Consider the following 144,179-nt stretch of genomic DNA (forward strand, 5'->3'; position numbering starts at 1 on the left):
TGTATCCTGCTACATTGCCAAATGCATTTATTAAATCTAGTAGTCTTTTTGGTGGACTCTTTAGGGTTTTGTTTGTACAATATCATGTCATCTGCGAATGATGAGAGTTTTACTTCTTCCTTTCCAATTTGGATGCCTTTTTTTAAAAATTTCTTTATTGATTAAGGTGTCACATATTTGTCCTCATCCCCCCATTCCCATCCCACACCCCTCCCCACGGATGCCCCAACCCCCTGTTGATCTTAACCATTGGTTAGGCTCATATGCATGCACACAAGTCCTTTGGTTGATCTCTCCCCCCTCTCCCCACCCTCCCCTCCCCTCCCTCTGAGGCCTGATAGTCTGATCGATGCCTCCTTGTTTCTGGTTCTGTTCTTGTTCATCAGTCTATGTTGTTCATCATTTCCCCTAGATGAGTGAGATCATGTGTTACTAGAAATATACTTATAAGAACTGAATGTGAGACGAGCAATAATAGTTATGCTGACAGGCAAATGAATCAGTCTGTAGTGAGTTTCTTTCTGGACCAACAGTTCTTTTGAGACCCAATTTCAATGTCCACCAGTTCCTTATGTGTACATGTCAGCACTGACTTTTCAGCTCTGGATGGTGGACAAATGGTGGTAATGCAGGTCCGACTCTCTCTGGTTTGGTCTCGGCCGGACCCAGAGGCACGGCTTCACCCGGACTCAGGGGCGCGTGGCCTCACCCAGACCCAGGTGCGCGTGGCCTCACCTGGACCCGGGACCCAGCCTCACCTGGATCCAGGGGCACACGGCCTCACCTGGACTCGGGATTCAGCTTCACCCGGACCCAGGGGCGCGTGGCCTCACCCGAACCCAGGGGCCGTGGCCTCTACCAGACCCAGGGGCGCGTGGCCTCACCTGGGCCCGGGACCCAGCCTCACCTGGATCCAGGGGCACACGGCCTCACCTGAACCCAGGATCCAGCTTCACCCGGACCCAGGGGCGCGTGGCCTCACCCGGGCCCGGGACCCGGCCTCACCCGGATCCAGGGGCACACGGCCTCACCCGGACCTGGGATCTAGCTTCACCTGTACCCAGGGGCGCGTGGCCTCACCCGCATCCAGGGGCACACGGCCTCACCCGGACCTGGGATCTAGCTTCACCTGTACCCAGGGGCGCGTGGCCTCACCCGCATCCAGGGGCACACGGCCTCACCCGGACCCGGGACCCAGCCTCTCCTGGATCCAGGGATACATGGCCTCACCTGGACCCGAGATCCAGCTTCACCCAGACCCAGGGGCGCGTGGCCTCACCCAGACCCAGGGGCGTGTGGCCTCTCCCAGACCCAGGGGCACGTGGCCTCACCTGGGCCTGGGACCCGGGCTCACCCGGATCCAGGGGCACACGGCCTCACCCGAACCTGGGATCTAGCTTCACCCGGACCCAGGGGTGCGTGGCCTCACCTGGACCCAGGTGCGTGTGGCCTCACCCGAACCCAGGACCCAGCCTCACCCGGATCCAGGGGCACACGGCCTCACCCGGACCCGGGATCTAGCTTCACCCAGACCCAGGGGCGCGTGGCCTCACCCGGACCCAGGGGCACGTGGCCTCTCCCAGACCCAGGGTCGCATGGCCTCACCTGGATCCAGGGGCGCACGGCCTCACCCGGACCCAGGATCCAGCTTCACCCAGACCCAGGGGCGCGTAGCCTCACCCGGATCCAGGGGCACATGGCCTCACCCGGATCCGGGATCCAGCTTCACCCGGACCCAGGGGCGCGTGGCCTCACCCGGACCCAGGGGCGCGTGGTCTCTCCCAGACCCAGGTGCGCGCGGCCTCACCCGGACCCGGGACCCAGCCTCACCCGGATCCAGGGGCACACGGCCTCACCCGGACCCGGGATCCAGCTTCACCCGGACCTAGGGGCGCGTGGCCTCACCCGGACCCAGGGGCGCATGGCCTCTCCCAGACCCAGGGGCGCGTGGCCTCACCCGGATCCAGTGGTGCACGGCCTCACCCAGACCCAGGATCCAGCTTCACCCAGACCCAGGGGCGCGTGGCCTCTTCCGGACCCAGGGGCGTGGCCTCACCTGGACCCAGGGGCGCGTGGCCTCTCCCAGACCCCAGGGCGCGACCTCACCCGGGCCCGGGACCCAGCCTCACCCGGACCCAGGGGCGCGCGGCCTCACCTGGACCCGGGAACCAGCCTCACCCGGACCTGGGACCCAGCCTCACCCAGACCCAGGAGCGTGAGGCCTTACCTAGACCCAGGGGCGTGTGACCACACCCGAACCCAGGGGCGCACAGCCTTGCCCGGACCCAGGGGCGTGCGGCCTTACCCAGATCCAGGGGCATGTGGCCTCGCCCGGACCTGGGACCCAGCCTCACCCTGACCCAGGTCCCAGCCTCACCCGGATCCAGGGGTGCGCGGCCTCACCCAGACCCGGGACCCAGTGGGGCTTCGTCTTCTTGATCCCAATTCCTGTTGGTCAATTCCCTCTCAGCAATTCCTTCGGCCATTTTCTCAGAGCTCCGGGGCGGCTGCCGCAGGACTCGTTGGGCGGCGGGCTCGGTGAAGCTCCGGTGTGCCCGGTGCACGGTGGCGGGCTGGTCCGGGGTCGCTGCTTCGGCGCTTGGGTCTGCAGTGGCGGCCGGTCGCCGAGTGTGCGCACCTGGCCGCTTCCGGGGCGTTGAGATTCTTGAAGGACTCGGAGGTCAGCAAGCGTGGAGTCTCCCACCCCATGTCTCCGAGGGGCTCGTCTGTCCGTGCTCGGCAGTGAGTGGAGCCGTCCCCTCAGCTGGAGACTGCCGTAGGAACTGCGCCGAGCACGTTCCAGGCCGCCATTGTGTCGCCTGAGCTGTAGTTCTTAAAGTGTGGTCTTTGGGTCACCGGCATCAGCATCATCCCACGTACCCCTCTCTTTTATTCTAGTTGTAGAGCATCTGCTCAGCCAGCCCTCCGGTGGTTCTGGATGGTGTCTGCTCTGTTTTCCCATTGTAGTTTCAAAATTGTTGTGGTAGGCAACAATCAGGCGTCCGCCCTACGCCTCCATCTTGGTCCTCCTTTGTGTAGTTAAGTCTTGATTGTTGTTGGTGTCACTGGGAGGAATTTTCCTCCAGGCCAATTGGCTGTGAGGACCCACTGTATTTATAAAGGAAGAGTTGCTGTGCAGGAGACACGTTTATGGGCCAGGTCTTGTTGCAGCAAGGCTTTGGCGCTCGCTGAGTCTGCCTCTTGAATGTATCCCTTATGCGAGTGGTTGAAATCTGGTGTCATCTCACACCGACCACTAGAAGCCCTCGTTTCTGCGTCTCCTATGGAGTGTAGGTCAGCTACTGCCTGAGGCCACCCAGCAGGAATTACAGCAAAAACTGCAGTTTCCTCCTCCTGTCTGAGCGGCCCTGGAGCAGTCCGACTGGAACCGCAGTTCATCTGGTCAAGCTGCCACAGGGCAGGCCGCCCATATGCAAAAGCCGCTGCTTGGAGCCTGGGTGGGCCTGCAAAACGTGCGGGGCGGGTCTGCAAAACGTGTGGGGCGGGTCCCAGGGCGGGGCGGGTCTCAGGGCGGGGTGGGGCCTCAGGGCGCCACCAGGCCATGGCGTGGCGAACCAAAATGGCTGCAAGTCTGCTTTTTCTGCTTTCCACGTTTCTAAGCCCCCTCGTTCCGCACTCCAGCGCAGCAAACACTGATTGCTGGGCGCACCTCCGCAAGGAAGTTACTCCCACTCTCCGACACGAAGGCCGAGAGTCCAGCCTCTCCCCGTAGGCGTCTGGGTCTCCCGCGCGTCCCCAGAAGCTGGATTTCAGAGTGATGGGGAGCTAATCTCCCCTAGGGTTGGAAAAAAAGCCGCACGACCCTTCCCCCACCACCAGCCCGACCCACGCGCCTCCGCACCTCATCTCCTCCAAGTTTGCTCTTTCTTCTTCCCTCTTAGTTGTAAATCCACCATTCAGCCAGCTCTCCTGTGGATCTGGGTGGCAGACGCTCTGTCCTCCAGTTGTATTTTTGAAATTGCTGTGCGCGGCGAAGTTCATTTGTTTAACTTTGCCGACTTCTTGGTTCTCCTCTCTCAAAATGGCTAAAGGACTTGAATGTAAGACGGGAAATCATAAAAATCCTCCAAGTCGGTGTCGGCGGCAAACCGGGGCCCCGAGAATCTCACTGGGCAGCTCGGCGAGGTCGGTGACGCGGATGGGCCCGTCCTGCAGAAAGATGATCTCTTCCTTCACCGAGAGCCACTGCGCCGAGTCCGCGGCCGCCGCCACAGCAGCTGCCGCGGCCGTCTACAAGCCCATGGCCCCGGCTGAGGTGCTGACTGAGAGGAGCAGCCGCTCGGCCTGGGGAGACGCGAGCAGGAGTCGCCGTGCTCACCAGTCCATCTTTTAGTTGTATTTCCGAAACTGCCATGCGAGGCAACAGATCAGCCGTTCACCTCCGCCGCCATCTTGGCTCCCCCTTCGATTTGGATGCCTTGTATTTTTTTTTTAAGTCTGCAAATAGTTTTATTAGTGATCTGTATCATTTTTTACAAATTAAGTGAATAATAAAAAATAAGCCCAGCCAGCGTGGCTCAGTGGTTGAGTGTTGACCTATGAACCAGGAGGTCACGGTTCGATTCCCGGTCAGGGCACATGCCCGGGTTGCAGGCTCAATCCCCAGTGGGGGGCATGCAGGAGGCAGCTGATGGGTGATTCTCTCATCATTGATGTTTCTGTCTCTCACTCCCTCTCCCCTCCTCTCTGAAATCAATTAAAATATACTTTATTTTTTTTATTGAGGTATTATATGTGTACATATCTTACCCTTGCCCCCCCCACCCCACACCCATACATGCCCTCACCCCCCAGAGTTTTGCATCCATTGTTTATGCTTATATGCATGCATACAAGTCCTTCGTTTGATTTCTTATCTCCCCACCTCTCCCTAACGTTCCCCCTGTAATTTGAAAGTCTGTTTGTTGCTTTACTGTCTCTGTATCTATCTTTTTGTTCATCAGTTTATAATGTTCTTTATTATCCATAAATGAGTGAGATCATGTGGTATTTTTCTTTCATTGACTGGCTTATTTCACTTAGCATAATGTTCTCCAATTCCATCCAGGTTGCTGCAAATGATGAGAATTCCTTCTTTTTTATGGCAGCATAGTATTCCATTGTGTAGATGTACCACAGTTTTCTGATCCAGTCATCTGCTGACGGGCACCTAGGCTGTTTCCAAATCTTAGCTATTGTAAATTGTGCTGCTATGAACATAGGGGTGCATATATCCTTTCTGATTGGTGTTTCTAGTTTCTTCGGATATATTCCCAGGAGTGGGATTACTGGGTCAAATGGGAGTTCCATTTTCAGTTTTTTGAGAAAACTCCATACTGTTCTCCACAGTGGCTGCACCAGTCTGCATTCCCACCAGCAGTGCACGAGGGTTCCTTTTTCTCCGCATCCTCGCCAACACTTGTTGTTTGTTGATTTGTTGATGATAGCCATTCTGACAGGTGTGAGATGGTACCTCATTGTTGTTTTGATTTGCATCTCTCGGATAATAAGTGACTTTGAGCATGTTTTCATGTGTCTCTTGGCCTTCCTTCTGTCTTCTTTTGAAAATATTCTGTTTAGGTCCGTTGCCCATTTTTTAATTGGATCATTTATCTTCCTTTTATTAAGTTGCATAAGCTGCCTGTAGATGTTGGAGATTAAACCTTTATCAGTGATGCCATTTGCAAATATGTTCTCCCATGCAGTGGGCTTTCTTGTTGTTTTGTTGATGGTTTCTTTTGCTGTAAAAAAGCTTTTTATTTTGATGTAGTCCCGTTTGTTAATTTTCTCTTTAGCTTCCATTGCCCTAGGGGCAGTGTCAGTGAAGAAGTTCTTTTGGCATATGTCTGAGATTTTGTTGCCTGTGGATTCCTCTAGTATTTTTATGGTATCCCGTCTTATGTTTAAGTCCTGTATCCATTTTGAGTTTATTTTTGTGTATGGTGTAAGTTGGTGATCTAGTTTCATTTTTTTGCATGTATCTGTCCAATTTTCCCAACACCATTTATTGAAGAGACTGTCTTGACTCCATTGTATGTTCATGCCTCCTTTGTCAAATATTAATTGAGCATAGTGGTTTGGGTCGATATCTGGATTCTCTATTCTGTTCCATTGATCTATATGTCTGTTCTTGTGCCAGTACCAGGCTGTTTTGAGAACAGTGGCTTTGTAATACAGCTTGAAATCTGGTATTGAGATCCCTCCTACTTTATTCTTCTTTCTCAGGATTGCTGTGGCTATTCGGGGTCTTTTTTTATTCCAGATGAATTTTTGGAGAGTTCTTTCTAGGTCTGTGAAATATGCTGTTGGTATTTTGATGGGGAGTGCATTGAATCTGTAGATTGCTTTGGGTAGTATGGACATTTTAATGATGTTGATTCTACCAATCCATGAACATGGTATGTTCTTCCATCTGTTTACGTCTTCCTCTATCTCTTTTTTCAGTGTCCTGTAGTTTTCCGCGTATAGGTCTTTTACCTCCTTAGTTAAGTTTATTCCTAGATATCTTAATTTTTTTGGTGCGATGGTAAATGGGATTGCTTTTTTAGTCTCTCTTTCTGTAAGTTCACTATTACACTATTGGTGTATAGAAATGCCATAGATTTCTTGGCATTAATTTTGTATCCCGTTACATTGCCGAATTCATTTATTAAGTCTATTAGTTTTTTGATGGAATCTTTTGGGTTTTTGATGTACAATATCATGTCATCTGCAAATAAGGACAGCTTCACTTCTTCTTTTCCAATTTGGATGCCTCTTATTTCTTCTTCTTGCCTAATTGCGATAGCTAATACTTCCAGTACTATGTCAAACAGGAGTGGTGAGAGTGGGCATCCCTGTCTTGTTCCTGTTCTTAGGGGAAATGGTTTTAGTTTTTGCCCATTGAGTATGATGTTTGCTGTGGGTTTATCATATATAGCTTTTATTATGTTGAGGTATGATCCTTCTATTCCCACCTTGTTGAGAGTTTTTATCAAGAAAGGGTGTTGGATTTTGTCAAATGCTTTTTCTGCATCTATTGATATGATTATGTGATTTTTATCTCTCAATTTGTTTATGTGATGTATCACATTTATTGATTTGCGGATATTATACCATCCTTGCATTCCTGGGATAAATCCTACTTGGTCATGATGTATGATCTTTCTGATGTATTGCTGGAGCTGATTTGCTAGGATTTTGTTGAGGATTTTGGCATCTATGTTCATGAGGGATATTGGTCTGTAATTCTCTTTCATTGTGTTGTCTTTATCTGGTTTTGGTATTAGGGTGATGCTGGCTTCATAGAAGGAGCCTGGAAGTGTTCCTTCCTCTTGAATTTTTTTGAATAGTCTGAGGAGGATAGGTTTTAGTTCTTCCTTGAAAGTTTGGTAAAACTCTCCTGTGAAGCCGTCTGGCCCCAGGCTTTAGTTTGCCGGAAGCTTTTTGATGACTGCTTCAATTTCTTCCATAGTTACTGGCCTGTTGAGCTGTTTAGATTCTTCCTGATTGAGTTTTGGAAGGTTGTATTGGATGCCTTTTATTTCTTTTTCAAGTCTGTTAGCTGTGGCTAGGATTTCTAGTACTATCCTATATAATAAAGATGTAATATGCAAATTGACCATCACTCCAACACACAAGATGGCCACCCCCATGTGGTCAAAGATGGCCGCCCCCATGTGGACACAAGATGGCCACCACAAGATGGCCAGCAGGGAAGGGCAGTTGGGAGTAACCAGGCCTGCAAGGGAGGGCAGTTAGGCGTGACCAGGCCTGCAGGGAAAGATAGTTGGGGGCAACCAGGCCTGAAGGGGAGGGCAGTTAGGGGTGACCGGGCCAGCAGAGAAGGGCATTTGGGGGTGACCAAGCCTGCAGGGAAAGACAGTTCGGGGGGACCCAGGCCTGCAGGGGAGGGCAGTTGGGGACCAGCCCTGCAGGGGAGGGCAGTTAGGGGTGACCGGGCCAGCAGAGGAGGGCAGTTAGGGGCAACCAGGCCTGCAAGGGAGGGCAGTTGGGGGCAACCAGGCTGGCAGGGGAGGACAGTTAGGGGTGACCGGGCCTGTAGGGGAGGGCAGTTAGGGGCAACCAGGCGGCAAGGGAGGGAAGTTAGGGGTGACTGGGTCAGCAAGGGAAGGCAGTTGGGGGGTGACCAGGCCTGCAGGGGAGTACAGTTAGGGGCGACCAGGCTGGCAAGGGAGGGCAGTTAGGGGTGACCAGGCTGGCAAGGGAGGGAAGTTAGGGGTGACCAGGCCAGCAGGGAAGGGCAGTTAGGGGCAACCTGGCCAGCAGGGAAGGGCAGTTAGGGGCAACCAGGCTGTCAAGGGAGGGCAGTTAGGGGTGACCAGGCCTGCAGGGGAGGTTAGTTAGGGATGACCAGGCTGGCAGGGGAGGCAGTTAGGGGTGACCAGGCTGGCAGGGGATGGCAGTTAGTGGCAATCGGGCCAGCAATGGAGCAGTTATGCGTCAATCAGGCTGGCAGGGGAGTGGTTAGGGGGTGATCAGGCTGGCAGGCAGAAGCAGTTAGGGGCAATCTGGCAGGCAGGCAGGTGAGCAGTTGGGAGCCAGCAGTCCTGGATTGTTGGGATCGGGCCTAAACGGGCAGTCGGACATCTCTTGAGGGATCCCAGATTGGAGAAGGTGCAGGCTGGGCTGAGGGTCACAAACACCCCCCGTGCATAAATTTCATGCACTGGGTCTCTAGTGTTGAATAGGGGAGAAACCAAGATGGCGGCATAAGGTAAACACCTAACTGTTGCCTACCACAACAATTTTGAAACTACAACTGGAAACCAGAGCGCACACCGTCCAGAACCACCGGAAACCTGGCAGAGTGGAAAACCTACAACTAGAGGAAAAAAAGAGAGGGGGATGCTGAACCTCAGGAGCTGTGGAGGTGCGGAGATCTGTGAGCGCGGAAAGGGCGGGTGGCTGAATACACGGCAGGCTTGCTCGCAGCGTGCGGAGTGGGAGGGCAGTAGATGCTGCGTGGCTAGCTTTCTCGTTTGGTAGAAGATTCTTGAGTAACCTTATAACCGTGGTTTTGAACTCTATATCCAGTAGTTTGCTTTCCTTCATTTCTTTTGTTTGTGACATGTTTCTTTGTCTCCTCATTTTGGCTGCTTCCCTGTGTTGATAGAGTGGCTTTGTGTGCTAGGTGTCCTGTAGGGCTCAGTGGCTCAGCCTCCCTAATTACCTGAGGTGGACACTCTTGGTGCACCCCTTTGTGGGCTGTGTGCACAGTCTTGTTGTAGTTAAGCCTTGATTGTTGTTGGTATCACTGGGAGGAATTGACCACCAGGCCAATTGGCTGTGAGGACCAGTTGTGTCTACAATGAGAAAACTGCTGTGCTGGAGACACCCTTATGGAGCAGGACTTGCTTCAGTGGGGCTTTGGTGCTCACTGAGTCTGCCCCCTGAGTATGTCTCTTATGGATGTGAAGAGTTGTAATCTGGATGGTCTCACTCTGACCACTGAGTACACTGGCTCTTGAATCTCCAAGGAGGTGCAAAGTCAGCCACTGCCTGGGGCCACCCAGCAGGAGCTATAGAGAGATCTGCAGATTCCTCCTCTTTGTTTGGGGTTTGGAAGTACCCAGATGAGGTGCAGCTGTGAAGCAATGCAGGCTGCTGTCGAGCCTTAGGCCTTCTTTTGGAAGCTCTGGGGTTCTTTGACCCAGCTGCAGTTTGTTAGGTTAGGTATGCAAATGCCTCTGTGCACAGCTTGGGTGGGGTTGTAAATTGAGTGAGGCGTGGTCTCAGGGAATCACAGGGCTGTGGAAACAGCAATGGTTGCCCGTTGGCCTTTCCCCGATAGGTCCCTGGGTCTCTGTGTCCCGCATCCCCATTTAGGAACAATGAACGCTCTGACCACCTCTGAGAGAAAGCTGCCCTCGTGTTCCGGCCTGATGCCAGATAGTCCAGTTTCTCCCTGTATGAGTCTGGGTCCCCAGAGTCTCGCCTGGTACTAGAATTCAGAGCAGTCGGGAGTTTGTATCTCCCTCCCAATTGAAAAAGACCACAGCATACCCAGTTGTCAGCCCGTTTCCGCACCTCCATACCTTCGTTCTTCCACACCTCTGCACCTCCTACCAGTCTAGATGTGCCTCTTTCCTTCTTGTTGTAGAACTTCCACTCAGCCAGCCTTGCCGTGGTTCTGGATGATATCCGTTTTTTCTTTTAGTTGTAGTTTTTTAAAAATATATATATTTTATTGATTTTTTACAGAGAGGAAGAGAGAGGGATAGAGAGTCAGAAACATCAATGATAGAGAAACATCGATCAACTGCCTCTTGCACACCCCCTACTGGGGATGTGCCCGCAACCAAGGTACATGCCCTTGACTGGAATCGAAACTGGGACCCTTGAGTCCGCAGGCCGACGCTCTACCCACTGAGCCAAACCGGTTTCGGCAAGTTGTAGTTTTGATGTGGTTGTGTGAGACAGCAAGTTCAGGTGTTTACCTGTGCCGCCATCTTGGTTCCTCTTGGAATTGGGGATTTTTGGAACTGATTACCAGTAGTTCCAGAGAGATGAGGGTTGAGAAGAGGTTGAAGGGCCTGGAGCCAGGGGGAGCCCAGCATCACAGTGGCCCATACAACCTTGGACGAACAAGGCCAGGGCAACAGTCTTTGAGTTCAGGGATAACAAAAATGTTATAGGGACAGTCATGTATAATATTGATTGTTTATTATTTTAATGGATCCAAAAGATTTTGTTTGTTTGGAGAAATATCCATAATAATGTTTTTATTTTCATAGTAAGTTGCACACAATAACAAAAGAATAAAGCAGCCAGATCTTTTAAATAAAAAGTGAAAAGCATGCCCTGGCCAGTATGACTAAATGGTTAGAGTGTTGGCCCACACACAAAAGGGTCGCAGGTTCAATTCCTGGTCAAGGGCATGTACCTGGGTTGCAGGTTCCATCCTGGCCCAACCGGAGTGAGTGTGGGAAGCAACCAATCAATGTGTCTCTCTCACATTGATGTTTCTCTTTCTTCCCCTCCGTCCCTTCCACTCTCTAAAAAAAAAAAAAAAAAAAAAAAAAAAAAAAAAAAAATCAATGGAAAAAATATTTTCTGGTGAGGATTAACAACAACAACAAATTGAAAAGCATAACACTGGTACAAATTAGCTTCAGTTTCTAAAATTAGTAGTCAAGTAGGGAAAATAATTTTTTTCTAATTAAATAATGAGTAGTCACAAAATTGTCAATTCATGAAAACAAGGCTGATTTACAGCAAACTAGCTCATAAAAGACTGATAAACCATATACAAACTGTTAAAGGGCCTGGCAGTCATATCTGAGTGATCACACCCCTAGAACAGGTCCTTGGGAGGCCAGGTATTGACCAGAGTTATGACTGATGGGTTTTGAGTCAGAAAGGAAGTTATAGGACCTAACTGATAAGGGAATACCTTTTCTGCTAACATTAGCCAGAGTTGGCTTCTTCACGCTTACACCAAGAACCTTGGCTGATCAAGGAATCTTCAGCACACAGGAGATACTTAGTGCCTTGGGAGCCGCTGAGATCATCCAGGGATGGCAGTTAAAACAATAGCTTTGAGAGAGTTAGCTTGATGCACAAGCACACAGGCAGGGGTCCAGTGGGAAACAAAGGCAGGTGGAACATAGGCGGGGCAGAAACGGCAGTTTGAGCAGCCTAATCACAGGAACCAACAAGGCAGGAATAATAAAATGTTTCTGGACTCAAAGCGGGAGGCATGTGAAACTAGGGAGGTTCCTGCAACAATAAGGAAAAGTTCAGGTCCGTTGCTGGGTGACAACAATTGAGGGAATCAATCAGGATAGACATAGAGCAGGCTTGTGGCAAATATAAATCCCTAGACTACACAGCTTCACTGGAAGTCCATTATTGGACCCCCCTCCCCATGCGGGGAGTCTGAATCTGCTTGTAATAAGTTTTCCACACTTTTGCTTAAATCTTCTAGTCCAAACGACCATGAGAAAAACCTCGGTTCACCGTTCCAGTTAACAGCTTGACTATGGGCAGAGGGATAACAATTTTGCTTTTCCTTTGGGAAATGTTTAAAGGATGAATAGAAAAAAAAGGAGACGTTAAAGGCACTGAGGAAAGAGGACAATTGAAAGATCAAAATCCTTGAGAAGGTTAGAAGGGGTGGAAATCAGAGCACAGTTGGGGGACCGGCTGCAGCCTGAAAGGGGGTGAGGAGATAATATATTTAGTGCATTCACGCTGCTAAAAAAATACCGGACCATCTCACTGGGATTTTTGCTAGGCTCTGAAGCTTACAGTGTAGGGCTGTGCATCTCAGTGAATCTAGAATGTAGACAGCCAAGAAAGTTATTGGCTTCTCTGAAGTAAACCTTATCTGCTGGACCTTTCAAATGGTGACTCTGGCAGGGAGGGACTGGCGGGCAGTAGAGAGGTCTGTCTCAGCCCTCATACTTGATCCGAGATCAAAATGCCAACATGGTGGATGAGGGCCCTCTTCCAGGTTGCAGATCTTTTTTTTAAAATCTTTTATTTTTTAAAAAATATTTTTATTGATTTCAGAGAGGAAGGGAGAGACAGAAACATCAATGATGAGAGAGAATCATCGATCGGCTGCCTCCTGCATGCCCCACAATGGGGATCGAGTCCCCAACCTGGGCATGTGCCCCAACCAGGAATCGAACCTCCTGGTTCATAGGTCGACACTCAACCACTGAGCCATGCCGACCAGGCAAGGTGGTCTTTTATTTTTTTATTTTTTATTTATTTATTTATTTTTTGATCTTTGAGGAAGTAACTTTTTTTTTTTTTGCAGTTTTTCATTTTTTTTTAATTTCTTTATTGATTAAGGTGTCACATATTTGTCCTCATCCCCCCATTCCCATCCCACACCCCTCCCCATGGATGCCCCAACCCTCTGTTGAACTTAAGCATTGGTTAGGCTCATATGCATGCACACAAGACCTTTGGTTGATCTCTCCCCCCTCCCCCCACCCTCCCCTATCCTCCCTCTGAGGCCCGATAGTCCGATCGATGCCTCCTTGTTTCTGGTTCTGTTCTTGTTCATCAGTCTATGTTGTTCATCATTTCCCCTAGATGAGCGAAATCATGTGTCACTAGAGATATACTTATAAGAATTGAATGTGCGACGAGCAATAATAGTTATGCTGACAGGCAAATGAATCAGTCTGTAGTGAGTTTCTTTCTGGACCAACAGTTCTTTTGAGACCCAATATCAATGTCCACCAGTTCCTTATGAGTACATGTCGGCACTGACCCCTCAGCTCTGGATGGTGGACAAATGGTGGTAATGCAGGTCCGACTCCCTCTGGTTTGGTCTTGGCCGGACCCAGGGGCACGGCTTCACCCGGATCCAGGGGCCCACGGCCTCACCCGGACCCGGGACCCAGCCTCACCCGGATCTAGGGGCACACGGCCTCGCCCAGACCCAGGATTCAGCTTCATCCGGACCCAGGGGCGCATGGCCTCACCCGGACCCAGGGGCGCGTGGCCTCTGCAAGGTGGTCTTTTAAAGGTTCATATAAAAGTTCTCTGGTGATATAAAGTAGCTTTAAAAATTCATTCAATTACTATAAATATTGCTTAAATAAGTATGAAGAACTGAAATCCACATAAAACTGACAAGTATGAGGGCTGGGACAGGTCTCTCCACTGCCCACCAGTCCCTCCCTGCCAGAGTCACCATTTGAAGGGCCCAGCAGATAAGGTTTACTTAAGAGAAGCCAACAGCTTTCTTGACTGTCTGTCACTGAGATGCACAGCCCTGCACTGTAAGCTTCAGAGCCTAGCAAAAATCCCAGTGAGATGGTGTGAGCGCAGTTCATTCATAGACATGGTCTTTATGATTGCAAACCCAGCTCCTGTTCCCTAGGTCAACTGTTCTTCCACTTCCAGAGGTGAAGAACATGGTCATAAAAGGAACAAGTGGCTCGGAGGTTGATGCCAAAGCCTACTATTTCCACGTCCAGGTTACAGGCACAGATCACGTCCCCTGTGGGTGGCTGGAGAGAGATCCTTTTCTTACTTCCACTTCTGTTGTCTGTTAAACAACCAACTCGCCTACAACCGCATCTTCTGTTCTGGCTCCTTGGTCGCTGCGGGAAAAGCACCCTAAGTGGAATGACTGATGGGTCTGTGGCAGATGGCAGAGGTGAGCCAGGACCGGTCGGCTCCGTACACCAGTGAGCTGGGTAGCGTGTGGGACACAGAGACTGCACATGTCCTGCTCCCCCTCCACTGCCTGCTTGCAGTCGGTGATCCTGAAGCCACGGTGCATGCAGGTCGTCAGAAGCAGGTAGCCATGCAGAGGGTGCTATCGAGCCTCCACACCCTGCCCTGGTCGGGGTTACTCTGGATGCTGCATACACCCATGCAGTGTTTCTTGCTGGTGAACACAAATGTGCCAGGTACCCTGTGTCCTAGCCTTTCAAAAGGCCATCGTCCCCACCTGAATACACCACTTCCATCTGCCAGTAATTGAAAGCAGCAATCCAGGCCTCGAAGTAGTGGGTCTGCCACGTGGCCACACCCTGCAGCCTGGACCCGCCTGGTCCAGCTTCAGGAGGTGCAGCTGCCCTTGGAGTCACTGCTGCTGATTTTTAAAAAAACATATTTTATTGATTTCAGAGAGGAAGGGAGAGGGAGAGAGAGATAGAAACATCAATGATGAGAGAGAATCATTGATTGGCTGCCTCCTGCAACGCCCCCTACTGGGGATCGAGCCCACAACCCAGGCATGCGCCCTTGGCAGGAATCGAACCTGGGACCCTTCAGTCCGCAGGCCACCGCTCTATCCACTGAGCCACACCAGCTAGGGCTCTGCTGCTGGTTTTTAAGGGCTGGTCCCTGGCCCTTCCTGCTTTCCCGGTGGACCAGTCCGGGGACAGGGCCAGACACTGCTTGTCCAGGGCAAACCTGGCAACGGCTGCAGGGTGCAGGTGGTCTTGGATCCCACCAGCATCTGCCACACCCAACAGGGCATGGCCGGCACTGGGACGTGGCACCATTTCCTGTCCAGGATGGCAGAAGTGTCTCTTCTTTGAATCTCGGCCAGGTAGCAAGCAGGGAGGTCATTGCAGCTGCACAGGTAGAGAGACCTAACCGGGCCTGAGGCTCAGCCACGTCCAGTTCGCTCTCGTTCCCGGGCTCCCACAGCTGGTGCCTGCAGCCTTCCAGAGGGCACCATTCCACTGAGTCCGCTGTGTCCTCCGTGTCCACCGCCTGCATCAGCTGCGCGCTACTGCCCGTCTCCCAGCCATCAGAGGACGCTGTAGGGATCAAGTGGGGTGGTGGGATGGCGAGACCAGTTTGCCAGCTGGGGTCGGGGGCCAAGGCCAGTGAGAACAGAGTCTGGGTTGGCCAAGGCCGGGGTGAGAGCGGGTGGGGTCAGGAGCCCCAGCGAGGGGGACCCCACAGCCCCGGTAGGTGCTTTCCCCCTCCCAGGTGGCAGGCTTTTCATACCCTTCCATGGGAGAAGGGCCTAGGGAGCTCGGTGGGGTCTCAGCATGATGGCTGCAGGGGAAGAACCATTTCAAAGTCTGCACGAAAGGCCAAGGGAATTGCAGAGAACTCTGCCCTGAATCTTAAAGTCACGGAGACAACTCACTTACTCCTGGACTTCTCATTATGTGAAAAAAGACCTGCTTTGTTTAAGCTATTGTTATTTGAGTTTTCTGTTACATGTAGCCAAGCTAAACCCATACCTGCTACACCAAGAACTTGCTGTGTTGTTGCCTGTGATGGCTGTGAGGAAGGCTTCTCACAGCTTTGATTACAAGGAGTCTAACTGACCAAGGGACCCAGCTTCTACCTTCTGAAATCTATCACTGTATTTGCACTAAGGTCAAATGTCCTCCATGGCTACTTCTGGACGATGAGCTGGTGCAGATGGGATAGTAAAGCTGGCCCATCCCTGGGAGATGGATGGAGATGGGTGGCTTTGCTGAGGGGACTGCTGGTGGTCTTGCCACTCTTTCCAGAACTGCACAACAATCTAAGATGCTTCCACTCACACTTTTCCTTCTCTCCCTCCCTCCTTCACTGGTAGGTAGCATGGTCTGATGGCTCTCCTGGTTCCCTCCTCATTTCCTTCTTTTTTAAAAATCCTCATCCAAAGATATATTTTCCATTGATTTTTTTTAAGAGAGAGTGGAGGGGAGGGCAGAGGAGGAATAGATAGAGAGAAACATTGATGTGAGAGAGACACATTGATTGCTTGCCTCCTGCATGCACCCCAACAGGGCTGGGGATCAAGCCTGCCACTGAGGTATGTGCCCACTGGGAATTGAACCTGAGACTCTTCGGTCCTTGGGCTCATGCTCTAAGCATTGAGCTAAACCAGCCAGGTCTCCCTCCTCATTTTCTTTAACAGATCTTTCCCTAATAAATGTCTTATATATTTAATCCCATCTGGTGTCAGCTTCTCTGAGGACTTGGACTAACAAATTCTCAAACCTGTTAATGCCTTTTGTATATATTTGTTATATTATACCTAATTTAATAAAGTATAACTAAACCATAGAAATAGGGGTGTAAAAGTGAAGTGGATTGTTATTTCTATGAAAACCAACTTTACTGCTTTGGAAAATTTTGACAGAGAAATGGGAAGTTGTTGTTTAATAGTGTTACATCTTTTCCCAGGACTGAGAGACCAGAGAAAAGGCCGACAACTCCAGCACTACATTATGAGAATGTTAAGGGGATTTACAAGTGAGGCTCCTCCTGGGTGGCAGCAACTCCACATGGATATCCTCTGCACCAAGGGGCAGGCACTAAGGGGTTATATAGGACAGGACAGGACGGATAGGGGTACTGGAGTGTGACTTGCTCCAGAGAAGGGGAAAATGCCTTACATGCTTGCCTGGGGGAGAGCAATGGCCTATTCTAAGAACCAACACTTTTTAAAAATATATATATATTTTTATTGATTTTTTTACAGGGAGGAAGGGAGAGGGATAGAGAGCTAGAAACATCGATCAGCTGCCTCCGGCACACCCCCTACTGAAGCATCCATCTTATATAAAAACTGCTGTTTGAAATTTTAACCCTGCTATTTTGGCTTCTGTAAACACTTGCTTGCTTAAATAATAAGGAAAATAAGACTACTCCCATTCCAGAGAGGCCATAAACTATGCCCCAGACGGAGTTGACAGTGCTGACACCAGGCCAGGCCTTGAAATATGGTCTCATGGCCCCTTCCCAGCACGCAGGCCTTCTTTCCCAGAAGGCCCGGAAGTCTCATTCCAAATTTGGGAGACAAAGAGCTAAAAAAAATATAAATAGAAAAAGTCTCCTCCATATTGGGGGGCCCAGAATTTGAAAGACACATTTTTCTCTGGGCCTGTGCATAATAAAATGTAACTCCCTTTCTCTAAGCATGGCTTGGTTTTTCTCCAGTCTTCTGTAACACTACTGGGGATGTGCCCGCAAGCAAGGCACATGCCCTTGATTGGAATCGAACCTGGGATCCTTCAGTCTGCAGGCCGACGCTCTATCCACTGAGCCAAACCAGTCAGGGCAAAAATCAACACTTTTAGGACATAGAGGGGGATTTGGATAGTCTCTGAGAGGATTTACAGACACAATCTCTGTTCTGCCTGGGATCTAATTGGATTAGTACAGTGGTCTGGCAGTGGTCATGTCATGCAACAGTTTCTTCTTCACAAATGGGTATAGAGTTTCAGTTTTCCAAGATGAAAAAGTTCTGGAGATCTCTTGCAAAACAATGTGAATATACTTAACACTAACAAACTGTACACTTAAAATTATTAAATGGTAAATTTTATGTTATGTGTTTTTAACCACAATTAAAAATATGATTTAAAAAGCTGTTGAGTTTGGCTTGGGGAGACCACTGCACAAGACTTGGGAAACTATCTATAGAAACTCAAGAGTCTACAATCAGATTGCTTTGCAAGTGTCCTTAAGCTCTTATCCACTTTATAGAACCTGGACAACTTGTTATGGGTATTGTTATACAAGAAAAGAAATTTGAAATGTCAATCAACAGACCCAGAGTAAAAGCCTTGGCATTACATTAAAAAAATTGTCAAGTTAATACATGTTTTAAGGAACTATCCAAATACATATTATTTTATTAAAAAACTTAAAAATTTTTAAAATATATTTTTATTGACTTCAGAGAGGAAAGGAGAAGAAGAGATAGAAACATCAATGATGGGAGAGAATCATTGATCAGCTGCCTCCTGAACACCCTTCTGGGAATCAAGCCCACAACCTGGGCATGTGCTCTAACCAGGAATTGAACTGTGAACTCCTGGTTCAAAGGTTGATGCTTAACCACTGAACCACACAGGCTGGGCCAAATACATATCTTTTGTTGTTGTTGTTAATCCTCAATTGAGGATATTTTTCCATTGATAGTTAGATAGTGGAAGGGAGAGGGAGAGACAGAGAGAGAAACATCAATGTGAGAGAGACACATGAATTGGTTGCTTCCCAAACTCGCCCCGACCAGGGCCAGGGATCGAGCCTGCAACCGACACTTGAACTTTTTGTTTAATTGACCAATCACATTAGATAAGAGAAATTTAAATGTGAACTGCTTTATTTATTTATTTATTTTTTTGTTCTTTATTTTTGAACTGCTTTATTGTGCAATTACTATATACCCAGGTGAAAGGCTTGAGTACAATCTGCAGAAGGAAGGGTAGAGAGGAGGGATATTCCAGGGACCAAGAGTTGGCTAATAAACAGGGCTCAGGGAATGATGTTCTTCAAGGCTGAAGGACATGTGAGGGGGTACCGAAAGGACGGGAAGAAGAGGAGGCTGTAGTCCAGAGGCAAGAGGGGAGGATGCAATTCTTGGGTAAAACTGTTTCTGATGATGACAAAACCCATGTGGAGGCTATGGTAACAGGTGGTTGGCTGAAGGAGAAACAAAAGTCACTGGAGTGAGGAGGAATCATAAACTCAGTGTATTAGGTGAGTCATCCATTGACCTCAGAAGTCTCTTAGAGCGGCGGCAAGGTTGGGTCTGGAGAAGAAATTGGGGGTTGGAGGTTAGTGATGTACTGGAAGCAGCTTGTACTGACTTACAAGAGCCAATTGTTAAATTTTCAATTTTGTGATCTGGTTGTTAAACACAGGAATTATTAAAAAGTTAATTATGTTAGCCCTAGCCGGTTTGGCTCAATCAGCCTGAAGATTGAGGGGTCCTGGGTTCAATTCTAGTCAAGGGCACATACCTCGGTTGCAGGCTCGATTCCCAACCCTGGTCAGGGCATGTTTGGAAGGCAACCAATCAATGTGTCTCTCTCACATCGATGTTTCTCTCTCCCTTTCCCTTCCACTTTCTCCAAAAATCAATGGAAAAGTATCCTGGGGTGAGGATTAACAAAATATTAATCAATCAATTAATTAAAAACTTAATTATATTAACTTATCACTTTCTAATAGCTTTATGCCATACATGCCATATTACTGTTTGTGGTCTTGAAGTTTTTTATGTTTCTTGTATCTGTGTGATAGAAATACTGTTTTTATTGATTTATTTTTTAATTTTTTTTTTAGAGAGAGAGAGAGGAAGGGAGAGGGATCGAGAGAAACATCATGGATCAGCTGCCTCCTGCACTGGAGATCGAGCCCGCAACCTGGGTATATCCCTGATCGGGAATCAAACCAGTGACCTCTTGGTTCCTGGGTTGATGCTCAACCACTGAGCCACACCAGCTGGGTGGAAATACTGTTTAATGGTGTGCTGTGCTGCATCTTTGCCCAACTCAGCATTAAGCAACATCATGTTGGTAGCTTGAAATCAGCTATGGTAGAAGTACTCAATCACATAAATCCACAAACACTGCAAATACAGAGCTTGATTTATTGTTTTATTATCTGCACTCATTTATCAATTGCAACTGTAGGCTGGGGAAAACCAATGAAAACCTTCTGTGAGAATCAATTGCTATATGGAACATACAATAAAGAGTACTATATATTTTATTATTGTAAGTTGTGTTAACTTCCTTTATAACAGGAAAACTTGTAATAAATATGTGTCCACATTTATGTATACATTTTCCACTAAAGAGGTGGTTCTTAAACATTTATCAACCATACCAATCAACTAAGGTCTATTTTCCCTGAGACTGGCAGGGGACAATAATGTACCTGCTCCCTTACCCCTGCCCCAAACGCAGTCTCATGGAGGACTCAGCACTTAGGTAACAACATAGCACTGGGGGCAGGGCAGGAAGGCACTGAGCACCAAGCCGAAGCAATTAGTCTAGGGAGGTGTCCAGAGGATGTGGGATGCATTTGGGCACTTAGAGGATGAGCAGGAACCAGCCAGTCAGAGGAAAAACATGAGCAAAGCTCAGCTGTGGACAGAAATAATAGGGACAGAGGGTGGGAAGTTGAGGGACACAAGGCATGGTATGTCTGCAGGCAGGAGAGAAACCAGCAGGACATGGGGTGCTCCTCCTGGCCCTGTGGTACCTGGAGAGTGAGCAAAGAGCAGCTTTTACTTAAGAGGGTCTTATTTATTTGAGAGAAAGACTTCTTTACTTGAGAGTAAGACTTTCTGGGCAAAGAAACAGGGACAGGGGTCAGAGAAGGTAAAGAGAGGATAGAACAGGGAGGAACCAAGATGGCGGCATAGGTACACACTTGTACTTGCTGCCTCGCACAACAACATCAAAACTTCAACTAAAAGACAAAACAGATATCATCCAGAACCATGGGAAGGCTGGCTGAGTGGAAATTACACAACTAGAAGGAAAGAGAAAAACGCATTGAAACTGGTAGGAGGTGCGGAGGTGCGGAAGTGCAGAGGTATGGAGGCGGGCGAGGAAACGGTCTAGCAACTGGGTACACTGTTGTCTTTTTCAATCTGGAAGGAGATACAAGCTCCTCATTGCACTGAACTCCAGTTCTGGGCGAGACTCTGGGACCCAGACTCATACGGGGAGAAGCTGGACTGTCTGGCATCGGGACAGGAATGCAAGGGTGGCTTTCTTGCAGAGGTGCTTGAAGCAATCATTGTTTGCGGGACACAGAGAGCCCGGGACCTCTCTGAGGCAGAGCAGACTGGAAACCATTGCAGTTTGCTCCACACTGATGATTCCCTGAGACCCCGCCCCACCCAATTTACAACCCCACCCAAGCTGTGTGCAGAGGCTTTTGCATATGAATGGCCTGTTCTTTTGCAACCCCAAACCTAACAATCTGCAGCCGGGTCAAAGAGCACCAAAGCTTCCAAAAGAAGGCCCAAGGCTCGTCAGCAGCCTGCATTGCTTCACAGCTGCACCTCATCTGGACACTTCCAAACCCCAAACAAATAGAAGGAATCTGAAGATCTCTCTGTAGCTCCTGCTGGGTTGCCTCAGGCAGTGGCTCACTTTGCACCTCCTTGGAGATCCAAGAGCCAGTGTACTCAGTGGTCAGAGTGAGACCATACCAGAGTAAAACTCTTCACATCCATAAGCGACACACTCAAGGGGCAGACTCAGTGAGCACCAAAGCCCCACTGAAGCAAGTCCTGCTCCATAAGGGTGTCTCCAGCACAGCAGTTTTCTCATTGTAGACACAGCTGGTCCTCACAGCCAATTGGCCTGGTGGTCAATTCCTCACAATGATACCAACAGCAATCAAGGCTTAACTACAACAAGACTGTGCACACAGCCCACAAAGGGGTGTACCAAGAGTGTCCACCTCAGGTAATTAGGGAGGCTGAGCCACTGAGCCCTACAGGACACCTAGGACACAAAGCCACTCTATCAACACAGAGAAGCAGCCAAAATGAGGAGACAAAGAAACATGTCACAAACAAAAGAAATGAAGGAAAGCAAACTACTGGATATAGAGTTCAAAACCACGGTTATAAGGTTACTCAAGAATCTTCTAGAAACCTCTGAGAAATTTAGTGAGACCCTCAAGGATATGAAAAAGGGCCAATTAGAAATTAAGCATACACTGACTGAAATAAAGAATAATATACAGAGATCCAACAGCAGACTAGAGAATTCCAAGAATCAAGTCAAAGATTTGAAATACAAAGAAGCAAAAAACACCCAACCAGAAAAGCCCAAAGAAAAAAGAATCCAAAAATATGAAGATAGTGTAAGGAGCCTCTGTGAAAACTTCAAGTGTACCAACATCTGAATTATGGGGGTGCCAGAAGAAGAGAGAGAGCAAGATACTGAAAACCTATTTGAAGAAATAATGACAGAAAACTTCCCCTACCTGGTGAAAGAAATAGACTTACAAGTCCAGGAAGTTCAAAGAACCCCAAACAAGAGGAATCCAAAGAAGACCACACCAAGACACATCATAATTAAGATGCCAAGGCAAAAGACAAAGAGAGAATCTTAAAAGCAGCAAGAGAAAAACAGGTAGGTACCTACAAGGGAGTACCCATACGACTGTCAGCTGATTTCTCAACAGAAACTATGCAGGCCAGACAGAGTGGCAAGAAATATTCAAAGTGATGAACAGCAAGAACCTACAACCAAGATTACTCTACCCAGCAAAGCTATCATTCAGAATTGAAGATCAGATAAAGAGCTTCACCGATAAGAAAAAGCTAAAGGAGTTCATCACCGCCAAACCAGTATTATATGAAATGCTGAAAGGTATTCTTTAAGAAGAGGAAGAAGAAGAAAAAGATAAAGATAAAAATTATGAACGACAAAGTGACAACAAATGCATATCAACAAGTGAATTTAAAAATCAAGTGAATAAAAAATCTGATGAACAGAATAAACTGGTGAATATAATAGAATCAGGGGCATAGAAAGGGAGTGGACTGACAATTCTCGGGGGGAAAGGGTGTGGGGGGTGCGTGAAGAGACTGGACAAAAATCGAACACCTATGGACGAGGACAGTGTGGGGGGTTAAGGACATGGGGTGGGGTGGGAACCGGGTGGAGGGGAGCTATGGGGGGGGGATGGAAGAGGAACAACTGTAATAATCTGAACAATAAAGATTTATTAATAATAAAAAAAGAGAGGATAGAACAGCTCGAGCAAAAGCAAGGTGAAAGAGAATCTGATTCTTAGACGTACAAGCAGTTCTGGGTGTCTGAAGTGCCCATAGGGGAGAGTTTGCAAAAGATGAGGCTGAAGAAGTGTCTAGGGCTGGGGTCAGGAGGGCTGTAAGCCAAGCAAGGGAGAGGTATATAGCCAGAGGAGCAGTGGGGAACCTTAAGAAGGTCCTAAAATAGGAGAGTGGCATGATTATAATTCCTGTGGCTGCTTGCAGGAGAATGGCTTGAGATGGTGGGGAAAGACTGGCTAATGTGATACCTTGGAAAGACTATTGCAGAGATGATGGAATAGGGTATGAGTGTGAGGATACAAAAACAAGAATTGATTCTAAAGATATGGGGAAGCACAACTGATAGGACTTAATTTTTAGGGGTCTGGCTTGGATGACTGAGGGTTGGGACAATAATTTTTGAAGAGTACTTTTTCAGTTATTTTTAAATATTATTTTATTGATTTCAGAGAGGAAGGGAGAGGGAGAAAGAGACAGAAACATCAATGATGAGAGAGAATCACTGATAGGCTGCCTCCTGCATGCCCCCTGCTGGAGATCGAGCCCAAAACCCGGGCATGTACCCTTGACCGGAATCGAACCCTTCAGTCCACAGGCCGACGCTCTCTATCCCCTGAGCCAAACCAGCTAGGGCATGGTCTGTTATTTTGTAGACTGTTTCTCTGGATCATTTTATAGATACACATAACTGATAACTTCCTTCCTGTGAAACAAAAACCTTGAGACCTAACTTTTGTAAATATACTCTTAGTTTTCATTTAAAATCTTTTGTCACCCTGTCCGGATAGTTCATTTGGTTACAGTGTCACCCTGATACATCAAGGTTTTGGGTTTGATCCCCAGTCAGGGCACATACAACAAATTTATGTTTCTCTCTTGCATGTTCTCTCTCTCCCTTTCTATCACTGTCTAAAATCAATCAATAAATTTAAAAAAGAACATCTTTTGGTCACTTTTAGCTATAATCAGTCAAATGTTTTGGTAGCACATTTTACAGGAAAGTAGACTTGTAATAATTATAAGACATTCCTAGAGACAACATGAAGAAAATAATGTTTAAGTTTAAAATAGCCTGTATGTGGCTCCTCCCTGGGCCAGACCCTGGTCAGGGCTTATGCAGGAGTCAACCAATCTATGTGTTTCTCTCACATCGGTGTTTCTCTCTGTCTCTCCCTCTCTCTCAATAAATAAATAAATAAATAAATAAATAAACAAACAAACAAACAAACAAAATAAAAAAGGAAAACAGCTCAGCTGCGATGGCTCAATGGTTGAGTGTCGACCTATGAACCAGGAGATCACAGCTTGATTACCAGTCAGAGCACATACCTAGGTTGTGGGCTCGATTCCCAGTGTGGGGCATGCAGGAGGCAGCCGATTCATGATTCTCTCTTATCATTAATGTTTCTATCTCTCTCTCCCTCTCCCTTCCTCTCTGAAATCAATAAAAATATAAAAAATAAAAATAAAATACCCTGTGTGTTAGATAATCATGCCAAACTCAATAAGAGATTTAAAGTCAATCAGATTATTGTTTCTACTTTGGAAAAAATTTTCCCCATTTTGACTTTAATGTAATCAGTTTTACATTCATTTTTATTTCTAAAGAATGAACCGAAAGCACAAAGGTTTCTTTTTTAATGGCCTACTAGAAATGAGGAACACTACAAGAATCTATCTATAGTACTCTAATACATTAAGGTGTTGAACACAAAATAGAGGTAACTTTTTGAAGTGGATTGGCTTATAGGTAGAAATGTACACTAATGGATGTAACCCAATAGAAGGGATTTAGGACACATGAATCTTATTTCAAATAAATCTGAGTCTGTTTTTAATTGAAAGACTCAATCATATTTGCCTTTATTTCCTACCATATAAAATATAGATGTAAATACCTGTCACTTGACTTCTGAAGGTTAATTCTTCAGTTAAGAGGTGACCTTTGGAGTACATCTTAATATATAAAAATCCATGAGCCGTCACATCCAAAACAACCAGACCGACGACCAAACAGCAGGCAGCGTGGGGCGACCAGGCCCGCAGTGGGGGGGGGCAGTTGGGGGCAACTAGGCCAACAGGGGGGGCAGTAAGGGGCAACCAGGCCAGTGAGGGGGGGCACTTGGGGGTGACCAGGCCGGCGGGGGGCAGTTGGGGGCAACCAGGCTGGCAGAGGGGGGACAGTTGGGGGCATCCAGGCTGGCAGGGGGGGCAGTTGGGGGTTACCAGGCTGGTGGGGGGGCAGTTGGGGGCAACCAGGTCAGTAGGGGGGGCAGTTAAGGGCTATCAGGCTGGCAGGCAGAGGTGGTTAGGGGTGATCAGGCTGGCGGAAGTGGCAATTAGGGGCGATCAGGCAGGCAGGCAGGTGAGCAGTTAGGAGCCAGCAGTCCTGGATTGTGAGAGGGATGTCCGACTGGCAGTTTAGGCCTCATCCCTGGGATCAGACATCCCCCGAAGGGTCCAGGATTGGAGAGGGTTCAGGCTGAGCTGAAGGGACCCCCCCCCCCCGCTGTGTATGAATTTTGTGCACCGGGCCTCTAGTTTGAAAATAATTTCTGTAAAGATATTAAGTACAAATGTGTTGAATGTGCAGGTTCACATTAATTTGTTTTTAGCGTGTCATAGGCTTTCTGGGCTTCATATGACAATAGAAATAACAGTATAATTTGAATTTATGGTTCAGACTCCACAATTAGATGAAGAGTTACAATTTCCTCCACTCTTTTTTTTTTAAATATATATTTTATTGATTTTTTACAGAGAGGAAGGGAGAAGTATAGAGAGTTAGAAACATCAATGATTGAGAAACATTGATCAGCTGCCTCCCGCACGCCCCCCCACTGGGGTTGTGCCCGCAACCAAGGCACATGCCCCTGACCGGAATCAAACCTGGGACCCTTCAGTCCGCAGGCCGATGCTCTATCCACTGTGTCAAACCGGTTTTGACTCCTCCACTCTTAAAAAGGTTTATGTAAAATTGATGTTTGCCTAAGTTATTTTAAAAGTTTATTACATTTGCAGGAAGTACAGATATAGGTATACCTAGTTTTATTGTGCTTCACTTTATTGCACTTTGCAGATATTGGGTGTTTAAGAAATTGAAGGTTTGTGGTAACCCTGTGTTGAGCAAGTCTGTTGGCACTTTTCTTCCAATAACATTTGCTCACTTCATGTCTCTGTGTCACATCTTGGTAATTCTCACAATATTTCAAATTTTTCATTATTATTATTGTATTAATTATGGTGCTCTGTGCTCAGTGATGACCTTTGTCAAGGTTCAGATAATGGTTAGCATTTTTTAACAATAAAACATTTTAAAATTAAAGAATATACGTTTAAAAGATATAATGCACACTTAATAGGCTATAGCAAGCATGTCAAACTCAAAGGCTAAAATGGGCCAAATAAACAAGATTTAAGTTTATGTCGGCCGCAAAAAAACAAAAGCTTCCATTTTCATGGAAACAGGTTTATTTTGATAGAGACATGCTGAATACAAAGGGCTGAAATAAATGAGTCATCATTAACATAAAATACTAGAACATTTTAATAAAAATGAATATTTTTTCTTGAACATTAACTTACCAGACATTGAATAACTGCACAAATTAATAAACATAATGCAAACAAATCTATTTTTCTTGTTCTCCGAAAGCAAAATATTTCCTGTTGCACACACCAAACAAATCAGTACAAGACTAATGACGTGGCAATTGGCTGCTAAAATCTATAATAATAAAAGAATAATATGCTAATTAGACCAGATGTCCTTCCGGACGTCCTTCTGGACAACCTTTCAGATGACCTTCCGGACTAAGCCATGACGGCAGGTGGGGGCTGAGGCAGAGGCAGCCACCGCAGTGGCAGGGGCCAAGTCCCTTGCATGAATTTTGTGCATCAGGCCTCTAGTCCTACATAATAAAAGGCTAATATGCAAATCGACCAAACAGCAGAACGACCACCAGGGGGCAGACGCTCAACACAGGAGCTGCTTCCTGGTGGTCAGTGCGCTCTCACAGGGGTGTGCTGCTCAGCCAGAAGCCAGGCTCATGGCTGGGAGCGCAGCAGTGGTGGCGGGAGCCTCTCCCGCTTCCACAGCAGCTCTAAGGATGTCCTACTGATGGCTTAGGCCCGCTCCCTGGGGTAGCAGGCCTAAGCTATCAGTCGGACATCCCCCGAGGGGTCCCAGACTGCAAGAGGGTGCAGGCTGGGCTGAGGGATCCCCCAAGTGCACAAATTTCGTTCACTTGGCCTCTAGTATTCAATATTTGCTGCTAGTATTAGTGGAGAGAAATGGTGCATTTGCGTGTAAAGCAAGTAAGGGAAATGAAGGCAACACGATTATAGTAATCAGTCATTAGCAAATATTGTAGTTCATTATTAATAATTATGTATAACAGGATATTATAAAAATTAAGTTACAAAATTTTTATTAAAACATTTCTTACATATTGTTATATTGGCTGGGCCACAAAAATATTTGTTGTGGGCTGCACGCACATCAATTGGTTCCTGCATGCACCCCGACCAGAGCTGGGGAACCTGCAACTGAGGTACATGTCCGCAGAGCTTGGAACACAGTATGAACTAGTACTTAAAAAAAACCCCAAAAACTAGAGGCCCGGTGCATGAAATTCATGCATAGGAGTGGTGGGGTCCCTCAGCCCAGCCTGTACCCTCTTGCCATCCTGGACCCCGAGGGGGATGTCCGACTGCTGGTTTAGGCCTGATCCTGCTTGATTACCCCTAACCCCTCGCCTGCCTATCTCATTGCCCCTAAACTCTTGCCTGCCTGCCTCATCGCCCCTAACCACTCTGCCTGCCTAATCACCCCTAACTGCCTCTGCCTGCCTGCCTGATCACCCCTAACTGCTCGCCTGCCTGCCTGATTGCCCCTAACCACCTCTGCCTCGGCCCTCGCTGCCATGGCTTCATCAGGAAGGACGTCTGAATGGTCGTTTGGCTGTCTGATCTAATTAGCACATTACGCTTTTATTATTATAGATTATCTTTATTCTTCAAAGTATTACATATGTCCCCACTTCAACCTCTTTCACCTCACACCTGCAATCCCCAGGCCTACAGCACTATTGTCTTTGTCCATGGGTTATGCATACATGCATGTAAGTTCTTTGGTTAATCTCTTCCTGTTATCACCACCCTCTTCCTTCTGAGATTTGTCAGTCTGTTGCATGCTTCCATGTCTCTGGATCTATTTTGTTTGTCAGTTTATTTTGTTCATTATATTCCATATATGAGTGACATCATGTGATACTTGTCTTGTTTTGACTGGCTTATTTCGCTTAGCATAATACCCTGCAGGTTCCTCCATGCTGTCTCAAAGGATAAGAGATCCTTTTTTATAGGTGCATAATATTCAATCATGCAAATGACCACAGTTTTGTTTATTTTTACTTTAAAAATATTTTTAACAATTGATTTCATAGACTGTTCATATTTTTAATATTTCCTACAACTTTTGTGATATTATAGTATGTTAGTACAGTTTTGGTAATATTATTATATTTAAAATCTTTTTTTCTGAATCAACATCATTAAAATGTCCATACTACCCAAAGCAATCTATAGATTCAATGCAATCCCCATTAAGATACCAACAGAATATTTCACAGACCTAGAACAAACTCTCCAAAACTTAATATGTAATACAAAAAAACCCACCCGAATAGCCTCAGCAATCCCGAGAAAGAAGAACAAAGTTGGAGGGATCACAATACCAGATATCAAGCTATATAACAAAGCCACTATTCTCAAAACTGCCTGGTACTGGCACAAGATCAGACATATAGACCAATGGAACAGAATAGAGGACCCAGAAATCAACCCAAGCCATTATGCTCAGTTAATATTTGACAAAGGAGGCAAGAGCATACAATGGAGTCAAGACAGTCTCTTCAATAAATGGTGTTGGGAAAATTGGACAGATACATGCAAAAAAACGAAACTAGACCACCAACTTACACCATACACAAAAATGAACTCAAAGTGGATAAAGGACTTAAACGTAATACGGGAAACCATAAAAATATTAGAAGAATCCATAGGCAGCAAAATACCAGATATTTGTCATAGCAATATCTTTACTGATACAGCTCCTAAGGCAATAGAAACTAAGGAGAAAATAAAAGGGACTATATCAATATAAAAAGCTTCTGCACAGCAAAAGAAACCATAAACAACAAAAAAAGAAAGCCCACTGCATGGGAGAACATATTTGCCAATGTTATCTCTAAGATAAGGGTTTAATATCTTTAGATAAGGGTTTAATCTGCAACATTTACAGGGAACTCATACAACTTAACAAAAGGAAGATAAACAATCCAATAAAAAAATGAGCAAAGGACCTAAATAGACACTTTTTGAAAAAGGACTTACAGAAGGCCAAGAGACATAAGAAAACATGCTCTAAGTCACTAATCATCTGAGAGATGGAAATCAAAACGACAATGCGGTACCATCTCACACCTGTCAGAATGGCTATCATCAGCAAATCAACAAATGACAAGTGCTGGCGAGGATGCGGAGAAAAAGGAACACTCTTACACTGCTGGAGGGAATGCAAGCACTGTGGAAAACAGTATAGAGTTTCCTCAAAAAATTAAAAATAGATCTTTCATATGACCCAGTAATCTCACTTCTAGGAATATATCCCAAGAACCTAGAAACACCAATCAGAAAGGATATATGCACCCTTATGTTCATAGCAGCACAATTTACCATAGCTAAGATTTGGAAACAGCCTAAGTGCCCATCAGCAGATGAGTGGATTAAAAAACTATGGTACATCTACACAATGGAATACTACACTGTGGTAAAAAGAAGGAACTCTTACCATTTGCAACAGCATGGATGGACCTGGAGAGCATTATGCTAAGCAAAATAAGCCAGTCAGAGAAAGATAAATATCACATGATCTCACTCATTTATGAAATATAATAAGCAACATAAACTGATGAACCAAAATAGAGCCAGAGGGAAAAATATTTTAGAATATAATAGAAGTAATCCTGTTATTTGCAGATTTTTAATATTTCCTACAACTTTTGTGATATTATAGTATGTTAGTACAATTTTGGTAATATTATTATATTTAAAATCTTTTTTTCTTCAAATGTTAATGTTTATTGCATGTAACATTATTATACTTAAAATCATTTTTCTTGAAAAAAATCAACATATGTAATATTTTTAACAATAAAAGATTTTTTTAAAAAAAGATAATAAATAAAATTGATTTCAGCGGGGAAGGGAGAGGGAGATAGAGAAAGAAACATCAATAAGAGAGAATCATTGATTGGCTGCTACTGGGGATTGAGCCACAACCCAGACATGTGCCCTGTCTGGGAATCAAACTGTGACCGCCTGGTTCATAGGTCGACGCTCAATCACTGAGACACACTGGCTGGGATACCATTGTTTTTTTTAATCCATTATCTACTGATGGGCACTTTGGCTGTTTCCAGATATTAGCTATCCTATATAATAAAGAAGTAATATGCAAATTGACCCTCATGCCCTCACGTCACAAGATGGCTGCCCCCACGTCATCACAAGATGGCCGCCCCCACATTGTCACATGATGGTCACCCCCACATTGTCACAAGATGGCCTGCAGGGGAGGGCAGTTGGGGGCGATCAGGCCGGCAGGGGAACAGTTATGTGTCAATCATGCCGGCAGGGGAGCGGTTAAGGGGTGGCAGGCAGAAGCGGTTAGGGGCAATCAGGCAGGCAGGCAGGTGAGTGGTTAGGAGCCAGCAGTCCCGGATTGTGAGATGGCCGCAGGGATCAGGCCTAAATCCACAGTCGGACATCCCCCGAAGGGTCCCAAATTGGAGAGGGTGCTGGGTTGAGGGACACCCATGCACTGGGCCTCTAGTTATAAATAATGCTGCTATGAACAAAAGGGTGCATATATTCTTTCTGATTGGTGTATCTGGATTTTTAGGATATATTCCTAAAAGTGGACCACTGAGTCAAATGGCAGTTCCATTTTAATTTTTGGAGGAAACTCCATAGTGATTTCCATAATGGCTGCATGAGTCTCCATTCCCACCAGCAGTGTACTAGGGTTCCTTTTCTCCACATCCTCCCCTGGACTTGCTGATTGTTGATTTATTTTCTCCACATTCTCCCCTGCATTCTGGTAGGTGTTAAGGTGGTAGGTACCTCATTGTCATTTTAATTTGCATCTCTCTGATGATTAGAGACAATGAGCATTTTTTTCATATGCCTCTTGGCCATTTGTATGTCCGCTTTGGAGAAGTGTCTATTTAGGTCCTCTGCCCATTTTTTAATTGGATTGCTTGTTTCTTGTTGAGTTGTATGAGTACTTTATATATTTTGGAAATTAACCCCTGATCAGGTCATTGGAAAATATGTTCTCCCATATAGTGGGTTCCCTTTTCATTTTGATGGTGGTTGCTTTTGCTTTGTAGATGCTTTTTATTTTGATGTAGTTCCATTTGTTTATTTTTTCCTTTGTTTCTCTTGCCCTAGGTGATGTGCTGTTGAAAATTCTGCTACAAGAGAGGTCTGATATTTTGTTACCTATGTTTTCTTCTAGGATTTTTATGGTTTCATGACTTACATTTAAGTCTTTTATCCATTTTGAGTGTGTTCTTATGTATGGTGTAAGTTAGTAGTCTAGTTTCTTTTTGTTTGCATGAACCTGTCCAATTTTCCCAACACCATTTACTCCATTGTATGCTCTTGCATCCTTTGTAAAATATAATTGAGCATAATGGCTTGAGTTAGTTTCGGGGTTCTCTGTTCTGTTCCATTGATCTGTATACCTGTTCTTGTGCCAGTAGCAGGCTGTTTTGGTTACAGTGGCGTTGTGGTATAACTTGATGTCAGGAATTGTGATCCCTCCAACTTTGTTCTTCTTTCTCAAAATTGCTGTAGCTATTTGGGATCTTTATTGGTTCCTTATAAATTTTTGGAGTATTTGTTCTAGATCTGTAAAATATGCTGTTGATATTTTGATAGGGATTGCATTGAATCTATAGATTGCTTTGGGTAGTATGGACATTTTAATAATGTAAATTCATGAACACGGTATCTTTTTCTATTAGTTTATATCTTCCTATCTCTCTTTTTTTCCAATGTCCTGTGTTTTTCCAGTACAGGTCTTTTACCTCCTTGGTTAAGTTTATCCCTAAGTATCTTATTTTTTTGTTGTTGTTGCAATGGTGAATGGAATTATTTGTTTAGTTTTTCTTTTTGAGAGTTCATTACTGGTGTATAAAAATGCCATCAATTTCTGGGTGTTGATTTTGTATCCTGCTACATTGCCGAATTCATTTATTAAATCTAATAGTTTTTTGGTGGAGTCTTTAGGGTTTTCCATGTACAATATCATGTCATCTGCAAATAATGAGAGTTTTACTTCCTCCTTTCCTATTTGGATGCCTTTGATTTTTTTCTTCTTGTCTGGTCATTGTGGCTAGGACTTCTAGTACTATGTTGAATAAGAGTGGTGAAAGCTGACATTCTTAGAGGAAATACTTTTAGTTTTTGTCAATTGAGTATGATATTGGCTGTAGGTTTGTCATATATGGCCTTTATTATGTTGATATATGCTCCTTCTATTCCTACTTTGCTGAGAGTTTTAATAAAAAATGGGTGTTGGATTTTGTCAAATGCTTTTTCTGGGTCTATTGATATGATCATGTGATTTTTATCTTTCAATATTTTTTATGTGATGTATCACATTTATTGATTTGTGAATATTGTACCAGCCCACATCCCTGGAATAAATCCCACTTGGTCATGGTGTATAATCTTTTTAATATATTTCTGGATCTGATTTGCTAATATTTTTTGAGGATTTTAGCGCCTATGTTCATTAGCAATATTGGCCTGTAATTCTCTTTCTTTGTAGTGTCTTGATCTGGTTTTGGAATTAGGATAATGTTGGCCTCATAAAAAGAGCTTGGAAGTGTTCCTTCTTCTTGGATGTTTTAGAATAGTTTGAGGAATGTAGGTTTTAGTTGTTCTTTGAAGGTTTGGTACAACTCCCTGTGAAGCCATCCTGACCAGGGCTTTTGTTTGCTGGGAGATTTTATTTTATTTTATTTTATTATTTTACTAGAGGCTCGGTGCACGAAATTCATGCACGGAGGGGGGGGGTTGTCCCTCAGCCCAGCCTGTACCCTCTCCCAGGGATCGGGCCAAAACGGGCAGTCGGACATCTCTCTCACAATCCAGGACTGCTGGCTCCCAACTGCTTGCCTGCCTGCCTTCCTGATTGCCCCTAACCGCTTCTGCCTGCCAGCCTGATCACCCCCTAACCACTCTGCTGCCAGCCTGTTTGCCCCCAACTTCCCTCCTCTGCCAGCCTGGTCACCCTTAACTGCCCTCTCCTGCAGGGCTGATCACCTCCAACTGCCCTCCCTTGCAGGCTTGGTCCCTCTCAACTGCCCTCCCTTGCAGGCCGGGTGCCTCCCAATTGCCCTCTCCTGCTGGCCATCTTGTGGTGGCCATCTTGTGTCCACATGGGGGCAGGATCTTTGACCACATGGGGGCAGCTATATTGTGTGTTGGAGTGATGGTCAATCTGCATATTACTCTTTTATTAGATAGGATAGAGGCCTGGTACAGGGGTGGGGGCCAGTTGCTTTGCCCTGAAGGGCGTCCTGGATCAGGTGGGGGTTCCCTTGGGGTGTGGGGCAGCCTGAGCGAGGGGCCTGTGGTGGTTTGCAGGCCGGCCACGCCCCCTGGCAACCCAAGCAGAGGCCCTGGTATCTGGAATTTATTTTCCTTCTACAATTGAAATTTTGTAGCCTGGAGTGGAGCCAAGCCTGGGGCTCCCTCCGAGGCCCGGCAGCCATTTGTGTTGGGGTTATAATTGAAACTTTGTTGCCTTAAGCGGGTGGGCCCGGCCAGGGTGTGCGGAAAGCTTTGCTTCCCCTGTTGCCGGCGGCAACCCTGGCCTGCTCTCTCAAGCTCCATTCTGCCGCCATTTGTTTGAATTTGTTTACCTTCTGCAATTGAAACTTTGTAGCTTGAGTGGAGGCTTAGGCCTGGCCAGGGCAGGCGGAAAGCTTGGCTTCCTCTGTTACCTAGGAAACCTTGCTCTCTGTGGCTGTAGCCATCTTGGTTTGGGTTAATTTGCATACCCACGCTGATTGGATGGTGGGCGTGGCTTGTGGGTGTGTAGAAGGCATGGTCAATTTGCATATTTGTCTATTATTAGATAGGATTTTTTTCCCTTCTGTTTCAATTTTACCAGTTGCTATCAGCCTATTGAGATTTTCAGCGTCTTCATGATTCAGTTTTTGAAGATTCTGTTTTTCTAGTAATTTGTCCATTTCGTCCAGGTTGTCCAGCTTGTTGTAATATAGTTGTTCATAGTATTTTCTTACAATGTGTTGTCAGTTGTTAATTCACCTCTTTCATTTCTGATTTTATTTATTTGGTCCTCTCACTTTCTTTTTTGATAAGTCTGTCTAAAGGTTCATCAATCTTGTTTATCTTTTTAAAGAAATAGCTCTTGATTTCATTGTTCTTTTGTATTTTTTTGTCTCTATGTCATTTATTTCTGCTCTGATCTTTATTATTTCCTTCCTTCTACTTGCTCTGGGCTTTTCTTGTTGTTCTCTTTCTAATTCTTTAAGTTGTAGGGTTAGATAGGGTATCAGAGAATGTTCTTGTTTTCTGAGGTAAGTCTGTAGTACTCTGAACTTACCTCTTAGGACTTCTTTTGCTGTGTCACATAGATTTTGGGTAGTTGTGTGTTCATTTTCATTTGTTTCCAGAAATTTTTTATTTATTCCTTGATCCCATTGGTAACCTATTTATTGTTTAATAACATGCTATTTAGCTTCCATATGTTTGAACGTTTTTGAGTGTTTTTATTGTAATTGATATCTAGTTTCATACCATTGTGATCTGACAAGATGCCTGATATGATTTCAATCTTCTTGAACTTGTAAAGACTTAGTTTGTGTCCTCACATGTGATCTATCTTGAGAATGAACTGTGTGCCCTTGAGAAGAATATGTTCTATAGCTTTGAGGCAAAATGTTCTGCAAATGTCAATTAATTCCATATGATCTAGTGTGTCATTTAGGATTGCTATTTCCTGTTGATTTTTTTGTCTTAAAGATCTATCCAGTGATGTCCGTAGGGTGTTAAATCTCCTATTATGACTGTATTACTGTCAATCTCTTCCTTAAAGTCCTTCAGAAGTTTTGTTTATATATTTGGGTGCTCCTATGTTAGTTGAATATATGTTCTCCAGGGTTATATCCTCTTGTTGTTTTGATCTCTTTAGTATTATGTAGTGACCTCCATTATCTCTTGTATGGCTTTCATTTTGAGATCTATTTTTTTCAGATATGAGTATTGATACCCCAGCTTTTTTTTCATTTCTATTTGCATAGAAGAATATTTTTCATCCCTTCACTTTCATCCTGTGTGAGTCTTTTGTTCTGAGGTGGATCTCTTGTAGACAGCATATTTATGGGTCATGTTTTCTTATCCATTCAGCTCCCCTATGTCTTTTTAAAAAATCCTTATTGTTGAAAGTATTATATATGTCCCCCTTCCCCCCCCCCATTGACCAATTCCAGCCCATCTCCACCCCCCAACTCAGGCCTTCAACACCCTATTGTCTGTGTCCATAGATTATGCATATATGTATACAAGTTTTTTGGTTGATCCCCTCCCCCCCCACCTTCCCTCTGAGATTTGACAGTCTATTCCATGCTTATATGTGTCTGGATCTATTTTTTCCCTCAGTTTATTTTGTTCATTAGATTCCACATATGAGTGAGATCATGTACCCTATGTCTTTTGATTGGAGCATTTTAATCCATTTACATTTAAGGATATTATTGATAGGTTCTTATTTATTTATATTTTTATTCTTTATGCCTATGTTTCTCTCTCTCTCTCTCTCTCTCTCTCTCTCTCTTTCTCTCTCTCTCTTTCTCTCTCTCTCTTTCTTCTCCTTCTCCTTCTCCTTCTCCTTCTCCTTCTCCTTCTCCTTCTCCTTCTCCTTCTCCTTCTTCTTCTTCTTCTTCTTCTTCTTCTTCTTCTTCTTCTTCTTCTTCTCCTCCTCCTCCTCCTCCTCCTCCTCCTCCTCCTCCTCCTCCTCATTATAGCAGTGCCTTTAACATTCCTTTTGGTGGTGATCAACTTGAGCCTTTTATTTTGTCTTTATTTCACCATCTGTTTGAAATGATTGCCTTGCTGGATATAGTAATCTTGGTTTTAGATCCTTGCCTTTCATGATCTTGAATACTTCATGCCATTTCTTTCTGGCCTGTAGAGTTTCTGATGAGAAATCAGCTGACAGCCTTGTGGGAACTCCTTTGTTGGTAACGAATTGCTTTTCTCTTGCTGCCTTTAAGATTCTCTCTTTGTCCTTAATTTTTGGCATTTTAATTAAAATGTGTCTGGGCATGGACCTATTTGGGCTCTTCTTGCTGGGGTCTCATGTCTGCCTGCAGGTTGATTGTTATTTTCAGTCACTCAATGAGCCTCAGGCTGTAGACCACAGCAAGGTATAAACTCCACAGGATGGGGCCAGAGGTTTACCAGTGGGTGGGGCAATTGCTTCCCCTACTGCCAGGCAAAGCTGCCTAGATGGTAAAGATCTGCCTGAGAAAGATGTCCTCTGCAGTATGGGGGAATGATTCAGCACAGGGATCCAGGCAGCTGCCCTTTGAACTCTACTCCTAGAGCCACTAACCCCAGATTCTCCTCATACAGTTCTAGTCCACTCTGCCCTCCCTCTGTTGGAGCCAAGTTGAGTGGTTGCACATGAGATTTTGTGCATTGGCCCTTTAAGAGGATGCCTGCATTTCCAGCTGTCTCTCCATGGCAGACAGCAACCCTGCTGCTTTTCACAGCCAGATGTTATGTGGGCCAGGGAATACAGCTTGGGGTTTAGACCCAAGACTTCTGGGGGGACCCCTCTCCCCACAGCTGAGATATCCCTCCGGAACTTCTGCTGCTGCCTATGGGAGCCCAGCCAGCCTTCTCATGCCTCTGCACCTCCTATCAGTCTCTATGAAGTCTCCACTTTATGTCTTTGGTTATAAGGGTTCTCTCCAGCTAGTCTTCAGTTGGTTATTCAGGATGTGTTTTTTCTATATTTTAGTTGTAATTCCAGTTTGGTCCTGGGAGAAAGTCAATGTAGCTTTCACCTAATCTGCTGCCATCTTGGAATCTCTGAACTAGTACTTATTGTGGCCCAGGCATTGTCCTATGGGTTGCACATCTCTACATGTGTTAATTCATTTCATCCTCACAGGATCTCTAAGACAGAGGTGCTACTATTATCATCCTTATTTTACATATGTGGAAAATCTAAGATTCAATAAGGATGAGTACCTCACATAGCTGGAAAGGGTCAGGCAGTCTGCCTTCTAGGTCCATGTTCTTAACAACTGCACTATGTTGTTTCTCATAGTAGGTGATCAGAAAATGCCTGTTGAATAAAAGTTTGTTTAAATAATTGTTATTATTAAAGAATGGTTCCCTTCCATTTACCCGAATTCTGAAGGTGCAGTACCCTGGGGCAAAGATGGACTTCTGACTTTAGACTTGGGCACTTTTCCTGCCTCTGTTGTTAACCAAGAAGGTGGCCCTTCTGATTCTCCTAATTGAAGAAAAGTCATCTGTGGTCATCAGATGGGAACACAAACATTTACTGTAGAACCTGCATGAGCCACAAGATATCTCCTGTAAATTCTCTGTGGATCCCAGACATTTCTATTACCCATGCATTAGTCATAAGACATGCTTTGGTGGATGGCATGTGAGCTATGTGACACTTACCACAGCTGAGAAGGTTTCACTATAGTCCTCAGGATCCTCTTCCTAAGGCTCACGTGAACTTTTCTTTCTTGAGGCCCACTTGGACTCCAAACATCTCTCCTGTAAAAACCACGCTTGATAACCTCTTCAGGTTCCCAATCATCATCTCATTGGGTCCTCCCTATAGCTCTGTAAACAGGCTAAAGCTTGTATTATAACAAGGATAGAGAGCAGTGACCATGCAGGTAAACCAGGGGCAGGATCAATAGCAGAACCCCATTGTCCTGTCCATAGCCCGTGACTCTCCCCCCATGATTGGCTTGGTGGCTAGATTATACTTGCCTCTCAACCTTCTACAACCTCTGAGGTGGCTCCCTCCCTTCTCTTTCCTCTCCCTCGCTAGTTCTTGTCTGCCTTTTTTTTTTTTTCTCCTGCCCCCTTTCTACCCCAGCTGTGTGAGTGAGGTCCCGCCCCACTCCCAACAGGCTGGAGCCAGACAATGGGCCCTTATTCTGGGCAAAGAATCCCTGCAGTGTCTCCCACCCACCGAGGCTCCCTTCCAGGCCTGGGGTGGTGGAGGGCAGAAGCCATTGGCTGGCAGGACAGAGGATGTCCCTGACTGAAGAAATCCCACAGGAGGTTTACATTGTAAGCACCACTCACAACAGAAGCCTGTCTTTTACTCACAGTTCCATTGCTCCAAGTGGGTATCTCTCAACCATCATTAGTTCTGGGTTTTTATTTTTCTTTAATTATCTTTTAAAAATATGTTTTTATTAATTTTTTATAGAGAGAGAGGGAGGGAAAGAGAAAGAGAAAAAGAAAGAAACATCAATGATGAGAAAGAATTATCAATTGGCTGCCTCCTGCACACCCCCTATTGGGGATGGTGCCTGCAACTCAGGCATGTGCCCTGATTGGGAATCAAATTGGTGACTTCTTGGTTCCTGGGTTGATGCTCAACCACTGAACCACACTGGCAGGGTAAGTTCTGGGTTTTTAAATATTTACCCTCCTGGTCTTTATTCTTTTTTAAAAATTTATTTTAGAGAGGTGGGGGGAGGAAGGGAAAGAGAGAGAAACATCAATCAGTTGCCTCTTGCACATGCCCTAACCAGGTATTGAACCCACAACCTGGGTATGTGCCCAGACTGGGAATCAAACCTTCTGGTGCACTGGCCATACTCCCAAGGCTGGTCTTTATTCTTTTTAGGTGTTCATCTTTGCATATCACAGTCTCTTTCATTCTTTTTTCTTTCTCTTTCTAAGCTTCTCTCTTTCTATTCCTTTGTGTAGCTTTGTCTGTCCCTATTTCTTAAAAAAATTTTTTTTTGGGTTAATTTAATCCTCCCCTGAGGATATTTTTTTCCATTGCTTTTCAGAGAGAGTAGAGTGGAAGAGAGGAAAGGAGGAGGCTAGGGAGGGAGAGAGGGAGGGAGGAAGAGAAGGAGAGAGAAACATCGATGTGAGAGAGACACATCCACTGGTTGCCTCCATCAGGAATCGAACCTACGACCCTTCGGTGAGCGGGCCGACAGTCTAACCACTGAGCCACACAGGCCAGCTCCGTTTCTATGATCTTTTTCTCATTTCATCACGTTCTCTTCCCTTTCTCTTTCCATGTCTTTTTTCTCTCAGAGTTTCTGTATCTCTGTCTTCACGGCCCTCCTCTCTTGCCTTTCTGTGTCTCGTGTGCTTAAGCCTCTCTCTCTCATGTCTCATCTCTGACCTTCTGTCCTCCATCCCCTTGCTGTCACTCTGGATGTGGATCTGAAGGACCCTCATCAGTCACCATGTTCTCCTGTTCACAAAACTTTCTCACTCCTCCTTTCTGGTAAGTCCCAGGCGCCTGTGGGGCCGGCTTGGGGTTACTGCCCAGTTCACAGACTGAGAAGCGGAAGCTCCGGCTGTTGGTACCGGGCTCCCGTGCCCGGGTTTCTTCCTCCGCGTCCCCGCCGCGCTCCGGAGCGGGCCGGACCTAGGACCTCGGATAGCTCCGGGAACGTGCGGAGGCGTCCCGGACTTCTTTCTCGCGAGAGCAGGGAGAAGGCCTTAGACTTAGAGCGGGAGTCTCGCGAGAGCTGCTGCGGTCTGGGGCGGAGCGCGCTCCCCGCTCCCAGACCCCGAGCGCCTGGAGGCGGGCTGGGCGCCGCAGCACCGGGTGCAGCGCAAGCTCTGGGCAGCGCCGCGGCCTTTCGGCCTCCGAGCACAGCAGCGGTGAGTCCGGGCCTGAAGGCTCGGAGAAGGGCTTTGCAGGGAAGCTGGGCGCCGGGCGAGGGGTGGGTGGGTGGGTGGGTGGGGGTCACCCCTTCTCCACTTTGTACCCGCTGCTTCACCTTTGGATGCAGGAGGCTGGCCGCGATGCTGGAGAGGTGGGGAGTCGAGGTCACCTTTCCTGTTTGGAGCCCCGGGTTCTCCCAGGCCTTCCAGCTCCCACCATCCCTGGCCCTAGATCCCTTAGAGGAAACCCGCATTCTTGGGTGACGTCAGACCTCGGGATGCTGGAGCCTGACTGGGCCGTGGGCCCTCCATTCTCTCCCCCTCGGACCCCCTCAGTTTTCTGGAAACCGGTGTCCTCTTTCCTGGGGATGGTGCACGCCATAGGGGATGGGGGCGCCTGGAGGCGGGGTAACTGGCATCCTGTGCGTCCTTCCTCCCTAGCGGCGCGCCTGCTGGCGGACCAGGTTGCTACTCCCCCGCCTCCACCCCACCCCCGCCTCCCAGGGCCACCGACCTTTGGACTGCTGGTCTCAGCAGCCTCAGGGTTTGGGGGGGGGAGGGGTTAGGGGGCAGGGCGGGAGAATGCAGTGGCTTGAGCCTGGGGTCCCCCAGGGCTGAGGTGGTGTGTTGGGAGTGCCGCATGTAGCTAGTTCCAACGCTGGCTGGAGTGGGTCACGAGGATAAGGGTGAGGTATTTGGCAACCCGTGCCTTCCCCTGCCTTCGGGACCCCTTGGTCTGGGAGTTCGAGGAACCAAGTAGAGACTGAGAATTGCCCCAGCTCCCAGATGGGGAGTTTAGGGAGGCCCAGACAGACCTTACTGTGGACACAGGAGAGAGGGAAGCAAGAGCCAGCGAGTAAGAGACTTCCTGGGGAGGTGAGATTTGGATGGGAAGAGAAGGCATTCCTGGGGAATGGTATAGGCAAAGGCATAGAGATGGGAATCAAGCACAGCTGTTGGGGAGCCTGCCTGTGAGCACTTGGGGTGGGGGAGTCTAAAGAATTTTGCAGCTACTGGTTCGGCCTCTGAGGGTCAGGGCTTTGAAAGAGGGAGATGGTTCTTTCAGGGGCTTTACTGGTAGAAATGATTTTCTGGGGGGTATACAGGTCTTGCTAGTTGAGATTTGATCTGGGTTTGGTGAACCTGAAGTCACAGTCTTCAAAGCTGAGAGAGGAGTCTCTGGTGAATGGGCCACAGAAAGAGGGTCTTCTTAGGTCTACAAGCCTATGGAGTCCTTTCCCTGGCTGGCTAGCCATGTCTGAACAAGTTCATTCCTCTCTCCGGCACCTTTTTGCCAGCACCTTTCTTTAGGGATGAAATAATAGGATTAAGGGCTGACCTCTCTTGAGGAAGCTGCTTGCTCTAATTTAGAGCCTCCTTCCCAGTTCTTCTCCCTTTCCTTTTTCTCCTCTCCCTACCTCCCTCTCCCTGCTCCTCCTCACAACATTTCATTTAGGGGCTGAACTTCCTTCCCTGCTGATAGCCTGGAGTCTGAAGGTTTCCTGGAGGTCTGGGGCAGCAGGGTTGACAGAAGCTGTGGGCTTAGCATGGTTGGTGCAGGGCATCAGTTGCTCCTCTCCCACCCTTTGGGAGGGTATCCAAGTCTTAAGCAGGAACACACATTGACAGTGCTCTGTGTCCTGCCCTGTGTTGGGTCCCTCCTGGAAACCCCATCCATGAGAGACTGAGGAAGAGATTGGATGAGAACGAGTGACCGCTTGGTGGCCAGTAACTGGTTCAGAATTTAAGCAGTAGGATGTAGAGCAGGGATCTCTGAAAGGTTTCCCAGGAGAGGTAGGATGAGAAAATAGTAGGACTTAGAGGAGCTGACAGAACTCTTATTTAGGGGTACTGGAAGCAGAGGGGTAGATAGACGTGATCTCATGAATGAAGCTGGGTTGTGTGGGGAGCAGGTCAGCCTGTGGTAGAGAAGCAAAGGGTAGTGGGACAGGTTTGTAGCTGATTGACACAGGCCTTGAATGCTAGGCACAGGATCAGTAGGGGCTACTGAAGCGTCATCATAGGATAGTGATAGCAATGCCAGGAGAGTGTTACTTTCTCAGCGTGATTCATAGTTCTGGACTTCAGAGTTGGGGGTGGGATAAGGGGACCAGAGGGTGAGCAAGAAGGCAAAACTTCCATCTTGGACTCTAGGCAGGCAGGAAGTAAGTTACCATTTCTTTGCCAAGGATGAGGGGCTCTTGCTGGGGAGGAGGGGGGCTGGGCAGCAGGCAGCCCTGGAACAGGCCCAGGTCTCTGGCCCAATCTGAGTCCGGGCTTGAGTCTCTTCTCTTTGCCATGGCCTCACTCTCTCCACTGTGAGATCTTCTACCCTCCCAGCTTCACAGTAAGAAATGGAATAAATTATAATCTGGGTTTTTAAAACAAAATTCAGGTAGTATTTGCTATCTTATTTTTTTCTCAGGTTCTTTTGCTATCTTGTTGATAACTAAGGTGGTTCATCCTTAGGTCTGTATCTTTGGGGATATATATATATATATATATATATATATATATATACACATACACACACACACATATATATATATCACCCTCAACCATCACCAAAAACATTTTGAGGAACAGAATTGCTACTTTTCCCATTTTGTAGTCAAGAAATTTGATTTGCTGAGGCCACTCATTTCTCTCTCTGTTCCTGTCTCTCTGTCTGTCTTTCTGTCATTCTCTCTCTCTCTCTCTCTCTCTCACACACACACACACACACACACACTCACACACATACACACTCACACACACACACACTCACACACACACACCCACTCACACACCCACTCACACACCCACGCTCACACACACACGCTCACACACACCCACTCACACACCCACTCACACACACACTCACACACTCACACACACACGCTCACACACACACGCTCACACACACACACTCTCACACACACACACTCACACACACACTCACACACACGCTCACACACACATCCACTCACACACACACTCACACACACACACACACTCACTCACACACACTCACACACACACTCACACACACACTCACACACACACTCACACACACACACGCTCACACACACACACACACACACACACACACTCACACACACACACACACACACTCACACTCTGAAATAACAGCAGAGGAGCCTGGAGCCTTCCATTCTTGTGACCATAGCCTCCGTAGCCCTCCCAAGCCCAAGTTCCTTCTGGCTAACCTTCACATGCAAACGAAGCAGACTTCCCTGTGCTCTGGCCATGAGCTCTGGCTTATCCCACTCTGTGTCATCCATACTTTGCTACACTGACTTCTCTGTGACCATGGGCACCCCTTTGGAAGACAGCCCGGACGAGGGACAGAGGTACGGTTGGAGCCAGGATTGGATTCTCCTCCTCTAAGCCTCCTAGAATCCAGCTGTTACCCACTTATCTCCTTGTCTCTCTGCCTTGTTTTGTTTTTGTGAGGACTTCCGTGCTGGACAAGTCTCCCCTCCACATCCCGTTGTCTCATGGGAGGTGTTGCCTCTTCCTGCCACCCTTTCTACCAGGTGCTGCTGAGTGTGGTCATTAGTGGCATGTGACTGCCTCTGAAATCGTAAATTCCAGTATGCTCTGGCCACATTCCAACTTTGACTTTACTACTTTGGGACCCTAAAGAGACCTCTCATTCTCGGATACCTCCATTGTTTCCATACGATGAGCATCACACCTTCTGTGTCTTACCTGGATTCCAGAGTCCAGGATTTTAACCATTCTCTGGCCCATGCCTCAGCTAACCTGCCACTTGGCCTGCGGGTCCCAACCCAGCAGCACAAGTCCCAGTTCACATACAGAGCAGTTTGGTTCTGCTTCCATGGAGGACTCCAGCCTCAGCTGTCCCTGCACATCTTTTAGAAATCCTTTCCCTCATCACTGGGACTCTTGAGAGAAAGGAGGAAGGTAGAGAGAAGAATACTAGATGAAAGATAAAGGTATTTCTTTAGTGATGTAAGTAGGGGTTGGGAGGCAAATGGAGAACACTCACTTACCGAGTGTTTGCAGTGGTTCTCAACCTTTCTAATGCCGCGACCCTTTAATACAGGCTCTACAGCAGCGGTTCTCAAACTGTGGGTCGCGGCCCACAGTTTGAGAACCGCTAGCAGGGTTGCCTAAGACCATCGGAAAACACAGATATTTACATTATAATTCATAACAGTAGCAAAATTACAGTTATGAAGTAGCAACGATAATAATTTTATGCTTGGGGGTCACCACAACATGAGGAACTGTATTAAAGGGTCGCGGCATTAGAAAGGTTGAGAACTACTGGGTTAGAGTGTCAGGGGCCTGAAATTTAAGCCCAAATGTTGACCAATGGTATGGCCAAACATTAACAAATTAAATAGCTACATATACCTTAGTCATAGCATAGAGAAACTTTGCCAAATACACAGGGTTTCCATGTTATTTAAATTTAGATAGTACTTCACTTTAGTTCAAATTATTTGTCAGTTAACTCATGATTTGTCAAATTTTGAAGGAAGATCTGATTTCCAGACATCCTCAAAGATCATGCTCCCTAACAATAGTGAACAGTTATTCTATTCTTACCACATGCATTACACATACTGTTTGGCCTATGAAACTATATCATATTAACTAAATGAAAGACATAGCACCTTTGGCTGAGGAGGACATAGTGGAGCTAATTAATAACAAATGAACATCAAAATGTAACAGATAAATAAGAATACATCAGATGAGAAATAATAAATAAATGATGAAATGTTAGGTCAGCATGATTTTATGATTATTGCAAAAAAGTAAATAAAAATTTTGTGATTATTTAAAAACAAAAAGAGAAAAGAAATCCTTTCCCTCTTCCCAACAACTCCTAGTTCCATTTCATGGGAGGAGTATTCCAAACTGGGCTACTCTCCCCAAACCCTTTATTTGGGAAAGGCTGATTGGGGGTTCGTGGGAGAAGTGGAACCATACCCATGTGTCTCCACTTCGTGAATCGCAGCAGAAGGAAGGGTCCTAGTCTAACATGTCTATTCTGTGCTAGGGGAGCTGGCCCTCTGTCTCCTGGGAAACTAATGTTCATCAGCTGTTTTCCCTTCTAACCGTACTAGCTTATAAATAAGCTCATCTGCTATCTGGAAAAACCTTTCTAACCCTATGTTCTCCACTAGTTGCTGCTGTTTTAAACCAGTGGCTTTGTCTTATTACAAAAATGATATATGACCATTGTAGAAATATTAGAAAAGAAAGATAAAAAATAAAGAAAACAAATAACTTATAATCTTTTAAAAAATATACTTTAAGTGATTTCAGAGAGGAAGGGAGAGGAAGAGAGATAGAAACATCAATTATGAGAGAGAATCATCAATTGGCTGCCTCCTGCATGCCCCCTATTGGAGCTCAAGCCTGCGGCATGTGCCTTGACCCGGAATCAAACCAGCGACCTCTTGGTGCATGAGTCAGTGCTCAACCACTGAGCAACACAGGCCGGGCTAAGGCTATATTTTTTAAAAGAAGAATAGAATTCTTCAGTGGATGACAGCACTCTGAGAATAAAGCTCAAATCCTGCCCTTGGCCTTCAAGGCCTTGATGACCCCGACCCCTCCCACTTATCAACCCTATTTTTGCCTTTCTGTCCCCCCCACTTCTTGGCTCTCTTTCTTTCTGTTCCTTGAATATACCAGGGTGTTGGTCTCCTGATCTTCACACCTGTTTTCCTGATTCTCTTTTTCCCTAGCCATCTCTTACTCATCCTTCAGGATTCACCTGTATGAAGCCTTCCGTGGTTCCTCCAGAATAAATCAGGGAGGTGCTCAGCTTTTTGTACTTGCTCTCCCAGAGCACTTCTCAGGCTGGGTTGTAATTGCTCATGAACTTAGCTGGATCCTCTACTCTGACTTCCTCCTCTCAACTCCAATATGTCTCCAATATTACAGAAAAAATTGAAGCAGATACCTGGGACTCTCACTCTCATTTCCAAGGCCTTAAGCCTGCCTGCATCTGCTTGCATCATGCTCTCCTTCCTACCTTTTAGGATTGAGGCTTGTCTTACCTCCTTGCACTGGGTCCCATGCTTCTCCTCTTTAAAGGGTTAACTTCTGTCTATTGCAGGGGTCCTCAAACTTTTTAAACAGGGGGCCAGTTCACTGTCCCTCAGACCGTTGGAGGGCCGGACTATAGTTTAAAAAAAACTATGAACAAATTCCTATGCACACTGCACATATCTTATTTTGAAGTAAAAAAACAAAACGGCAAAAACACCCGCATGTGGCCCGCGGGCCGTAGTTTGAGGACGCCTGGTCTATTGTAATTGCAACTTTTTCCCTGGATCCTTCACATCTCTAGCTTATTTATTTCCATCTTAAACAACCATCAGCCATATCTCTTCCTGGACCCTATGTCCCGCCTAGCTAGTGCCTTATCTCTCTCTATTCTCTTCCTAGGCATAGGCAGCCTTTTTCCAAGAGCTGTCTACACCTGCTTACCTGTTCGACTATAGATCTCATTTGGCTGCCACTCCCATCCCCATCCTTCCAAAACAATTCTTTCTGGGATCACAGATGATTTGATGTTACTGAGAATAATGAACATTTTCAGCCCAGCCCTTTTCCTACTGTCATATTTGTTCACTGTCTACTGACTTTGGGGCCTCCACTCTCTTCTGCCTCATCAGTTGCTTCCTCTCATTCTTTGCCAGCTCATCCTCTTTTGTCTGACTTTTTTCCATTTATTTTTCAAACAGGTAATAAATACATTCACATGATTCATAATTTGAAAAGATGTCCCAAATTTCATCAGTACTAAAATGAACATTTTGATATTTCAGAAAACATTTTAATGTCTGTGTCTTAAAAATTTTGGCATTTTAAAATTATAATTTGGCAGTATTTCTTTTTGTGTGTGTAAATAAAATTAACACTCTCTCTTAAAATCCATGGTGTCTTGGGGTAGATAGTCTAAAGATACAAAGTAACAATTCTTTCTCCCCACTTGCTTCACATCTATTCAGTTTCTCTGTCCCCCAGGGAGCCACATTTTCCCCCCTTGATATCCTACTAGAGATTCTTTGGGTATATATTACCAAATACATATAGGGTGGGGCAAAAGTAGGTTTACAGTTATTCATATGGAAAATAACACAATGATCTTAATATATATAAGAGATAATATGCAAATTAGGTCGGGATGCCGTAATGGGAAGACTGGACAGGAGGAGGTTGCACGCACAGGTGAGCACCGGAGCGGAGACGGAGACAGAGACAGGGGGCCCTGCCCAAGCCGGCAGGAGCAGACACAGGCAGGGGGGCCGGGGGACCTGGGGCTGGCCGAGCCACCGCACCGGCCCCAGAGTGAACACAGGCAGGGGTGGGGAAAGGGGGGCTTGGGGCGGAAGTAAGGCACGGGTTCTGGCCGCCCGTGACGCCAGTCAGGCGTGGGTCCCGGCAGCCCACGGGGCGGTCCAGCCTGACTCCCTTGGCAGCCCACGGGGTGCCTCCTTGCGTGCTGGGCCTCTAGTCCTATATAATAAAGAGGTAATATGCAAATGGCCCTTACGCTATGACGACTGATCAGCAGGAGGGCGGGGCAGCGAGCTACGTGCGGGGGAGAGCTACGAGCGGCGGTGGGCAGGGCGGCCAGCTGAGGCAAGCGGCAGCGAGCTACTCGTGCACAGATTTGTGTGCAGGGCCACTAGTTAATAAATAATAGTGCAAGAATAAACTCAGTGTTTCTCATACACACAACTCTAAACCTACTTTTGCCCGTGTGTGTGTGTGTGTGTGTGTGTGTGTGTGTGTATTTTTTCCCCTCAATATTTTATTTTGAAAAATTTCAAAGCTACAGAAAGGTTTAAAAAACAGAGCAATGAACACCTGTACTAAGGTACGTCACCTAGATTCATCAATTATTAATATTTTGTCACATTTGCTTTACCTATTTATCTTTTTTATTCTTTTTTTTTTTGCAGAACCATTTGAAAGTAAGTTGCAGACAAGACACTGTACCTGTAAATACTTCAGCATGTATCTCCTAAGAACAAAGATATTCTCCTAGGTAACCACAACACCTAAGAAATTTAACATTGAATAATGATACCTACTATGCAATCTATTTTCAGATTTCTCTACTTGTCCTAAACATGTCCTTTAGAGCTGTGATTTAAAATTCTAGGGTTCACTAAAGGATCATTCATTGCATTTGGCTGTGTGTCTCTTAAATCTTCTTTTAATTTAGATGAGTCCCCCTACCAATTTTTTGTCTTTCATGACATTAACATTTGTCTTGGAGAATTTTCCACAATCTGGATTTTTCAGGATATTTTTTCATACTATTTTCAAAGTAAACATTTTGGCAACAACACTACATAGATGTTCTTGTGTCTTTCTGTGTGTCAGGAGATTCATGATGTCCTTTGGTCTCATTACCAGAAATGCTGAATTTAGTTGCTTGGTCTGCCAGATCCTCTCATTATTGAACTACTTTTTCTCTGTTGTGATTTATAACTAATCTAGGGGGTGGTACTCAAACTGTGTGATTCTCTTATTAACAGCCATTGATCATCCTTGCTTGTATCAGTTCTTATACAAGGGCTGCAAATGGTGATTTTTTAAAAAATTCTGTGATTCTTTCTATTATTAGAACTTTCCCTTTCCTCTCTCCCTTTCTTTTGTATGTCACCCCAAACCTGTACATTATTTTCATTCAATGTGTTATAACCCACCCATGACTGAACATTATTCATATTTTTCAACTTTCATGCTGAAGTTGAAGAAATATTAAAAGGAACCCTTTTATTTATTTATTTTATTTTTTTAAAAATATATTTTATTGATTTTTCACAGAGAGGAAGAGAGAGGGATAGAGAGTTAGAAACATCGATGATAGAGAAACATCAATCAGCTGCCTCCTGCACAACCCCCACTGGGGATGTGCCCGCAACCAAGGTACATGCCCTTGACCAGAATCGAACCTGGGACCTTTCAGTCCGCAGGCCGATGCTCTATCCACTGAGCCAAACCGGTTTCGGCTAAAAGGAACACTTTAAAAAAAATGTTTTTATTGATTACAGAGAGAGGAAGGGAGCGGTAGAGAGAGATAGAAACATCAATGATGAGAATCATTGATCAGCTGCCTCCTGTGCACCCCCTACTGGGGATTGAGCCCAAAACACGGGCATGTGCCCTGACCAGGAATTAAACTGTCAACTCCTGGTTCATAGGTCGATGCTTAACCACTGACCCACACCGGTCAGACCAAATACTTACCATTTTATTTATTTATTTTTCTTAAATAATGAGCAGGTATGTATGTATGTATGTATGTATGTATGTATGTATTTATTTATTTATTTTTGTTAATCCTCACCTGGGGATATTTTTCCATTGGTCTTTTAGAGAGAGTTGAAGAGAAAGGGAAAGACAGAGAGAAGCATTGATGTGAGAGAAACACATTGATCGGTTACCTCCTGCACGCGCCCGACCAGGACCTGGGCTGGGTAGGACCCTGTAACCAAGGTGTGTGCCCAGAGTCAAACCTGGGACCCTTTGGTTCGCAGGCTGATGCTCTATCCACTGAACCAAACCAGCTAGGGCCAAATACATATTTTAAATGAGACTTCTGACTTTTTGTTTAATTGACCAACTTTTGGTCTCAATTACATTAGATAAAAGAGGACTCCTACTGAAATAATAATATTAAATGTGAATTGCTTTATTGTGCAGTTACCGTATACCCAAGTGAAAGGCCGTAGAAGGGGCACTTTTTACTGTATATAGTTTCACCCAGATTCACCAGTTGTGAACATGTGCTACATTTGCTTTGATTCTGTCTGAATCTATCTCTTTATCATTTCTTCTTTTACGAACTATTTGAAGTAACATCATGATACTTTTCCCCTGAACACTGGAGCACATCTTTCCTAAGAACAGGGCATGTCCTACAACCTTGATACTATTATCCACCCTAGAAATGTAACATAGGCACAATATTATCTAGTTTAGAGTCTATATTCAAGTTTCCTTTGTTACTCCAGTGATTTTTTTTTTCTCAGTGATGTTCTTTATAGTATTTCCCTTAATCAAGGTTTACACATTGGTTTCCATTGCCATGTACTTTTAGTCTCCATTAGTTTAGACAATCCCTTATCTCTTAAAAATTATTTTTTTCTTTTCAGATGTTGGCATTTTTTCAATAGTCCGGGTCAGTGTAGGTTTTAGAATGCTTCACAAGTTGGGTTTGTCTGATTGTTCCTCATGATTAGATTCAGGTTAAACATTTTGGGGCCTGAATACTACACAGGTGATGCTGTGCAGTCTCCCTGCATCACATTGGGAGGCCATAGTGTCCATTTATCTCATTATTGGTGAGCTTTAGTTTGATCATCTGGTTAAGGTGGCTTCTCTAGCTTTCTTCACAGGATAAGTGCCTGTTTCCTTTTGTAATTCAGTCATCTCTGGCCTAGTACTTTGAGACTCTGTGACTCTCTTTCTGCAAACAATCTTTCACCCAGTGAAAGGTTTAGCATCCTATATAATAAAAGCCTAATATGCAAATTGACTGAATGGCAGAACAACCAGTTGCTATGATATGCACTGACCACCAGGGGGCAGACACTCAATGCAGGAACTGCCCCCAGCCAGCAGGCCCCAGGCCGGCCAAGGTGGGTGCCAGTGGGGGCCCCCCGATCATCCCACTGGTCGCCCTACAGATCGGCCCTGATCACTGGCCAGGCCTAGGGACCCTACTCATGCATGAATTTCATGCACTGGGCCTCTAGTCTATTGATGATCCTTGCCTGATCAGCTGTTTCCTTAGTGATTGCAAAATTGGGAGAGTCTTTTAATTCTTTTACATTCATAGCTAGCATTCTTCTGCAAAGAAGAGCTTTCTTTTTTCCTTTTCCCCTCTCTTTTAAAAATAAGAGTGTCACTTTGGACTCATAAATTATTTTCTAAAATTCAGTATGTTATATTATTGTTATTATTACTTTTGATACTCTTAATGGTCCCAAATTTAGCTGGTGGTAGCCCCTTCAGACTGGTGTCCTTTTTACATGCCTCCATTCGTTGAATAACTCATTTCTGGCACTACAAGATGTTCTAGGCTAACCTTGTATTTGTCTTGGTTTGGGACCAGCCATAGATATTTTTAAAGTCATACTGATACCTCCAATTCAAATCCAACATCACAGGGATCTTTTTTACCTTCCCACATTCTATATTCTGTCTTCATACTCTAACAGTGAAAACCCAGGTTCCCATTAACACACACTTACTCATAGCTTTCTCCTATAGTACACATGACAAAGTTTCAGAATCACCACATTGGTACCAACAGTAACAGAAAACCTGTTAACATATAAGATGTTTTTCCAGTGATTTTTGCCCTTGAGATATATCTCTCTGAGAGAACACAGAGTACTGTGACAAGTTACTTGGCTAATTCTTTTTTCCATGGTTGTGTCAACTTCATTTGTTTTTGTTTATTTCAACTTTAGGGTTTATTTCTGGTGTAAGTTTTTGAATATGTAAGACATTATATGTACAAAAGTATGTAAAAATCTTTACCTAGAGAAGTTTCATGACTCCTCCCAGCCCTTCCATCATGTAGGTTACCATGTCATTTGTTTCTGGTTTATTCTTCCCATGTTTCTTTTGCAAAAATAAGCTAATTAATATGCATTTTCTTCTTTCTCTTTATTTCTTACATAAAAGGTGGCATACTATTTATACTTGTCTGTATTTTGTTTTTTTCTTTCTTAAAAAATTATTTATTTACCTTCCCACCAGGACATGTTTATTGGTTAGAGAGAGAGAGAGAGAGAGAGAGAGAGAAACATTGATGTGAAAGCAAAACATTGATTGGTTGTCTCCCATACGCGCCCCAGGGATCGAACCTGCAACCTAGGTATGTGCCCTGACTGGGAATTGAGCCCTCATCCTTTCGATGTACAGGATGACACTAACCAACTGAGCCACCTGACCAAGGCCCTCCCCATCCCCCGCTTTTATTTATTGTGAATGGTAGCATATTATATAGACTGTTCAACATCTCGCATTTTTTTAAATGACTAGTAATTGTGGAGATCTTTCCATATCAGTATTTTTTAAATAATTTTTTAAAAATATATTTTTATTGATTTCAGAGAGGAAGGGAGAGGGAGAGAGATATAGAAACATCAATGATGAGAGGGAATCATTGATTGGCTGCCTCCTGCACGCCCCTTACTGGGGATCAAGCCCATAATCCGGGCATATGCCCTTGACCAGAATCGAACCTGGAATCCTTCAGTCCGCAGTCTGATGCTTTATCCACTGAGCCAAACTGGCTAGGGCCATATCAGTATTTTTTTAAAAAATAGCTGCAGAGCAGTCTATTGTATGACTGTACCACTTATTTAATCAGTCCTCTTTAATAACGCAGATTGTTTCTAATCTTTTGGTTTTACAAAAACAATGCTACAATTAATGCAACTGTGTAAGGGTATCATTTCATGTGGGTCCCTATCATGCTTGTCTTTTTTTCCTTTTGTGGTAGATGTTTTGGGTTTTTATATCTGTACTAGAGGCCCAGTGCACAAAATTTGTGCACTTGGGGGGTGTCCCTCAGCCCGGCCTGCACCCTCTTGCAGTCCGGGAGCCGTCAGTTGGACATCCTTAGTGCAGCTGCGGAGGCGGAAGAGGCTCCCACCACTGCCACTGCACTTGCCAGCCGTGAGCCCAGTTTCTGGCTAAGTGGAGCTCCCCCTGTGGGAGCACACTGATCACCAGGGGGCAACTCCTGCGTTGAGTGTCTGCCCCCTGATGGTCAGTGCATGTCATAGTGCACTGTCATTCCGCCATAGGGCCGAAACCAGCTCTCCGACATCCCCCAAGGGGTCCCAGATTGCGAGAGGGCACAGGCCAGGCTGAGGGACCCCACCAGTGCACGATCAAGGCTGGGGAGGGACGTGGGAGGTTGGCCAGCTGGGAGGGACCACGTGAGGGCCCCATGGCATGTCCGGCCCATCTCTCTCAGTCCCAATCGGCTAGACCCCAGCAGCAAGCTAACCTACAGGTCGGAGAGTCTGCCCCCTGGTGCAGGTCATAGCGACTGGTCAACCAGTCGACTGCCCCCTAGTGGTCAGTGCATGTCATAACGAGCAGTTAAGCGGCCTTAGCATATCATTAACATATTATGCTTTGATTGGTTGAACAGCCAACTGGATGACCGGACACTTAGCATATTAGGCTTTTATTTTATTTTATTGTCTAAAGTTTTACATATGTCTCCTTTTCCCCCAATTGACCCCCCCCCCCCAGCCATTCCCACCTCGGGCAAGCCCCCACCTTAGACTTTTATTTTTTATTTTTTAAAAATATATTTCTTTATTGATTTCAGAGAGGAAAGGAGTAGAGAGAGAGAAACATCAATGATGAGAGAGAATCATTGATGAGAGAGAATCATTGGTCGGCTGCCTCCTGCACACCCCATACTGGGGATCGAGTCCGCAACCCAGGCATGTGCCCTTGGCCAGAATCGAACCTGGGACCCTTCAGTCCGTAGGCTGACACTTTATCCACTGAGCCAAGCCGGCTAGGGCAGGCTTTTATTATATAGGATTTGATTTCATCACAAAGGGGCCACAAAAGATTATAATTGCCCAAACTTTTCATTGGATCCAGAGAAATATGACTGGAGCTCTAGGAGGGTTTTTCTTTTTTAAAAACAAACTTTTAGCCCTAGCTGGTTTGGCTCAGTGGATAGAGCGTCAGCCTGTGGACCAAAGAGTCCCAGGTTCGATTCTGGTCAAGGGCACGTACCTTGGTTTCAGGCTCCTCCCCAGCCTGGGCCCTGGTCAGGGTTCGGGCTCCTGCAGGAGGCAACCAATCGATGTGCTTCTTTCACATCGATGTTTCTCTGTCTTTCCTTCTCCTCCCACTCTTCCTAAAAATCAATGGAAAAATATCCTCTGGTGAGAATTAACAAAAAAACACACAAACAAACAAACAAACAAAATAAAAACAAACTTTTAATTGAAAAATAGGAAAGTACACAAATCATAATTGTATACTTGATGAATTTTCACAAAACATAGATTTGTTTTGTCTGTTTTTATACTTTATAGAAATCTCTATCCAACTTTAAAAATATATGTTTTTTTATTGATGTCAGAGAGGGAGGGAGAGGAAGAGACAGAGAAACATCAGTGTTGAGAGAGAATCATTGATAGACTGCCTTCAGCATGCCCCACACCAGGGATCGAGCTTGCAACTTGGGCATGTGCGCTGACTGGGAATTGAACGTGACCTCCTGGTTCATAGGTCGACGCTCAACCACTGAGCCGCACTGGTCAGGTGCTATCCAACTTTTAAATGTTGCATTGCCTTAGCGCCTGGTCATAGACCATTTTCTGATTTTGACTGTGCATGTAGCTCCACCAATTACTGTTTTAGTGAGTTGATTGCTCATTCACTTCCTTAGCCTTAAATCACTTAATGTATGTCTCAGTACAGGCCCCCCTGCTGAAACTTCCAACCGGAAAATCCCCATTGCCTACAAAGCAGCCTGTCTGGGGGTCTCACAACACCTGGGACTTGGCAAGTCAGTAGCAGCTATTTGTCTTCCCCAGGATCCTGCATCTTTTCTCATGGATTGCCTCCTATGGTGGGGCTCTCTGTTAACAGGCCCTCTTCCCCCAGTGTTGAAGCTGGCAGAAAATCTTCTTTTTGTTTTTTGTTAATCCTCACTCGAGGATATTTTCCCATTGGTATTTAGAGAGAGTGGAAGGAATGGGGAGAGACAGAGAGAAACATCGATGTGAGAGAGACACATTGATTGGTTGCCTCCCACACACGCCCAGACCAGGGCCAGGGTTCGAGCCTCCAACCAAGGTATGTATCCTTGACCGAAATCAGACCCAGGACCCTTCAGTCCTCAGGCCAACACTCTATCCACTGCGCCTAACTGGCTAGGGCTGGCAGGAAATCTTCTTAATGGCCTCTCTCACCCCAGTTCCCAAATCCATCTCAGGGCCCCTTCATACTTGCTCCTAAGGGCCTCAAGAATCACTCCCTGCCCACCTCATCTCTCCAGCCTCACACTCCTGCTGTTTCCTCATTTGCACTCGACCTTGGCCACAGCGGCCTTCTTTCCCTTGTTTAAAAGTGAGAGATCCTGCATCAGGATCTCTGTGAGCTTTCCTCTCTGCCCAGAAGGCTGCCCTGCCCTGAGCAACTCCTCTGTGGTCTTCAGGTCACCTCTTACTGATTATATTTAATTTCTGACTCTCCAGACCAGGTTAGATCACCTTGATATATGCTGTGTATGTTTTCATAGCAGCCATCCTTCCCTTTTATGTTATTTACTGCAGAGGTTATTGACTGTTTCATTCAAAGGCAGGGACTACATCTTTCTTATTCATGCTTTTTCCCCAGTGCCTGGCAGATTATAAATCCCCAATAAGTGAACAAATGACCAAAGGCAAAGGCAGGAGGAAGAGGAGCTCAGCCTATGACTGAGGCCAGGGCTCTGCTGTGTTCAGCACCAAGGAATAGAATTTCCTCGTTTCTTTCCTACCCTTGGATGGGGTTTTCTGTGGTTAGACTTTGTGCCATGTGGCAAAGGGCAGGAATGCCTGGAAGGAGGTAGCTGGTGGAATGATTGCTCTGTGAGGTGGGAGATGCCTCCATTGGGTTCATCCCACTGTGAGAGTGGGAACAGGGCCCTGCCCCAGGGAGCATCCATCCTGGCTGGGCCTGAGAAAAGGACCTCATTAGGATGGGCCATGATCCTCATCCTTCTCTGGCTTTTCTTTCCTTCTAGTTCAGAACAAAGAGGCTGGGCCAGCTGGTGCCATCATGGCAGGTAAGGAGCGGGCCGGCCATGTGGGTAAGACATTCAAGTAAGCATAGGGTGGTTGGACCTCTTCCTAGTCCCCTTATCTTCCCTAGTATTTGGAGGTCAGGTTCTTTCTGTCCTTCTGTCCACAGGTTTCCCCTGGCTCCCCACGTGGGCCTGTCTATTGGTGACCCTGAACATGACACTGTCTAGCCCTCTGTCAGATTTCTGACCCTGGGGAACAGGGATCAAGCATCCTGATGCCCTGTTCCTATTGGCCATTGGACTGATGAGCGGCATGGGGGGTACAGTCCTTGTCCCCTCTGTCACCATTGCTCTCTATTACTCTGAGACCTTGTCCTTCTGGTTTCTGAGTTGTCTGGTTTTTCAAGGTTCAGGTACAGAATGCGAGAGCTGCAGGGAATTTTAGGGACTATTTAGCTCAACTGGATAAACTGAGATCTGGAGAGGGGTGGTGACTGGCTCAAGAGCAGAATATTGGAGTTGAGGCTAGAACCCCCATTTCCAGACTAACCCTTCCTACTTCTGCCTGAAACTGGCTCCCTGCTGAGGAGAATGCTGAACCCCTGATGGACAGCATTTACTGTTTTTCTTCTGAGAGGCAGTGATACTATGTTGAGGCCTTTGGTTACTTTGGGAACCTCACGCCTCCTGGAGGAAGCATGGGTTGTTGGGTAAGGATAGCAAAGCGGCCTGCGGTCACAGGCCTTCGGGGCAGCCTAGGCCAGGGAAAACATGATGACATTGGATTGTTGGGGAGAACACTCAAGGTGATGTCCTGTGATGTGCTTCACCCACAGAAAGAGTGAACAACTTCCCCCCGCTGCCCAAGTTCATCCCACTGAAGCCGTGTTTCTACCAGGACTTTGAGGCAGACATCCCCCCCCAGCACCTCAGCCTGACCAAGCGCCTCTACTACCTCTGGATGTGTGAGTGCTGTGGATGGGGGGCCGGGTGGGGTCCCACAGGCTGGCTATCTTTTTAGCTCCACTTGCAGCATCTGCATGGGCCAGTAATTCTCCACTCCCCACCCACCACCCACCCCCACTCCCACTCCCAAAAGGCTCCTTTCATGGGCCCACTCCCCAGCTGGGCCTCAGTTTCCCTCAGCCCCAAGATCTAGGCCTCTCCTCCCACCAGCCCCCATCTCCCATTCACAGACCATTTGGATAAGGGTCTTTGTCTCTTGCTCTCCCTTTCCTTTCCCACTGGAGGAGTTTTCTAGGGAACCTCAGGATTCTGGATTGGAGAGGGTTCTTCCCTTAAGCCTCATTTTTCTTGCTTCCTTGGAGATCAAGCTGGGCTGGTTGCTCCACTTTCCAAGCAACAGGTTTCTCATTTGTAGAAGAGGGTGTTGTCTCAGTGATTGCTGTGGTTCCACGCAGATAGAGCTCTGTATGGACTCTGAGAACTTCTAATTTTTTAAGTTCTAAGATTTTGAGGTCAAGTATTTACAGGCCCTAGTTTCTGATGACCTATGGCAGGTTGGTGGGAAAGGTATCATCTTAGGGAGATGAGACTTGGATGTGTCCAGGCTGGGTCACAGGTACCTTTTCGGCATGTGCAAGGAGAGGAATCTGGCTGGCCTATGCTGGGTACCAGTCCCAGGGAACGCCAGACATCGCAGGGTGACCTTAACCAGGGTCTGCCACAAGTGATGTTGCCTTGAGTCGGGCCTGCACTTAGCTACTTACCTGTGGGGAGATGATTAATTGTGCCAGGAAGGTGAGAAAGAATACTGTCTTTGCAACAGGTCCTTCATGGAATGGTAGAAAGAATATGGGGACAGACAAACTCAGTTTCAAGTCCTGGCTTGGCCTTTGGGTGGCCATGGGGTCATTTCCCCCCATGTAACATGAGAGAAAGAAGGGATGGGGCAGGTGTGGGTAGGTCTGTAGATGTTTTGAAGAGAATTTTTCCATTAAAATAGGATGTAGAAGTGGGGTTAGGAGATTTGAGGAGACTGAGATTAGAAAGACAGCATGTTTGTGGACACAGGGTAGGGACACTATTCAAAATTTATTGACCATGCATGGGTCCATTTGAGATTGACTGCCATGAATTTATAGTCCTATCAGGCCTTTGGGGTGGGGTCTCCTTTTTTTTCCTAGTAACAGTCAGTTCAGGTCCAGATGGGAGTTGTGTTTATCCAGGGTGAGTGTGATCAGATGACAGGGCAGGGAAGGGAATAAGAAAATGAGAATTATGGCATCTAAGCCAGATAAAGAGAGGAGTGGAGATAGAAAAAAGTTGATGGCTAGAGAGAAAGTAGCCAAGTCAATGGATATGAATTCCGAAGAACTGTAGAATAATTGCAGGAGAGGCAACTAGATCAACTGAGCTAGAGAGAGACGGGACTGGGAAGAGAGGTGTAAACCAATATTAAAACAGGTTAATGTATAGTTTATGTAAAGAGCAAATAAAATCAGTAAGAACACCAAGGTTCCAGGAAATTTGGGGGCAGTAACCAGGAAAGGAGGAAATGCAGCTGAATGCATAGGAAGAAATGTTCAGTCTTATGATGAGGGACCCGAGATGGGTGTACCCGCAGAGTGTCGGTGTTGTCAGAGCAGACTTGGGGAGCATTTCCCCCGACCCTGGGCTCTGAGAATTCTGTCCCTGAGACGATCTCATTCAGGAGCTGGATTTAAGGGCTATAAATATCTCCCTAAGTCCTCTCTAGGTGTCTGCCAGATGCTTTGCTCCCAAAGAAATGTATATAACCCTTGAGATGCTTAAGGGCTCTATTCAGAAGCCAGTACGGTAGATGCCTGGGTGTTTGAAGCTGCATTTGAGCCCCTCTTCCGTTGTTTATTCAGCAGGTCTTTGTGGAGCCATAAAGGGATCCAGCCTAATGTTCCAGGAAGGGATTACCTTGTGTCAGAAGACTTGGGTGTGTGTTAATGCCAGCATCAGATGAGGAAGGAGTCTTTGAGGTCCTGACTGGCTGTGACTCACTGAGACTGTGATTTTGTGGTTCAGCTAAATTGTGTGGGCACGGAGGAGCGGGAGCCTGGGTACTGCTCTCAGGGAGCTTCCAGTCTGGTTGATGGGCTGGGATTTGTACTTGAGGAACCATGAGAGCAACCCAGGTCTGTGAGAGACAGAGGGTGGGAGATGAGCAAGGCTGCAGTAGTGAAGGAAGGCTTCTTTGAGTGGGTAGCATGATAGTTGTCTAAGAAATGGATTGAAGACTGAGATTCCAGCCACTATTGCCGCCCCAGTAAGTACAGGGCAGATTATGCAGTGGCTTGAATAGATGTTTCCACAAGGCCTTTTACTTTCCCCCTTTTGTGCCCCTACCTTGCAAGAGAAGATGTAAGGTGGGTTTCCTATGCCTTGGCCTTGGTGATTGCCGTGGATCCTGCAGGGTCAGGGGCTGAGGTCATTCGGAAAAGGAAAGGAGCATTTCTACTACCCTGAGGCTTCGGAGCCCTTCAGTGGGGCTTGCTGGGCTGAAGCTCTGGATTCCTGCTCTGGAGACTCTTGGTTCTCTGGGTTTCTCAGATTCCCGAGGAGTGGATATGGGGAGGGGTGGTCTGAGCTCCCAGACTTCTTTCTTACAGTCTGTACTCGTGTGTGTGTGTGTGTGTGTGTGTGTGTGTGTGTGTGTTCACTGATGTGGGTCATGGGTGTGAATATGTATAAATGTGGTATGCATGTGTATTTGTGTGTCTGTATCTCTCTGTTTGCATGTGTTTGATTGTTATGTCTCGAGTTATGGATGTGTGTATCTGTGTCTGGGTGCTCATGTATCTCTGCATGGGCCTGGTGTTTGTGTTCATGTCTGGTGCATGTCTCTGTGTGTGCATGTGCTCCTGGGTCTGCAGTGAACAGCGTCACGCTGGCGGTGAACCTGGTGGGCTGTCTCGCGTGGCTGATTGGAGGTGGGGGAGCCACCAACTTTGGCCTCGCCTTTCTCTGGCTCATCCTCTTCACACCCTGCTCCTACGTCTGCTGGTTTCGGCCCATTTACAAGGCCTTCAAGTAAGTGGTTGGTGCTGACCCCGGCTCCTAACCCTGCCTCTTTGCTTACCTTCCCCATCTCTTCTCTCCATATTTTCCCACTTTTTTTTGTTTGTTTGTTTGGTTGTTTTTTTTGCCATCTCCCAAACTTACTTTCCCTATTCACCCTCAGCTCAGACTGCCAGGTTAGATTTGGGCTTCCTGGGCGCTCTAGGCTGGGATGAGAGGGCTGGGAGTCAGAGCCTTCCTTTTAGTTCCTTTCTTCATCACTCTGCCCTTAGGTGTGGGCAACATAGAGTAGAGACCAGGCCTATTTTAGTATTTCCTTCCCCAGGCAGCTGCATGTTAAATGTTGCCAGTGGGGCCACCTGTGTTGGTGAAGATGCTTATCCTGTACCCATAGGGCTAGCTGATTTAGTGCCAAGTGAACCATCTATCCATGGACCAGTAGAACTAGCCATCCATATTCTAGTAATACTATTTATGTGCTAATGAGGTCATCCAACTCTGTGCCAAAGAGACCACCCATCCATGTATCAGTTGGGCTAGCTGTCTTGGTGCCAATGGGTGTCTACTTTGTGTCAAATAGAATTTTCAATCTTTGTGCCAGTTGGACTATTCATCCATGTACCAACAAGGCTATCTGTCTCGGTGCCATTGTGGTATCCCCGGTGCCTCAAATGCCTTTGCCAAACAGACTATCTAACTATGTGCCAATTAAATGACTGTCTTGGTGCCAATAGGGTATCCATTTTAGTACCAGTGGGACTTTCTGTCTCCAAGCATATGGGATCATCCATCCATGTACCAGTGGAGCTAGCAGTATTGGTGCCAATGGAATTGTCCATCCTCTTGACAATGGGTTATTTATTCCTGCCACAATGGGCCCATCTATTTTTGTGCCATTTGGGCCAAAAACCAATATACCAGTGGGTGGTCCGTTCATGACGAGATGTCTCCCTAAGTAATGCTGCACACACAGACCTAACATGGAATCCTGCAAAGATCCATAGTTAAACACTGTCCCATTTTGGCCTCTCATTTAAGGCTTTTGACTATCCTCTGTCCACTGTGTACTCACTTAAACTTGGAAGGGCTTGGGGGCCTTGAAGGCAGGGAATCCCTGGCCCTCTGCCCCGCTGATGGGAGCCATCTCCTTTGTTGCAGGACTGACAGCTCCTTTAGCTTCATGGCATTTTTCTTCACCTTCATGGCCCAGCTGGTCCTCAGCATCATCCAGGCTGTGGGCATCCCAGGCTGGGGCATCTGGTAAGAGACTGAGGTGTCTGGGACTGGCCCATGGCTAGCATCGGTGGCACCTTGTTATGTCTTTTGCTTACCTCCATATGCTAAGCTGCCTGGCCTGGGAGGACACTATGAATTATAGAAAGTATGACGGGATTCAAGCTAGTGGCGTAGACACAGCCATAGCATTCGAGGAGAAGAAGACCTTACAGTGGTTTCTGGGGGCTGAGGAGGGTCTAAAATTATGGGAGAACCCAAGGAAAGGAAGCATTATGTTTGAGGAGTTCATCTCCTGAGCCATGGGGAGGACTCTTTCTGAACCACTGACATAGGCCCTGTGGGTATAAATAAGATGGTTCCTTTGCACCCAATAATATGGTCCCTGCATGTGACAATGAGACGGTCCCTTGCTCTAGTGTATAGTGGGGTGGCTCCTGGGTACCCCTCACCGTGCTGGGTAGCCTCACAGCGGGCCTCTTCCTACAGCGGCTGGATTGCCACCATCGCCTTCTTTGGAACAAACGTTGGCTCAGCGGTGGTGATGCTCATTCCCACCATCATGTTCACAGTCGTGGCTGTCTTTTCCTTCATTGCCCTCAGCATGGTACGTGGTTACCTCCAGGGTGAGAGGGGGTGGCTTTGGAAAGGGGCTATGACCCAGAAGTCTCCTCGGGGACTAGCTGGAATGGCTTGGTGGACTTTGCTCCTGATGCACAGAGCACAGGTGGGAGGGGGGACTAGCTTTGATTAACTCTTCCTTGTGCTCCTCCTCCTCCAGGTTCATAAGTTCTACCGGGGCAGTGGGGGAAGTTTCAGCAAAGCTCAGGAGGAGTGGACCACGGGGGCATGGAAGAACCCACACGTGCAGCAAGCAGCCCAGAATGCAGCCATGGGGGCGGCCCAGGGTGCCATGAATCAGCCGCAGACTCAATATTCTGCCACCCCCAACTACACATACTCTAATGAGATGTGAGCCAGCCAAGCCTACTGGGAGGCAGGGCTGGGGGATGATGGGATGGGGCTCAAGTCACATAATCTCTTGTGGTGACCAAGCAGGGTTCTCCGTTTCCTCTTCTCCTCACCCTTTTCTCCTTTCCTTTGTACAAAGAAAAAAAAATTATATATATATCCCCTGCCCCTTTGGATTTGCTCTGAGCATTCTGAGAGCTAGAGGCTGCACATGGAGCTGCCCATGTTGCGGTAGTAGTTGTGTCCATGTCCCATGTAAAGTAGTGTGCAGTGGAGGTTTTTGTTGTGGTGTTAGATGTATGTTTAGAACTAAATCAGCCCCCCACCCTCCATCTGGCTACTCCCTCTGACCTTGGCCCAAGGACCCCTCATGGGACAGGAGGCATAGCAGCGAGAGCCCGCTCGCCCCAACCACAGGGTTATGAGTTGAAACTGTTTCCACTTTTGGTCTTATTGGGAAGTGATACTATTTAGCACTCATGGTAGTGGTGGTAGTGGGTGGGAGGGTGGGACAGGCTGGGGAATTTCCCTTGCACCTAATTTGAGTTCCCTTCCCCTCCTCTCTTGCCCAGGATTTTTCTCTTCCCCATGTGGCTTTTCTTTGTCTTCCCCAATGCTGAATGTCGCAGTAGTATCTGCTTCTGAGACTGAGCCCCTTCCCAGATCAAAGAAGCAGATAGGAATGCCGAGCCTTAGCCCTGGTGTGGGAGGGCACACTGAGGCAGAGCCCTTTGGACACCTGACTCCCGGGGAATGGCATTGCAGGGTCATCTCCCTGACTCTCAGAGCTAAGCCTGTAGAGGCAGGCTCCTCTTTTTCCTATCCTGCTTCCCCTCTTCTCTTCCAAGAGACCCCTCAAGCCCCTCTGCCTAAGTCTCTCCCCAAACCCCAAGCTGCTGTGGCCTGATGCTGCCACCCTACCCTGCCTTCCCTGAAGAACTGGGTGGTACCCAGGCACAGGTACAGCTGAAGTAGAGGACATGGAAATAATTATTGTTTCCTGGGTGAGGTCTGGCTGCTTCAAGCCCGCCGGGAGGTACTAGGTGTCTCTGAGTGACTGACTGTTGGACTCCTGGCAGCAGTAGCTATGCTGTGCGGTTCTGGTAGAAGGGATAGGCTCAGGGGGCTGGGCCTGGAGGGAAGATCAGAGGAGAGGGCAGGCATGGCCCACTGAGAGGGCTGCATGACTCCCCCTTGCCAGCTTGCTCTTGGTCACGGCAGTTCTGGGCACTTGAACTCAGAGCCCAGGCAGAAGCAAAGGGCCAGTCTTTTCAGCAGGCTCGGTGGCTGGAATGGATTTCAGGTTAGTACCGGTGGGCAGGGAGCCCCTCTGGCTTCTGTTTGTTTTTTCACACCACGGTAACTTGCTGCCTTCTGCCTGCTGGCCTTGGCTCTTGGCCCTTCCTCACCCTGCCAGCCCCCTTTCTCTTCCAGGACAGTGATTCCAGGGTTATGGGGCTACTCTACTCCAAGCATTATGAGAATGTTGCTGGTAAAGACTAAAGACCCTAGCTCTCTGAGGCCTGGAGGGGAGTGGACTCTCACTCAAGGAGTAGCTGCTCATTTCCCACTCCCCCTTCTCCTACCTGGGTATTTGGCCTGAAGAACCAAACCCTGCTTGGCCACTGTGGACTGGCTCCAGCTTGGAACCCAGCACCTGGGCTTCCAGTTACGATCCTGAGCTTTGAGCTCCAGGTACTTCGTTTTCCTATAATGGAGCCAGGGCCTCTGGGAAGTTCTCTTTCCCATGGTCCCTTAGGCTTGGGCCAGAGTGTGATTGGCTCTCTCCTCTACCACTTTCTCTCCAAAAAGCATTTGTTACAGCCCGTAGTACACTACGTCTAGGTTCATCCTTCCCTGTCTTCTCCCCAAGCCCAGACCTCTGGCCCCCTTTCTCTTAGTCTCTGTGGTAGCTCCAGAAGGCCTGTGGTCCAGCTGCAAGCCCAGGATCCAGGACCTGCTGGTTACCACCTCCAGTCAGTGTCCTTCTCTTCCTGCCTTTCCTTTGTCCTGGCCCAAGACCTGTGTGACCATGCCTGACTCTGCCTTGGGAAGGCCTGCTACTTGTGTGTGGCTGAGCTTGCCCAGGCCCTCGGGTGCTGCATCTCCAGGCAGCTATGCACTTTTCTGGGGAAGGCTCTAGTATGAGAAGTGGGGGCTGGGCAGATTCATCTCCGGGGGGTGGGGTGGAGGAAAGCCCAGGTCAGTTTTTTGAATCCTCAGGTTTGCAGCCAGTGACCTGTTTTTGTATTCTTATTTCTGGGAGACATAGACCATTCTCCATCAGGCAGTTGACCTGCTTGAGCCAGTGTGTCTGGTAACTGAGTGAACCATAATAAATGGGAACATTTGGCCCTGTGTATCCTGCTGTGTCATGTGTCTTCATCTGGGCTTGTGTGGAGCCTCACCCGTGGGCTGTGGGGTGTGGAGGTAGGGTGGTCCGCAGGAGGAAGTGGAAGGCTGGATTAGTGGGGGAGGGGTAGTTTGGTCCAGATAGTCCCTGCAGGTAAGGGCAGGGGAAGAGCACAGAGGGACCCACTCAGCTCTCATGATGGAGACTGGCAGCTGACTGAGCAGCCTCCTGGGCAAAGTCGCCTTCACCTGTTTGCTCCAGATGCCTTCCTGTTGCCATGCCGTGCATACCATATGGACTGCTGTTTTGGCAGTCTATGCACCTGCTCATCCTTCAAGATTCACCCCGAGTGACTCCTCTGAGCGGGCTTACCTGCCTCTGTGTTTACGCCCCTCTGCTTCTTCATGGGGGACCTTATTCTGTAATGTCCAGTGTTCCTGCTTGTCTCAAGAGCAGGGATGCGTCCGATTTATCTCTATAACCCTTACACTTAAAACACAAGAGGCTCGCTAAGTATTCAGAATTAAATGCCCCACGATGAGCAGTGTCTATGTGTGGGATGGAGGTGTGGAGTGAGGAGGCCGGGCAATTAGACGAAGCCCAGGTGAGAACAGAAAAATCAAGAACCATGAGCCAGGGTTTGGCCACTGCATTCCCTTGAGTGGACTACAACTACCACAAAGCAGAGAAATGGACTACAACTCCCAGAAGGCTGTGCGATCACGTAGGCTGCCAGATGCTTACGTGAGGTTGTGTGCCAATTAGAATCAGCTCGAAACCTACAGAGATAGTGCGATATTTGGGGTTTACCCGAGACGCCCCTGGCGAGGGTGAGGAGTCAGAAGGAGCTGGGGATCCGGAGGGGTAAGGGTCGGAGACTGGGTTTTCTTGCGGCGCAGGAGGGAAGTCAGGCCGGAAAAGCTTCGCTGCGACAGTGGTTCTGCGGCTGTGCCTGTGTCCTCACTTTCTCTGTGTGTGTGTGTGTGTGTGTGTGTGTGTGTGTGTGTTCCACCTCGTGTGTGTGTATGTGTGTGTGTGTATGTGTGTGAGTGTGTGTGTGTGTGTGTGTGTGTGTGTGCGCGCGCGCGCGCTCCACCTCGTTTTCCTCTATCTGTGAAGCCCAGCTTGCACTGTGGACCCGCATGTAGGGACTGTGGAGCCTGCGGGGACTTCATTTTCCTCTATGTGCTCGTGGGCCGAGCAGTAAGGACCTCTTTCTGGCTAGAGCCTGAAGTGGGGAATTTGTATCTGCGTTCTCATCCCCTCTTTGCGCTGCTAGGTGATAGTCCAGTGCTGTTCAATCTAGTTTAAATGGGGACCCCCTCAGTTCCCCACACTTACCATTTGCCTTAAAGAAAAGAAAAAAAAAAAAAAGGAATCATGATCCTGCTTTCAAAAAGGAATAGGGACTGCCAAAAGGACACACTACTATCTTTTTTAAAAAATATTTTTTTATTGATTTCAGAGAGGAAGGGAGAGGGAGAGAGAGATAGAGACATCAATAATGAAAGAGACTCATTGATCCGCTGCCTCCCGCAGGCCCCACACTGGGGATCCAGCCCCCAACCAGGGTATATGGCCTAACGGGGAATCCAACCATGACCTCTTGGTTCATAATCCATGCTCACCCACTGAGCTACCAGGCCATCTTTTGGTGAAATAGAAAAAGGAGAGAGCCCTAGGTATTTCAGTTATCTCATAGTTCCACCTAAAAGTACTGACTGGCATTCAAAAATTAGAGTGAGGCCCAATTTTGTCAGAGAAAAACTTCATGCTGTTTTTTGAAGTATTGGAGGCCCGTGCCAGATCATGGGCAGGAGAGATTCCCATGTTGGGAAAGTGGTGGTGTTTTCCACGTTTCTCCTTGTGGCTGAGAGTTGGCAGCACTCAGTCTCTTGCTAGTAGCCTGTGCATGTGACTATTATCTATCTCCTCAACATACAGTGTTGAGGAGCTTCTTCTAACGAGATTACAGGTGCAGCCAAGTCAAGTGTGCTGGCCTCCGGTTTGTGAGAATAGTCTTAGAATGCCAAGGTCTGGAGTGCTCCCTGAAGAGTTCCTTGCCTTTCCTCGGGGGAGGGGGTTTAGAGCACCCCTGTGGCCATGAGTCTCCTTTTTAAAAAATATATTTTTATTAATTTCAGAGAGGAAGGGAGAGAGAGAGAAACATCAATGATAAAGCGAATCATTGATTGGCTGCCTCCTGCACACCCCACACTGGGGATCTAGCCCAAAACCCAGACCTGTGCCCTGACTAGGAATCAAACTGGACCTCCTGGTTCATAGGTCAATGCTCCACCCCTGAGCCATGCCGGCCGGGCCATGAGACTCCTTTTAATGAATTTGGGTTTGGGGACAAGGTGACACTCTAGGGAGCCACAAGTGGTTTATTATTACTGAGGCAGAGTAGAGTATGTTCACTGGTGGGAGATGGGGCTAGAGCAAAAGCCTGGAGCCAATAGTGAGGGGCTTGGACATTAGGCTAAAGGATTCAAGCACTTCATGTATGCTGGATCTCTGCCATCCACCCTGCGTTACATTCTGCTTTGGTCCTAGGCCCCAGCACCTCATCATGCCTGTCTTGGGCTGGGCTCATCCCCTGTCTGGCCCTTTCTTAGCCCTGGTTTTTCTCTGGCTCCTCACCTGCCCTTATTGTGACTGGCAGCTCCCTGAAACCTTTACTTACCTCTGCCATAATGAAACTCATCATAGGAGATTTATACACCATGACCCTGCAACACACTGAGGCTCTTTGCTCTAAAGGACAGAGGAGTTGCCATTTTTCTTTCTGTGGCTTACCTGCATGGCTTGTGCCCTGGGAGCTTGAGGTTCAGTAATCACAGCCTTCAGCCCTGTGACCTCTGCCTGCCAACTCTTTCTGCTGCGCAAGAGTTCCTTATGAGTACTCAGAGCCCAGGGAAATGAGGTGCTGTCTACAGCTACCTTGGCTATGCATATAGGTGGTTCTAACAGGAACTGGACAGAGTAACAGGCTTACTAGTTTGTGATTTGATCTTTTGTGAGTATAAACAAAAAACTCCTGCCAGTTGTCATCCTCCATGGGATTATCAGATTGAATTGATTTGACCTTGCTTTCAAATAAATGTTGGTTAAATTATCCACTTTCTATTCCTCAAATATAATTCTCCCTGACCCCCACCTTTTCTAGAAAGGTATATAACTTTGGGTCCTTAGCAAAGATTTCTCAGGAGGCCTAGTAGTAAATCTTGGGCTGTCGCACCTACTACGGGGCATAGTAGAAATCACCAGCATGGTGATTGCCCTCAGTTTCACTGATTGCTTTCAGTAACCTGTTCCTTAGGGATGATATCAACTTGATGTGGTTGAGGTTCAGGGGCTGCAGAGATAAAAATCCACCTGGTTTTGCAGGAATCTTTCTGTCCTAGCACCAGTTGGCTAGAGTGGGACAGGATCAGGATCTGAGATCTGGTAGGTAGGGTTCCCTGGAGAGTCAGACGTGTGCTTCCATCACCTACTATGGGTGCTGATCAGCCTGTTGATTAGTTCTGGGGAAAAGCTGGACAGTAGGCCCTCTAGACCTTGCCAGTTGCTAACAGGGCTCTCCAGGCCCTGGAGTAGACTCAGTTTTGCTCTGAGCAAGAAGGGCTTTGACTGAGGTCCTGGTGTAGAGCAAAGATTGAGATCATTGGCAAATGGCACTTCAGGGGAGTCTTACTGAAGGGAACTGGCCTGTGTTTAACCCCTGCTGAGGAGGGTCTGGGCCGCTGGGAGGCCCTTACAGGTAGGAGTGGGATAATGAACCTAAATGTGGTCCTTAGCTCATGAGGCTGTGTGCCAGACTCTTGAAAGCAAATACTGGGCAAGAGGCCCTAGTGAGCCAAGGGGCCTGTGATGTGAAGAGGAGGCCCCTGTGGGTGCAGTCACAGAGGTAGCCATTGGGCAACTTACAGGCACTTCCTCTTCAGAGTCTACTTTAGTGTCTCTTCCCCTGCTGATTCTGCCCAATTTGAGGACCCTCTAGTACAGAGAGCCATCACCACTGTCTTTCCTGCATTGACTCAAATGTTTCTGCTGGAAGAAGCTTCAAAGATCACCTGGTCCTATCTCTGCATCTTCAGGTGAAGAGACAGGTCCAGGGAGGGAAGTACCCTGGCCAAGATTACACACCAGGCCATGAGCACAATTATGGACAGGGCCCAGGCCTCCTGATTCACTGGCCAAGTTTCTGTTCTCTGTTTCAGAGGGTGCAGTTTATTATTTGTTCAGCAGATGGTTAGGACCTACCAGGAGGCTGGTGGTTGGTGATTATACCTGGGCACACATTCAGGGTACTTGCTGGTGGCAGTGGTAGTGGTGGGGAAGTGGAGAGGGAGGGGCAAGGAAACTGATGAACAAATTGAATCAATGGTTATCAGAAAAGTGCATCCCAGAGAAGGACCCATCTTAAATGATGTCAGATGCAATTCCTCTCTTCTAAACTCATCTACAGATTCCCTGAAGACAGCATCTGTCTTCCACAGTTCCTTTGCCCAGCGCTAGATGTAATTGGTCCTTAGAGATTGTTGCTGATGGAATAGGTCTTGCCGTCCCAGTCTTCAGAGTACAGGTTTTAGTATGTCCATGTTATCATGGGCATTCACGTCCAGCAACATCTGAGGGATAAGGAATAAACCAATACATCCCTTTATGCTTGTCTCTTCCTGGGCTTGGATTTGTAGAGTGGTGCCCAGTCTGACCTACATGGACAGGGACAGAGGCAAATCTCTTAGCTCCCTGCAGCCCTCTAGCCCCCTTGTTGCTGAAGGTTCCACCTCACAGGCATTCTGCCACTCCCTCCGTCAGTCAGCCTGGCCCACTACAGTAGCTCCTTACCCTGCCCCTCCAGTCTCACCACACCAGCACCATCTTTCTAAAATGGAAACTCACCCTTGACCTCACCACCCTTGATACTGCCCTTGACCTGACTTTACAGCCTTACCTCCCCGCCCCCATTACACTTTAGCTTCACTACTAAGCTACTCCCTGTTCACCAAGCCTGTCACCTTTCTTTAGGCCTCTTCATCTTTGTAAGATTGCTCCACTCTCAATAACTTGCAAGGTTATTTCCTTCTCTCTCTGGAAAACTTACTTGACTTTTAGGACTCAACTTGAGTGCTAACTTTTCCTCAGATAGTCACTACTGGCAGCCATAGTTCCCGGTACCGGCCTTGCTCACAGTGCCGGCACATCGCGCTGTAACTGACCTCTGTGTGCTGAGGGTGTCTGGCCTCCCTGTCAAACCGTGTGCTCCCAGAAGCTGGGGCTGCTGATCCCCCGGGAACCCCAGCCGCGGGGGGTCTAACAGGGTGCTCAGTACATGCTGGTTGAGTGTATGAATGAAGTGGGCACCCCTTGTTCTGCTTTTAGATCCCAAATCCTGACAGCTTTATGGAGCCCAGTTCTGGCAGGCTCCCAGGACTCGAAGCCACCAGATCCCCCATGGAACCAAGGGCCTCGTGTCCAGCTGCTGCACCCTTGGTAGAGAGACAGTTCCGTGTTCTTGTGGGTGTTACTGGGAGTGTTGCAGCCCTGAAGTTACCTCTTCTGGTGTCGAAGCTTTTGGACATTCCTGGCGTGAGTATCCTTACTAGACAAGCGTGGTGACCTCTGACATTAGAGAATTGCTGGTCCTGGGCCAGCCCACGTTTGTGCAGTGCACAGCGTTTTCTTTTTCTGAATGACGGAGTTTGTGGCAGCATGTGTACATTGGTATGAGGGGAACGCAGGACACAGAGACCGAGTTTGCCAGTATAACCAGGAGCTGGATTAGATAGTTTGGACAGAGCTTAAGGGAAGCCTGGGAAAGGAACACTGATAGATGGAGGCATTGAGTTTCCGTATGTTGACCCTGAGATTCCCTAAGGTCCTGGTGTGGGAGGAGGGCTAGCTGGAGAAATGCAGCCAATTCTCTGTGTCCCCTCCTGCTGTGGGCTCCCTGCCCTGCTCTCACTCTGTCCTGTGCACTGTGGTTCTGTTCTCCCTCCTTAGACACCACGGCTGTCCTACCGGTCCAAGTGCGTTCTTCACAGCTCTGGTTTAAATGTTGCTCCTCAAGTGTTCAGCAATGCCCAGGGGCAACTGCATTGTGTTCAGTGTGAGGGGTTTAATCCCCAGCCATTGGCCAGACCAATGGTCAGCAAACTCTTTAGTCAGCAGAGCCAAATATCAACAGTACAACGATTGAAGTTTCTTTTGAGAGCCAAATTTTTTAAACTTAAACTTCTTCTAACGCCACTTCTTCAAAATAGACTCGCCCAGGCCGTGGTATTTTGTGGAAGAGCCACACTCAAGGGGCCGAAGAGCCGCATGTGGCTCGTGAGCCACAGTTTGCCGACCACCTCAACTTTAGTCAGTTTAATATATTGGAGTTCTGGGGTAGATTCTTCTGTGGGAAAAATTCTAGGCTTTAAACAGTGTGAAAGCCAGCAGGTAATAACCCATTTCCTCATCGGGTATCAAAGTGCCTTCATTGATCTCCACCGCCTCACACTCCATTCTGAAGGCCTTTGCTCTGGCCATTCCCTGCCAGGCTGCTGCCCTCTCTGTCTTCCCAAATTCCGCACAAAAAATGCACGTAGACACCTTCCTGGCCAGCCTCACCCCATGTGATTTTGCTCCCTGTTAAAACTCACTTAATGTATTAAAATGGTAAGAACATTTTATTCAGAAAAGTTATTGCAATAAGGGAAGAGAGGCCTCAGTATAGAACTGGGCTTAATTCTGAATACAACAAGGAAAAGTGGGGATTTATAGCCAAGTGTCAGTGTGGGGGTCAGTGAATGGAAAAATTGCTCAAAGGAAACATTCTGGCTAACCTGTCCCAACAGGATTCTTGCTGAAGGCAGGCAGGGTGATCAGACATCATCTGGATGAGAAGCCTGATGAGATCCAGGATGGTCAGATATTGAGGGTGGGGGCTTCTGGAGAAACCACTTATTAGCAGGATTGTTGCTCTTGAGGACAAGGCTCAAAGGCAGGCCAAGTCAAAAAAGTAGCTCACTACAGTTTGGTCAAGGAGAGAATCTTTTTTTTTTTTTAATTTATTGTTTAAGGTATTACACATAGTATAGGCAGTCCTCGGGTTACATCAGACTCGATGTACGTTGTTTTGTGGTTAGGTCGCCACCTCCCATTTATTTATAAAAAAAAAAAAAGTTCCATCATTTCGACGTATGTACACATGTGCTTTATGTTTTTTATTATTTATTTACCACAAGTAAAGGTCAGGAATTGTTATCTTTCTTTTAAATTATTTTACTGTTTCACTTCATTACTGCTGTGTATGTGCTCCATGTGAGTGACGTAGGTGCTTATGTAGGTGGGTTCTGACTTACTGCGAAAATCGCGTTACATCACGCCGTAGGAACGGATCTCCCATGTAACCCAAGGACCTACTGTACATATGTCTCCTTTCCCCCCCCCCCATTGACCTCCCCCTGGCCTTCCCTACACCCTGGTACTTGCCCTCACACCCTGCCCCCCCTCCCCAGTGTTGGTTGTGCTTATATGCATGTATACAAGTCCTTCAGTTGATCTCTTACCCCCACCCCAAGCCTCCCCAGCCTTCCCCCTGTAGTTTGATAGTCTGTTCGATGCTTCTTTGCCTCTATCTATTTTTGTTCAACAGTTAATAATGTTCTTTATATTCCATAAATGAGTGAGATCATGTGGTATTTATCTTTCTCTGCCTGGCTTATTTCACTTAGCATAATGCTCTCCAGTTCCATTCATGCTGTTGTTGCAAATGGTAAGAATTCCTTCTTTTTTACAGCAGCGTAGTATTCCATTGTGTAGATGTACCATAGTTTTCTAATCCACTCATCTGCTGATGGACATTTAGGCTGTTTCCAAATCTTAGCTATTGTAAATTGTGCTGCAGTGAACATAGGGGTGCATATATCCTTTCTGATTGGTGTTTCTGGTTTCTTGGGATATATTCCTAGAAGTGGTATTATTGGGTCAAATGGGAGTTCCATTTTTAGTTTTTTGAGGAAACTCCATACTGTTCTCCACAGTGGCTGCACCAGTCTGCATTCCCACCAGCAGTGCACGAGGCTTCCTTTTTCTCTGCATCCTCGCCAGCACTTGTCGTTTGTTGATTTGTTGGTGATAGCTATTCTGACAGGTGTGAGGTGGTTGTTTTGATTTGCATCCCTCAGATGATTAGTGACTTTGAGCATGTTTTCATATGTCTCTTGGTTTTCTGAATGTCCTCTTTCGAAAAGTGTCTATTTAGATCCTTTGCCCATTTTTTGATTGGATTGTTTATCTTCCTTTGGTTAAGTTGTATGAGTTCCCTGTAAATGTTGGAGATTAAACCCTTATCGGAGATAACATTAGCAAATATGTTCTCCCATGCAGTGGGCTTTCTTGTTTTTTGTTGTTGTTGTTGATGCTTTCTTTTGCTGTGAAAAAACTTTTTATTTTGGTGTAGTCCCATTTGTTTATTTTCTCTTTAGTTTCCATTGCCCTAGGAGCTGTATCGGTAAAGATATTGCTGCAACAAATGCCTGCTATTTTGCTGCCTATGGCTTCTAAGATTTTTATGGTTTCCCATTTTACGTTTAAGTCATTTATCCATTTTGAGTTTATTTTTGTGTATGGTGTAAGTTGGTGGTCTAGTTTCATTTTTTTTGCAAGTATCTCTCCAGTTTTCCCAACACTATTTATAGAAGAGACTGTCTTGTCTCCATTGTATGCTCTTGCCTCCTTTGTCAAATATTAATTGAGCATCATGGCTTGTGTCGATTTCTGGGTTCTCTGTTCTGTTCCTGTGCCAGTATCAGGCAGTTTTGAGAACAGTGGCTTTGTAGTATAGCTTGATATCTGGTATTGTGATCCCTCCAACATTGTTCTTCTTTCTCAAGATTGCTGCAGCTATTCGAGGTCTTTTTTTATTCCAGATGAATTTTTGGAGAATTTGTTCTAGGTCTTTGAAGTATGCCATTGGTATTTTTATGGGGATTGCATTGAATTTATAGATTGCTTTGGGTAGTATGGACATTTTAATGATGTTGAGTCTACCAATCCATGAACATGGTATATTCTTCCATTTGTTCATGTCTTCCTCTATTTCTTTTTTTAGCATCCTGAAATTTTCTGAGTACAGGTCCTTTGTCTCCTTGGTTAAGTTAAGTTTATTCCTAGGTATCTTAATTTTTTTGTTGTAATGGTAAATGGGATTGCTTTTTTAAATATATATATATATATATTATTGATTTTTTACAGAGAGGAAGGGAGAGGGATAGAGAGCTAGAAACATAGATGAGAGAGAAACATTGATCAACTGCCTCCTGCACACCCCCTACTGAGGATGTGCCCGCAACCAAGGCACATGCCCTTGACTGGAATTGAACCCGGGACCCTTCAGTCTGCAGGCCGACACTCTATCCACTGAGCCAAACTGGTTAGGGCTGGGATTGCTTTTTAAATTTCTCTTTCTGTGAATTCATTATTGGTATATAGAAAAGCCATAGACTTCTGGGTTTTAATTTTGTACCCTGCTACATTGCCGAATTCATTTATTAAGTCTAGTAGTTTTTTGATGGAGTTTTTGGGGTTTTCTATGTACAATATCATGTCATCTGCGAATAAGGACAGTTTTACTTCTTTTCCAATTTGGATGCCTTTTATTTCTTCTTCTTGTCTGATCACAATGGCTAATACTTCCAGTACTATGTCCAACAGGAGTGGTGAGAGTGGGCATCCCTGTCTTGTTCCTGCTCTTAGGTAAAATGGTTTTAGTTTTTGTCCATTGAGTATGATGTTGGCTTTGGGTTTATCATATATGGCTTTTATTATGTTGAGGTATGATCCTTCTATTTCTACCTTACTGAGAGCTTTTATCAAGAAAGGGTGTTGAATTTTGTCAAATGCTTTTTCTGCATCAATGGATATGATTATATGGTTTGTATCTCTAAGTTTGTTTATATGGTGTATCACATTTATTGATTTGTGGATATTGTACCATCCTTGCATCCCCAGAATAAATCCCACTTGGTCATGGTGTATGATCTTTCTAATGTACTGCTGAATTCAGTTTGCTAGAATTTTGTTGAGGATTTTGGTCTATGTTCATGAGGGATATTGGCCTGTAATTCTCTTTCATTGTATTATCTTTATCTGGTTTTGGGATTAGGGTAATGCTGGCTTCGTAGAAAGAGCTTGGAAGTGCTCCTTCCTCTTAAATTTTTTGGAATAGTCTGAGGAAGGTAGGTGTTTTTTTTTTTCTTCTTTGAATGTTTGATAAAACTCCCCTGTGAAGCCGTCTGGTCCTAGGCTTTTGTTTGTTGGAAGTTTTTTGATGACTGCTTTAATTTCCTCCATAGTTATTAGCCTATTCAGATTTTTTGATTCCTCCTGGTTGAGTTTTGGAAGGTCGTATTTTTCTAGGATTATGTCTATTTCTTCTAGGTTGACGAGTTTGTTGGAGTAGAGTTGCTCATGGTATCTTTTTTACAATTCTTCGTATTTTTGTGGGGTCTGTTGTTATTTCATCTCTTTCGTTTCTGATTTTGTTTATTTGGGTCCTCTCTCTTTGCTTCTTGGTGAGTTCATCAATCTTGTTTATCCTTTCAAAGAGCCAGCTCTTGGTTTCATTGATCTTTTGTTTTGTTTTTTGTTTTTTGGTTGTTTTTTTTTGGTCTCTATGTCATTTATTTCTGCTCTGATCTTTATTATTTCCTCCCTTCTGCTCACACTGAGCTTTTCTTGTTGCTCTCTTTCTAATTCTTCAAGTTGCAGAGTTAGATGGTTTATTACCAGTTTTTCTTTCTTTTTTTTAAAAATATATTTTATTGATTTTTTACAGAGAGGAAGAGAGAGGGATAGAGAGTTAGAAACATCGATTAGAGAGAAACATCGATCAGCCGCCTCTTGCACACCCCCTACTGGGGATGTGCCCTCAACCAAGGTACATGCCCTTGACCGGAATCGAACCTGGGACCCTTGAGTCCGCAGGCCGACGCTCTATCCACTGAGCCAAACCGGTTTTGGCAGTTTTTCTTGTTTTTTTTTTTTGAGGTAGGCTTGTAATGCTATGAACTTCCCTCTCAGGATTGCTTTCACTGTGTTCCAAAGATTTTGGATTGTTGTGTTTTCATTGTCATTTGTTTCCAGGATGTTTTTATTTTATTTTATTTCTTCTTTGATCTATTTGGTAACCTGCTCATTGTTTAATTGTATGCTATTCAGCCTCTAAGTGTTTGAATTTTTGTGATTGTTTTTACTGTAGTTGATTTCTAATTTTATGCCATTGTGATTCGAGAAGATGCTTGATATGATTTCAATCCTCTTGAATTTGGAGACTTTGCCTGTGTCCCAATATGTGGTCTATCTTTGAAAATGACCTGTGTGCGCTTGAGAAGAATGTATATTCTGTAGTTTTGGGGTGGAATGTTCTAAAGATGTCACTTAAGTCCATCTGATCCAGTGAGTCGTTTAGGATTGATGTTTCTTTGCTAATTTTTTGTCTGGAGGATTTATTCAGTGATGTTAATGGGGTATTAAAGTCTCCTACTATGATTGTGTTGCTGTCAATCTCTACCCTGATATCTTCCAGAAGTTGTTTTATGTATTTGGGTGCTCCTGCATTGGGTGCATAAATGTTTACCAAAGTTATAACCTCTTGGTGTATTGATCCCTTTAGAATTATGAAGTGGCCTTTCTTGTCTCTTGTTATGGTTTTCACTTTGAGGTCTATTTTGTCAGATATAAGTATTGCTACCCCACCTTTTTTTTTCATTTCCATTTGCCTGATAGATATTTTTCCATCCCTTCACTTTCAGTCTGTGTGAGTCCCTTGTTCTGAGGTGGGTCTTCAAGGAGAGAATCTTGATTAAGATGTGGAACCATCAACTGCCTCTGACACTGCTTGTGTTGTTGGAGACTAGTTTTGTGGAGTGGTGTTAAGCCTCTGGGGCTCAGGTAATGCTTTTCCTTGATTGTTATCTGCACAGCTCCTGACGCAGGATGGAACAGGTGGGTGTACCCGGTGTGTCCAGCAGGGAGCAGTGCTCTTCAGCAGATGACCATGTTGAGATTACAGGCAGGGGCTGGGAATCTTTCACTTTTTTAACTTTCCATGAACTTCTACCCAGAAAATCAGCCCCTCACCTCAACCCTTCAGGCCAGGAGAAGCAGTAAAGCAGGCAGCCATGGATGCCAGCTAGGCCAGATGGGGAAAGAGAGGAGTCTTGGGGCTATTCTGAGGCCGGGCACTGGTGCTGCTGGGGCAGGGCTACGTGGGGCCTGCCACCCGCCTGTGCCCTAAACTGTTGGTAGGAGCTGGCCAGGCAGAGCCCTGAGGGTGGGAGGCCTGGAAGGGGTTGCAGTAGCAGCAGCCTCTGCCACCGGCCCCCCTAGGGAGGAAGACACGTGGTCCTTTCCCATAGCCCCAGAGCAAGTACATTTCCAGACTGGCTGGTGGCAGGGAGCCCTATCCCAGGAAACAGAATGGGCAGCTTCAGAGCTAAGGGAAATGGCAGCTCCACGCGTCCTGCCAGTCCACGCAGCCAGCATTTGTAGGGGGTGTGAAGGAAGGGTTGCCTGGAGCAGGAAGGTTCTCCAGCCCACTCCAGGCTTTTAGCCTGGTCTGCTGAGGGACAGGCTGTATCTGGAACAGGACTCAGTTTTCCCTCTCTGGCTGGGGTTGAAGCCAAAAGACAGGTAGCCAGAAAGGCATTGCCCTGGGAAGAAGGATGACCGGCTCAGCCTCTTGGAGCCTGCTTTCTTTGGGTTTAAAATTAGGATGACTACTCTCACCCCATCCCTTTGGGCTCTTGTCAAGGCTGAGAGAGGGGGGCACAGAAGAAACAGTTTGTCATCTGTGCCAAAAGCTAGACACAGCTCCTGGCACATGAAAGCATTTAACAGTGTTTGTTTCCTGTCCTTCACTCTCTTTCCCCTTACTGTTGTGTCCTTTGGGCCAGCCATGTGGGAAGAGTCATGGGAGCCACAATCCATCTGTTCAAGTGGAGGGTCCACATTCATGTCACCTTTGGCTCTCTCATCCTGCAGGGAGACAGCTCCTCAGAGAGCCGGGTTTGCTTGGTGGGGCCCTGGTGAGGTGTTGGTAGCTAAGGGGGATCTCTGGCTTGCCTTGTGTTGGCCCTCAGGTAGCACTTCTCCACGTTCTCTGATGGCACTGATCTCCCCACTCCACATCACCCCCGGAGCAATCTTTGCCCCTTGAAGCAGTCCTTCTGGTCTTTGTCTAAGTCATGGCTTCACCTGCCAAGGTACTGTGAGGTGTACCTAGATTCTGACTAGCAAACAAGAAGCTGGGGTGTGGCTGCAGAGAGTTGAGTGATTCCGCACATGTGGCTCATAACTACTCCTGATTCACCGTGTCCAGTCATCCCAGCAGAGCCACTGACCTAGAGCCAGACAGGGAAATTGTGAGGGGCTAAGGGAGAGGAGTGGATTTGGCCTCAAGTCTCACATACCAGCTATCAGGGAAGGGTGACCACCAACAAAGTAGCCTTGGAGTCTTTATGTGAGGTGCGGGGAGTTGGACAGCAGGGGCCAGCCTTACCTCAAGAGAGGTAGCTGAACCCGTCCAGCGGGGCTCAGTGGTTGAGTGTCGACCTATGAGTCAGAGGATCAGGGTTCGATTCCTGGTCAGGGCACATTCCCAGGTTTCGGGCTCGATCCCCAGTGGGGGGGTGTGCAGGAAGCAGCTGATCAATGATTCTTTCTCATCATTGATATTTCTGTCTCTCTCTCCCTCTCCCTTCCTCTTCCTTCCTCTCTGAAATCAATAAAAATATATGTTAAAAAAAATAAAAAAGAGAGGCAGCTGAGCATAGAGGATTTCTCACTCTGGGACCATGGGCAAGTTAGTTCTTTGTTGCCTCAACTTCCTTCCTTCCTTCCTTCCTTCCTTCCTTCCTTCCTTCCTTCCTTCCTTCCTTCCTTCCCTCCCTCCCCTCTCTCCCTCCTCCCTCCCTCCCTCCCTCCCTCCTTCCTTCCTTCCTTCCTTCCTTCCTTCCTTCCTTCCTTCCTTCCTTCCTTCCTTCCTTTCCTTCTTTCTTACCTGAGGATATTCTTTCCCATGCTTTTCAGAGAGAGAATGGAAGGGAAACAGGGAGGGGGGGAGAGACAGAGAGAGGGAGAGGGAGAGGGAGAGGGAGGAGAGAGAGAGAGAGAGAGAGAGAGAGAGAGAGAGAGAGAGAGAGAGGTGAGAGAGACACATTGATTGGTTACCTCCCGCATGCACCCCGGGAGGTAACCAATCAATGTGTCTCTCTCACCTCTCTCTCTCTCTCTCTCTCTCCTCCCTCTCCCTCTCCCTCTCCCTCTCCCTCTCTCTGTCTCTCCCCCCCCTCCCTGTTTCCCTTCCATTCTCTCTCTGAAAAGCCATGGAAAGAATAGAGAGAGAGAGAGAGAGAGAGAGAGAGAGAGAGAGAGAGAGAGGTGAGAGAGACACATTGATTGGTTACCTCCCGCATGCACCCCGACTGGGTTGTGGAGTGAACCTGCAATCCAGATACAAGCCCTTGGCCAGGAATTGAACTCCCGACCTTTTGGTGTGCAGGCCGATGCTTTAACCACTTAGCAACACTAGCCAGGGCTAGCCTCAGATTTCTTATTGGTGCACTGAAGAGAAGCTACTCAAATGACCTATCTACAAGACCTCTTTGGCACTAATGATAGAAGATTCTAGATGTGAGAGCACAAAGGACTAGGGCCCAAAGGCAGCTTGAGAGAAGGTCCTGGGGGGGAAGGAGCTTCAGGACTTTTTGCAGTTCATAATTGTCATGTAATGGGGTGGCAGTTAGTGTGAGCTGTCAGTCAGTTTCTGCCCTTTGGTTGGCATCTTTCTCACTTGGGAGGAGAAAACAGATACCTCTAGCTTTGCAGGGTTGAGAGCCAGAGGGGATTTCTTTTTCTAATTATTATTAAAATACATTTTTATTGATTTCAGAGAGGAGGGGAGAAGAAAAAGAGAGATAGAAATATCAATGATGAGAGAGAATATTGATTGGCTGCCTCTTGCATGCCCTCTACTAGGGATAGAGTCTGCAACCAGGGCATGTGACCTCCTGGTTCATAGGTTCATGCTCAGCCACGGAGCCATGCCCGGCCAGGCTGGAAGGAGATTTCTAAAGGTAGAGAAAATCTCCCGCTCAGGAAGCTGTCAGGCTTCGAGCTTAGAGAAGGATACATTTCTAGAATGCCCATCAGGACATTCAGAGTCATCAAGGGGGAGGGAGAGAGGGCTCTGCTCATGTAGCATGAAATAAATTCTGCTTTTCTGGAGGACCATTTGGCAATATCTAGAGAAATCACAAATGTTGACAGCCCTTGATTCACCTATAGGACTGAACCCTGTGGGGTATATTTATAAACATCCATATGTATAAGGAAGTTGATTATAGTACTTTTTATAATTTCAAAACAACAATAAAAACAGGAAACAAATTGTCCAACCATAGAGAGGTGTGGTGCAATTATGATCCAGCCTCTCAGTGGACTCTGTGGTGATGGTTTAGAAGAATGAATGCATGGATCTCTGTGTGCTGATGTGGGACAATCCTTAAGATATACATGAATGAGCAAGGTACAGGACTTAGCAAACAGTGGTCCCAGGACAAATCCGGTTTTGTGGCCTGTTTTTGTTTTTTTTCCTTTACATTAAAAAAAAAATTGATTTCAGAGAGGAAGGGAGAGGGAGAGACAGAAACATCAATAATGAGAGAGAATCATTGATCGCTGCCTCTTGTATGCCCCCTACTGGGGATTGAGCCCGCACCCTGGGCATGTGCCCTGACTGGGAATTGAACCGTGACCTCCTGGTTCATGGGTCATTTTTGTATGGCCTGTGAACTAAGAATGGTTTTCACATATTTAAACGGTTAGAAAAATCAAAAGGAGACTATTTTGTGTCACACAAAAGTATAGGAAATTCATATTTAAGGGTCCATAATGTTTTATTGAAACAGCCACATGTACTCATTTATGTTTTTCCAATGGCTGCAATCTTGCTGTTACAGAGTTGAGTAGTTGTGACAAAGTTTAAAGTAGTATCTGGCCCTGCCTGGCCAGTGTTGCTCAGTGGTTGAGCATCTACCCTCTGTGTATATTTATTTTATTTTTAAAGTCAGTTGGGGATTTCAGTTTGGATATTATGGAACATTCTTTGTAACTTTATGCCTTTTTTTTAATGTTCCCAAGCAGGAGAAACAAGGCCTGGTTTGAGGTACATCTTTCCAGGCAGGGGTACCAGCCTGTCCTTGGTCGTGCTGTGGAAGCTAGTGCCTTCATCTTTAGTGCTCCAAATTATTCGGGCCTCTGCTGCCTGGCTGGCCCCTTCCTCGCTGGCCTGCTCCTCTAGGAAGTGAACTCTGCAGACTGCTGGTCACAGGCAGTCAGCCCTGGCCGCGGGGTCCTGACCGCAGTGGCCTTCCGTGATACCCCAGAACAGTATCCCCATGGAGAGCCTGTGCAGTCTGTCTCTCTGGCTTCATATTTGAGAGTTTCCTCTTGCTGGGGAGGCACAGAGGGATTGGCAGCCGGTCCTGCGTGAGTGACTAAAAGGGCTGGTGCAACCACAACACCAGCTCCCCCAGGGGGCCCCTTGGAGGCAGAGCCTGGTAGGAAACGGCAAGGGTCACAGAGGGCTGGGATGGCACAGTGGGCTGGACTGGCTGCTGGAGGCCATGGGTCCAAATGGCTCATGGCTCAGAAAGGAAAACCGGGTTTAGAGGAGAAGGGGGATTTGCTTGAGATCCTCCAGCTAGTAGGTTAGCAGAACTGGTGAGTGAACATGAGCAGCTCAGATCTGGAGCTGGGACATTCTTTGCTCAAGCTAACCACATTTGTGAGGATGGGAATCTCCAGGAACTGTGGACTCTTGCCTGGTCTGCCTTGCTTTGTGGTCAGGGGTTATATATACCCACCTACCTGTTAAATTGAGCCCTTACTGAGGGCAGAGCTTGTATCTTACTAGCTCTGGCCCCTGTGTACATAGTAGGCTTGGTAAATGTTTGCCAGTTGAGACATAGAGTGATTGGAACACCCAGTGAGTCAACCAGAAACCTTTTGGGGATTTGTTAACAATGATACCTCCTCTACAGCTTCCCACACCATGTGTTGTCTATCCTGGACACCAAGACTCCTTTTTCCTGGAGTATACCTGCCACCCCCATGCTTAGGTTTATGTCAGCTTCTTGGCTGGCCCCAAGGCCCTGGGCACTGCCAGCGTCAACACTGGTCAGCCTTTGCTGTGTGTGCCAACCCAGAGGGACGTCTGATCCGCCAAAGTTCAGGGCTCCTTGCCTTGTGGCAGGTTAAGCCATGGCTGGTGCTTCCTCTTTAGAATCCTCATCAGTCTGTGGAGCTATTATCACAAACCATACAAGAAACAGTCTTTTCCAGCTGCTCAGCTGGGTGGCTCTTCTTCGCTTGTGTATACCAGAGCAGTGCTATCTAATACGGCAGTTATTGGCCATATTCAAATTCAAATTAAAATTATTAAAATTAAATGAACCCAAATTCAGTTCTGTAGTAACACTAGCTATACCTCAGGTGTTCAGTAGCCAAATGTGGCTGTGGCTGCCATACTGGGCAACACTGATGGGACACATTTCCATCACTGCATAGAGTAGGTGATTTTGCCTTCCAGGGGACAGTGGACAATGTCTGGAGACATTTCTGGTTGTCATAACTTGAAGAGGGCATGCTACTAGCTCATGGTTATAGTGAGTAGAGGCCACTATTTCTAATGGAGGTAGAAATTCAAGCCATGGGTTTTGTCCCATCCTATGGCTTTGGAAGTACTTCTCCACATGTCTCTCAATCTGCTCCAGAAGTAATGTGGGCCAGACAATGGGCCTAGAGTAGAAAAGAAGGTATCACCCCAAATCTGTTTTCATGTCTCTTCTCTGACTCCAGGAACCCCAGATGGGATTGCTGATGTCTTTTCAGAGAAAAGGAAACCAGACTTGCCAGCTGGTTTCAAAAGGAAATCACTATGAATACTGGGCAAAATACACAGAAAGCTCATATAAGGGTGTGGCCAGGCATTGGTCACATCACACAAAGAAGTTCAGGTTAAAAACATTAGATATAAAAACTGTTCACAGTGGTCTTGCCAGGAGACTGTGCCCAGAATTGCCTTTCAGGAGCTCTGTAGGATGTGGGAGATGGTTTTCATGCCTAGCCCTGCTTCTACCAGGACCTGGGAGTGTGTAAGAGAAAGCCACGGAGGGTTCCTGCCCTCAGGAGTGGTTTTGCCCTGCCAGGATTCCTTGGCATTTGCTGGGAGAAAGGTCAGGTTGAATGAGTCAATAGTCTGAGTAATTTAATATCTAGAAGGTAACACAACTTGCTTTTTATTTTCTTCAAATGTGTGCACACTTGGGGCCCAGCCTTTGGCTCCCAGACCTTTTGACAGAGTGAATGAAAATGAAAGAACAAAGTCCATAGGGCTGATGAATCAGATCAAGTGACATCTCTCTAAAACCAGAAAAACTGGCCTGGGCCTGCTGGACAGCACTGGGGTCAGGGTCACTTCCAAGGAGAGGTGGCTACTTCAGAAGGGTCAGGGTAGGGGCACTGGGAAGGATGGACCCATCACATACTTTCCACATTACTCTTTAGGTAAAGACAGTGACCCCAGGAAACTCCCTAACAACTGTGTGCCCTGGGAAGGTAGCCAGAGAGGGATCAACTGAGAGACTGGGGGAGGAGCTTAGAGGGGAGATCTCAGGCAGGGGCTAATGCCCAGGGTGGGAGCCCTACCTGGATCCCTGGTTGGAACCCTCCAGGGGCAAAGGACGGGCTGAATGAAGGTCCTGAGGCCCTGAAGGTGATGTAGAAGGAAAGAAAGTGTAGAGCTGAGAGAGAGGAGGGAGCCCCTACACACAGCCATTACCAAACAGAACGCTTCTGAAGGCTGGGCCCAGGCACAGTCTTCACTTGAAGACCTGGCAGGCAGTTTGGGAGTTGGGGAGAGTAGGGAAACTAGATGTTCAGGATGAAGCTTTCAAATTTTTAGGATAGAAGAGGATGAACTGGGACATTCTTAAGTGGCACATTGTTCAAGATGGTTAGGAAGCTCTTAGAAATGAGAAAGTGATACCCATGAGGAAAAGAAGGCAGTGACTAGAAACTGATATAAGTACCTGGAAAGCCCCCTATTGACAGAGATTGGAAAACAGATGGAGTGCTCACTTCAGCAGCACATGGGGATTTGTTAACAATGCTACCTCCTCTACAGCTTCCCACACCATGTGTTGTCTAAAAATATGGTCTTCCCACACCATATTTTTCTGTGTATAAGATGCTATTTTTTTTCTAAAGTCATTAGACTGAAAATCGAGGGGCATCTTATACATGGAAGTCAGCCGAGGAGGTTGCCACAGGGGTTCGTGGCTGCCCATAGCTTGTCAAACAGGCTTCCTCCGATCATGAGCCTTATTGTTACTGACGTCAGCTGATGTCATAATTGGAGGTGGAGATGGAGTGTGCAGATGCAACAGGGACCTGAGCACTCTGAGCCCATAAAGATGTCAAAAAAATAAAAAGATAAATACCGGTAAGCGATTGTCTTACTCTGCAAAATTCAAACTGAATGTAAACAGCTATGCAAAAGAGCATGGAAATAGAGCTGCAGAGAGATAATTTGGACCTCCTCCCACTGAGTGTATGATCAGACAGTGGAGAAAACAGGAAGAACTCCTTAAGATGCCAAAAAAGAAGAAGGCCTTAAGAGGAAAACCAGCAAAATGGGCAAACTTGGAGCAGAGGCTTAAGACTTGGATTATGGAGCAGCGCCAGAGTGGCTTACTGAGTATATGTGTCAACCACGATTATTCAATGTCAGGCAAGAGTGTTTGCAAGCGAAATGAACATTGTTGATTTTACAGGAGAGATAAAATGGTGCTTTAATTTCAAGAGGAGAGAAGGGTTGGCCATGAGAACACGAACAAAGTTAGCTCAGAAAATGCCACCAGTTTATGAGTAGTGACTCAGAAGACAGCAGTGATACAATAGAAGTTGAAGAAATTGATATGTTGGAACTAATAGTGATGAAGAAGAGAGCAATGATGCAACAGAGGCTGAATAAAGCGATATGCTGCATAATATCATAGTACTGGTATGTAAACATTGCCTGCGGTAATTACTAAATAAAAATGTGTTCTGTTTTATGTTTAAAATATTGATTTCTTAATTTTGGGTTGGAAAAGTGGGGGGCATCTTATAGATGGCATCTTATACATGGAAAAATATGGTATACTAAAATTGGAACAATAGATTACCATGGCCCCTGCGCAAGGATGACATGCAAATCCGTGAGGCATTCCATATTTTTTATGTTCATAGCAGCATTATTTACAATAGCTAAGATCTGGAAATAGCCCAAGTACCTATCAGTAGATGAATGGATAAAAAAACAACTGTGGTTCATATACACAATGGAATACTATGCAGCTGTAAAAAAGAAGGATCTCTTTTGAGACAGCATGGAGGGACCAGGAGAGTATCATGCTAAGTGAAATAAGCCAGTCAGAGAAAGACAAATATCACATGATCTCACTCATATGTGGAATCTAATGAACAAAATAAACTGACAAAATAGAACCAGAGACAATGAAGCATGCAACAGACTGACATATTTTAGAGGGAAGTAGGGAGGGGAAGAGATTAACCAAAGAACTTACATGCATAGCCCATGGACATAGACAATAGTGCAGTGAAGGCCTGGAGAAGGGGTGGAAGCAGGGTAGAGGGGGTCAATGGAGGGGGAAAAAGGTGACATCTGTAATGCTTTCAACAATAAATATTAAATAAATAAATAAATAAATAAATAAATAAATAAATAAATCAGTTGGGGTGGTGTGGGGAGAAAACAGATGGAAAGGAGGACATGTAACTAAACATGAAGGTTGTATATGGTCCAGAGTGAGCTGAAGCTTGCAGTGAAACTCAGGACAACTAAGAGGGCTGTTCCAGTATTTGGAAAAAGAATAAAACAATGCCTGGTGCTGGAGGCCAATGGTATAACATTAGGATGGACAGAAAGAAATGGGAGGGACTTGAGTCCTGTTTTGTTTCCATTTTTTATTTTGAACTTGAAAAAGTAGGACAGATGGTGATAGGAGGGACATGAACCCCAAGTTGGGTGATTCATCTTCTGACCTTGGCAAGTTCTCCTGGATTGCTGAGGTTATGGTTGGTGACCTACAAGATGCATTAGAAACAGCAGAAGGCCTGAGGCCTAGAGATGACTAATATCCATTTAGCAAAAAGACAAAGGAGGTAGGCTCCACAAATTACTATAGACAAGGCTTGTAAGCACTTAAAAAAGCACTTAGGAAATGGTTTGTCACTGGGCTTGATTTGGCTCACTGGGGATAAGGCATACCCATTTTAGTTTATTTTTTAAATATTAGACAAAGTATTTTTGGATTTTAGGTAAGGTTTTTTTTGTGTGTGTTTTTTTAAATAAATCTTTATTGTTCAGATTATTACAATTGTTTCTCCTCCCCCCCCCCATGTCTCCCCTCTACCTGGTTCCCACACTCCCTTCTGCCCTTACCTCCCCCCCCCCCCCCGCTGTCCTTATCCATAGGTGTATGACTTTTGTCCAGTTTCTTCCCATACCCCCACACAGACACCCCTTTCCTCCTGAGAATTATCAATCCACTCCGATTTTATGCCCCTGATTCTATTATGTTCACCAGTTTATTCTGTTCCTCAGATTTTTAATTCACTTGACTTTTAGATTCACTTGTTGATAGATATGTATTTGTTCATAATTTTTATCTTTACTTTTTTCTTCTTTTTCCTTTTTTTAAAGAATACCTTTCAACATTTCATATAATACTGGTTTGGCGGTGATGAACTCCTTTAGCTTTTTCTTATCTGTGAAGCTCTTTATCTACCCTTCAATTCTGAATGATAACTTTGCTGGGTAGAGTAGTCTTGGTTGTAGGTTCTTATTATTCATCACTTTGAATATTTCTTGCCACTCCCATCTGGCCTGCATGGTTTCTGTTGAGAAATCAGCTGATAATCATATGGGTGCTCCCTTGTAGGTAACTAACTGTTTTTCTCTTGCTGCTTGTAAGATTCTCTCTTTGTCTTTTGCCCTTGGCATTTTAATTATGATGTGTCTTGGTGTGGTCCTCTTTGGATTCGTTTTGTTTGGGGTTCTGTGTGCTTCCTGGAGTTGTAAGTCTATTTCTTTCACCAGGTGGGGGAAGTTTTCCATCATTATTTCTTCAAATAGGTTTTCAATATCTTGCTCTCTCTCTTCTTCTGGCACCCCCATAATTCTGATGTTGGTACGCTTGAAGTTGTCCCAGAGGCTTCTTACACTATCTTCAACTTTCTGAATTCTCTTCTCTTCTTGCTTCTCTGGAGGAGTGTCCTTTGCCTCTTTGTATTCCAAATCTTTGACTTGATTCTTGTGTTCCTCTAGTCTGCTGTTGGGTCTCTGTATAATGTTTTTTATTTCAGTCAGTGTATGTTTAATTTCTAGTTGGTCCTTTTTTATATCCTCGAGGGTCTCATTAAATTTATCGGCCTTTTCCATGAAATTCTTGAAAAACCTTATAACCGTGGTTTTGAACTCCATGTCCATTTGTTTGTTCTCCTCCATTTCTTTCGTCTGTGATCTGTTTCCTTGCCTCCTCATTTTCGCTGCTTCCTTGAATTGGTAGGGTAGGTAGCTTTGTGTAGTAGGTGTCCTATTGGTTCAACAGGTCAGCCTCCCAGTTACCTGAGGTGGACACTCTTGTTGCACCCCTTTGTGGACTGTGTGTACCTCCTTGTTGTAGTTAAGTCTTGATTGTTGTTGGTATCACTGGGAGGAATTGACCTCCAGGCCAATTGGCTGTGAGGACCTGCTGTGTCTATAACGGAAGAGTTGCTGTGCTGGAGACACGTTTATGGGGCAGGACTTGTTCCAGTAGTTCTTTGGTGCTCACTGAGTCTGCCTCTTGAATGTGTCCCTTATGAGAGTGGTTGAAATCTGCTGTCGTTTCACACCAACCACTGGATGCCCTAGTTTCTGGATCTCCAATGGAGTGCAGGTCAGCTACTGTCTGAGGCCACCCAGCAGGAGCTACAGCAAGAACTACAGTTTTCTCCTCTTTGCTTGGGCTTTGGCGGTTTTGGAGCAGTCTGACTGGAGTTGCAGTTTATTTGGTTAAGCTTCCACAGAACAGACCATTTATATGCAAAAGCCGCTGTGTGGAGCCTGGGTGGGTTTGTAGAATGTATGGGGCAGGGTCTCAGGGCAGGGCGGGATCTCAGGGCGTCACTAGGCTAGGGCATGGCAAACGTCGATGGCTTCTGTCAGCTGTCTCTGCCTTTTCGCGTTTCCAAGTCCCCGCGTCCCGCACTCCAGCGCAGTAAACACTGATTGCTGGGCGCACCTCTGCAAAAAAGTCACCCTCACTTTCCGACCCGATGGCCGAGAGTCCAGCTTCTCCCCGTAGGAGTTTGGGTCCCCTGCGTGTGCCCAGGAACTGGATTTCAGAGTGATTGGGAGCCCGTCTCCCTTCGGGTTGAAAAAAAGCCGCGCGCCCAGTCGCCCGCCACCAGCCCGAATCACGCGCCTCCGTACCTCAGCTTTTCAGCATTTGTGCTCCTTTCTCTTTCCTTCTTAGTTGTAAATCCACCACTCAGCCAGCTTTCCCGTGGTTCTGGGTGGTAGACGTTCTGTCTTTTAGTTGCAGTTTTGAAATTGCTGTGCGAGGCAGCAGTTTAGTTGTTCACCCTTGCCGCCATCTTGGTTCCTCCTTGGATTTTAGGTAAGGTTTTGATGTAATCTTAGGACATCCCCTGACCACCTGGTGATGTTAGCATGTTTATAACCACTTAAATATTCTACTTGGGAAGGATTCTTCCCCACCCCCAGCCCTAGACTTATGGAAGGGCTCTACTCTTGTCTTTGTTCTGTTCATGATTTGAATTCATGTTTTAGGGCTCTACTGATGGTGATGCTGGCTGAGAATAGGCCAAGAAGAATAGTCCAAGAGCTCCATAGACTGAAACAGGGGGCCAACTCTGGAAAGGTGGATTTTACCAGGGAAAAGTGAGAAACTGCATTTGGGACTAGGAGAGTTAACTGCGCAGATACAGGACTTGTGGCTCAATAGCAACATGGGTGAGAAGAACTCTTAATTTTTTTTGCAGATTACAAACTCCATATACATCAGCAGGAGGATGTAGCTTCCAGAAGCGTTAGTGTGGGTACAGGCATTGACAGACACTCAGTGGGTTCTAGGGATGTGATACTCCAGGTTCCCTCAGCCTAACGCGGGACACCTCAAACTCCTACAGGCAGAAGAGATAACTCCCACCTCTGAGTTCTTCAGTTCTGGAAAATTTCATTTCTTTTGTAATTTTCTCCCCTCTATTTTTCTGTTCTTTTGTTCTGGAGCTCATTATATGTCATATTTTGGAATTCTGGGGTTGATCTGATTTTTTTTCATCTTTTCCCCCCTGCTATTATCCATCTTTTTATCTTTCTATTTTCTGGATGATTTCTTCTAAACTTATATTGAGTTTTTAAATTTCATTATTTATAATTTTCATTTCCAAGAGTTCTTTCCCCCCCCCCCAAATGTTCATTTAAAAAAATGGCATCTGATCTCATCTAATCTGATCTGCTTTGAATCTGCTAATACCTCTTTCTAGTTCCTATTCCAAAAGTGTGTTTACATATATTAACTGCTTTTTGTTTTGTTTTTGTTTGTTTTTTTTGTCCTCTTCTCTTTGTTCTTGGTGGTTCATACTATTTACAAAATCCCTTTACTCTTATTTCTGTGGGCTTTGGGAGGGAGCAGAGTTTAATCCACCTTATTTAACTGAAAGTTTATTCTTTCATTTAACCTTTACGTATCCTTTTATTTGTTTGTTTTTTTAATCCTCACCCAGGTGTGAGGATATTTTTGCCATTTATTTTTAAGAAAGAGTGAAGTGGGGACGGGGAGAAACATCGATGTGTCACAGCAATTGGTTGCCTCCTACATGCGCCCTGATAGGGAACAGGAATCAGACCTGCAACCCAGGTATGTGCCCTTGACTGGAATCGAACTTGCAAACCTCGGTGTATAGGCCAACACTCTAACCACTGAGCAATCAGCCAGGGCTATCCTTTTGTTTTAAATATGTCATTTTAGGCACATTTTGATGTGATTGATGGATTTTAAAACATCTAATATGAGGGTCTGAATTTTGATCAGGGAATTTAACCCATTATATATTTTCTACTAGAGGCCGGTGCACGAAATTCATGCATGGGGGGGGGGCGGCACGGGGGGGGGGGCGGTGTCCATCAGCCCAGCCTGCACCCTCTACAATCTGGGACCCCTTGAGGGATGTCCGACCGCCCATTTAGGCCCGATCCCAATGGGATCCCTCTCACAATCCAGGACTGCTGGCTCCCAGCTGCCCTCCCCTGCAGTCCTGGTCCCCCCAACTGCCCTTCCCTGCAGTCCTGGTCCCCCCAACTGCCCTCCCCTGCAGGCCTGGGTCCCCCACAACTGTCCTCCACTGCAGGCCTGGTCCCCCCAACTGCCCTCCTCTGCTGGCCCAGTCACCCCTAACTGCCCTCCCTGCTGGCCTGATCGCCCACAACTGCCCTCCCCTGCAGGCCTGGTCCCCCCAACTGCCCTACCCTGCAGGCCTGGGTCTCCCCCAACTGTCCTCTACTGCAGGCCTGGTCCCCCCCAACTGCCCTCCACTGCAGGCCTGGTCCCCCCCAACTTCCCTCCACTGCAGGCCTGGTCCCCCCCCCCCAACTGCCCTCCACTCAGGCCTGGTTTCCCCCAACTGCTCTCCCCTGCAGGCCTGGTCCCCCCCAAATGCCCTCCCCTGTAGGACTGGGTCCCCCTCAACTGCCCTCCTCTGCCGGCCTGGTCACCCCCAACTGCCCTCCTCTGCTGGCCTGGTCACCCCTAACATCCCACAACTGCCCTCCCCTGCAGGCCATCTTGTGGCGGCCATCTTGTGTCCATATGGGGGCAGCCATCTTTGACCACATGGGGGCGGCCATCTTATGTCTTGGTGTGACAGTCAATTTGCATATTACTCTTTTATTAATAAGATAATTACTATTACATTAGGACTTCTGCCATCTCATTTCATGCTTTATACTTCTCATGTTTTCTCTCTGATTCTTTTTTGCCTTCCCTATCTTTTATTGTATAGATTGAGTTTTCTCTCTCATTTGAAAGTTATATGTCATTTTTCCTTCATGTACCCTAACTTACTATGCCCCATACGTTCCCCCCGTCACTGTCTGTGTTTTAAGAGTCTCAACACCATCCTGTCTCCTCCTGCTCTCCCCACCTGTGCTGGTCCCTCAGCAACTCAGTGGAGGAGTGGCAGCCCCATCCAGTTGCCATTTTGTTCAGAACTGGACAAGGCTTGTTCAGGGCTGTCCCAGAGGGGATTGCAGTGCTCGGTGGGGGTTTGATTTAAATAACTTTTTCAAAGGTCCCTGAGGCTTTGAGCAAGTTCTGAGTATGGCAGGTTCTTCTAGGGGGTGAGAGAGCATGGACAAGTCGGAGAGCTCTCCAGGAGAGCCGGGAACACCAGAGCTTCTGAGGTTCACTTGTAGGCTGCCTCTCTGAGACTTCGGTTCTCTACTTTGCTCTTAAGTGCTGTGTAGAATACTGCCCCATGACAGGCAGGAAAGAAACGAGAGAGGGCCTTCGGGAGACGATAGGGAGGGCTGGGGACTGGGTTCAATGGGCATAGGCACACCTCATCCAAAGAGGCAGCCATCACTCAGTCCCACTGAGTCGTGATCAATAGGAATGTGGGTCCAGGATTGCCAGAGCTTCTGATTTTCAAGAGAAGCCAGGAAAACAAGTTTTCTATGTGAAATCTTTTGATTTGTATATACTGGCTCAAAAATGTTTATGACCCCATGCAGGCCGAACAACATGTCTGCAGACTGGATCTGGCCCAGACACTGCCACCCATGACCCCTCCTCTGATTAGTCAATGATTCTGTCCTTGTCACTCTTGACATTTCTCCCTTCTGGACAAATGTCCCCCAAAAGTGTGATTTCCTACATCCTTCTCTCAGCCACCTCTTCTGGGCCCCTTTACCTTGAGTGCCATTCACATTACCATGTGCTCTTTCTCAAGGCCATCATTCTGTTAAGTACTGTGACCATCCCCCTTGTTTGCCTTGTTAACTTATCTAGTAAATGAGTAGTATGAAGGTAAACTTTGTTCTTGCCCCATGAGTGTAGGCACGTGACGTGGGTTTGGTTTTCTTGGAGCCCGTCTGCAGCCAGAGCCCAGGAGTCCTTGTTCTTAGAAGTACGAGAAGAGACTGCCTGCTCTCTCGCTGGGGCACGGGCACAAACACCCTGTGCCGGGCCCCAGATCCCAGTGCCTTGGCCTGCAGAGGGCAGGGCTCCAATGTGGTCCAGAGCTCAGGACCTGTGAGCCTCCTTGGGATGGCCCCTCCTGCCGGCCATGGCCTCTGGGGTGCTCTCGCCCTGAGTTTCTTTCCCGTCTGGCTCTGCCTCTTGCCTCCTCCTGCGGGAGCGGCAGGAGCCTGTGGCAGCCGCAGCTTTATGTACATTGCACAGTTGATGACTGACTCCACAGTAGCCCCTTGATATGGAAGTGACACAGCCACACCTGGTGGGGCCTGAACTTTTGGTGACAGTAGAAGTAGTTATGCAAACTGCCAAGAAGGGAGAAGACCTCTCTGTAGCCAGGCTGTGAAGAAAGCTCTTGCCTGGCCTGGTCCCACGTGGCCTCCAGGAGTGGCTCTGATAACATGTCTCACCACCCCCATCCCCCAAACCCGTTTTTTCTTGGTGACAGCTGGAAGTAGCAGTGGTCACGACTGAAAGAGCCAAACATTTCTACAGCCCCCAGGACATTCCTGTCACCCTCTACAGCGACAAGGATGAATGGGAGGTCAGTGCTGGAGGTCCCCAGGGCGGTGCTCCATCATGTGTCTATCCACAGGACAGGACTGTACTCCTGCAGCCCATAGTCCTGGTGGCTGGAGCAGACAGACCAGGCTCCGGTCAGCAGGTAGGGCCCTCAAGGCAGAGTTGATGAAGAAAATAACTGTCTAGCTTCTGGCCTGTGGGAGGCCTGTAGTCTCCTCCCACCCCAGGCAGAGCTCGGCTTTGGCCCTGAGCCTGAAGTTGAATGCCCTTGGGCTTATCTGGGCTGATACAACCACAGAAGAGCTCTGTTCCCCTCACCCTGTCTCCATGGCTCCCAATGTCAGGACTGTCCAGAGTGCCTCACTTCCCACAGCCTGCATCTGCTCTCCCTCAGAAGGGTGGGCACCGGCTGATTCACCAGACATTGAGTGTGGGCCTCACAGGGGTGCCCTGCAAGGCATTTTTAAACATTCTCAGCCTAGAACAGTTCTGATTGGTCCGTCTTCCCCAATTCTCCCCCTCCCCCATTTCTCACTGCCCTGGACATTTCTCACTGTCCACTGGCTTAGACAGCCCAAGCATCCGCCTCAAGCGGACAGGGCAGGAATTCCCTGCCAGATGTCAGTTCTCTTGAAAACCAAACCATAAAGTGAATAGCCTGAAAGACAAGGGGCGCTTGTTTTCTCAGGCCTGGTTTCTCTCAGGCTGTTGGCTGCAGCCCGTGCTCTCCCCAGCTTAGCTGTGGAGGGGGCGGCAGTGGATTTGGGCAGGGTTGCTCATCAGGTGGTCTTCCTCCGGTTCCTGACTTAGTGTCCTTGGCCTCTGTTGCCCTCCCCCCCCCGCCCCCCCACACACACCTCCTTCCCTCTACCAACAGAGTGGTCTGCCCAGTGACCCCATTTCTCTCTCTCTGCCAGATGTGGAAGTGCCGGTCCGACCCAGTTCTCCACATTGACCTTCGGAGGTGGGCAGACCTTATGCTGGTGGCTCCTCTTGATGCCAACACTCTGGGGAAGGTGGCCAGTGGCATCTGTGACAACTTGCTTGTGAGTGAATCCCTGTGCTCTCCTCCCTCCTTGAACCTCTCTCCCCGTTTGCTGAGTTACAGACTACCTTTGTACGAGGTTCTCACCTTGGAACCCTTTTATCGTGGTCCCGTTTGCTCAGAGCACTGTCCCTCTGCCTCCTGCCCTCCCGCCTGTGCTCGGGCAGGTGGGCAGAAGGAGTGGTCCTGATGGACGGCTCGACTTGTGGTGCTTTCTGAGGCTGCTCGCTCCTCACCTGCCCTTTGACGCCCAGCTCTCCTCCCTTGTCCTCCATTCTGGCGGTTTCCTGGCCCAGTGCCATTGCCTGCCCCCCATTGCCTGCCCCCCATTGCCTGCCCCCCCTTGCCTGCCCCCCATTGCCTGCCCCCCATTGCCTGCCCCCCCTCGCCTGCCCCCCATTGCCTGCCCCCCCTCGCCTGCCCCCCATTGCCTGCCCCCCCTCGCCTGCCCCCCATTGCCTGCCCCCCCTCGCCTGCCCCCCATTGCCTGCCCCCCCTCGCCTGCCCCCCATTGCCTGCCCCCCATTGCCTGCCCCCCATTGCCTGCCCCCCATTGCCTGCCCCCCCTTGCCTGCCCCCCCTTGCCTGCCTTCTCACTGGGATCTGGATATCCACATGGGCAACTGATAAGAGTGTCTACTTCTTCATGGATGTTTCACACACATGTACCTCTTCTGTGTTTTAGTCACAGGTGGAGGTGCAGTTTTCCTATGTATCATGGAAAGCTGAGAGAGGAAAATAGGAGAAAGACAGGGCAAGAGCGTGAGCTCATGGATGATGGAGGAAAGGAGCACACGTTCAGCTGTGCGAAGTGGGGGTTGATAGGCCTCCAGGGAGCTGTTGTCCTTAAAGAACCTTTGTGTACTTGATCATCCTGGGAGGAGTTAGGCATGATCTCTCTCCTCCCTCTGCCTTATTACCCTCCCTTTACTCATTTATTGAGCTTTTACCTCCCATGAACTGGACCCATGCTGACAAACACACAGGACACAGGGAACTCACGGTCTGGAAGGAGAGGGTTTTTGTTCACCCATTCAGGCGAGAAGGGAGCATTCTCTGGTGTGTAGTCTAGTCTTAAATGATCCCAGTCAGTCCTTTGACAATAGAGTCGCCACCTTGCACAGTGCTGGGCATATACTTACTATATGTATGAGATAATTAGTAATTTTACTGTGACAAACAGCCAGGAGTTTTTCAGAGTTTAATATGGTGAAGAAGTGAATAACGAAGCTGGGTCAATATTTTGGGGGGTCAGATAGGTTAGTCTCCTCCTATGCTTGTTGATGGCACTTAAGGCACGTTTGGAAGAATCTACTAGTGATTTAAGCATCACTTGAATAAGAACACGAGGTGACCAGAAGAAGAGCAGCACACATCTGTGTGGCCAGGAGCAGGGTAAGGGAGTGCAGAGATGGATGAGCCTATGGTAAGGGAGTGCAGAAGGCTTCCCAGTGGGGCTGGTGCCAGGGCTGACAGGGCAGCTGGAGCCTGTGAGCCTCCTGCCCCTTTCATTTAAGTGGGTCAGAGTTGTATGTGCCCAGCACTGTGTTACCAAACCTCCAGGCTTCCCACTGCTGGTCAGCAGCTGGCTGATGTGGCAAAGCACACCACGCTCTAGGAGTTAAGCCCCGGCCTAGGCTGCTCTCCGGGGGCTTCCTCCTTCCTCCTGAAAGTTCTGCTTCCCTTTTTTCCTTGAAGCTGCCCTGCTCCTTGGAATCTTTGGAGTTCCCTCCTCCTGAGCTGGCTGAGCAGTAGAATAAGTTCCCGAGACCAGCCCCCAGATAATTCTCCTCAAAAGGTTTCACTTGAAGGCAAATTTTTAAAAAATACATATTTTTATTGATTTCAGAGAAGAAGGGAGAGGGAGAGAGAGAAACACCAATGAGAGAGAATCATCAATCGGCTGCCTCCTGCATGCCCCACACTGGGGATCGAGCCCGAAACCCGGGCACGTGTCCTGACTGGAATTAACCTTTTGCACTCGGATGTCAAGTGTGACTCGACACGGTTAGCATCGGTAGCAGCTCTTTTTATACTCTTTGAATGTATCAATAATTTGAAATATAAAAAAATCCAAATAAATAAGTTTGTATGAAAAGAAACTCCAGTTTTTTATTCTACTGCCGCGCTTTGTAAAATCTGGGGTATTTAAAAAATTAAATCCCGAGTAGAATAAAGGAATCGAGAAAAAAGCAAGCAAGTGCAAAGGGTTAAACCTTGACTTCCTGGTTCATAGGTCAGTGCTCAACCACTGAGTCACACTGGCTGGGCGAAGGCAAATATTTTAAGAAATTGCAAATCTTACAATGTATAAACTGTTACCATCCTTGCTCTGTGGCTCTGTCTTCTCTCAAAAGATGTTTTATCCTTATATCCTTTATCCTTTATCCTGGAAAAGAAGCTCACCCTGCTACTTCTCTCCTTCAGTTCTCCTTCCTTCCTTTTTAGTGCCCAGAACTGGGGGTGCTGTTAGAGCAGTGAGTGTGCTGAGTGTGACTCTGGGTACTGGCCTCTGGGCCTTTTGTCATGTGACCTGCCCTCTGGCCTCTTAGTTCTTGGCCCCTTCTTTGTGCTAAACAGCCAAGCAGATCCGGAAGAGAAGGTGACTTCCTTGGGTCACCAGTCTAGCTGGGAGCTGGTCTTCTGATCGGGATCCAGGCCTCCTCTTTGCCCAAGCAGATTCCCAGGGGCAGAACCCGAGTTGCTGAATACAGTGTTGGCCAAACAGAAGTGATGATGGGCACTAATGCCTTCTTTCATGCCTCTTGCTGCCAGAAGGTTTGGAGGGGCTCTGGTTTGTCCAGGAAACGCTGAGCTTAGAGATGAGGTGGGAAGAGCAAGAGCGTGTGGGACATGGAAGGGTTTGGTTTCTGCTCTGGTCAGTGTATTTTATTTTGAGGACACATAGAAACCCCAGCCCAGCCCCCACCCCACCCACATGCAGTCAGGAGGCTCTTCTAGGTATACTCATGACTTCTGCAGAAGCAGCAAGTGTCACAGGGCCAAGAGGAAGTGCGACTGAAACTGTCCACTCAGCCGGTTGCTGAACTCCGAGAGACATTGGTGGGAAACAAATGCTGGTGTCTGGGACGATGCAGACAGCCAGATCTAGAGGCTGTGTGTGGTCCTACTTCCTTCCTGTCCCCAGGAGAGGGCAGGCCACTGAGAAGGGTGGCATTGGTCCCGCCTCTTCATGTCATTGTTCTCTGGACTCCCCTCTCTTTTCCTAGAACAGCGGTTCTCAACCTGTGGGTCGCGACCCCTTTGGGGGTCAAACGACCCTTTCACAGGGGTCGCCTAAAACATCCCGCATATCAGATATTTACATTACGATTCATAACAGTAGCAAAATGACAGTTATGAAGTAGCAACGAAAATAACTTTATGGTTGGGGGTCACCACAGCATGAGGAACTGTATCAAAGGGTCACGGCATTAGGAAGGCTGAGAACCGCTGTCCTAGAGGGACATGAAACAGCTCACTGCAGATAGCAGCCCTCAGTCATCCTACCCTCGTGGCTGCTTGTGACCCAGAGGATGGTGTGTGGGATTTGGAAGGGTCGGGGAGGGATGGGAGGGGAACATCATGCACCCCCTCCCCCACCCTTTTTCACAGACCTGTGTCATCCGGGCCTGGGACCGCAGAAAGCCCCTGCTCTTCTGCCCAGCAATGAACACTGCCATGTGGGAGCATCCCCTCACCTCGCAGCAGGTGGGCCAGCTCCAGGCCTTCGGCTACATCGAGATCCCCTGTGTGGCCAAGAAGCTGGTGTGTGGAGACCAAGGTGGGTATCTGGCTAGGCTTACAGCCTGTCCTCGTGGCCCATGGTCAGATCTGGATTAAGATCCCAGCCTGTGGTGACCTCAGGCAAAACCATTATCCTCCGAGCCCAGCTTTCTCATCTGGAAGATGGGAATCATAATTCCTTCCCCCTCAGCGTTGTTAGGATTAAATGTGATAGTTCATGTAAGCTGCCTGATATCCCAGCACACAGTCCATGCATAGTCCATGACAGCTGCTGTAACTGTTTTCGGGTCCTGTCCTGATGGGTTTCAGAAGGATGTGATGGGTCTGGCTCAGGCAGAAGGCCCTGGGGTCTGGGTGGAGCCCTCCGGGGAGTACAGGGTGGGATGGGAGTGGGGGTGGTACCCTGCCTCAGCCTGCAGGGCCACCGCAGAACATTATTCCCTAGGTTTGGGGGCCATGGCTGAGGTGGACACCATTGTGGACACAGTGAAGGAAGTTCTCTCCCAGCACGCTGGCTTTCAGCAGAGTTGAACCCGGGATCTCCCATGTGTGTCCTTCTGCACCCAGTGTGTTTTCAGGCCGAGTCAGTGAAGGCGGACACTGGCAGAGTATGGTGAGAATTCACCTTTGCGGAGTAAGGGTCTGGCCTGGGCCGGCTCCACAGACTCCAAGGGCCTGACCTGCCCCAGGTAAACTGGACCAAAGGCCCAGGTCTCAGCTTCTTTCAGCCGGGAGACTCCCTGCGACCTGGAGTTCCTCCCTCCTTTTCCTGGGATGGTCCCAGCCAGCCAGAGGGGAAGCCGCTGTATTGTCCCTGTGCCTCTGGGAGGGACTGAGGAGCGACTGGCCAACCTGACTCTACATTGTGCTCAGGAGCCACTTTTAGAAAGGGTCCTTGCTGGAGATTCCCAGGGGGGTGGGCCCTGGCCAGGCCTTTGGAACGTCAGCTGCCCTGCAGAGTCAGGAAAGCCTATACGTTGGGAAGACCCTGACCCTGCTGTAAGATTGGGGGTACTGGGAAATAAAGTGACCTTTTGAGAGACTCTCTCCTTCTTTCCCGGCCCATCTGTGGTCTCAGAAATCAGGGGTATTGCTAGGTGTGGGTGAGGAAGGATCTGGAGCTTGTTAGGCCCACGTCATATGGTGGTTAAGGGCCAAGGGCTCTGAAGCAAGACAGCCCCTCGTTTAAATCCCAGTTCTACCAGCTGCTAGCCCTGGGACCTTGGCTCAGGACTCAGCCTTTCTGACCCTCACTTTCCTCATCTGTATTACTCCACCCTCCCAGAGTTATTAAGAGAATCAAATGAGATAATTTTGTACAATAACCACCCCACTGAGTGCCTCCTACATAGTGAATGTAAAATAAATGGAAGTTAAAGCTGTGTGTGTGTGTATGTGTATATGTGTGTGCGTGTGTGTGTATATGTGTGTGCGTATATGTGTGTGTGTATGTGTGTATGTGCGCGCGCACGTGTATGTGTGTGTATGTGTGTATGTATGTGTGTGTGTGTGTGTGTGTGTGTGTGTGTACATATATCAGCGAATGTTCCTAGCATTTACTGAAATAGACTGTCTCATTTTGGGAAAAATAAAATCCTGACCCTAAGCAGATGCAGCCCTTTATGCAAGTGACAGGCACACGCCAGCAGGGTTGGAGCCCGCCCTGGAACTCAGTCCCCTTGCTTCCTGGTGTCTTCAATTGTTCTTGTGTGTGTTTTTCCTTAATCCTCACTGAGGACATGTTTATTGGTTTTAGAGAGAGGGAGGGAGGAAGAAGAGGGAGAGAGGGAAAGGGAGAGAAAGAGAGAGAGAGAGAAGCATCGACATCGATGTGAGAGAAACATCGATTGGTTGCCTCTCGTACTCACCCCAACTGGGGACCAAACCCACAACCCAGGCGTATGTCCTGACTGAGATTGAACCTATGACCTTTGATATATGGGATGACAATCCAACCAGTGAGCCACACCAGCCAAGGCCTGTGTCCTCGGTTTTGCTGCACCTCAGATGGGGGCCTGCGTGTCTGTGCCCCGCCGCCCATGGCCCAACAGCACATGGATGAGGAGGCAGGCTCCAGACACAATGCTCAGCCCTAGAAACTCTCTCCTGCCTTTGACCCAATTGCTGTTTGGTGGCTGCACTGGGGAGGTGCTTGTTTTCCTCTTTGGAGCTGAGATTAGGGCTGGCTCCCTGTTCTCTTGTCTTCCAGGCCAGGGGTGAATGGGACCCCATGCATGCCCTCAGACCATGCATGCCTTCAAGGGGCACCAGGAAGCCTGGCTTGAGCCAAGGCCTCCCAAAGCCTCCAAGAGCCTCTATCTCTATAGCACTTGGCTTAATCAAGTGACCCTTTGGGATAAAACTGCCTCAGCACCCTGAAGAAAATATAACTGAAATGGCAGCATCAAGAACCAGCCTGTTTGGCTGGTTTGGAGGTCGGGGTGTGGGGAGAGCCTGGGTGACTGAAATTCAGAGACAGTCCCAAAATTCCACTTATGTGGTTTCCAACATCCCTCTTCCTGTCCACATGGCCCGTCCTTTCCTTCAGCACCCTGCTGACGAATGGGGAGGCTTTCCAATTTTAACAGGAACTGCTACCGTTTCCTGAGTGCTTATTGTGGGCCAGGCTCTGTGCTGGACCCTTTGGGGGAGGCTGTTGCCCAGGAGTCCTGCTACAAAATACTTGTTTTAATAAAAGGTCACAGGAGCAGAGAAGTTTGTTTGTAGGCCTTTGCCTGATAGCTCTCAAAACAGCTGTGGCTACTTAGAGCAGACTGAGCCTTGTTAGCTGGGAGGAAAGAAATGTTCCTTTGGATGTGGGCCAGCTGGAGACACCATCTCCTGGAGCCTGCCACTTCACTGTGGCAGTCCTGCACCCCTGTTGCCCAGTTAGCATGGGAGTCTGAATGCACAGGCCAGGGTTGAAGAGCCTGGTTGTTCCCAGAGCTATGTAGTGCCTGAGCTGTATTAACCTGGCCCCATCTGCCAGAGGGGTACTGAGGTAGGAGAAATAAGCACAGCTTCCCCACTAAGAGTTAAAGCTCTTGAAGTTGTCATCATTGGGCAGAAATGTTTCTTAGAGAAGATGCTAGCTTCCCTAATGATTTTTACAGAATTCTGGAAGTTTGACGGAATAGAACATTTGGGTCTGAAGTTTGCACTCTTGTTTGACAGCCTGGATGGAGGCTCTGTAGGCTGCCAGGGCTGCTGCTGGTCAAGGAGCAGAAGCCTCTGAGCCAGGTCCCAGCCTCCACACTGGGCTGTCAGTTCTTCCTCCATACAGCTCATGTGTCCCTCTGCCGCTTCTGACTCCTGGGTAAGACATACTTGGCTCCTGCCTACCTTTCTAGCTCCACCCTTTACAACACACCAGCCCTGCAGGGTCCCCTGTCCTTTTGCTAGACTGGACAACCTGCCAGACAGGACAACCTTGATGGAGTCCTGTTGCTTCTTGACTTTGCACATGCTGATGCTTTTACTGGAAGGCCATTCTTCACCTGGCTGACTCTTACTCATGCCTCTGTGTGTCTGGGTGCCATCTACTTTGGAAAGTCTTCCTTGGCCAACTCAGGCTGGTACCTATTGTGCCACTTTCTCATCCTATATCCTATATAAAGAGGTAATATGCAAATTGACCATCACTCCAACACACAAGATGGCTGACCCCATGTGGTCAAAGATGGCTGCCCCCATGTGGACACAAGATGGCCACCACAAGATGGCAAGGGGAGGGCAACTGTGGGTGATCAAGCCAGCAGGGGAGGGCAGTTGGGAGAAACCAGACCTGCAGGGGAGGACAGTTTGGGGGGACCCAGGCCTGCAGGGGAGGGCAGTTGTGGGGGACCAGGCCTGCAGGGGAGGGCAGTTAGGTGCAATCGGGCCTGCAGGGGAGGGCAGTTGGGAGAAACCAGGCCTGCAGGGGAGGGCAGTTGGGAGGGACAAGCCCTGCAGGGGAGGGCAGTTGGGGGTGACCAAGCCTGCAGGGGAGAGCAGTTGGGGGGGACCAGGCCTGCAGGGGAGGGCAGTTGGGGGCCAGCAGGCTGGCAGGGGAGGGCAGTTTGGGACCACCAGGCTGGCAAGGGAGAGCAGTTAGGTGTGACCCGGCCAGCAGGGGAGGGCATTTAGGGGTGACCGGGCCAGCAGGGGAGGGCAGTTGGGGGTGACCAGGCCTGCTGGGGAGGACAGTTAGGGTCAACCAGGCTGGCAGGGGAGGGCAGTTAGTGGCAATTGGGCCAGCAGGGGAGCAGTTAGGCATCGATCAGGCTGGCAGGGGAGTGGTTAGGGGGTGATCAGGCTGGCAGGCAGAAGCGGTTAGGGGCAATTAGGCAGGCAAGCAGGTGAGCGGTTGGGAGTCAGCAGTCCTGGATTGTAAGAGGGATGTCTAAACGGGATTGGGTCTAAACAGGCAGTCGGACATCCGTCGAGGGGACCCTGATTGGAGAGGGTGAATGCTGGGCTGAAGGACACACACACACCCCTCCCACCGTGCACGAATTTCATGTACTGGGCCTCTAGTATAATATAAAACCCTAATATGCAAATCGACTGAACGGCAAAACGACTGGTCACTATGATGCACACTGACCACCAGGGGGCAGGCGCTCAATACAGAAGCTGCCCCCTGGTGGTGAGTGCGCAGAAGCCGGGCTCACGGCTGGCGAGCAGCGGCGGTGGCAGAAGCCTCTCCCGCCTCTGCGGCAGTGCTAGGGATCCCTTGGGGGATGTCCATCCCCATCAGGTGGACATCCCCCAAGGGGTCCCGGACTGCGAGAGGGCCTGCCCCCAGTGCACGAATGTCATGCACCAGGCCTCTAGTTTATGATAACAGAATTGCAATAGTGAGTTTACTTTGTGTCTCCCTAAAATGGGGATTGACTAGAGGGGAAGAGTTGTCCTCTTCCTCACAAAACCTGGTAAGTCATTCCAAGCCTCTTGTACTGACAAAATTAAAAAAGGTGTGTGTGGAGGAGAGGGGTGGGGGGAAGGTCCTGCTCCTTTCTGAGCAAGACACACATAACCTAGGAGCCATAAAAGCAAAGACTGACAAATTTGACTACAGAAAAATAATTCTGCCAGCAATAGCCCAAATGCAAGGTCAAAAGACAAACAACAAATGGGAAATTATCTGTAGCTCACAGAACAGAGATCTAATTCCCCTGATACATAAAGAGCTCCTGTACATTGATTAGAAAAGGACCAGGAACACAAAAGAAAAGTGAGCAGGTGATAAAAACAGAGTATACACACACACACACACACACACACACACACACACACACACACCTTTAAACATAAAAAGCTACTCAACTACATTGATGAGGAAAGTGGTGCAAATCAAACTCTACTGAAATAAAAGTTTTCACCTACTAGATAGCAAGAGTGTTGCTCTTTGGAGAGCAATCTAAAAATATCTTTCAAAATCACATATATACCTTACCCAACAATTCTAAGGCTTTGTCCCATAGAGACACACACATATGACATTATGTCTCAACCAGGCTATTCACTGCAGCATTGTTGATGGTAGTAAAAGACTGGAAACACCCTCACCATAAAACAGCTGGAGATTGCCTAAATAAATTAGGGTCATTCCTACAGTGGAACTCTACAAGGCCAAGTGTGGGGAAGCTACCCAGGTGCTAGTATTGGATGATGTCTGAGATATATTGCTTAAAAGAAAATGCAAGATACAGAACAATGTATTGCATGCTAGCTATGTATAAAAAAGGGAGAAAAGGAGAATATGTTCATCCTAGCTTATGTATACATCAAATACCTATTGAAAAATAAAGAAATGAGCCATTGTTTGCCATTCAGCAAGGGAATTGGGTGGTTAAAAAACAAAGGTCAGAGGTTTTGAGCCAGTTAAATAAATTATCTACTACAAAAGCAGTTAAATACATGCATTTAATAAAGTATTCCTGCCCATTTGGCTCAGTGGATAGAGCATCGGCCCATGGACTGAAGGGTCCTGGATTCAATTCCGGTCAAGAGCTCATACCTTGGATACAAGCTTGATCCCCAGCTAAGGTCAGGAGCCTGTGGGAGGCAACCAATGTGTCTCTCTCACATCAATGTTTCTTTCTCTCTCTCTCTCTCTCTCTCTCTCTCTCTCACTCTCTCTCTCTCTCTCTCTCTCTCTCGTCTTTCTTTCTCCCTTCTACTCTCTCTCTGAAAAATCAATGGAGAAATATTCTTGGGTGAATATTGACAACAACAAAAAAGTGTTCCTGCTCTGCTGGTGTGGCTCAGTGGTTGAGTGTCAACCTATGAACCAGGAGGTCATGGTTTGATTCCAGGACAGGACACATACCCAGGTTACAGGCTCGATCCCCAGTAGGGGGCATGCTGGAAGCAGCTGATCAATTATTCTCTCTCATCATTGATTGAATCTCTCTGCCTCTCCCTTCCTCTCTGAAATCAATCCTATCTAATAAAAGAGTAACATGCAAATTGACCGTACCTCCGCTACACCCACAAGCCAATCAGGAGCAAATATGCAAATAAACCAAACCAAGGTGGCTGCGGCCACAGAGAGCAGGAGGGAGGCTTGGGTTTCCCTGGCATTGGAGGAAGCCAAGCTTTCCACCTGCCCTTGCCGGCCTAGGCCTCCACTCAATGCTACAAAGTTTCAATTATAGAAGATAAATAAATCCCAACAAAAATGGCGGCAGCCACGGAGCTGGAGAGAGCAGGAGGCTAGGGTTGCCGCTGGCGATGGAGGAAGCCAAGCTTCTGCAACCCTGACCTGCCTTGGCCTCCGCTTCAGGCTACAAAGTTTCAATTATAGGAGATAAATAAATCCCAACAGAAATGGCTGCCACCACAGAGCAAGCAGAAGGCTTGGCTCCGCTCCAGGCTACAAAGTTTCAATTGTAGAAGATAAATAAATCCCAGATACCAGGGCCTCTGCTTAGGTCGCTGGGGGGCATGGCCAGCCTGCAAACCACCACAGGCCCCTCGCCCAGGCCGCCCCATGCCCCAAGGGAACCCCCACCCTGATCCGGGACACCCTTCAGGGCAAACCAGCTGGCCCCCATCCATGCACCAGGCCTCTATCCTATCTAATAAAAGAGTAATATGCAGATTGACCATCACTCCAACACACAAGATGGCTGCCCCCATGTGGTCAAAGATCCTGCCCCCATGTGGACACAAGAGGGAGGGCAGTTGTGGGTGATCAGGCCAGCAGGGGAGGGCACAAATTTGTGCACTGGTGGGGTCCAGTCAGCCTGCCCCGATGGGGGCAATTGGGGGTGGGCTGGCTGGGGCGAGGGGCCATGGGCAGGGTGAGGGGCCCTGCCCCCGATTGGGGTGGGGGTGCCCACTTGGGGGCGGGGCCGGCCAGGGTGAGGGGCTGCAGGCGTTCCAGTCATTCCACTGTTTGGTCAATTTGCATATTACCCTTTTATTGCATAGGCTATCTATACTAATAAAAGGGTGATATGCTAATTAGACCAGATAGACTGAACGTCCATTGGGACAAAGCCATGGTGGCGGGGGCCAAGGCAGAGACGGTTAGGGGTGATTAGGCAGGCAGGCAGAGTAGTTAGGGGTGATCAGGCCAGCAGGGGAGAGCAGGCAGGGGAGAGCAGTTAGGGGTGATCAGGCAGAGGCAGTTAGAGGCAATCAGGCAGGCAGGCAGAGGCGGGCGGTTAGGGGCAGTCAGTCAGGCAGGCAGAGGGGTTAGGTAGGGGTGATCAGGCAGGCAGGCAGAGTGGTTAGGGGTGATCAGGCAGGTAGAGTGGTTAGGGGCCATCAGGCAGGCAGGCAGGTGAGCGGTTAGGAGCCAGCGATCCTGGATTGCGAGAGGGATGTCTGACTGCCGGTTTAGGCCCAATCCCACATCGGCAGTCGGACATCCTCCGAGGGGTCCCAGATTGGAGAGGGTGCAGGCCAGGCTGACGGACCACCCCGTGCACGAATTGTGTGCACCAGGCCTCTAGTATCTATATAAAAGTGTTCCTTCTGTCTTTATTCAGAAGTTCTTAAAAATGACTTAGCAGGGAATTAATGAAAAAGATTTAACAGGGATAGCTGAAGATTTTCATCAAGGCGTTTGGAATATATATGGGTCTGTTTTCTTGTCATGAGCTAATAGAGAAAGATGGCTTTTGAGGATCCCTGCATACTTCTTATAAAACCTTTGAGGTCCCAATCTCAAAGAGCTTATAGTCTTACTAGAGGCCCGGTGCACGAAATTCATGCATGGAGGTGGGGGGACTGTCCCTCAGCCCAGCCTGCACCCTCTCCAATCTGGGACCCCTTGAGGGATGTCCAACCACCCGTTTAGATAGCCTATGTAATAAAAGGGTAATATACAAATTGACCAAATCGCGAAACAACCGGAACCCCTGCAGCCCCTCACCCTGGCCGACCCTGCCACTAAGCGGGCACCCCCACCCCAATCAGGGGTGGGGCCAGCCGGCAAACCACCTTCGGTCCCTCACCCAGCTGGCCCCGCCCATGGCCCCTCGCCCCAGCCAGCCTCTCACAATCCAGGACTGCTGGCTCCCAACTGCCCTCCCCTGCAGGTCTGGTCCCCTCCAACTGCCCTCCCTGCTGGCCTGGTCCCCCCCAACTGCCCTCCCCTGCAGTCCTGGTCCTCCCAACTGGCCTACCCTGCAGGCCTGCCCCCCCCCCCCCGCAACTGCCCTCCTCTGCCAGCCTGGTCACCCCTAACTGCCTTCCCGACTTGCCTTATCCCCCCTAACTGCCCTCCCCTGCAGGCCTGGGTCCCTCACAACTGTCCTCTACTGCAGGCCTGGACCCCCCCAACTGCCCTCCCCTGCAGTCCTGGTCCCCCCAACTGCCCTACCCTGCAGTCCTGGTCCCCCCTAATTGCCCTCCTCTGCAGGCCTGGGTCCCCCCCAACTGCCCTCCCTTGCTGGCCTGGTCACCCCTAACTTCCCACAACTGCCCTCCCCTGCAGGCCATCTTGTGGCAGCCATCTTGTGGTGGCCATCTTGTGTCCACATGGGGGCAGCCATCTTTGACCACATGGGGGCGGCCATCTTGTGTCTTGGTGTGATGGTCAACTTGCATATTACTCTTTTATCAGATAGGATTAGAGGCCCAGTGCATGAAATTCGTGCAATGGTAGGGTCCCTAGCAGCTGCTGGCTGCCCGCTGGGGCCTCCCTCCCTTCCCCCGGCCAGCCCCACCACCTGGCCAAACTCCCAGATGACCTCCTGGTCGAGGGGACAATTTGCATACTACACTTTTATTATATAGGATTAGGAAGAAGACTCAAGGTTTTAAAATAATCAAATGACAGCGAAAATAAAAAATGAGGTTGTGTGGTACAAAATTTAAGTGTTGTGGTTCAGAATTGAGAGATAGTCAGGGTGGCCTTTTGGAGGTGTCAGAACTCAGGTGGGTGCTTCCTGGAGGACCAGTGCAGCTAAGGCATAGAGGAAGGGAGCAGATGTACTGCCACAATGTGGGTGCCCGAGTGCAAAGTTGGCCTCCATGTGCTAGGGAAGCACAGTGCCTGCCGGGTGTGGTAAAGATTGGTGGCGAGGTTTGTGGGACAGGTTGGAAAGGTGAGAAGCTGGAGTCAGCGAGGAAGCCAGGATGCCAGGCTGTGCTGAAGCCTTGGGTCTGGAGAGGAGGGGGGGCAAAAGTGAGTGACTATGTGAAGGAAAATCAGCATGATTAGAAAATGTAAAAACTAGTTCTTGTGGCTAGTGGAGGAGGGGGAACCTCATGACAATTGTGTGCCTGTTGGGCAAGATGATTAACAGTCCCCAGTGCCACCCACTAAAAAGAAATGTGCTTTGCTTACCAGGTTCTTTTTTCTCTCAGGATTGCTCAGTCTGCCCTCATGGTCCTGGGCATTTTGTAGTATAAAATTAGAAAAAGCCAATTGGGGTACAGAACTGAGAAGATGGGAAGAAAGAAGAAAGGAGCCCTACTTTGGGGTTGGTCCTAGAGTCATCTTTGCTTGGCAGATTCAGGTAATGGGAAAAGGGGGTAGGAAATTAAAGCAAGAAGAGACTCCATTAACTCAAAGTGCTGAGAGGGGCCTACCTGCGGGGGGGTGGCAGCCAGGAGTGGGCCACAGCTGGGATGGGCTTGTAGAGTGTCAGAGCTGCTAAGAGGGACAGAAGATGGCTCTGGGGCATAAAGGGACATTTTGATGAATGTTGCTGAGGATTGTGAGTTGGACACACTTTGATGTTCTTCAAGAGACCCAAGTAAAGATTGGGGTTCCTTTAGGTTCCTTTGCCAGTATGTGCTGCTTTGAGTGTGATCTGTGCAGTACTGAGCCATAGGGAGCCCCAGATTGTATTGGGTTTTATATATAGGGTGTCCCAAAAAATGTATACACAAACTTTGAATAATTTTGGGGGGTACACCCTGGATATGTTGTGTATTCCCTGTACTGCAAAAAGTTTCCTTGATTTTATTTCGCTTTCCTAACACAATAGGACCATGGTAGACTTAACTAGGATATTTAATTCCATTTTATACATGGGAATGTCAGGGTCACTCTTTCTCTTTCTGCCCTACAGCTACCAAACAGGTGGCTGCTGCCTCAGAACCAAGCTCCCACCTCATTAGCATTTACCCCTTGGGATCTGTTGAAACACCCCTCCACCACACACCACTCTTACACACACTACCACACACCACCACCATACACTACCACCACATCCCTTACACACCACCACCACCACATCCCATACATCACCACCTCCACACACATCCCACTACCACCACACACCCCCACCCCCACACACATATACCACCACCACCACCACCACCAAACAAAAAAACACACCACCACCACCACCACCCCCCACACACCACCACCACCACATCCCATACATCACCACCTCCACACACATCCCACTACCACCACATACACCACCCCCACACACATATACCACCACCAACAACAACAAACACACACACACTACCACCACCACCACCCACACACCACATGCACCACACACATCACCACAAACACACACACACACCACCACCACCAGACACACCACACACACACACCACCACACACACACCACCACCACACACCACCACACAAACCACACACAACCACACACACACACCACACACACCACCACCACCACACACACACCACCACACTCACATCACCACACACACACCACCACACACCACCACCACACACATACACACACACCACCATACACACACACCACCACCACACATACACCACCACTACACACACACTACCACACACCACCACACACTCACACCACCACACACACACCACCACACTCACACTAACACACACACACACCAGCACACACACACCAGCACACACACACCACCACCACACACACACACCACACACACCACCACACACACACACCACCACACTCACACCACCACACAACACCACCACACACATATACCACCACCACCACACACATACACCACACACACACACACCACCATCACACACATACCACACACACACACACACACACACACACCACCACACACACACCACCACCATACACACACACACAACCACACACACCACACACACACACACCACCACCACACACACCACCACACTCACACCACCACACAACACCACCACACACATATACCACCACCACCACACACATACACCACCACCACCACACACATACACCACCACACACACACACCACTATCACACACACACACACACACACACAACCACACACACACACCACCACCATACACACACACACAACCACACACACCACACACACACACACCACCACCACACACACCACCATCACCAGATACCTGGTTTTTTAGTCCCAATTTATTAGCTTCATTACCTTTTTCTTCTCATAGCTTCCTTCATACACATTTTCTAGGACAGCACGAAAATGTCACACAACTGCCTTTGAATAAAGAACCCTGGAGTCAGATCCTAGTGACTGACAGGCTGTTTACACTGAGAGCTTCCTGATGGATTCAAATATTCTACAATGTTCAAGGCAGTTTTGGTACCTCCTGTGGCAAGGCAATGGGCAGAATCTGGCCAGAACTGCCTGTTGTTTAATAGCAAAGGAATACTGAGAGTAGGTAGGTATGAGGGCAAGAGGCAGATGGGAGATTTGAGTTTCAGGGCCTTTGGAGGATGTGCTGATAATCCAGGTGTAATCTGGGAGCATGTCATCCCCTTGCTTCAATGGCCTGGTCTGATGGTGGCTTTACATGCTGAGAGTATATGGTTACCCTTTGCCTGCTGGCCCACATGGCAAGTTGCTGGGGATTGGAGGCCCTGCAGACCCCCTTTCAGGCCTCTGGATTCCTATAAGAGTGGGGAGAGTCCAAAGGTACTGTTTTTGCCTGGAAAAATAGGTGAAGGGTTCAGAGTAGAGAGATGGGCTTGGAAGCAGCCAGCATGATCAGGAACAAATGGATGCATGAGGAAGGCGAAGCTAGGCCACCCCTCAGAGCCTGTAATGGAATTTGGGGATGAGTGAAAAACATTACTTGTTCTTGGGAAAGAACATAGCTTAAGAGATCATATGTCACCTGTAACTTGTAAAAATTGTACTCTTGGTAGGGTGGAAGTTGAGTTCTGGAGCTCCACTCATGGGGAGAAATTGGCATGATGGGAACCTGGGAGAGAAGGCCATATTAGGGAACTCATGTTTATCTGACACCTGGCCTGTGCCAGATATGAGTTTTGTATACCTTAATTATCCTAAAAATTCTCCAAGATGGGCATTGCTATCCCCATTAAAAAAATAAGAACCTGAGGCTCAGAGAGAATTTAAAAATTCTCCTAACTATGAACCAAGACATGGCCTGTCATAGGGGAGAGTAGAGATGGGTGGTGCTGCTCACACAGGCCAGACTTGAGTTGGAAATTAAAAAAAGGTATAGGTAGGCTGACCATATATTTTATTGTCCAAAGTGGACACTTCTGAGAGCAAAAAGGGACAATAAATGTGCCAGGATGATAGGCATCAACTGGGTCTGTCCTGGGTAAATCTGGATGTGTGGTCACCCTACATACAGAGCACCAGAGGGAAATACAGTTCAACAACCATGCCCTATGAAGTAACAGCCATCTATACTAATAATAGACCAATATGTAAATTGACTGTACCTCCGCAACACCCACAGCCAATCAGGTGTGAGTGTGCAAATTAACCCAACAAAGATGGTGGGCCTGTGGGCAGCGCACAAGCGCACAGGTACAGAGCAGCCAGGGGGTGGGACGGGATGCCCACCCGCCCTCCGCATCGCCGGGACCCCGCCTGCTTCAAGCCTGTGGCCAGTGCACGCGTGCACCAGCGCCAAGTGGCTGGGGTCCCAGGGACACCACTGGAGTGTCTGGTCCTGTCAGCCCAGCCTGGGGGCAGCTGGAGTTCACAGTCCTCTTGGTTTGTGCAGCCCCTTGACCAGAAGCGGAAGCCCAGAGCGTGGGGAGCACCAGGAATGCTGGGAATCGTAGTTCTGGTGGCAGACGCATTGTGGGATCTCCTAGACACTAGAGCAAAGTGAGCCTGGAGCAAGTTACTGTTGCAGGTGGGGGATGGAGGGAATGCAAAGGTGAGAGACATAACTAAAGTCACAGTGTCGAGGAAAAATTAAAGGGAAGATATCCTGCAACTTCTAGGAAATCTCCACCAATGGAGCAAAGAAAAAAAAAAGACCTCTATTCTGTGAGCACCAAACCAAACTGGGTGGGGTCTCAGACAATTCGCTCATATGATTGCAAAGACAGACAGAAACTCCCGGATTGGAGAGGGCTCCCCTTAGGGCTCCCAGATAGGAGAGGGTGCAGGTCGGGCTGAGGGACCCACCCCCCCATGCACGAATATTCATACACTGGGCCCCTAGTCATTTATAATGTAATCCTCATAGCAGTTTCTAAGGAGGACATTATTGTCCCCATTTGACAGATGAGACTACTGAGGCTCAAAGGGGTTTCTTTTAATATATATATATATATATATATATATATATATATATATATATATACACACTAGAGGCCCAGTGCACGAATTCATGCACGGATGGGGTCCAGCTGACCCGCCCCGATTGGGCTGGGCCAGCCAGGGGGAGGGGACATGGGAGGTTGGCCGACCGGCCCCACCCCCTGGTCGAACTCCGGGTCAAATTCCCAGTCCAGGGGACAATTTGCATATTAACCTTTTATTATATAGGATTTTTATTGATTTCAGAGAGGAAGGGGGAGAGAGAGAGATAGAAACATCAATGATGAGAAAAAATCATTGATCAGCTGCCTCCTGCATGCCCCCTACTGGGGATTGAGCCCGCAGCCAGGGAGGGCATGTGCCCTTGACCAGAATCGAACCTGGGACCCTTCAGTCCACAGAATGAGGCTCTATCCAGTGAGCCAAACTGGCTTGGGCAAAGGGGTTTCTTAACTTCCTGGAGGTCTCACAGCTTTTAAGTGGGGAAGCTCTGCTGTCTACTTGTTCTTTCCGTGGGTCATACTGCCTCCCAGGCTCAGGGCTTTGGAGGAAGATCAGAATAAGAGACCAAGTGGAGAAACAGAGATAGATGGCTTTGGTCTTGGAATGTGACTGACCATTTGCCAGGCTGTCCCTGCAGTCTCTGTATGGCCTCTCTCAGGACTGGCAAGTGAGCAGTGGCTGGGGAAGGTGGGCAGCTGGGGCATGGTGGATGCCCCAAAGTCTTCTTTTGCAATCTTCCCTGAACTTCCTGGACTTTCAGGGGAGCAGTGGCCAAAGCAGGGGATTTCTAGGAAAAACAGGTCATCCATTGAGTTGCCCCCTTTCTATGACTGAAGAACGGTGGTCTGGATGTTGGAATACTCTAGGTTAGGGGCAGACAGTCTGCAGGATCATATACGTATGGAGGGTGTGAGTCTCAGGCTAATCTGGCATTCAGGGGTGGGTCATCTGCCATTGCACAGACAATGGAGGGCCTGGTCCAAAGCTCAGATGGCCTTTGTAGGGCCCTTGACTTATTGCATCACAGGTGGAAGAGCAGGGAATTGGCTGCGGACTATGCAGCCAGGCAGACCACACCACCCGAGGCCTCTGCAAGCCAATGTTGCATCATCAAAGGCTGACTATGTTTCTTTATTCCTGGACCTCCATTCATTTAAAAAAATTTAAAAATTAATAGACTTTAAAGACAGAGAAAGACAAATACCATATGATTTCACTTATATGTAGAATCTAAAGAGCAAAATAAATGGATGAACAAAATATAAACAGACTCATAGATATAGAGAACAGACTGATAGTTGCTAGATGAGAGGGAGGCTTAGTGAAAAAGGTGAAGGTATTTAGAAGTACAAATTGGTAGTTACAAAATAGTCACGGGGATGTAAAGTACAGCATAGGGCCCTGGCTGGTTTGGCTCAGTGGATAGAATGTCGGCCTGTGGACTGAAGGGTCCCAGGTTCGATTCCAGCCAAGGGCACATGCCCGGGTTACGGGCTCGATCCCCAGTGGGGGGCATGCAGGAGGCAGCCAATCAATGATTCCCTCTCATCATTGATGTTTCTATCTCTCTCTCGCTCTCCCTTCCTCTCTGAAATCAATAAAAGTATATTTAAAAAAACAACAACAAAGTACAGCATAGGGATATAGTCAATAATATTGTTATAACTATGTATGGTGCCAAGTGGGTACTTGAAATATCAGGGGAAACACTTTGTAAAGTACATGATTTTTTAACTACTATGCTGTACACTTGAAACTAATCCTATCTAATAAAAGAGCAATATGCAAATTAACCATCACTCCGCTACACCCACAAGCCACACCCACCAGCCAATAAGGAGCGAGTATGCAAATTAACCCAACCAAGATGGCTGCGGCCACGGAGTGAGCAGGAGGCTTGGGTTTCCCCAGCAATGGAGGAAGCCAAGCTTTCCGCACACCCTGGCCGACCCAGGCCTCCACTAAAGGCTACAAAGTTTTAATTATAGAAGATAAATAAATCCCAACAAAAATCGCGGCAGCCACAGAGCTGGAGAGAGCAGGAGGCTTGAGTTGCACCTGGCGATGGAGGAAGCCAAGCTTCTGCAGCCCTGGCCTGCCTTGGTCTCTGCTCAAGGCTACAAAGTTTCAATTATAGAAGATAAATAAATCCCAACAGAAATGGCTGCCGCCACGGCGCAAGCAGGAGGCTTGGCTCCGCTCAAGGCTACAAAGTTTCAATTGTAGAGGATAAATAGGTCCCAGATACCAGGACCTCCACTTGGGTTGCCGGGGGTGTGGCCGGCCTGCAAACCACCACAGGCCCCTCGCCCAGGCCGCCCCACGCCCCAAAGGAACCCCCACCCTGATCCGGGACACCCTTCAGGGCAATCCAGTTGGCGCCCACCCATGCAGCAGGCCTCTATCCTATCTAATAAAAGAGTAATATGCAAATTGACCATCACTCAACACACAAGTTGGCTGACCCCATGTGGACACAAGATGGCCACCACAAGATGGCCAGCAGGGGAGGGGAGATGGGAGGGACCAGGTCTGCAAGGGAGGGCAGTTGTGGGTGATCAGGCCAGCAGGGGAGGGCAGTTGCGAGGAACCAGGCCTGCAAAGAAGGGCAGTTGGGGGTGATCAAGCCTGCAGGGGAGAGCAGTTAGGGGTGACCAGGCCGGCAGAGGAGGGAAGTTGGGGGCTACAGGGCCTGCAGGGAAGGACCCAGGCCTGCAGGGGAGGGCAGTTTGGGGTGACCAGGCCTGCAGGGGAGGGCAGTTAGGGGCAAACAGGCTGGCAGGGGAGCAGTTAGGCATCAATCAGGCTGTCAGGGTAGTGGTTAGGGGGTGATCAGGCTGGCAGGCAGAAGCGGTTAGGGGCAATTAGGAAGTCAGGCAGGCGAGCAGTTGGGAGCCAGCAGTCCTGGATTGTGAGAGGGATGTCTGACTGCCAGTTTAGGCCCGATTCCAGTAGGGTCAAGCCTAAACGGGCAGTCGGACATCCCTTGAGGGGTCCCAGATTGGAGAGGGTGCAGGCTGGGCTGAGGGACACATCACCCCCATGCATGAATTTTATGCACCGGGCCTCTAGTCTATATATATAAAAGGCTAAGTGTCCATCCATCAGACAGGTAGCTATGACATGCACTGACCACTAGGGGGCACACGCTTAATGCAGGAGCTGCCCCTGGTGGTCAGTGCGTTCCCACAGGGGGAGCACCGCTCAACCAGAAGCCGGGCTCAGGGCTGGTGAGCGCAGCAGCTGTGGCAAGAGCCTCTCCCACCTCTGCTACAGGCGGGCGATAAGGAGCGAGGGGTCCCAGACTGTGAGAGCCCTGGACAGTAAGAGGGCGCAGGCCAGGCTGAGGGACCTCCACCCCCCACCCCCCCGAGTGCACGAATCTCGTGCACTGGGTCTCTAGTTTAAAAATAAACGGCACCACAGACCTGGTACCAACATTCGGCTTCCCCCAAGTGGGGCACAGGCCCCGCCACCACCCCAAGTGACACCCCACCAAATCGCAGCCAATTCTGCCAAGACCCCATGGTGTAAAATGCAACCCACAGCCCAGCCCAGCCTGGAAACGGTTACTGTGGGTGCCGGGTAATGAGGTCACATAGCATCGCCCGGCTTCCTCTCTCTAGCAACTAGTCTCTTTGGAGTTTCTTCAGCCCAGGAACCCAACTTGCTTTATAGCCAGGTGCAAACATTTTACAGTTTAACCAAATGTTTGTGAAGCATTTTTCTGTGCCTCATTTCATTTGATCCTCACAGAAGTCCTGGAGTAGGTAGATAGGAGACTTGGTAGAATCCTATTCTCTTTTCATTAGCAAGATGCAAATAGCAATATTAAAATATCTCTTCTAATTAATTTCCTTTCAATGTGTATGAATCCGTGCACCAGGACACTAGTATAAAATAATATTAAATGTAAACTTTAATTGAAAAAATAAGCTTTATTTTTTTAGAGCAGTTTTAGGTTCACAGCAAAATTGAGCAGAAAGTAAAAACAGTTCCCATGTATTCCCATTGCCATATATGCTTAACCTTCCTGTACTCATTCACTTTTCAAACTTTGTGTTCCAGGCACTGTCCTGTCCTCCGGGCACTTCCAGTTCAGTGAAGGAGGCAGAAGAGCAGACATACCCACCTAGGGAGGGCTAAGCAGCTGAAAGTGCCAGGCGAGCCCTGCAGGACAGCCCCCCAGCCTGCAGAGGAGGTCGGGGGAGTGAGAAGGGGTTACTGGGGCGGTTCTACCTGGGCTGCATTCTAAAGGGGCTGTGGGTGTTAGTAAAGAGAGCAGGGAGGGCAAAAGGGGGTGCAGGGCCAGAAGACAGCATTTCTGGCCCCGGTTCTGGGTCTGGCTTTGAATTTGGACATATTAGATGGAGGCAGGAGGACCCCTAGCCTGCAGAACCCAAAGCTGACGGGTTTAGTTTGAGGGTTCCGGGGATCCAGAGCAGGAAGGAGGGGCTTACCAGAGTGGGAAGGGTCAACATTGGCCCTTGAAATAGCCTGGGAAAGCTCAGGGACTGAATGGTGCATTTTGTAGCTGTAAACACATCCTGAAGGTATTCCAGGGTTTTCACTGATGACTCAAGTGCCACCCCCTTGAGGACAGAGTCACTTTTTTGACGGCCCAGGGGCTGGCACCCCCATTCCTTCTGCTCAGATACTATATCCTAGACCAACAGTCCCACATCTCACAATGAAACAGATACGGCTTACCTGGCACCAGCCTGTGCCTGGAAGGGCCCTTCAATCATGTCAGGTTTTCTCTATTTATCTATCTCTATTGGTAGTTCCAGGAGAGGGGAGCATGAGGAAAAGTTACCCCCTTTTTAACGGAGCAAGCTGAGAAAGGCACAGGAATGGCAAGGACTTAGACCCCTCTCTCCAACAAGCCTGAGGCAGAGCTAGAGTCACCTGAGCACCTGTGAGGGTAGCAGGCAGGCTTGGAGAAGATGAGGGTGCCCCATGCAGCTGGGGCTCAAAGTCTTTGCTTGCTCAGTCAAAAATGGGGATAGTAAAATATGCCCTTTGCCTGTGACTCTGAGACCATTGAGAGCAAAGATGGTCCGGCACTAGATTTGAGAATTCCAGAGCAATCCTACCAGAACAATCTCCACCATTGCTCTGGGGCTGCAGCAGAGGACCCCGCCCAGGCGATGAGACGCCCTGGGATGTGAACACGCCCCTCTCATGAGCGTCCTAGGAAGAAGACTGTGAGCATTGTGTGCCAGCCCTTTGCATATATGACTGTAATTCACCTGTCATCCTGTGAGGTGGGTACTGTTCCCATTTTACTACTGTGTAAACTGAGGCTCAGAGTAGTGAAGTTACTCATAGAGGCCCAAGCTGGTAAACAGCAGTGCTGGAGGGCAGGCCCTGGTTTGCCATCTCTACAGCCCACTCTCTGCACAGCATCCTCTTGCTCCATCTGAATAGGACAGAGTATGTGGCAACTTCAGGGCTTTGCCTAATCAAGTAAAATAATGTGATGCTTTATTTATTTATTCATCCATTCGATCCACCTTCATTGTACATATGCCTGTGCCAGGCACTGTGCTCAGTGTTGGGGATACAGTGGGGAACAGAAGATGTACTCCCTGCCCTCAAGGGCCTCCATATAGTGGGAAAGACAGGCTCTTATCAGATAAGGAAGAAGACACTGATAAGTGCCATGAAGAAGAAGTATCAGGTTCTCTGAGAGGAGTAAACATGGGGCCTAATTTAGTGATGGGGAAAGGGGACTGTTAGGAAGTGAGTACAAGGAAGATGAATGACCAGGAGGCCAGGGGAAGATGAGCCAGAACATTCCAGGCCAAGGCTACTAATAACATATATATATTTCAATTTTTTAATTAAAATTTTGAAGTGTAACATGTACGTATATTAAAGTACACACATGTTAAGTGGACACCTCGGTGAGTTTGCACGTGCATGCTCACACCTGTGTGATCACCGCCCAGATCGAGCTCAAGGACATCTCCAGGTCCATCCTCCGGGCTCCCACAGCTTTATTCCTGGACCCTTGGCCGGTGTTGTTTTCACTCCAACTAGCTGGAAGACAGGGACACAGCCTTTTTGCTGTTTTTGCCTCGTTCCACCTGACCTAAGACAGTGCAGTGCCCACAGGAGGCCCCTTGAAGCCCATTAGGGGTGTAGAGATTGCCAAGGGGGTCTTCGAATATGTGCCCAGTGCCCCCTCAGAAATGCGGGAGGTGACAGACGGGGCCTGGGTGCACACGTTCTCAGCAGAGGGCTCAGGTGTGTGGGATTCCTTGTATTGAATAACCTGCCCAGAAGGCACTGGCTGCAGCATGGCATTGGCCAAGTTACCATGGTGGGCCTGAGACCCCTGGGTTGAGCACCCATCATGACAGGTTTAGAGAGCTGAAGGAACAGGGCCAGGCCCAGCTCAGGGGAGCCTTCAAAGTCAGATGCCAGGTGCAGAATGCTCTGAAGGAGGCTAGAATGCAGATTCTCATTGAAGGCCAAGACACACCCACTCGCTGCTCCTGCCTGGGAGAGCCTGTCCCCTCCCTCCCCTTGGTTCATGGCCCTCCCTGGGAGATAGTACCCTTAAAGGAACTGAGTCTTGGCTCCACCCCCTTCGTCCCTTTAACCTTTAGGGTGCTCGGGCCTCCGCGTCCCTCGCACTCTCTCCCTTTCCCCTCCCCTTTCCCCCCGAAGGAAAAAAAAAAAAAAGGAACAGAGTCTTGGCTTGGGCTTGAGCAGCAAGATGGGGGTAGCAGTAAGGAACTGGAGGGGAGGCAGGGCAGATGAGTGTGGTATACGAAGTCCAGCAGCTGTCCCGGAGAACTGTGTCTCCAGAATGTTGGAAGACTTGAAGAAGTGCTTTTTGCTCTAAGACACAACCCTCCAGTTCTTTAAGAAGCAGACAGGGCCCAGCCGGCATGGCTCAGTGGTTGAGTGTCAATCTATGAACCAGGAAGTCACGGTTTGATTCCCCATCAGGGCACATGCCCTGGTTTCAGACTCGATCCCTAGTAGGGGGCGTGCAGGAGGCAGCGAATAAATTATTCTCTCTCATCATTGATGTTTCTATCTCTCTTTCCTTCTCCCTTCCTCTCTGAAATCAATAAAAACATATTTTAAAAAAAGAAGCAGACGGACCTTTTTTAGGGGTCCAGATGCCAGGTGTCACTGAAGGTCATTATGTTGGATGGACTCTGAGTCCCTCAAACCATATTGTTCCTGAATCCTCTCATTCTTGTTTTAAAATACGTTTTTATTAATTTTAGAGAGAGAAAAGATGGGAGAGTGAGAAATATCAGTGAGAGAGAAACATTGATTGGCTGCCTCCTGCACAACCCTTACTGAGGATTGAGCCTGCAACCTTGGTATGTGGCCTAACCAGGAATTGAACCAGTGACTTCTTGGTACACCAGATGATGCTAAACCAACTGAACCATACTGGCCAGGGCTCTTCTCATTTCTTTGACCATAGTAAGGCTTGGGACCACTGTGTGCCTCTTAGCTTTTACATTATATTGTTATATCAAGGCTCAGATCCCAAGTTCACTTGACACCAAAATATATCTTTTTAATCATTCTGCTTAAGGTAGCATGGCAGCAAAGTCTTATTGTTAGGATGGCCTTCCCTCCACGATTGGTAAAGGTGTAACCATGAGCACATGGCGTCAAATAGGAAAGGAAAGAGGAGGAAGAGGAGTACGCATCAGTGGTCAGTGCAGGTAATAAGGACTGACTACCTTAGATCAACTTCTGCTTGAGGAAGGCTGGGATATCACATTTTCTGCGTGTCTGTTCTGTGCCAGGCACTTTCCTTTGGCTGTTCTGCAAGGGTATATTGTTATCCTTATCTCACTAAGAGAAAAACCGATGCTCAGCGGACTCACCCTATTATAGTCTAAAGCAGGAAGGTATGGAGCTGGGTTTTGAGCCGGGTGTGCCCAACTCCAAGGCTGGCTCACATTTTCCTCCATGGAAAGTGCTCTCCAGGTACCAGGAGAATGCCTCCGTGAAGGGGTGTCCAGCCCCAAACAAAGAGCCATCCCTAGACATTTGAGGGAAGCCTCCAAATGTAAGAGAGGTCAAAGCAACAGAAAAAGGGAGCTCGGAAACAAAGATGGTGCAAAGAGCAGAAGAAACTTCAAAGAAACTATCATTGATAATCTCGGAGAGGATGGAAGAGATATGCCATCCTGAAACATGAACAAGATGCTACAAAAAGGGGAACAATCAAAGAATAAGAAATTTGAAATGTGATAACAAAGTGATAGAAAGATAAAGTCAAGGAAGCCCTTCAGAAGGTTAAACAGAAAGATACAAAGATGGATAATAGGATAAAAGAGACAAAATTTAATCAATCTGAGATTCAACATCTAACCGATTCAATTTCCTGGAAGAGAGGATAGAGGCAGCAGTGGGGAAAGATAGAAACGTAAAAAGATACATAAATGGAGCCGCTTTAAAATGGAGTCAGAGCTGCCATCCCAGAGGAAGTGCTTTGCACATCTTCTGCCTCAAACCTTTGGAATGTGAAAACGGCCAAATAACCTTTGGACTGGGCCCAGGGTGACGTTGTGTTCCAAAGGACTGTTTGTAAGAATAACAAGAAAGCAGTTATGGTTACTGAACTAATGACTCCTGGATTGAAAATTTAAAGCATTCTTTAAAATTAGTGTTACTATGTTAGCTTATCTGCACCTATAGAAATTTCTTCTTCCTATTGATATAATTGTTCCCCTTCCCTTTCTCATAAATACTCTTTGCCTTTTCCTCCTTATCAGAACATTATTTGGATTTCTGCCTGAATTAGTGCTTCCAGAATAGCTATTCTTTTTTATCTCAAATAAATGCTTGTTGCTTCTCACTTTGGCCTTTTATTTTTAGGTGAACATAGATAACCCACAATAAACATTTTTAGGTAAGACAAAAATGTCTAATTAAGATTCCATGGAGTACCTAGCACAGTGAATGAATACAAAACAAAGCAAAACCTCACACCAAGAGTCATCATTGTGAAATCTTAGAGCATCAGGAGTAAAGAGAAGATCTAAGGGAGATGGTTGATGGAATGGTGACATGAGAAGCTCTACAGATCTTCTCCCCAGTAAAACAACCATAACTAATAAGATTTAATTTAAAAAACCTTTTAAATTATCTGAAATATTTTCTAAGGGCACATAGAAAATAAAGAAACTTTTATTGGCCTAACTGGTTTGGCTCAGTGGATAGAACATGGGCCTGGAGACTCAGGGGTCCCAGGTTCGATTCTGGTCAAGGGCATGTACCTTGGTTGCGGGCACATCCCCAGTAGGGGGTGTGCAGGAGGCAGCTGATCGATGTTTCTTTCTCATCAATGTTTCTAACTCTCTATCCCTCTCCCTTTCTCTCTGTAAAAAAAATCAATAAAATATAAAAAATAATAAAAAATTATTCAGGAAAAACTACTAAATCTTCATAAAAAAACAAAAATATTGAGAGACTGTGGCATTTGAGCTATAGCCTGTTTCTTCCCATTTCCTTCCCATTGCGTTGTGACAGAGGCTCCTCTCCAGGTAGGTACAGCCAAGAGCACAGGGCTCTCTCTACCCCTAGTCCCAGCTGAGGGCTACTGTGTCTCCCTAGAAATGGCAGACCACCAGCATTTCTTATCTCCCTCAGTTCCCTGTTACATAAATTCTTTTTGTTGTTGTTGTTACAGAAATTCTATTCCAGGTAAGAGTGAGTGAGAGGCTGGAGGCTCTCTCCATCAATCCATTTCCAACCTATAGGGTGTAACCCCCACTTCAGGCATGACAGGCTGAAAGTACTGGGGCCCTGATCACCCTCACCCTGGTTTGCTCATAGAATGGAGGTGCCATCCTGGGAGAGGCAAGTTTAGAAGACCAGAGGCTACGGCCCTCACTTGCATTCTTGTAAAATATGGCTGTCACTCCAAGACACCAACTTCAGAGCAGAGGCACAGAGGTTTTGTACAGGGAGAGAGGAAGGCCATAAGAACAGAGCTCTGATGCTCTCTCCAAGGGAACTGACTTTATTTGGAACAGAGCCTATTGGGAAAATCCAAGCCTATGGGTGCTCTGAAAATTAATGGAGATAATGGTGGTAAGCAATTAAGAGAAGGTTAGTAACTCCATGAGAAAAACAAGCTGAACTTTAGACCAGCTAGAAGTTTCCCAGAGAGAAGCAGAGGAATAGAGAGCAGAAAAGAACCCTCCTTGATCAGAACAAACCTCAAAAGACTGGCCTCAAAGACTATCTTTGCAAAAGGGTTTAAATTTGATAGTATCAGACTGTGAAACAATTTATGGCCAGGGCATTGTTGAAAACAGTAGGGCAATCAGTCAGCAATTAGTGGAGGCTAACAGTTGGGTGTGATACCATTAGAGAAAGACAAGGTAACAGAAAGAGACAAAGAGAGCCCTGTTAAAAACAGTTATCCCAGAGTGACAGTGCACATGCTCAAGGATGTCCCTTCCTAAGAATGACAGCAAAGACTGTAAACTGCAGGAGAAATAAACTTCACTAAAAAAGTCTAGTCAGGTCACAAAATAGATAAACAAGCAAATAGCAAGAAAAAGCTTTGTGTAGGGGCTGTGGTTGGTATCCAGAATTGCTATAATATAGTACCCAAAATGTTAACATATTTTATATTATCCTGTAATATGAAAATTGACCATCACTCCAACACACAAGATGGCTGCCCCCATGTGGTCAAAGATCCTGCCCCCATGTGGACACAAGATGGCCACCACAAGATGGCCTGCAGGGAAGGGCAGTTGGGTGGGACCAAGGCCTGCAGGGGAGAGCAGTTGGGGGGGTCCAGGCCTAAAGGGGAGGGCAGTTAGGGGTGACCAGGCCTAAAGGGGAGGGCAGTTAGGGGCAAACACGCTGGCAGGAGAGCAGTTAGGCATTAGTCAGGCTGGCAGGGGAGTGGTTAGGGGATGATCAGGCTGGCAGGCAGAAGCGGTTAGGGGCAATCAGGAAGGCAGGCAGGTGAGCAGTTGGGAGCTAGCAGTCCTGAATTGTGAGAGGGATGTCTGACTGCCCGTTTAGGCCCGATCCTACAGAAGGATCGGGCCTAAACGGGCAGTCGGACATCCCTTGAGGGGTCCCAGATTGGAGAGGGTGCAGGCTGGCCTGAGGGACACCCCCCTCCCCCACCCCCACTCCGTGCACGAATTTCGTGCACCGGGCCTCTAGTAAATATATATTATAAAGTTATATAATACATATAAATATATAATATAGTTGGTTTTTTTTTAAATATGAGACATGCTAAGAACAGAAAAGTATGACCAATACACAAGAGAAAGGCAGGCAACAGAACTGCCTTTGAGAGGGTCCAGATGTCAGATTTAGCAGCCATTACAAATATGTTCAAAGAACTAAAGGAAACCATGCATAAAGAATTTAAAAGGGTATGATGATAATATCACATCAAATAGATAATATCAATAAAGAGATATATATTTAAGAAAAAAACAATTGGAAATTCTGAAGTTGAAAAGTACAAGAACTGAAATAAAAAATCCACTAGAAGGACACAACAGTAGATTAGAGCTAGCAGAATAAAGAATCATCAGACTTGTAGATAGGTTGATAGAGAACATGCAATCTGAAGAACGGGGGGGGGGGGGGGGGAATGAAGAAAAATAAATAGAGCTTTAGAAAAATGTGGGATACTGTTCATTGCACCAACATATGCATAATAGGAGTAAAAGAAAAAAGAGAATGGTGGGGAAACATTAAAATATATGAAGAAATTATGGCTGAAAATATTTCAAATTTGATGATAAACACTAATTTACACATCTAAAAAGCTTAAGGCACTCGAAGTAAGATAAATATGAAGAAATTCATGCCCAGAAACATTGTAGTAAACTATTAAAAATCAAAGACAAAGAGAAAAATCTTGAAAACAGCACGAGCCCTAACCAGTTTGGCTCAGTGGATAGAGCGTCGGCCTGCGGACTGAGGGGTCCCAGGTTCAATTCCGGTCAGGGGAATGTACCTTGGTTGCTGGCACATCCCCAGTAGCGGGTATGCAGGAGGCAGCTGATCGATGATTCTCTCTCACTGATGTTTCTAACTCTCTATCCCTCTCCCTTCATCTCTGTAAAAAAAATCAATAAAATATATTAAAAATTTTTATTTAAAAAAAAATAAAACAGCACGAGAAAAATTATTTGTTTTGTCCAAGGAAATCCTAATAAAAATAACAACTGCCTTCTCATCAGAAACAATGGAGTCCAGAAGTCAGAGGAATGGCATTCAAAATGCTGGAAGAAAAAAAAACTGTCAACCAAGAATTTTATGTTCAGCAAAAATAGCTTTCAAAAGAAAGTGAAATACATTTCTAAATTTAAGAAAATCAAGAATTTATTGCTAGCATACCTACTTTACAAGGTATACTAAGTGACCTCAGACAGTAGTTCAAAATCATATGAAAAAAACAGAGTGCTGGTAAAGGTAATTATGTAATTATAAAGATAATGTAAATGTATATTTCTTCTTTCTTTTCTTCACTGATTTATTTTTTATTAATTGATACTAGAGAAAGAGAGAAAAAGAGTGAGAGAGAAATATCGATTTGTTGTTCCACTTATTTATGCACTCATTGATTGATTCTTGTATGTGCCTTGACTATGAATCAAACCCACAATCTTGGCATATCAGGTTGTCCTGGGTTGAGCATTCCCCTTCAAACTTCATTGGCCCAAAGGACTGCACAAGCCCCACCCTCCTGGTCTCCTGCCACCCAATCTGCTTAGCTCACAGGCTGTGGAGGAGTCTGCTGCCTGAGCCTATGGTATAGACTTTCTAGAAAGGATCTTGAGGGTGAACTTAGGGAGAATCAGAGACAGTTGTGTGGCACTGGGGTGGCGGCCATTTCCCCTCCTGCCCACAGCATGCTAGAGCAGCAGTGTCACTTGAGACACCCCTACCCTCCCCCCATCTCTACCCCCCAGCCACACCCACCCCCCTGGACCAGAGTAGCTGCACTACATGCCCAAAATGCCAGAGAAGCTAGGCCCTGTTCCCCATAGGCCAGAGCAGCTGTGAGCATGCACATGCCTGGAGTGCCAGAAAAGTTGCACTTCTTTACACGTGGGCCAGAGAAGCCATGCCCTGCTCACCCCCATGGGAAATCCACTAGCCCACAATAAACCAATTTACTTTCCTCCCAAGCCAATTAAGCCCCACCAGGGAAGAACCAATAGCTCCACCCTCCCAACTTGCGGTGGCCCTGCCTTGCTGAGCATGTGTTTGGCAACATTGTTAGTGGACTGTGCGAAAAACTGAGTTGTTCAGCTCTTGGGTGAGCCATTTTTCCCTCACACGCTAGACTGGCACAACTGTTCCTGTGCAGAGCCCTTTCTTCATACAACCAAATCTTGGTCTGTTTGGGCCTGATGAACACTTCTGGTGTCACCCCGATGAATCCCTGGGAACCTGCCCTATAACAAAGGTCCGTGGGCACCAGCAGTGGCAGCTGGTCTTGGTGTACCCTGAGACTATTGCTGAGTGGCCTCAAACCCAGCACTGGTGCTTTATTTGACTCTGTATAAATCTGGTAAACACCACGCGCCCCTACCTGGCGATTCACGGAAAGCCGACCTCAACACAACTTGTGTACTGCCAGAGGCTCTTTCAGTGACTGAGCCTAACAGGCAGCTAACAGATGCAGGTGGAACTTGGGAAGATTTGGGCCTTTTGCTGACCTGTCCCTGGCCCTGGTGCTTGTGGAAATGAGCCTTGGTGCACAGCTAGGGCCTTCCCATGTACTAGTACACATATGTTGATATATATGCGATTTGATATGTATGATATTTTATTTCATATGTCAAATTTTCTTAAGGTGTTAACATCATAGATATTTTTACACTTAAAAGTGTCAAATTTAGTGCTTAAAAAAGCATTTGCGGGAGTTTTAATTCATTACTTTATTTTGAAGAAAAGTGCTGCTGAATACTTCAGGAAGCTTATGGTGAACATGCTCCATCTCAAGATACTTTTGAACGCTGGTTTAAACACTTTAAAAGTGATGATTTTGATGTGAAAGACAAAGAATGTCCAGGTCAACGGAAAAAGTTTGAAGACCAACAATTACAAGCATTATTGGATGAAGATGCGTGTCAAACACAAAAACAACTTGCAGAAAGATTAAACGTTGCTCAGCAAACAATTTCCAATTGTTTACAAGCAATGGGAAAGATTTTAAAGGAAGGAAAATGGGTGCCACATCAACTGAACGAAAGACAAATGGAAAACCGAAAAGTCATCAGTAAAATGTTGCTTCAATAGCATGAAAGAAAGGCTTTTTTGCACTGAATTGTGACTGGCGATGAAAAGTGGATTTATTTTGAGAATCCCAAATGCACAAAATCATGGGTTGATCCAGGTCAACCATCAACATCGACTGCAAGGCCAAATCACTTTGGAAAGAAGACAATGCTCTGCATTTGGAGGGATCAGGAAGGTGTGGTGCATTATGAGCTTCTAAAACCAGGTGAAACCGTTAATACTGATCACTACTGACAACAAATGATCAATTTGAACCACACTTTGATTGTGAAACGACCAGAATGTGCCAAAAGACACAGCAAAGTAATTTTGCTTAATGATGACGCACCATCACACACTTCAAAACCAGTTAAAGACACGTTAAAAGATCTTGCCTGGGAAGTATTAACGCACCCACCTTATTCACCGGACCTTGCTCCTTCAGATTACCACTTGTTCCAATGGATGGCACACACACTTTCTGAGCAGCACTCAAAACATACAAAGAAATGGAAAATTTGGTCTCTGAATGGTTTGCCTCAAAACAAGAAAAGTTCTATTGGAACGGTATCCACAAGTTACCTGAAAGATGGGGGAAATGTGTAGCTAGCGATGGACATTACTTTGAATAAAGCACTTCTGATTTTGCTCTTGAAATCATCGTGTTTTCTTTGATTACAAAATCCGCATTAGTAACCGGTGCACCTGGAACACACAGGCCCAGCAGAGGCACCCACACACTGTGGATCACTTTAGCTCCAAACAGGTGGCTCAGAGCTGGTCACAGGCAACTTCTGACATCAACTGGGATTGGATTTCCTCCCAAGTGGCCCCAGAACCAACATACCCAGTGGTTTAGACGAATCAGAGCATAAGCCAATTAATTCCACAAGTAGCATACACAAAGGAAATGTATGAGCAGCTCAGGCTTTACATGGAATCAATCCTCATAGCCAGTGGAGGGTCAACCCCCCTTATTGATGGTACACCAGCTATCAAGAATCAACTACATGCCCTAGCTGGTTTGGCTCAGTGGATAGAGCATTGGCCTGTGAACTGAAAGGTCCCAGGTTCGATTCCAGTCAAGGGCACATGCCCAGGTTGTGAGCTCGATCCCCAATGGGGGACTTGCAGGAGGCAGCCGATCCATGATTCTCTCTCATCATGGATGTTTCTATCTCTCTCTCCCTCTTTCTTTCTCTCTGAAATCAATAAAAATATATTTTTTTAAAAAAAGAATAAACTACAATAGGAGAATGTAACCACAGAATGGACATTCCTGGAGCACATACCTCAGATGTTCAGGGAGACTGTGCCATTGAGTTCCATAAGACACCTTCTATATAAGTACTACTATACCAACGCATAGCAGACCTACCTAATACACAGAAACAAATACAGAGAGGCAGCCTAAATAGGGAGGCTAAGAAACATGAAGGACCAGGAGAAATCACCAGGAAAAGAACTAAATGAAATTGAGGCAAGCAACCTACCAGATATAAAGTTCAAAACAATGGTTTTAAGGATGATAAAGTAACTTATTGAAAACCCCAACAAAATATAGCAAAGATAAAATAGGACATAGAAACCATTAAAAGAACCAGTAAGAAATGAAGAAAACAATATCGGAAATGAAGACTGCACTAGAAGGAATCAACAGCAGGCTAGATGAAGCAGAGGATCGAATCAGCTATTTGGAAGACAAAGTAGAACAAACACCCAATCAGAGCAGAAAAAAAATTTTTTTTTAATGAGTATAGTCTAAGGGACCTCTGTGACAACATAAAGTGTAACAGCATCTGCATGATGGGGGTACAAGACAGAGATAGCAAGGAATTGAAAAACAATTTGAAGAAATAATAGCAGAAAACTTTCCTAACCTGGCAAAAGAAAAAGACACAGGTCCAAGAAACACAGAGTCCCAAAAACGATGAACCAAAGAGGCCCACACAAAGACACATCATAATTAAAATGCCAAAGGTTAAACAAAATAAACTGATGAACAAAATAGATCCAGAGACATAGAAGTATGGAACAGACTGTCAAATCTCAGAGGGAAGGCAGGGGTAGGTGGGGGGCTGGGAAGAGATCAACCAAAGAACTTACATGCATATATGCATAACCCATGAACACAGACAATAGTGTGGTGAAGGCCTGGGCCAGGGGGCAGGGGTGGGATAGAAGGAGTCAATGGGTGTAAAAAGGGGATATATGTAATATTTTCAACAATAAAGATTTTTTTAAATAAATAATAAAAAAATGCCAAAGGTTAAAGACACAGAATCTTAAAAGCAGCAAGAAAAAGGCAGTTATTTACCTTCAAGGGAGCTCACATAAGACTATTAGCTGTTTCTTAACAGAAAGTTTGTAGGCCAGAAGGATTGGCATGACATATTCAAAGTGATGAAAGTAAGGGCCTGTTGTTACCAGACAGAGGCTGGCTATGAGCGGGTTTGCTTCAGGCCAGCCTGTAGTGTATGTTTGGGTAGGAAAGATTTCACAATATGAGTCAAGGTGATTTTGAGAGTATGTTTATTAAAGTTGGGGACAGTGAAACAAGGAAGGACTTAGGGTACAAGAAACAACAGGAGACAGCCTAGGTGATGTTCTGCTTTGACTCCCTAGAAACATTATAGGAAATAAGTGAGCCAAGGTAGGCTGTTTTTAGCTCACTGTGAAGTCAGAGAAAAACGGGGCCTTGGAGATAGGATCGGGGTAAGCTAGGGACAAGCTGCTGCTGCCCAATGCCCGCCCTGGTTACAAGTCTTGTGGGGACCCTTAGAGTTTAGAAGGAAGTAAAAAGTTCATGCCTGAGAAGGAGCATGGACATGCTCTAAGGTGATCCTGAAGTATAATAATTCCTCCTTTGGAAAAACTGCTGTTTGAAACTGCTATTTGAAATTCTCTGTAATTTTTAGATAGTCCCTTGCTCTGTAAGTCAACTATGTTATTTTTAGACAGTCTCTTATTCTGTAAAATATAACTTCGTTTTTTTAGCTTGAATAATATTAAAGATAAACTTAACTGTCTGACCTTGCAAGCTAGCCATCTAACATAAGGGACTGATACTCTTATACTAATGCCAGGTGTCTGTATAGATAGGTACTCAAGGTTACAGGTGTCTGTATAGATATGATATGTTACTCAAGGTTACAGATGTCTGTATTGATATGATATGTACTCAAGGTTACAAATTGTCTGTAAAAATAACTTACACAAGAACCTGAAAAGATAGAAAAAGAGAATGCTTTCTCCTTTGGGTGTTCAGAATTTGACAGAGATATTCTGCTCTGAACCTGCGTGCAATAAATGACTACTAATTAATTGGCTTGTTAAGGTGTCTTGTATCTAGCTCGCTGATTGACAATACAACAATCCCACCCTGAGTCTTTGACTTGAGGGCTTTTTATTTATTAAATTTTATGCAGCTGAGAATCTTATGGGAGGGTTTCAGCAGAATATTCATCAGCTTTCCAGGTGTATTGTTAATATGTTGATGTATCAAAATGAGCATATAGGAGAGTTTGGGATTATTATTTGGTCTAATGTACTATTTTACTTTTACTTGGGTCTGTCTGGCTTTAATAGGGTTTTTGTTGTTTGTTCCCCTGACTTCATCTGTTCTTGGTTTTAGCTGGTAAAAATGGCATTAATTTGGTCTCTGTTCTCTATTTTCCCAGGCTAGGGTGATTTAAGCTATGCATTCTCTGGTTAGGGAGGAGAGGTATAAACTATTTTCTCTCAAGTGCCCTTGGCTGATGAAGATAAGGTCTTGCAATTCACTAGCTGGATATAACTTAATCAAATTGTTTGGCCTTGTTTAAATTTCTTGTCTCAGTTTCCCCATTCCACTTGCCCAGGAATTTTCCAAGCTTCTATTGCCACACTATAATCAAGACTACTCTACCAGCAAGGCTATCACTTAAAATTGAAGGAGAAATATAGAGCTTCACAGACAAGAAAAGGCTGAAGGAGTTCATTACCACCAAACCAGTATGTTAAAGGGCCTTCTCTAAGAAGAAGAAAGGAAAAACAAAAGAGAGGAACACAATTATAAAAGATAAAGTGGCAATGCATACATAATTACCAATAATCAATTTAGCCTGGCTGGTGTGGCTCAGTGTTTGAGTGTTGAACCATGAACTAGGAGGTTACAGTTCAGTTCCTGGTCAGGGCACATGCCTGTATTGCAGGCTTGATCTCCAGTAGGGGGTGTACAGAAGGCAGCCAATCAATGATTCTCTCTCATCATTGATGTTTCTATCTCTCCCTCTCCCTGAAAATCAGTAAAAACATATTTTAATAAAATAATCAATTTAAATGTTAATGGATTAAATGCTCCAATCAAAAGACATAGGGTAGTTGAATGGATAAGAAAACAAGACCTATATATATGCTGTCTACCAGATACCACCTCAAAATGAAACATACACACAAACTGAAAAGAAAGGGATGGAAAAAAGATATTTCATTAAAATGAAAATTATAAGAAAAGCTGGAGTAATAATATTTATATCAGACAAAATGGACTTTAAAATAAAGTCTATAATCAGAGTTAAAGAAGGACATTACATAATGATAAAAAGATTGATCCAACAAAAAAATATAACACTTGTAAACATTTATAACACCTAATATAGGAGCACCTAAATATATAAAGCAAATCTTGATATACATAAAGGGAGAGATTGATGGTAATGCAGTCATAGTAGGGGATTTTAACACCCCATTAACATCAATGGAGAGAGATCTTCCAGACAAAATACACACACACACACACTAAAACAGCAGCCTTAAGTGACACACTAGACAAGAGAGATTTAATTACTATTTTCAGAGCATTTCATCCCAAACAGCATAATATACATTTTTTCAAGTGCATATGAAACATTTTCTAGGGTAGACTACATGTTAGGACACAAAACAAGTCTCAGTAAATTTAAGAGAAATTATATCAACTTTCTTCTCCAACCACAATGATATGAAACTAGAAATCAATTACAAGAAAAAAACCTCATATGTAATACTTTCAACAATACAGATTTTTTTAAAAGAAAGAAAAAACCTGAAACACACACACACACACACACACACACACACACACACACGGAGGCTAAATAACATATTAGTAAACAATGAATGGATTAAAATGACATCAAGGAAGAAGTCACAAGTTACCTTGAGACAAGTGAAAATGAACACTCAAGAAGCTAAAATCTATAAGACACAGCAAAAGCAGTCCTAAGAGGGAAATTCATAGCAATACAGGCCTACCTCAAGAAGCAAGAAAAATCTTAAATTAACAATTAACCTAACACCTAAAGGAACTAGAAAAAGAACAAACAAAGCACAAACTAAATAGAAGGAAAGAAAAATAAAGATTAGAATAGAAATAAATGACATAGAAACTAAAAAATCCTATATAATAAAAGCCTAATATGCTAAGTGTCCAGTTGGCCATTCAACCAATCAAAGTGTAATATTCTAATGATATGCTAAGGCCACTCAACTGCTTGCTATGACATGCACTGACCACCTAGGGGAAGACGCTCTGACCAGTAGGTTAGCTTGCTGCTGGGGTCTGGCCAATCCGGACTGAGTGAGACAGGCCGAACACACCCTGTAGCCCTCCCACGGTCCCTCCCCAGTTGGCCAACCTCCCGGGTCCCTCCCTGGCTCCAATTGTGCACCAGTGGGGTCCCTCAGCCTGGCCTGCGTCCTCTTGCAATGCAGGACCCCTCAGAGAGCCAGTTTTGGCCCAACAACGAAAGGACCAGTTGCTATGACATGCACTGAACACCTGGGGGCAGATGGTCAATGCAGGAGCTTCCCCCTGGTGGTCAGTGCGCTCCCACAGGGGGAGCACTGCTCAGCCAGAAGCTGGGCTCACAGAGGGCGAGTGCAGTGGCAGCGGTGGGAGTCTCTCCCACCTCTGCGGCAGCACTAAGCATGTCTGACTGTCGGCTTAGGCCCGCTCCCTGCAGGGAATGGGTCTAAGCCATCAGTCAGACATCCCCCGAGTGCTTCCGGACTGCGAGAGGGCACAGGCCAGGCTGAGAGACCTCCCTGAGTGCACGAACTTTGTGCACCGGGCCTCTAGTATATATATATATATAAAAGATCAATGAGATCAAAAGCTGGTTCATTGAAAAGATAAACAAGATTGACAAACATTTTCACCAGACTCATCAAGAAAAAAATAGGACCAAAATGAATAAAATCAGAAATGAAAGAGTAGTAACAACACTAGAGAAATATAAGTGTTGTAAGAAAATATTACTAACAACTATATGCCAATGACTTGCACAATCTGTGAAAAATTAATAAATTCCTAGAAACATACAATCTTCCAAAACTGAATCAAGAAGAAACAGAAAATCTGAACAGCCTAATTACAACTAATGAAATCTAAGCAGTAATAAAAAAAAATCCCAACAAATAAAAGTCAAGGACCAGATGGCTTCACAGGTAAATTTTACCAAACATTCAAAGAAAAACTAACACCTATCCTTCTCAAACTATTCAAAAAAAATTCAAGAGCAGTGAAGACTCTCAAGCTCATTTTATGAGGCCAGCATTATCATAATTTTAAACAAGATAAAGACACACTACAAAGAAAGAAAACTAGCCAAAACTGGTTTGGCTCAGTGGATAGATTGTTGGTCTGCGGACTGAGGGGTCCCAGGTTCGATTCCGGTCAGGGGCACGTGCATTGGTTGCGGGCACATCCCCAGTGGGGGGTGTGCAGGAGGCAGCTGGTCGATGTTTCTCTCTCATCGATGTTTCTGGCTCTCTATCCCTCTCCCTTCCTCTCTGTAAAAAATCAATAAAATATATTTTTTTAAAAAAAAGAAAAAGAAAACTATAGGCCAATATCACTGATGAATATAGATGCTTAAATCCTCAACAAAATATTAACAAACCAAATCCAGCAATACATTAAAAAGGTCATACACCATGACAAGTGGGATTTGTTCCTGGGGTGCAAGATAGCTACAATATCCCAAGTCAATTAATGTGATACATCACATAAACAAATGAAGGATAAAAACCACATGATCATATAATAGATGCAGAGGAAACATTTCACAAAATTTAGCACCAATTTATGATTAAAATTCTCAGCCAAGTGGGAGTAGGGGGAACATACCTCAACATAATAAAGGCCTTATAAGACAAACCCACAGCTAACATTCTATTCAATGGGGAAAAACTAAAAGAGTTTCTCTTAAGATCAGGAACAAGACAAGGATGTCCACTTTTATCATTTTTATTCAATACTAGAGGCCCAGTTCATGAATTCGTGCACAGGTGGGGTCCAGCCAGCCCAGCCCCAATCGGGGCAGATCAGGGCTGGGCCTGTCAGGAGGAGGAGATGGCTGGAGGTTGACCGGCCGGCCCACCCTGATCAGGGCCTGATCAGGGCTGGGCCAGGTTGGCTGGGAGAAGGGGCCGCAGGGTAATTGGCCAGCAGGCCCCGCCCCCAATTGGGGTTGGGGGGCCGATTAGGGGTGGGGCGGCCATGGGGAGGGGCTGTGGGCAGTGGGCCGGCCAGACCCATCCCCAAATAGGGTGCTGACCAGGGGCCAGCGGCCTGTGGGAGGGGCCATGGGCAGTTGCCTGGCCAGCCCTGCCCCTGATGGGGTGGTGGGGGCCCATCAGGGGCATGGCCAGCCAGGGGAGGGGCTACAGGAGGTTTGTCGGCCAGCCCTGCCCCCTGTTGGGGTGGGGGTTGCAATCAGGGTTGGGGCGGCCAAGGGGAGAGGCTGCAGGAGGTTGGCTGCCCAGCCCTGCCCCCTACTGGGGTGGGGGGGTTTGATCAGGGGTGGGCTGGCCGAGGGGAGGGGCTGTGAGCCTATCATGGTGGGCCAGGCTGATTGGGGCAGGGCTGGCCAGGGGGAAGTGAGGGGACATTTGGCCAGTTGCCTGCTCTTGATCAGGGTGGGAGAGTCTGATCAGGGGCAGGCTAGCAGGGGGGAGGGGCCATGAGGTTGGCCAGCCAGCCCCACCCCCTGATCAGGCCGGTTCGCTGGCCACAGTGGGCATCATAATGACCGGATGTTAAGGTTGTGATGGCTGTTATGATCGCTGGCTTTTTATATATATAGATAGTACTGTAAGTCCTAGTCACAGCAATCAGACAAGAAGAAATAAAAGCCATCCACATAGGAAAGGAAAAAGTAAAACTGTCATTATTTGTAGACTAGGGGCCCAGTGTACAAATTCATGCACCTTAAAAGGAACTGTGGCCGCAAGCTGCAGTAGGCACAGGGGTGTGTCTCGGCCCATCCTCTGCGCCCCCACCTGGCCCCTCCTGCCATGGCCCCCGGTCCCCTGTCTGCTAGCAGCCCTGCTCCCACTGCTGCCACTCCCACGTGCTGACGGAACTGGCCCCGCTCGCACCCGCTGATGGTACAGAGCAATTGGGGCTGGTGCCAGCAGTGGGTGCGAGCGGCAGCTGCTGCCCCGATCGCCTCTCAGGAGCAGGGGGAGGTGGAGAAGCCCTCAGGGGTGATCAGGGCCAGCAGCTGCTGCTTGCAACTGCTGATGATGCCAAGCAATTGGGACCGCTGCTGGGCACTGGCAGTGGGTATGTGTGGCGGCTCCAGAATTGGCTGCAGGTGCAAGTGGGGCCAATGCTGGCAGCAGGTGTGGGCGCCGGGCGGGACTACAGTGCACAGGAGCAAAGAATTTTTAGTAACCACCAGAGACTCGCCCCGCCTTGGTCTGGCACCGCACCCCTGCTCACCTGCTCCACCATCCTGCTGCAGCCGATGCCCACCATGTTCCACGCACGCCCCCCTGGTGATCAGCACACATCATAGTGACTGGTTGTTCAGTTGTTTGGTTGTTCCAGTTGTTCTGCTGTTCGGTCTATTTGCATATTAGCCTTTTATTATATAGGATGATATGATACTGTATATAGAGAACCCCGAAGACTCTACCAGAAAACTTTTAGACTGATAAAGAAATTCAGTAAAGTAACAGAATACAAAATTAATATTCAGAAATTAGTTGCATTTTTATATACTAATCAAAACTATCAGAAAAGGGGGGGAAGGCATAGGTAAACACCTAACCTGCAGCCTCGCACAACAATTTCAAAAATACAACTAAAAGTCAAAACGGACATCATCCAGAACCACAGGAAAGCTGGCTGACTGAAACGCCCACAACTAGAAGGAAAGAGAAAACCACAAGGAGAATCAGAGGAGCCGTAAAAGCCTGAGGTATGGAGACATGGGTGGAGACACGAGCACGCGCGCGTGTGGGGAGGATGGAGCCGGAGAGGAAGGGGTGGCTGACGGCCTGGCCGGCGTTCTCTAGCAGGAAGGAGATAAAAGCTCCAGATTGCGCTGAACCCCAGCTCCGACTGCACTGAACCCCAGTTCCGGGCGAAACCCTGGGAAGCCAGGCTCATGCTGGGGGAATCTAGGCTGTGGGGCGGAGGCACAGAGGAGCGGCGAAAGGCAGAGCTCCAGAGGCGCGCACATGAATGAGCGCAGAGGACCGACTGTTGCCTGTGCCGCTGAATTGCCCTAGCGGGAAGGAGACAAAAGCTCCGGTCCGTGCTGAACCCCAGTTCCGACTGCACTGAACCCCAGTTCTGGGCAAGACCCTGGGAAGCCAGGCTCATACTGGGGGAATCTGGGCTGTAAGGCGGAAATGCAGAAAAGCAGCGAAAGGCAGAGCACCGGAGGCGCGCACGGGAATGCGCGCAGAGGATGGTCTGTTGACTGTGCCGCTGGATTGCCCTGGTGGGAAGGAGACAAAAGCGCCAGACTGCGCTGAGACCCAGTTCCGACTGCACTGAAACCCAGTTCTGGGCGAGAATCTGGGAATCCAGATTCATTGGGGGAGAGACTAGACTGTTTGGCAGCAGGCAAAACTCCAGGGCGCCTTTCTCTCAGAGGTGCTTGCAGGAAGTACAGAGGGACACTGAGGGACACTGAGACCCAGGAACCTCATAGGGCGGGGCTGACGGGAAGCCAAGGCTGTAGGCTCCACCCTGAATCTCCGCCCAATCCAAGCTGCGCACAGAGGCTTTTACAATTTTGCAAGTCTAGTTGAATAAGGCTGTCTCCCGGCGTAGACACAGCTGATCCTTACAGCCAATTGGCCTGGAGGTCAAATCCTCCCAGTGTACCAACAGCAATCAAAGCTTAACAACACCAAGACTTTGCACTCAGCCCACAAAGGGGGGTTACCAAGAGCGACCACCTAGGGAGATTGGGGAAGCTGAGCTACCGGCCCCTATAGGTCACTGACCACACAAAGCCACTCCATCAACACAGGGAGGCAGCCAAAATGTGGAGACACTGAAGCAGGTCATGAACAGAAGAGATGGAGGAAAGTAAACTAATGGACGACACAGTGTTCAGAACCACATTTATAAGGTTACTCAAGAATCTTCTAAAAACCGCTGATAAACTTGAAGAGACCTTCAAGGACCTTAATGAGAATACCAAAAAAATGGAAAAGGACCAGTCAGAAATTATGCATATACTGTCTGAAATAATGAATATACAGAAACTCAACTGTAGATCACCGTACCCCAAGAGTCAAACCAAAGATCTGGAACATGAGGAAGCAAAAAACACCCAACCAGAGAGGCGGAAAGTAAGAAGAATCCAAAAGTGTGAGGATAGCGTAAGGAGCCTCTGGGACAACTTCAAGCGTACCAACATCAGAATTTTTGTGGTGCCAGAAGAAGAGAGAGAGCAAGATACTGAAAACCTATTTGAAGAAATAATGACAGAAAACTTCCCCCACCTGGTGAAAGAAATAGACTTACAAGTCCAGGAAGCGCACAGAACCCCAAACAAAAGGAATCCAAAGAGGACCACACCAAGACACATCATAATTAAAATGTCAAGGGCAAAAGACAAAGAGAGGATCTTGAAAGCAGCAAGAGAAAAATAGTTAGTTACCTACAAGGGAGTACCCATACGACTGTCAGCTGATTTCTCAACAGAAACTATGCAGGCCAGACGGGAGTGGCAAAAAATATTCAAAGTGATGAACAGCAAGAACCTACAACCAAGATTACTCTACCCAGCAAAGCTATCATTCAGAATTGAAGGTCAGATGAAGAGCTTCACAGACAAGAAAAAGCTAAAGGAGTTCATCACCACCAAACCAGGATTACATGAAATGCTGAAGGGTATTCTTTAAGAAGAGGAAGAAGAAAAAAAAGGTAAAGGTAAAAATTATGAACAACAAAAAGACATCAAATACATACCTACCAACAAGTGAATCTAAAAATCAAGTGAATAAAAAAATCTGAAGAACAGAATGGACTGGTGAATATAATAGAATCAGGGACATAGAAAGGGAGTGGACTGACAATTCTCAGGGGGTAGGGGGTCTGAGGGGTGCGGGAAGAGATTGGACAAAAATCTTACACCTATGGATGAAGACAGTGGCGGGGGCTAAGGGCATGGGGTGGGGTGGGGAATCAGGTGGAGGGGAGCTATGGGGGGGGGGGGGGGAAGAGGAACACCTGTAATAATCTGAACAATAAAGATTTATAAAATAATAATAATAATAAAACTATCAGAAAAGGAAACTAAAAACAATTCCATTTACAGTTGCATAAAAATATCTGGAAATAAATTTAATCAAGGAAGTAAAAGATCTGTACTTAGTAAACTATAAGGCACTGAAAAAAGAAAAGAATATACAAATAAATGGAAAAATATACTGTGTTCCTGGAAAGGAATAATGAACCATTAAAATGTTCATACTACCCAAAGCAATCTATAAATTAAATGCAATCCCTGTCAAAATACCAATGGCATATTTTGCAGAACTAGAAAAAATAATACAAAAATTTATATGGAACCACAGAAACCCCTAATAGCCTCAGCAATATTGAGAAAGAAGAACAAAGTTGGAGGAATCATGCTACTTGATATCAAACTATACTACAAAACAGCATGCTACTAGAATAAAAACTGATATGTAGATCAATGGAACAGAATAAAGAGCCCAGAAATAAACTCATGTCTATATGGTCAATTAATATTTGACAACGCAGGCAAGAACATACAATGGGTAAAGACAGTTTATTTAATAAACGGTGGCAGGAAAACTGGACAGATACTTGCAAAAAGAATGAAACTAGACCACCTTCTTACACCATATATAAGAATAAACTCAAAATGGATTAAAGATTTAAGTGTTATACTCCAAACCAGGCGTCCTCAAACTACGGCCCGCGGGCCACATGCAGGTGTTTTTGCCATTTTGTTTTTTTACTTAAAAATAAGATATATGCAGTGTGGATAGGAATTTGTTCATAGTTTTTTTAAAACTATAGTCCGGCCCTCCAACGGTCTGAGGGACAGTGAACTGGCCCCCTGTTTAAAAAGTTTGAGGACCCCTGCTCCAAACCATAAAGATCCTAGAAGAAAACAGATGCAATAAAATCTCTGACATTTCTCTTAACAATATTTTATCTGATATATCTCCCTAGGCAAGAGGAACAAAAGAACAAATAAACAAATAGGACTACAAACTAAAACGTTTTTGCACAGCAAAGGAAACTATCAACAAAATGAAAATACAACATACTAAATGGGAGAACATATTCACCCAATAATACATCTGATAAGGGCTTAATATCCAAAATTTATAAGTAAGTCATATTACTCAACACCCAAAAAAGCAAACAATTCAATTAAAAAAATGGGTAGATGTCCTGAATACACATTTCCCCAAAGAGGACATACAGATTTTCAATATATATGAAAAGCAGCTCAATGTCACTAATTTTCAGAGAAATGCAAATGAAACCCACAATGAGATATCACCTTACACCTGTCTGAATGGCTATCCTATCTAATAAAGAGGGAATATGCAAATTGACCATCACTTTGCCACAAATATGGCAGTGCCCATAGCCACAAGATGGCGGCGCCCAGTCCTCTCAGCCCCGCCAGAGTCCCCCAGTCCTGGGGGGAGGGGGGTGGCCACTGAGAGCAGGCAGTGTGAGCAGCCTGGCAGAATGTTTGCTTTGTCACCCTGGCAACAAGGCAAGGATCCTGTCCTGGCCACGGTGCGGCCACGGTGGGATGCTTGCTTTGTCGCCGTGGCAATGAGGCAAGCGTCCCGCTCCAGCTGCGGAGAGCCTCTGGGCTATGGAGAGCCTCTGGGCAGCGGGTGCGAGCGGCCAGGCCCCGCAGACAGCAGAGAACCACGGAGAGTGGGCCCAAGCCGTCAGTGCTCCAGGATTGGAGAGGGTGCATGTCAGGCTGAAAGACCCACCCCCAGTGCATGAATTTCGTGCACTGGGCCTCTAGTTATCAATAAAGCCACAAATGACAAAGTGTTGGCCAGGATGTGGAGAAAGGGGAATCGTCATGCACTGTCAATGGGAATGCAGATTGGTGCAGCCACAATGGAAAATAGTATGGAGGTTTCTCAAAAAATTAAAAATACAACTGCTTATGACTCAGGGATTTCACTTCAGAGGATTTATTAGAAAAAACCCAAAACACTAATTCAAAAGAATACGTGCACTCCTATGTTCATTGCAACATTATTTACAATATCCAAGATATGGAAGCAACCCAGGAACCCATCAATAGATGACTGCATAAAAAAATTGGTGGTACAGATATACAATAGAATATTACCAGCAATTAAAAGAAGGAAATTTTACCATTTGTGACTGCATGGGTGGACCTAGAGGGAATCAGGCAGAGAAAAACAAATACCATATGATTTCATTTATATGTGTAATCTAAAGAACAAAATAAACGAACAAACAAAACTGAAACAGACTCATAACATAGAACAGACTGGTGGTTGCCAGAGGGGAGGGCTGTTGGACTGGATGAAAGAGGTGAAGGGATTAAGAAACACAAATTGACAATGAAGAAATACAAAAATACTCAATAAATTGTGATAACTATTTATGGTGCTAGTTTGGTACTGAAAATATCTCGGGGAGCACTAGATAAAGTAGATGATTGCCTAACCACTAAGTTGTATACCTAAAACCAATACAAAATAAAACTGAAAGGAAAAAAAGCAATTTATAGCCCTAGCCAGTTTGGCTCAGTGAATAGAGCATCAGCCTGAGGACTGAAGGGCCCCAGGTTCGATTCCAGTCAAGGGCACATGCCCAGGTTGCAGGCTCAGTCCCCAGTAGGGGGCATGCAGGAGACAGCTGATCAATGATTCTCTCTCATCATTGATGTTTCTATCTCTCTCTACCTCAACCCTTCTCTCTGAAATCAATTAAAAAAAAATTTTTTTTAAAGCAATATGTCACTAATTGTATTGTTGGGTCTATAACATATACTAATGTAATATATTCAAAATAACAGCATAAAGCAGGTGGATAGGAACATAGCTGTATTGGAATAAGGGTGGTACCTTGAATCCAAATAAAAAATGAACAAAGAAACAAATGAAAAGAGCCAGAATCTATCCTAATATATAAAAACCCTGGGTCCATCACATCCACAACGACCGGAGGCTTGGCCAGTCAGCGCTGGGTTGCCGTGGTGACCCAGCACTAACTGCTGCAGTTGCAGGCACGGTGACCCAGCACTGACTGCTGAGGGGGCTGCCAGTCAGGGCCAGAGAGAGGCCTGAAGAGAGAAGCAGGGACTGATCCATTGCCTCTGTGGCAGCTTTTGATCAGCACTTGCCTCTCTCTTTCTCTCCCGGCCTGGCCAGCAGCCGTGCCTCCATGTCTCTCCAGGCCTCCACCGGGGCTGCTGATCAGCCCCACCTTTCTGATCAGGCACTGTTGATAGGCCCAGAAAGGCTGACTGGCATAGAAACTGACCAATCAGAACTAAATCTGGGTGAAGTGTGAGGAGCCAATGGCTGCCTAGGACAGTGATGGGCAACCTTTTGAGCTTGGTGTGTCAAACTTTGCCAAAAAACTGAGCATAACTCGGGTAGTGTGTCACTTTGAGGAAAAAACATTATTTCGCAAATGTTTCATCCTCAGGAGCAGCAAATGTTTCATCCTCGGCATGCGGCCGCGTGTCATCAGAAATGGCTACACGTGTCAGTGCTGACAAGCGTGTCATAGGTTCACCATCACTGGCCTAGGAGGTGGAGCTTTTGATGCTCACTGGCATAGAAACAGACCAATCAGAACCAAATCTGGGTAAAGTGTGAGGATCCAATGGCTGCCTAGGAGGTGGAGCTTTTGACGCTGACTGGCATAGAAACCAACCAATCAGAACCAAACTGGCTGGCAGAGGAGGGCACTTGAGGACGAGATTAGACCTCAAGGGCAGTTGGGGGCCATCAGGCCGGCAGGGGAAGGGCAGTTGGGGGCCATCAGGCCGGCAGGGGAAGGCAATTAGGGGTGAGTTCAGGCTGTCAGGGGAGGGCAGTTGGGGGTGACCAGGCTGGCAGGGGAGGGCAGTTGGGGGTGATTGGTCCAGCAGGGGAGCAGTTAGGTATTAATCAGGCCAGTAGGGGAGCCATTAGGGGGTGATCAGACTGGCAGGTGGAAGCAGTTAGGGGCAATCAGGCAGGCAGGCAGGTGAGCGTTTAGGAGCCAGTAGTCCAAGATTGTGAGAGGGATTCCAGATTGGAGAGGGTGTAGGCTGAACTGAGGGACACCCCCCCAGTGCACGAATTTCATGCACCGGGCCTCTAGAATATCTTACCTTATAATAGAGAAACATGCAAATTGACCGCACCTCCGCTATGCCCACGATTGGGCCGGCAGGAGGCTGGGGGCGGGACTCCGGGTGGCATATCCGCCGTTGAGAAGATCAAGATGGCGGTGCCCAGTGGCCGGGCCCATGCCGCCGCTCCCGGGGGTGCCTGGGGCGATGGGCACCCCGGGGGTCGTGGTCGGGCCCATGCCGCCGCTCCCCGGGGTGCCTGGGGAGATCGGCACCCCGGGGGGGCATGGCCGGGCCCATGCCGCCGCTCCCGGGGGTGCCTGGGGCGATGGGCACCCCGGGGGTCGTGGTCGGGCCCATGCCGCCGCTCCCCGGGGTGCCTGGGGAGATCGGCACCCCGGGGGGCGTGGCCGGGCCCATGCCGCCGCTCCCCGGGGTGCCTGGGGAGATCGGCACCCCCGGGGGGCGTTGCTGGGCCCATTGGCACCCCGGGGGGGCGTGGCCGGGCCCATGCCGCCCCTCCTAGGGGTCCCGGGGGGCGATAGGCCACCCGGGGGGGCGTGGCCGGGCCCCTCCCGCCCCTCCCGGGGGTTCCGGGGGTCGATCGGCCACCTGGGGGGGCATGGCCAGGCCCCTCCCGCCCCTCCCGGTGGTCCGGGGGTTGATCGGCCACTTGGGGGGGCGTGGTCGGCCCCTCCCGCCCCTCCCAGTGGTCCCGGGGGTCGATCGGCTTCCTGGGGGGGCTTGGCCGTGCCCATCCCTCCCCTCCCGCCGCTCCCAGGGGTCCCAGGGGCCGAGGCTTTCCGGGCCTTGGGCACCAGTGGGCAGCCTGCATGGATCGCAGGAAACCACTGGGGGTCGGCTCCTGCGATCCTTAGCAAGGATGTTGGGTGCCGCCGAGCCCAAGGCCACCGCCCGGGGCCAAGCCCCAACCCTGAAAAAGGCAGAAGGCGGTGGCCACAGCCAAGGCCTGGGTCCCTGGTGCCAGCAGAAAACTGGTGCAGGCAGCCAGGTGAATGAAGGTCTATTGCACGAATTTTCGTGCAAACGGGCTACTAGTATATATATAAAACCCTAACATGCAACTAGACCGAATGGCGGAACAACTGAACAACCGGTCGCTATGACGTGCGCTAACCACCAGGGGACATGCGTGGAACATGGCAGGCATTGGCAGCAGGCAGCAGAGCATGGAATATAGCCGGCATTGGCCATGGCGGGATGGTGGAGCAGGTAAGCAGGGGCAGCAGACCAAGGTGGGGCGCTGGTCGCTGTCATCGGGGCAACCCTCTGGTGGTTACTGAAAATTCTTTGCTCCTGCGCACCATGGTCCCACCCAGCACTCACACCTGCTGCCGGTGCTGGCCCTGCTTGCACCTGCTGCCAGCGCCAGAGCTGCCACTCGCACCGGCTGCTGGCGCCCGCCGCCAGCCCTGATCGCTCAGCACAGTCAGCGGGTGTGAGTGGCGGCTGCTGGCCCTGATCACCCCTGAGGGCTTCTCCACCTCCCCCTGCTCCTGAGGGGCAATTGGGGCAGCAGCCGCCACCCGCACCCACTGACAGCACTGGCCCCACTCACACTGCTGATGGCGCCATCCCCAGTCACTGCACACAGTCAGCAGGTGCGAGCGGGGCTGGCACCATCAGTGCATGGGAGCGGTGGTGGCAGGAGCGGGCCTACTGGCAGACAGGGGACCAGGGGCCACAGCAGGAGGGGCACAGAGGATGGGCCGAGACCTGCCCCTGTGCCCACCGCAGCCTCGTGGCCCACAGTTCAAGGTGCACGAATTTGTGCACTGGGCCCTAGTTGGTAAATAACAAACTTCTATAAATATATACTTGCTATTTTTCTTCTCTTTGCTTCTTAAAAAAAATACAAATATATGAATAATAATTATAACAATGTATTGTTAGATTTATGACTTATATAGACATATATAAACATTATATATAATATATAAACATATGGCTATATAAACAAACATCTATATATATAAAAAAGTAAGCAACTGTCTGAATGGCCAGTAGGTAAGATGAGCACTGACCACCAGGGGGCAAACGCTCAATGCAGGAGCTGCCGAGCTGTGGTGACGTGGCAGTAGCGGTTCTTGGGTGACGCACTCTGGAAACAAAGAGGAGGGAGCCCGATTCCGGAGTGCATCACCCGAGAACCGCCATCTGGCAATCCAGGACCCCTCAGGGGATGTCTGAGAGCCAGTTTCGGCCCAATCCCCGGAGGCCAGGCCAAGGGACCCCACCTGCTGGAGGAACCCTGCTCACTCCACAGATGCCCTTTGAGCCACAGCACCACCCTGGGTGCAGCTGGCCAGGGAGAGACCACGGGAGGTTGGCTCCAGGGAGTGTCCAGCCTATCTTGCCCAGTCCCACCCCGCCAGCCACTTTCTAATTAATTTCCTTTCAATGTGCATGAATCTGTGCACCAGGGCACTAGAATATGATAGTACTAGAAGCCCTATGCACAAAGATTTGTGCCAGAATGGGCCTTTCTTTCCCTGGCTGCCGGCACCGCCTTCGCTCCAGCCCGGAGCTGCCTTTCTGCCTTCCAATGCTGCTCAGAGGCCCAGAGCTGCCGGGGGTGGTGCAGAATGCCTGCGTCGTTGCCATGGTGACGACGCAAGCGTCCCGCCCTGCCCCCGGTCACTAGGTGCCCACGTATGCAAATTAACCTGCCATATTTGTTGGGTTAATTTGCATACTCACTCCTGATTGGCTGGTGGGTGTCGCGAAGGTACGGTCAATTAGCATGTTACTCTTTTATTAGGTAGATATATAACATACTAGAGGCCCAGTGCATGAAAATTCATGCACTGGAGGGGGGTCCCTCAGCCCGGCCTGCCCCCTCTCACAGTCCGGGAGCCCTCAGGGGCAGAAGGCGACCTGATGATCAGTGGAAGACAATGCCCCATCACACTTCTGCTGCTGCCACTGCCAGCAGTGCAAGCCTCGGCCGGCCCTGGTTACTTGAGCCTCAGGTGGCCCTGGGTGGCTGGGCAGCCGACATCCGAGGCTTGCCATCACCTCAGGCCAGCCCTGGGCGGCAGTAGGTGTGCACCTGCCGCCCCAACGGGGCTGAGGGGACTGGGTGCTGCCATCTTGTGGCTGTGGGTGCCACCACCTTTGAGGGTTTGGCAGTCAATTAGCATATTCCCTCCTTATTGGCCCTGGGCGCTGCCATCTTTGAGAGCAGGACAGTCAATTAGCATATTCCCTCCTTATTGGCTGTAGGCGCCGCCATATTTGAGGGCGGGGCAGTCAATTAGCATATTCTCTTCTTATT

At 47.3% G+C, this 144,179-nt stretch overlaps 2 protein-coding genes across 9 annotated transcripts; both read left to right on the forward strand.

Annotated features, from left to right (window-relative positions):
- Nucleotides 1-39,868: 39,868 nt before the first annotated feature.
- Nucleotides 39,869-64,361, forward strand: SCAMP5 (secretory carrier membrane protein 5). Its single transcript, XM_079768078.1, has 8 exons — nucleotides 39,869-39,997; nucleotides 47,962-48,047; nucleotides 55,797-55,838; nucleotides 56,633-56,761; nucleotides 59,663-59,819; nucleotides 60,966-61,067; nucleotides 61,530-61,647; nucleotides 61,822-64,361. The coding sequence occupies exons 3-8, from the start codon at nucleotides 55,832-55,834 to the stop codon at nucleotides 62,014-62,016; spliced, it is 708 nt and encodes a 235-aa protein (XP_079624204.1). The 5' UTR covers nucleotides 39,869-39,997; nucleotides 47,962-48,047; nucleotides 55,797-55,831; the 3' UTR covers nucleotides 62,017-64,361.
- Nucleotides 64,362-64,465: 104 nt separating this feature from the next.
- PPCDC (phosphopantothenoylcysteine decarboxylase) lies at nucleotides 64,466-98,376 on the forward strand. 8 transcript variants are annotated; one of them, XM_079768081.1, is made up of 6 exons: nucleotides 64,466-65,229; nucleotides 69,754-69,960; nucleotides 92,197-92,292; nucleotides 93,188-93,316; nucleotides 96,931-97,099; nucleotides 97,630-98,376. In XM_079768081.1, the coding sequence occupies exons 2-6, from the start codon at nucleotides 69,775-69,777 to the stop codon at nucleotides 97,677-97,679; spliced, it is 630 nt and encodes a 209-aa protein (XP_079624207.1). In that variant the 5' UTR covers nucleotides 64,466-65,229; nucleotides 69,754-69,774; the 3' UTR covers nucleotides 97,680-98,376. The 8 variants fall into 8 exon arrangements, with proteins under 8 accessions (XP_079624207.1, XP_079624208.1, XP_079624212.1 ...); XM_079768079.1 differs by having other exon boundaries at nucleotides 64,470-65,229; nucleotides 97,508-98,376; XM_079768080.1 differs by having other exon boundaries at nucleotides 64,470-65,195; nucleotides 97,508-98,376.
- Nucleotides 98,377-144,179: the final 45,803 nt, after the last annotated feature.

Source organism: Cnephaeus nilssonii, assembly GCF_951640355.1.
Source record: "Cnephaeus nilssonii genome assembly, chromosome: 4".
In the NCBI taxonomy this organism is placed as follows: Eukaryota; Metazoa; Chordata; class Mammalia; order Chiroptera; family Vespertilionidae; genus Cnephaeus; species Cnephaeus nilssonii.

Coding starts and splice junctions, on each gene's coding strand:
- SCAMP5 (XM_079768078.1), top strand. Junction 56,762..59,662: donor CCTCTACTACCTCTGGATGT/GTGAGTGCTGTG, acceptor CTGGGTCTGCAG/TGAACAGCGTCACGCTGGCG. Junction 61,648..61,821: donor CCTTCATTGCCCTCAGCATG/GTACGTGGTTAC, acceptor CTCCTCCTCCAG/GTTCATAAGTTCTACCGGGG.
- PPCDC (XM_079768079.1), top strand. CDS start 69,775: ATGGAGCCCAGTTCTGGCAGGCTCCCAGGACTCGAAGCCACCAGATCC. Junction 92,293..93,187: donor GCGACAAGGATGAATGGGAG/GTCAGTGCTGGA, acceptor TCTCTCTGCCAG/ATGTGGAAGTGCCGGTCCGA. Junction 93,317..96,930: donor GCATCTGTGACAACTTGCTT/GTGAGTGAATCC, acceptor CCTTTTTCACAG/ACCTGTGTCATCCGGGCCTG.